Below are 144,179 nucleotides of genomic sequence, written 5' to 3'. Positions count from 1 at the left end.
AACTAAAGGGGGAAATAGACTGCAATGCATTCATTTTAGGAGACTTCAACACACCACTCACCCCAAAGGATAGATCCACTGGGCAGAAAATAAGTAAGGATACACAGGCACTGAACAACACACTAGAACAGATGGACCTAATAGACATCTATAGAACTCTACATCCAAAAGCAACAGGATATACATTCTTCTCAAGTGCACATGGAACATTCTCCAGAATAGACCACATACTAGCCCACAAGAAGAGCCTCAGTAAATTCCAAAATATTGAAATTCTACCAACCAATTTTTCAGACCACAAAGGTATAAAACTAGAAATAATTCTAGGAAGAAAACAAAAAGGCTCACAAACACATGGAGGCTTAACAACATGCTTCTAAATAATCAATGGATCAACTAACAAATCAAAATAGAGATCAAGGAATATATAGAAACAAATGACAACAACAACACAAAGCCCCAACTTCTGTGGGACTCAGCAAAAGCAGTCTTAAGAGGAAAGTATATAGCAATCCAGGCACACTTGAAGAAGGAAGAACAATCCCAAATGAATAGTCTAACATCACAATTACCGAAATTGGAAGAAGAACAAATGAGGCCTAAAGTCAGCAGAAGGAGGGACATAATAAAGATCAGAGAAGAAATAAACAAAATTGAGAAGAATAAAACAATAGCAAAAGTCAACGAAACAAAGAGCTGGTTCTTTGAGAAAATAAACAAAATAGATAAGCCTCTAGCCAAACTTATTAAGAGAAAAAGAGAATCAACACAAATCAACAGAATCAGAAATGAGAACGGAAAAATCACAACAGACTCCACAGAAATACAAAGAATTATTAAAGACTACTATGAAAATCTATATGCCAACAAGCTGAAAAACCTAGAAGAAATAAAACCATCCAAGACTGACCAAGGAAGAAACACAAAAGTTAAACAAACCAATTACAAGCAAAGAAATTGAAATGGTAATCAAAAAACTACCCAAGAACAAAACCCCTGGGCTGGACGGATTTACCTCAGAATTTTATCAGACACACAGAGAAGACATAATACCCATTCTCCTTAAAGTGTTCCAAAAAATAGAAGAGGAGGGAATACTCCCAAACTCATTCTATGAAGCCAACATCAGCCTAATACCAAAACCAGGCAAAGACCCCACCAAAAAAGAAAATTACAGACCAATATCCCTGATGAATGTAGATGAAAAATACTCAATAAAATATTAGCAAACAGAATTCCACAGTATATCAAAAGGATCGTACACCATGACCAAGTGGGATTCATCCCAGGGATGCAAGGATGGTACAACATTCAAAAATCCATCAACATCATCTATCACATCAACAAAAAGAAAGACAAAAACCACATGATCATCTCCATAGATGCTGAAAAAGCATTTGACAAAATTCAACATCCATTCATGATAAAAACTCTCAGCAAAATGGGAATAGAGGGCAAGTACCTCAACATAATAATGGCCATATATGATAAACCCACAGCCAAAATTATACTGAACAGCGAGAAGCTGAAAGCTTTTCCTCTGAGATCGGGAACTAGACAGGGATGCCCACTCTCCCCACTGCTATTTAACATAGTACTGGATGTCCTAGCCACGGCAATCAGACAAAACAAAGAAATACAAGGAATCCAGATTGGTAAAGAAGAAGTTACTGTCACTATTTGCAGATGATATGATATTGTACATAAAAAACCCTAAAGACTCCACTCCAAAACTACTAGAACTGAAATTGGAATACAGCAAAGTTGCAGGATACAAAATTAACACACAGAAATCTGTAGCTTTCCTATACACTAACAATGAACCAATAGAAAGAGAAATCAGGAAAACAATTCCATTCACAATTGCATCAAAAAGAATAAAATACCTAGGAATAAACCTAACCAAAGAAGTGAAAGACCTATACTCTGAAAACTACAAGTCACTCTTAAGAGAAATTAAAGGGGACACTAAAAAATGGAAACTCATCCCATGCTCATGGCTAGGAAGAATTAATATTGTCAAAATGGCCATCCTGCCCAAAGTAATATACAGATTTGATGCAATCCCTCTCAAATTACCAGCAACATTCTTCAATGAACTGGAACAAATAATTCAAAAATTCATATGGAAACACCAAAGACCCCAAATAGGCAAAGCAATCCTGAAAAAGAAGAATAAAGTAGGGGGGATCTCACTCCCCAACTTCAAGCTACCACAAAGCCATAGTAATCAAGACAATTTAGTACTGGCACAAGAACAGAGCCACAGACCAGTGGAACAGATTAGAGACTCCAGACATTAACCCAAACATATATGGTCAATTAATATTTGATAAAGGAGTCATGGACATACAATGGCAAAATGACAGTCTTTTCAACAGATGGTGCTGGCAAAACTGGACAGCTACATGTAGGAGAATGAAACTGGACCATTGTCTAACCCCATACACAAAAGTAAATTCAAAATGGATCAAAGACATGAATGTAAGTCATGAAATCATTAAACTCTTAGAAAAAAACATAGGCAAAAACTTTTTAGACATAAACATGAGTGACCTCTTCTTGAACATATCTCCCCGGGCAAGGAAAACAACAGCAAAAATGAACAAGTGGGACTATATTAAGCTGAAAAGCTTCTGTACAGCAAAAGACACCATCAATAGAACAAAAAGGAACCCTACAGTATGGGAGAATATATTTGTAAATGACAGATCCAATAAAGGCTTGATGTCCAAAATATATTAAGAGCTCACATGCCTCAAGAAACAAAAATCAAATAATCCAATTAAAAAATGGGCAGAGGAACTGAACAGACAGTTCTCCAAAATAGAAATACAGATGGCCAACAGACACATGAAAAGATGCTCCACATTGCTAATTATCAGAGAAATGCAAATTAAAACTACAATGAGGTATCACCTCACACCAGTAAGGATGGCTGCCATCCAAAAGACAAACAACAACAAATGTTGGCGAGGCTGTGGAGAAAGGGGAACCCTCCTACACTGCAGGTAGGAATGTAAATTAGTTCAACCATTGTGGAAAGCAGTATGGAGGTTCATCAAAATGCTCAAAACAGACTTACCATTTGACCCAGTAATTCCACTCCTATGAATTACCCTAAGAACACAGCAATCAAGTTTGAGAAAGACCCCAATGTTTATCGCAGCACTATTTACCATAGCCAAGAATTGGAAGCAACCTAAATATCCATCAATAGATGAATGGATATAGAAGATGTGGTACATATACACAATGGAATACTACTCAGCCATAAGAAGAGGGCAAATTCTACCATTTGCAGCAACATGGATGGAGCTGGACGGTATTATGCTCAGTGAAATAAGCCAAGCAGAGAAAGAGACATACCAAATAATTTCACTCATCTGTGGAGTATAAGAACAAAAGAAAAACTGAAGAAACAAAACAGCAGCAGAATCACAGAACCCAAGAATGGACTAACAGTTACCAAAGGGAAAGGGACTGGGGAGGATGGGTGGGTAGGGAGGGATAAGTGGGGGGAAGAAGAAGGGAGGTATTAAGATTAGCATGCATGGGGGGGAGGGAGAAAGGGGAGGGCTGTACAACACAGAGAAGACAAGTAGTGATTCTACAACATTTTGCTATACTGATGGACAGTGACTGTAAAGTGGTTTATAGGAGGGACCTGGTATAGGGGAGAGCCTAGTAAACATAATATTCTTCATGTAAGTGTGGATTAATGATAAAAAAAAAAAGAAAGAAAGAAAAGGGGGATTACTCCCTGATAGGATAAAACTAACTGTAAATCAATGATTAATGCATGCTTTAAATATCCTTAATTTTGATCACTTAAAGAGTGTCAGATGATCAGCTATGGAGGTACATTTTTCTGATAATATTCCTTTCTCTTAAAAAAAAAAAAAGAAGCAGTTCTTGTGTGGTGACCTCCAATGAGTTCTACACAATGGTATAAAGGGCATGTCAAAGTGTGGGCAAAGGGTCTGTTTGTGTTTATACAGAGGATCAACGCCTAATTTGGCTACCCAGAAAATGAACTAAGATATGATATGAAGAAGAACTTCCAACATCAGCACTCTCTGGAAGAGTCATACCAGAAGATGATCATCAAAAAAAACCTCAAAGATCCAGGCAATGCTGCAGTTGTAGCTGCATTCATCCCACTGGTTCCTGGACTTGCCATTGGAATGAAGAAGGAGATAGCTAAGCCGGCCTGTGCATACAGTAAAACAGCAAATTTGACTGGATCTATACTGTTGGAACTCAACCAAGAATTAGGAGAAGTGCAAGTAGTAGCACTCCAAAATCTTATGACTACAGACTATCTAATGTTAAAAGAACATATGGGATGCGAACAGTCCCCAGGAATGGGTTGTTTTAATTTGTCTGATTTCTCTCAGACTGTTCAAGTTCAGTTGGACAATAACCACCATATCATAGATAACTTTTCACAAATGCCTAGGGTGCCTAACTGGTTTTCTTGGTTTCACTGGAGATGGCTGGTAATTATAGGTCTGCTTTGGTTATGTAACTGTATTTCTATTATGTTAATGTGTGTACACAATTTAATTAGTAGTTTAAAACCTATACATGCTTAAATTACTCTACAAGAAGATATGTCAAAGAAATAATCAATCTTCCCATGTTATCTTCCGTCTGCTACTCCTATAGCTTTTCTTCTTCCTTCCTAATTACAACCCTCAAATAGAATTCATGCCTCATATAGAATTTACCGAGTATCATAATTCTTCCAAGTGGTAAAGATACCTCAAGATAAATACTGGGCATAAAAGCCACAGGGCATAAATCTGCAAAGAAGTAAAAAGCTAACCTTTTCAAACAATATTGCCTCTCTCTCACTTACCAACTTCACATTTCCCTGTATGGCCCCGGAAGATGACTGGTTAACCAGAGACAGGTAAGATTCCTCAAGGGAGGAACAACCTAAGACAGGCACAGTCGCAGGGGGGCCATCAGGTGAGAAATTGGGGATCAACAGAGGTGAGGCTCAGAACCTCAACCCCCCTGTTTTGAGAGAAATCTTCTGCATCCGTGGATGTTTTGCTGCCCTTGTCTAGCTTGGATTAATACTTAGTCCACAGGCACACACCTGATCATCTACATTTGCCCTCTTACAACACTAAACTATGTTTTCTACCTTTATCTTGCATCTACCTACCACTCAGCATTTTATTAAAAATAAAAATAATAATAATAAAGGGAGAAATGTGGGATCCACATATAAATCAAGTATAAAAATCAAACGAATATTCATATTTGACCTGAAAGTTTATAGTTCATAATGCGTGATCAAAACCGAAAGTTTCTGTGATGACTGCCCTTGTACTGTTCACCATGTAAGAACTTGTTCGTTATGCTTCAGAAGACTGGAGACTGACGAGTATTAGGCTTGGGGTGGATTAATGATTGTGCATTGAGCATTGAGTCCCCTATACAGAATTTAATTGTTGTTAACAACCATTTGATCAATAAACATGAGAGATGCCCTCTCAAAAAATAAATAAATAAATAAAAATAAAGATTTTCTCAGACAAACAAAAATTGGGAGAATCCTTTGTCAGGAAATCAGCCCTGCAAGAAATGTTAAAAGAAGTTCTCTCCCTAGGAGAAAGGAAAAATATCTCTCTAGAAGAAAGAAAAGCATCTAACATATAGATCAGAAACCTAGGTCTACATTTTTTAAAAAAGAAGAACATCAAAGAAGTAATAAATTAAAATATTTTATTATTCTGATTTTTAATTGATCTAGAAGATTTTAAGGAATAATAGTAACAAGGTATTGTGTGATTATCGTACATAAATGATAGCACTGTAGCAAGGGATAGGAAAAAGGATTGGGAATGCTTTCTTATAAAGTACTCGCACCACACATGATAGGATACAGTGGTATTGGAAGGCTGACTTACATTACTTAAAAAATGTATATTTTAAGTGCTGAGGCAGCCACTAAAAATTATTAAAAGTAAAGTTGACATATTCAAGGAAAGATTAAAATGCAATTACATAAAATACTCAATTATAACCAGAGAGCAGAAAAAGAGGGAAGTAAAAGAAATTAGAACAAATGGGATGAATAAAAAATGTTTAAAATGGTAGACATTAATCCAACTGTATCCATAATAATCAATAATGGCCTCAGAAACTCCTTGAAAGACAGAGATTCTCATAGGGGATAAAAAAAAATACCCAACTCTATGTTGTCTACAAAATTAAAAACCTGTATTAAATATAGAAACTCAGACATGTTAAAATTGAAGAGATGGAGAAAGTTATGACATGTTCACAGAAGGGAAAAAACATCCTGGAGGAGCTATAACAATTGTGGACAAAGTAGATTTCAGAACAAAGATTAACAGTGATAAAGAAGGACATAAGTTATGATAAACGAGTCAGTTCTTCAGGAAGACATAATGAAAAGCATGAACATGCCACATGACAGAGCATCAAAATACATGAGGGATAAAACTGACAGAAATGAAAGAAGTAATGGACAGCTCCACTATTATAGTTGGAGACTTCAACACCTCCTGCAAGTAATTGATACATCAAATGAACAGAAAATCATTTAACCTGTAGATGACCTGAACAACATCATCAATCAACTTGATCTAATTGATATTTATTAGATTACTTTATTCAGTAATAATAGAATACACACTCTTCTCAAGCTCACAAGGAATATTTACCAAGATAAGACATGTTCTAGGCCATTAAAAATTCCTTTACAAATTTAAAAGAATAGAAATCATACAAAGCATATTCTCATACTACAATGGAATTAAGCTAGAAATCAATTACAGAAAGATAGCTGAAAAATATCCAAGTATTTAGAAATTAAACAAAACATTTCTAAAGAGCCCATAGGTTAAAAGAAGTATCAGAGAAATTCTAAAATATTTTGAACTATATAAAAATAAAAATACAATTTAGAAAAATCTGTGAGATTCAGCAAAAGCATCAAAGTCAAAATCAAAACTAGTTCTTTGAAAAGGCCAATAAAACTGATAAATCTCTAGCCAGGAGAACAGAGAGAAAGAGAATACAAACTGCCAATATAAAAAAATGAAAGAGAGGTAATCACCTCTTTTAATTCCCTTGGGTATTAAAAAGATAATAATAAAGAAACATGATGAATAACTCTTTGCTCAAAAATTTGATAACTTAGTTGAAATGAATGAATTTCTTAAGAGGCACAAACTAACAAAACTCACACAAAGGGGAAAAAGGCAACCTGAATGTCCCTGTATCTATGAAACAAATTGAATCAATAATTAATAACCTTCCAAAAAAGAAAGCACTGGGTCTAGATGGTTTCACTGGTTAATTCTACCAAATATTTAAAGAAGAAGTAATATTAATTCTCCATAATGTCTTCAAGAAAATAAGAGCAGAAGGAACATTTCCTAACTGGTCAGTGAGGTCAGCATTCCCTTAATACCCAAACCAGATAAAGACATTTAAAAAAGGAAAACTACAGACCAGTATCTCTTAAGAATATAGATGCAACAATCCTTGACAAAATATTAGCAAGTAAAATTCACCAATGTATAAAAAGAACTATATACCACAACCAAGTGAGATTCATTCCAGGCATGCAGGACTGGTTAAACATTCAAAATTCAATCAATGAACCAATAATTCTCCATATCAACAAGCTCAAGAATAAAAATCATTTGATCATATCAATTAACAGAAAAGGCACTTGACAAAATCCAATTCTTACATATGATAAAACACTTAGCAAAGTAGGAACAGGGAGAAACATCCTCAACTTGCAAAAGAACATCTATCAAAAGTCTAAAGCTGCTTTAATTTGTCTGATGGTTCAAGTACAGTTGGACAATATCCATCATAACATAGATAAATTTTCACAAATGCCTAGGGTGCCTAAATGGTTTTCTTGGCTTCACTGGAGATGGATGGTAATTATAGATTTGCTTTGTTTATGTCACCGTATTCCTATTATGTTAATATATGTGTGCAAATTAGTTAGTAGTTTAAAACCTATACATACTTAAGGTACTATACAAGAAGATATGTCAAAGAAATAATCAATCCTCCCAAGTTTCCTTCATATGCTACATCTATAGCTTTTCTTCTTCCTTCCTAATTACATCCCTTAAATAGAATTCGTGCCTCATATCGAATTTACCGAGTATCATAATTCCTCCAGGTGGTAAAGATACCTCGAGACAAGTGCTGGGCATAGAAGCCACAGGGCATAAATCTGCAAAGAAGTAAAAAGCTAACCTTTGCAAACAATATGGCTTCTCTCTCACTTACCAACTTTACATTTCCCTGTATGGCCCCGGAAGATGACTGGTTAGCCAGAGACGGGTAAGATTCCTCAAGGGAGGAACAACCTAAGACAGGCACAGTCGCAGGGGGGCCATCAGGTGAGAATTTGGGGATCAACAGAGGTGAGGCTCAGAACCTCACCCCCCCTGCTTTGAGAGAAATCTTCTGCATCCGTGGATGTCTTGATGCCCTTGTCTAGCCTGGATTAATACTTAGTCCATAGGCACACACCTGATCATCTGATCATCTACATTTGCCTTCTTACAGCACTAAACTATGTTTTCTACCTTTATCTTGCATCTACCTACCACTTCAGCATTTTATTAAAAATAAAAATAATAATAATAATAGGAGAAATGTGGGATCAACATATAAATCAAGTACAAAAATCAAACGAATATTCATATTTGACCTGATTGTTTATAGGTCATATTGCATGATCAAAACCGAAAGTTTCTGTGATGACTGCCCTTGTACTGTTCACCATGTAAGAATTTATTCACTATGTAAGAATTTGTTCACCATGTAAGAACTTGTTCGTTATGCTTCAGAAGATTGGAGACTGACGAGAATTAGGCTTGAGATGGATTAATGATTGTACATTGAGCGTTGACCCCCCTATACTGAATTTTATTGTTGTTAACAACCATTTGATCAATAAATATGAGAGATGCCCTCTCAAAAAAAAAAAATATGTAAATACAATGATTTTTAAAAATTGAAAAAAAAAAAAAAGTCTAAAGCTGATATCATGCTTGAGAAGGAGAAACTGGACGCTCTCCCTCTAAGATCAGGAACAAGGCAATGATGTCTTCTGTCCCTGCCCCTATTCGATGTGGTACTGGAAGGTTCAGCTACTGCAATTAAGAAAGAAAAAGAAATAAATATATACAGGCCAGAAAGAAGTAAGTAAAACTCTTTATTCATGAATATAATTGTCTATGTAGAAAAAAAAAACAGCAAAAGCAGTCCTAGAACTAATAAGCAAGTAGAACAAGATCTCAGAATACATTTTTAAAATACAAAATCAATTGTTGTCCTATAAACCAGCAGGAAATAATTGGAATTTGACATTTAAAAATGTAATACTATGATGGTTAATTATGGATGTCCACCTGACTGGCCACAGCATCCAGATATTTGGTCAAACATTATTTTGGATGTTTCTGTCTGTTTTTTCTGGATGAGATTAACATTTAAATGAGTGCATTTTAAGTAAAGCAGATTACTTTCCATAATATGGGTGGGCCTGATCCAATCAGTTCAAGGTTTTAATAGAACAAAAATCTCAGCTTTTCTAAGCAAGAAGGAATCCAGCAGCAGATTGCCTTTGGACCCAAACTTCAGCTCTTCTCTGGGCCTCCAGCCTGCCAGCCTGCCCTGCAGATTATGGATTTGCCAAACCTCCACAGTCATGTTGCCAATTCCTTAAAATAAGCCTCTCTCAATAGATGATAGATGATAGATAGATAAAAACAGATACGGAGAGATGATAGATGATACATAGGCACACACACATCATGTTGGTTCTGTTCTCTCTAGAGAACCCTCACTAATAAAAATGCCACATGCAATAGCACCAAAATATGAAATGATTATGTATGAATCTAGTAGAAATACATACAGGGTCTGCATGCAAAAGAGCTATAAAAAACTAATGAAAGAAACTGAAGAAGATTGAAATAAATGGAGAGATATTCTATGCTCATGGATAGGAGGACTCAATATTGTTGATGTCAGTTCTTCCCAATTTGATCCACAGATTCAAGACAATTTCAATCAAAATATCTCTAAGCTACTTTGTTGGTATCAACGAACTAATTATAAAGTATATATCAAAAGGCAAAAAAAACTGGATAGACAATACAATACTGAAGAAGAACTGAAGAATACTGAAGGAAGTTGGAGAACTCACACTATTCAACTACAAGATTTACTATAAAACTTCAGTAATCCAGATAGCATAGTATTGGCCAAAAAAAAATAGACAAATGTGTCAATGGGACAAAATAGACAGACTATAAATAGAGGCACACAAATACAGCCACCTGAGTTTTGACAAAAGAGCAAAAGAAATTCATCATAAAAAAGATAGCTTTTTCAACAAATCATGCTAGAAAAATTAGATGCTAACATGAAAGAAAATCTAGACACAGATTTACATCTTTCACGAAATTTAGCTCAAACTAGTTCTAAATGTAAAATGTAAACCATAAAGCTTCTAGAAAAAAATTATAGGAGGAAAAACATGAGAACTTAGGTTTGGTGTTGAGGTTTTAGATGCAACAGGAAAAGAGTGATCGATGAAAAAAATTGAATTACTATTTTAGGCTGTATTAAAATTAAGAACTTCAGTTGTGTAAAAGGCACTGTTAAGAAAACAGAAATACAACCCACAGAGTAGGAGGAAATATTTTCAAAATACCTGTCTGATAAAGGACTTATATTCAAAATCTACAAAGAAACTTAAAAATTAAAAATAAGAAAACCAATTTTTTAAATGGGCAAAAAATGCAGACACTTCACAGAAGATTTATGGATGGCAAATAACCACATGATAAATGTTCAACATCATTTTTCATGATGAAAATAAAAACTAAAACTAATGAGATATCACTGTGGATTGTTTTTAATAAATATTGTACTAGTGGCATCATATGCACACACACCCACGCACAAATCATCATACCAGGTAAATACTGGATATATACTATTACTCTTTAAGAATATTACAGCAATTTATTTCAATGTCCATGTGTCTTTCTTGAATCCTATTGATTATTTGCTGTTTATTCAGAGTTTTGTCCATGGTAATAATTATACATGTGTGATTTTTATGTGCAAGGGATTTTTTATGTTTTATAATTAAGAACTTGGACGTTTCCAGCCACAGACAGCATTTAGCCAAAGCTGAGTTATATGAAAAAATATATGATGAATAATATGAAAAAATACCTTGCCTTTAAAATTAAAATATAGAAGTTGGCTTTCTGTGCTATTCTTTCCACTTAAAATAATTTTAATGTAAAATACTAAAATTTTCTGTCAAGCTTACCAAAGGAAAATCAGAATCATCCATTTGAATCAGATCATGTTTGCTAAAAACATTCACACACTATCAAAGCACTGTGATGAGGCTTCATCTTTCTTGCCCAATTTACCAATTTCATGAATATCATTTCCTTCATCTTCTAAATGCAGGCAGGAGCTATGTCTGTGGCTTCAACTTTTGATTTGATAAGAAATAGTCTTTTCCATTCTCATTGCTTGATGAAAAATTCAATCTTCCTTTTATAAGGAATATAAAGAGATTTTATCTAAGTTTTATATTTGGTGAGAATAATTTTCTTGCTCATTTTCATTATTTCTTAAGTAATTAAATCTAATTATAAAATTTATAATATCCTGTTTGCAAATTTCATGTGTCACACTTGACAGAAGTCTACTTAATTTCATTGTTTCCAGATTATATTTTAATTTTAGCAGAGCTCCCTCTTTGAAGGTTTTCCTATTTCCTTTCCAGCTTTTCATTTCTGAGATCCACTTCCATATTTTCTATTTCCACACCAAGAAAAATTGACTTATATTTATTCTCTATGATAAGAGTAATCCTTTAGCTTATAATGAACATTTTCAGATTAAAATATGCAATGAAACATTGTTTGAAATGTGTAAATTTGAATATATTTCCATCAAAAATATAAATTAAGTAGTGTAATAGAGAAGTCTGTCAATGTATAAACTAAAATAATCTTAAAACTTGACAATTTGAAAACACTTTTCATGTATTTTTCAAAGAAGTTATTTTTCTTCTAAAATACTTTCAAACTAGTTTTTTTAATTAAAGGTCAAATTATAATGAATCGAGTCAAGCATTTTAAATCACAGTTATATTAAAAAGCTATAATTATGTACATTTTTAAAACTACATTTCAATCTTATTGAATATTTTTTATAGAAATCAAACTATTCTCATGTGGAAATACTTCTAGCTGCCAATGACGAGCTGCACCACCATATTTCACATGATGTGTGAAGACCTAGTGTGTCTAGACCTCCCCAGGCACCCCTGACCCATCTTAGCTCCTACTCTGCAAAGTCTGGGGAGGCTCACGACCCACATTCAGAGCTTTCTTCTTTGCTTTGAGGACAGGGCACAAATGTGGAATTTACCTTGGGCCCTGAACGGGGTCAGCCATGAGATAAGAGGCCATGCTGTGTGAGCCAAGGGGCAGGTGCTGAGTGAGAGAAGTTCCATGTGTCCCTAAACAAGTGTGTTTGTCTGTGTTTGTTCTATGCACAGCCCAGCTCAGACCCCTCCTGCCCAGGTCCACAGAAAGCACTGCCCAGGTGCACCCTCTCCAGAACCACATGCCCAGGTGATGAGGGCCATGCACAAGGATGCTCAGGAAGGGATCTTCATAACAGCCAGACCCCAGGTGTCACTAACAGTAGAATAATCAAATAATTTGTTGTGCATTCATATAACAGAATATCAAGCCACAGAAATTAAAGAACTGGATAGTGTGCAACAACGTGTGTGAACATTATACACATATAGTGACAAAAGAAGTCACACATCAAAGGAAACATACTGATTGATCCCATTTACAATAACTCTCAGGTTTAACAATGGTTTCTACCAAGTATAACTGAAAAAGAAGCCAGGAAGGTGGTCTTGAAGGGAAGAGGGTCAGTGACTGGGAGTGGGCTCAGGGGGCTTTGGGAGTGCTGGAAACGATCTTGCTGTGGTCTGCAGGTTTGTGTCCCCAGAAAAGTCCTGTGTTGAAAACCTAATGACCGAGGTGATACTACTAGGAGGTGGGACTTTGGGAAGGTGATTAGATCCTGAAGGTGGAGCCTCATGAATGAGATTGGTGTCCTCATAAAAGAGGCTCCAGAGAACTCCACCAGCCCTTCCACGAGTAAAGACACAGTGAGAAATGTGTGACTCAGAAGAGGGCACTCATCCACCATGCTAGTACCATGATCTTGGACCACCACCCTGCAGAACAGGGAGGAATACATTTATGTTGCTTATAAGCCACCCAGTCATGGCACTTCATTACAGGAGCCTGAGCAGACTAAGACAGTTTTCCTTCTGAGTGTGCTGGGCAGTCACATAAGATGACAACAGCATGTTTCACAGTATAATTTATTAAACACTACACTTATGCTTGTATGCTTTTCTGTATGTGTATTATATTTTAAGATAAAGTATTTTTTAAGTGAATGGAGGGTAAAAAAGAGAGAGAGAGAGAGAGCAACTGTAGGCAACTTATTTAATCATGCATTCAGCAAATATTTATCGACACAGTGCCAGGCTCCTCACAAAATGTTCAGAAGCAAATTCAATATCTGAGGCTCCACTCTTTCCTCCAAGCAGAATATCTGTAAACAGTGCCCTCACTTCCTTTCAGCTAGTGTCCAGAAATACTGCCAAGAATATAACATGAGTCCAGTCTTTGAAACCCAAACCCGACCCTCCCTGACAGCAAATCAGAATCAGTGTTCTTTCCTAATGATATCCTGAAAAGATGATGCAGGCATGTGTCAAAGTCATCCATCAGCATCCTTTACCAAATAACCTGCAAACTTCTCTTCCCTCTAATTTCTTTTGGGGCAGAGGACCTAGGGATTTACTGTATGTTAGAACACCAGAACTGGCCTTGGTGCTGAACTTCCAGAAGCAAGACCACTGATCTTTCAAATTTCCCTTGTTCTTAAAAATCCATCAGCTTTTGGTGGGTTTTCTACCATCTTAATTTTGAATTTATTATTTCAGCAGGTTATCACAATGAAGAAACTTAAAACACAAATATAAGAAATTTTTTCTCATGTTTCCTAGTGGGAGAAAACGCCACACAACAATTATTCTTTTAAAATCAATATGGTGAACAGTTTATTTTCTAATGGGCCAAGTTTCTTGAAAATCCCAAATAGACAACAGTAACCAGGCTCAAATGAATACTTAATTCCTAATCCCCACAATCCTATTACATTAGAGAAACATAGACTGCAGACTGTGTATAGCTGACATTCCCCGACCAGCATTCTGGGTCAGTCTGGCCTCTGCCAGTGAAGCAGATGAGATGATTTCAAATCCTCTAAAATGCCACACAGGCTGGGACATTCTATGTGCAACTGATAGATGTGATCTTAGGCATGACCAGCTGCTTTTTGATTCTAGCAGCGAAACATCATGTAATGTGCTATACTTCCATTCAGGAAATCCCAAATAAGTATAAAACTTAGTATAAAGAAACCACTCTTGAATCTTAGTAGACCATCTGGCATTATTAATTTTTTATTGTAATTCTCAATTTCTTTCTTGATTTCTCAATATCATTTTACAGCCTCTGGAGAACATTTTTAAAGCCCCCTTGTATCTAATTTAATATCTATGCATTCCCCATGGATATTATAGAAAGATCGTAGAGTTTAGGGGATTAAGTGCTTTACATTTTATTACAAAGGTACAGGCTCAAAATATATAAAAGCTTAATATCTGAAGAACACTTTACCTGTTTAAAATTCTGTACATAGAATGGGTTATTCTAGAAGAGAAAATTATTACAAGAAAGCATGTCACCATGAATAAAATACTGTGTTTAAATACAATTCAAAGATTTTGAAGTCAAGAAAATAAAGAAGAAAGTTCTCATTTCAGTACACTACCCTATACTTACAGACAACCCCTTCTATTGGAATTATTATTCACAAAATTCTGGATTTCTTTCATTGCTGTTCAATAACATTATCCCAATTAAAAGTACTGTTCTTGCTCTTTTGTATTAGTTAAAGCCACTCCTCAGAGGAACTCAAAGTAAGTAAGTTTAATTAAAACTAATCTTTGCAGTCCCACTGAGGTAAAGCTGAAGTGGGCACCTTGCTGCTTTGCACACAGAAATGTGAACCAAGAGGCACCCCAGGTGAAGACTGTGACTTTGGCAAGGTGAACGTGTTGTATTTGTGTTCCTGGGCGGTTACCAGTTGCTGTATTCATGCTCTTCAGCTACACGTTTGCAGCTCATTGGCAAGCACGTTGCCACCCTGGGGTGACATTTGGGTCAGAAGGCAGTGAGACGCCACCCTTGGGAGGGGTGTCTCAGAAGCTTGCACATCACCTCCCAGAGCTGTGCTCCTCACCAGCCCTGCTCACTGGCATCAGAGATAGGTTGGGAGTTGGGGAGGGAGGAGAAAGAAGGGGAAGGAGAGAGGAGGGGAAGGGTGGAGAGGAGGAGTCAGGGAGAAGCTCCCATCCTGGCCCATTCCCACCACAGTTCCTCATCTCAGTGGAAATGGAGAAATTTTCCATATTAGTGTTTTTTTCTCTTCATCAAGTCATCATTGACTTAAATGACAAAAAAAAAGTATCAGCTTAAAAGAGCCAGGAACATGTAGGACTTTCAGAGGAAAATGTGGCCACTTTTGCTATCTTGTATCATCTCTCTTAAAGATCTTTCTTCTGGTATACCGTGCCCAAAGAGAGTGCACAAATCAGAAGGAAGCCCTGGTAAAATATCACAAAGTAACACCACTGTAACCACCACCAGGGTCAGGACCCCGTCATCACTTATGTAAAGTTGAATATTTAAAAGAAAAAATCTTCACACCTTTTTTTCCAGAGTGTCCCTACTTAGCATTCCATATAAATTATTGTATCAGATTTTCAAGTTAAACACATACATGCCCTACTGGCATTTTTACTGGAATTTCATCAAATACATAGATCAGTTTGGAAGCGTTGACAGCTATGAACATGGCATAGCCTTCTATTTATTGTTTGAAGTTTCTCTTCTTAATAATGTTCTGCATGAAGCCTTATATATATTTTCTCATTTATTCTTAGATACTTGATGTTTTAATGCTATTTAAATATCTATTTGAAATTAATTTTCTAACTGCATATTGCTTAATATAGCAATGATTTTTAATTTTTATACATTATTTATCAACCTAACTATCCTTATTATAAATTCCTACCATCTATTTATGTACATAATCACCTTATATGTGAGGAAGACTTTGTCCACCTACTTTCCAGTTTTATCCTTTTGAAGTTCTCATCATTACTACTTCTAATACCATTGTTACTAAAATTCAATGTAGTAACATATATAAAATCCCTAACTCTATGCCTTGGGTAAGAAGGCACCCAATAATGTTAACTGACTGTCAGTGGGCAGAGGCTAATTTGGACAGTCCTCTTCTCACCATCCCCATGAAACCCCGTGAGATTCAGGGTGTCCATAGCCACTGGCTATTCTACCAACCCCAGAAAAGTGGGAGCGTTCGCCATTGTCATGTGGTTACCTTGTACTTTATCATTTGAGAAAGCTCCACAAAGTTATCACTGCTGTCACTCAGAGGAGGTTCAATCTCATACCACAACTTGGCACCATAACAAATAGGGTTTATTGGGGAAACCTACAAGCAAAGTAATGGTGGAGTGCAGGTGCTCCTCTGAGCCCATTACCTGCAGAAAGGTGTGAGCTGACCATGAAGGAGGCAGGGACTTTGCCTCTAGAATGCTCCATGACTAGGGGACCTCTAGGCCTCCAACACTGGAAACAACCTGGTCAGGGAAAGGGGGCCCTCTGGGGCTCCCAGACATGACAGTTTCTTCATCCACTGAGATGACACACATACTAGAGCAGCTCTCCAGAAGCTTCCAAAAGCATGAGGGAATAAGGTTCCAGGCCACCCGGGCTTGATAGAGGGGAAAGGGAGGATGGTCAAGAGAGACAAATGCCCATGAACCAAGCCTTCCAACTAGTTTCTCTCTGCAACTTAAGGCAAAATATCTGCTGATGTCTGGTTTTGAAAAATAAATGCCTCCTAGGAGACCTGCTGTGGTGGCCGGGAATCAGAGCTACCCTGGAAGCACATTGAAAAGACCCTTTCTAGGACCCTGTTCCAAGAAAATCGTTAAAAACACACACAGTTTTGCCACTTACCCTCAAGATGTGTGCCGTGCTGCATGTTATCTTCAAACACTTCCAAAGGACGTGACAGTGCTAGGGTGAATTGGCAAGTGGGGAAATGCATGAAAAACAAATGTATATGGAATGATCTGGATCCTTTGGAAAGGTGTAATAAAAAGCTTAAAAGGAAATAAAGTACATCAAGATGTAATATTTTGTGGTGGGAAAGCAGTTGTTTCCTTGCACATCTTCCAAGTTTTCAATAATGAACATTGATAATTTTATCACCAAGGCAATGCTACTTCTACAAGTCTCTCTGGATTAACCAAACCCTCCATATGAAGGAAGAAAACAACCGTCCTGGTTCCAGTCTCTCTGGACCTGGGTTCAAATCCCGTCTCAAGACCTCTCCAGGAGCATCTTGGCCACATGATGACCCACTGTGCTATCATTCTGTCCCTAGAATGCAGGGGCAAAATGCATTCCACCTCATGGGGTGCTGATAAAGGCACAAATCCAAGTCCATGACCCTACTGGGAAATAGGGGCAGGTGTCTGCTCCCTCAATGTCATTTTTACAGAGATGCACCCATCATGTTCTGAGCAAGACCTTGACAATGGAACCGAATCAGTAATTCTAAATACAGAATGTTTTACTGAATGTGTATAGGACCCTTGCGGTTTCCTGAAGCTGTGGAGATGAGCCGAGGTGAGCAGAGCTCTGGGAGGAGAAAGGACATTCTACGGAGAGAGGGCAGAGGGAAAAGCCCAGCTCCATGGGCCTGAGCCAGACCCAGTCAGGGGCATGCAGGTGTCATGTGGATGATGAGTGGTTAGCTCCTGCCCCAACTGCCCACGGGTCCTCGGAGGGGAACGCCCATCCACGGGGTAGGGGCCTGAGGGAGAAGCTTCAGGAAGGAACAGCTCTGCAAATCAACAGCCATCTCACGGAGCTGCTGGTGGCCTTGGCTTCAGGGAGCCCCGCCCCCTCTGTGCATATTATCTCAAGAAACTCTCATTTCCTGCAGGTCTTCCGACTCCTGTGTGTAGATGTGCCCCTGGTGTGGCCGGGTATGACTTTGCTTCTAAGATGCCAGGGGTCTGGGTTTAATTAGTAGGTGTCCCTGGGTGTTCCAGGATTCAGTCACCCCTAGATATCTTGCCTACTCTCAGGGTGCACGAAGAAGCAGTTCTACTCATTGCTCTCCACAGAGGCTCAGGGGAGAGGTGGGTGTATTCTCCACTCAGTGCTGGCCACTGGTAGCCATACTCAAGGGGTACAAAGCCTGGGGAGAGAGGACTGGGCAGTGGGTTGGTGAGGAGGAGCCAGGAGCCCGTGAGGCTTGGGCACCACCCCCTGGCACCTCTTCCCCCGGATCCATCCAGCAGGGGCTAAGAGAATCTTCTCTGTGAACATATACCCACTCAGGCTGCCAGCCTAGCAAAAACCCTCAATGTCTCCCACAGAGGGATTCCTCATCCTCAAGGATCTAAAGTGGGGGGACACACCCCTCCTCTCCCCACTGCCATGTCAGGGCTACAGAGTAGGGCTGGCACCTTCTCAAGCATCTGAAATCTGGGTGCCCCCATCAAGCCCTCCCACAGTAATCGTGGCTGCCAGCAGTGGGAGATGTTGCTGACACAAAGCTGCCTTCTATGGAGACTGTGTGGAGGCCAGAGAGACAGCTTAGGGGGTGACACAGATCCTCGTATGGGTGGGGTAGGCTTGGCCCCAGTTCCTGGCTCCCAAGTACAAATGTCTGTGGAGGGAGGCAGTGGGGAGATGCAGGCTGAAGAGGGGGCCAGGCCAGGCCCTCCCAGGTGCTCGTTCCTGCTTATTCACACAGGGATTGCCTCACTCCGCCCCCACAGCTCCGGGGCTGACCACTCCCTGTGCCTCAGTTTCCTCACTCAGCAATCAGCAAGAAGCACGCCCAGCTCTGATGTCAGCACCAGCACAAGGCTGGGACCAAGACAGGTACCCCACCAAGCAGATGTGCTGTGTGGGTGGGGGCAGGGTGGGGTCAGCAGGCAGTAAACAGACAGACATGAGGACGGGCCAACGGCACCAGCCACTGCCACCACCGCCATCCATGGGGCAATGGGACAGGGTCAGGGTGGGGGTGGACAGGGACGTGGTGTGAGGACAGGGGTGCTGCTCAGAAACCTGATGGTGCCATGACAGGGAAGGCAGAGAACATTCCAGAAAGGAAGGCTTGTTCCAGGAGTTAGAACAAGGTCAGCATGGCCTGAAATGGAAGGGCTGTGGGATCAGGCTTAACTCAGGGATGGGAGGCACCATCCCACCGTCCAGGGAAGAAGGACCCAGACCCCATGAGGTCCTGAAGGCCATGGGGGCACTGACCTGACCTACCCTAAAACGCCCTCTTGAGCCCAGTGGGGTGACCGGCCCACGGACGGGAGGGCGCAGGAGACCACGGTCAGGTCACTGCATGCCAGGCACGAGAGGCCAGCAGATAGACAAAGCCCTGAGAAGATCTGAGGCACGACAGAGCTGTGCACACTAAACGTGCCACCACCCAGTACAGAGGGGGCGCCAGGAGCCCACACTCCAACTCACCCACCCTTGACACCCTCCAAACGTGCTGGCACATTTCCCTGGTGTGTGTGTGTGTGTGTGTGTGTGTGTGTGTGTGTGTGTGTGTGTGTGTGTGTGTGTGTGTCAGGCCCATACCTCTTCTTCACCAAGAGATCTACTTTCCCTCACTGGGACACCAGACCGAGTCCTCTGGCTCCCAGATAGGCCGCATGTCTCTGCCTGCCCCTAACACACTGGGCAGACCCACACCTGTGCATTCCAGACTGGACCGTAGATTCTCCAAGCAGGAGTCACGCCTGGCACCTTGTGTTCTCAGATGGCACAGAGGAGGTGCTTGGGAAAATGACCTTCCCTTCTCATCTTTCTAAGTCATCCACAAGGGCTGGTACCTGAGGACGTGTCTTGAGCTGTGTCATAAAGTGCCACAGATTGGGTGCCTTAATCAACAGAAATCCATTTCCTTGCAGTCTGCAGACCCGTCGCCCACGACTGAGCTGTCAAGGTGAGCTCCTTCTGGAGGCTGAGGGGGAGTCTGGTCCACACGCCTCCATACTCCCAGCATCACCACACTCCTTGGCACTCCGAGGCCCATCGCTCCACGGCTCCGCTGTCTGCCCCCATCTCCACATGGCAGAAGGACATGTATCTCTTGCTCTTCTGTCTCTTACAAGAAACTGCCACTGGATTTAGGGTCCACTCTAATCCAGGATGATCTCATCATGAGGTCTTATTCCATCTTCAAAGACCTTTATTCCAAATAAGGTCACACTCTGAGGTTCTAGTTGGCCAGGAGTCTGGGGCTGGAGGACACGATTCAACCTGCTGCACCTGAGAAGCATCCATGTTTGAGGGCAGGCGGAGAAAAGCCTGTCACAACCACCCTCAGAAGTGGGAACAAGGACACCCCACTGCCTGCTCAGCATGTCTGCAGGGACCTGTGTCACCTCCTGACCCGCCCTTGGCCAGCTGCAGCTTTGCCAGGCTCACTCCTGCACTCACGTCCTTCCTCCAAGACAGCACGCCCGCCAGTTCCCAGCGCCGGCCTTGGCCCCAGCCCAGCCCCCTTGTCAGTAGTTTACACGTGGTCACCTAGCTGTGTCCTCACAGCTGCACGGCTCTACAAAAACACCCCAGCTGTCCCTTCCGTTTTCAATCCAGTCTTCCAGAACCCCCCTTGCATATCATTCTCCCAAGGCAGCTTCCAGGCCCTAAATCTGGCCCCCTCTGCAACCTAGGCAAAGAGGAGAGCTGGAGCTGACCAGTTCTGGGGGGCAAGGGCGGAGACAGGGAACATCCTGTTTCCTGTGCTGTCCACCTGCCCTTCCTTGTTCCCCTTCTTTTTGGTCACACAGCCCTAAAAACATTTGCCTTGAGCTTATGTTGACTGGAATCTTCCAACTGCATTTACTGAAAGTACAATGCCACGGTTGGCTTCATACTAAACAAAATTTCACTACGTCCACTCTGCTGCCGAACCAGGAATTATACCACTTCCCTAATTAAAGAAATTTACCCCAGAAAGGCCTTATTTATAACTTCTCTAGAGCCCTTTGGCATTAACCCCAAGCACAATGTTAAAATCCAATTTTTCAATGTCAAAATATTTGAGTAATAATGAAGTTTGAAAACCTCTGTTGACCCAAAAGTGTATTCCCTTATTATCCTAAGTATAATTATTCTTCATGAAAACACTTTCTGCAAGGTGGTGGATGGTTCCAAGGTGTTAAAATGAATGATTTTAATGCCAGATCCTTGAGAACATCCCTTGACTCAGGGAGCTTGTGCTTCAGGAACTGAAATCATCCAAACGGATCGATGGGGCTCAGTGCCGGCATCCTGAATCCTCACGGGTCCTGGAGAAGCAAACCCATAGGTCAGCATGCTGACAAGTGTGCCTCAGGCCTGAATCACAGGAAAGCTTTCTGGCAACCTTTCCGGCTGCAGCTTCCAAGCGGGGAGTTCACGCTTGGAGGCTGGGTTCAGTCTGGCTTCTCAGCCAGCACACATTAAAATCTTTCGATTTTCCCAGCTGTATCTTGAGAAGGAGTTTTTAGATGGGCTTCTTTTCTACCATTGCTCTTCGTTCACTAAGTACAAATACAAATGCATGATGATTAGAAATTAGCAGTGAGGCAATGTTGATAATTAAGCATGTAAGATTTAAGGAAAAGAGGCTTCTGGAATCTTCTCCTCAGAGCCCACTGCCCTTCTGAGATGAAAGCAACTCTCTGCCACATGTTGAAAGCAGCATTTGAATAGAATTGTTATTTCAGGTAAAACAGGGAGCACGTGCTTTAAAAGAAAGCATCTCAGGCTTCCCCCTACACCTTTCAAACTAATAGAGTCAAGTAAAAATTTTTCCATTTATATTGCTTGCATGAGACTGTTTTAAAAAGGGAAGTATGTTCAGGAAAACATTTTGGTAAGTTTCTTGGGAAAAGTGTTAAGACTTTGGGGGACAGAAGTCACTAGAAAATGCAGAAATGAGCAGGAATTTGGGGCCTGGGGAGGGAAAGGAGGAAAAGGGAGGGCACAGATGAGTGGCAGAATGGTGGAGAAGGAGCTGAAGAAGTCTGCGAGGTTCTGTGAGAACGAACTAAAATTAGGTTTGCATTGATACAGTATTAAATCTGCTCTATTCCCAAAAGCTTCCATAAAGTCTTCTACATATTAAAATGTTTGGGTGGGTGATGAGTTCCATGTCCTACACATATTGAGGGTCACGCATGCTAACTGGTAAGGTAATTGCTACACTCGTCTAAGCCAGGAAACAGGTTCTCCTGGCCCACAGGCACCCCTTGAGCATGTGTGCCTGTGGAGAACATAGCAGATTTTGGTGAAAGCCTTGTACTCCCACATGGCGAAATAAGGATTTAAACAACTTGATCCAGGTTTGAAAAAAGCAAAGGCATCCTGGTAGATATGTGAGTGAAATGAGGATGGTGGTGCTGCTGGTGAGCGTGGTTTTGCAATGAGGGCATTAATGATAGAGACGGTGGTGATGATGAAGTGAGGATAGGGTGGAGGTGGAGGTGGAGGTGGTGGTGGTGACGAGGATGAGGATGATTACAGCCAAGATCTGTGAATGCTTCTTATGTGCTTGATCCATGGCACCTTAATTATTATGGAATTTAACCCTCACAACGTGTGAGTTTGGTATATTGATATTGCCGTTGTGTAGATAAGAGTTACAGTAGCCCTAATCATCTAGCTAGAAAGAGACAGGGAGGCTGTTCGAACCCAGCTTGGTCTCAAGTCCGGAGGCTTTGCAGTCACCCACGAACCATGAGAGGTCAGCTCACAGTGAGAACATGACTTGAAATCACAGGTGTGTACTGGGTTTCTGATGTGAAGCCAGTTACTTTTAGGAAGAGACTGAAGCAGAAAACACTACACTGTTAGGACCGTGCATAGTGTAAGCACCGTGTGAGTGGACATCGCTTGTCGTCTAAGGAAGACTGCTGCCTTAGAGGAAGCAGGAAGAGGCAGAGAGAGGAAATGGGGCCACAGGAGGAGAGGCAGGTGGCAAGTGGACAGGGGCTCTGAAGCTGTGTGACCAAACAGGAGGAACTGAATAAAGGCAAAACAGCCCAGCACATTGGCCCAAAGCTCCGCCCTCCTCACCGCGAGCCCCACCCTGCCTCCTACTCCATCTCCAGAGGCATCTGCCTGCAACGTCCGTTACCTAGTACGCCAACCCAGTGCCAACCGCAGCAGCATGCCAACAGCAAGGGGTGCCCAGTTAAGTCTGAATTTCAGATAAAAGGTGAGTATTTTTAATGTCAGTAGGTCCCATGCAATATTTGGGAAAATCAGTCTTAACTGGGCATCCTACATTTTTATTTGCTAAATCTAGCAAACCTACCGTTTTCCAAGACCAAACTCATCCCATTGCTCGGCCTTTCTGTAATGTTCATGAATCCCAGGGGAGGGAAGAGAAGAGCAAATTCACTGTGTTTTCCCACGCTCAGATTCCCAAACATTGGGCCAAAACAGAAAGGCAGGACAGATGGATGATCTGCCTGGTCCTCGGGTGGCTAAGGTCATCTCCGGATGCCAGTGAGCAGTTGTTATTTTCAATTTTGGCGCACGTGCATGGGGGCAGAGGGGGAGGTGGGCTGACCTTAGATAAGCAGCTTTCACCCACGTACTCATTCACGCATTCAGTAATAGCTGTCAGCCACTCCCTCTGTGCCAGACAGGTAGGCTCAGTGGCTGCCCTAAAATTTTTCTGCCTCTATGGAGATGACACACTTGTGTCCCCTAAAAATTCATATGTTAACATTTTAACTCCAGTGCCTCAGATGTGAACTTATTTGGAAATAGGGTGTTTACAGTGTAATGAAGCTAAAATGAAACCATTAGATTTGGTCCCTAATTCAATATAACTGTTGTCCTTATAGATAGGGGGAATTTGGACACCAAGACAGACGTGCACACAGAGAACACATGGGGAAAAGCTGTCTGAGGGGGTAGGTGGGGTGGGGTGTCTGAAAGCCAAAAAGCTCTGAGGCTGCTGGAAGCAGGAGAGGGGTGGGGGTCAGGTCCTTCCCCAGGGACATCAGAGGGAGCACGGCCCTATGGATCCCTTCATCTCAGACTTGTGGCCTCCACAACTCTGAGAGGACACATTTCTGTTGTTCTAAGCCTTCCAGTTCGTACTTTGTTACGACAGCCCTAGGTTAATCAAACAAAACCCCAAAGGTGGGTGAAATGATCACAGCTGAGCACTATGGATGAGGGGGTGCTGGGAGGGTCAGTGTCAGAGGGTTTTCCAGGTCAGAAGACAGAGACCACATCCCTGGTGAAGCCAAGCTCACCTGGGAGCTGACAGCAGGGGGTCAGGCTGGGCAGGAGGGGTTGTGGGGCGACTGCAGTCCTGAAAGGAGATGACCAGTCCCCATCAGGCTGTGAATGTGGGTCAGCTGGTGTCACCCTCCATAGGGACACCCAGGACCTGGCACTGGAGGTCAGATTCACTCATCAGCAAAGGGCTTCTCAGAAGCAATCCACTGGTGGTAAGGTCTGTAAGAACATGCCTGGTGAGGTGGGGGTCTCGTCAGGAAGCTAGGGATGCAGCGGAAACTAATGAAAGGTGAGGTGTGGCCTCCAGCCCGCAGGGCACTGGGTGCCCTCCACCAGCGACAGGGAAGCTTTAACCGAAGGCAGGGGGAGGGCCGTGCCCACTCCTGCTCCGCCAGCCCTGTCACAGGGATGGATGTCCCCATTTTAGGCATCCCCTTCAGGTCTCTTTCTGGAAATAGCCTGGCATGGAAAAGGCTGCTGTGTCTTGCCTCCTCAGCACAGCGGGCATATTCCTTCAGAACAGCCGCCTCTCTGCTCCGATTTTATGCTCACTAAGCAACCTTCTGAGCTGTAATTTGGTGTTCGGACGAGGTGATTTGTTTCCAAGCCCTGAGCCAGTGCTGTTCTCAGAACCAGCATTCAGCCTGCTAAGGAAGAGTGTAGACGGTGCCAGTGCTCTGACACCAGACGGCGCCGTGCCAGCCGGAGGAGGCGGGACGGGAGGATTGAGTCAGTTATGAAGATCAAGGGAGCCCAGAGGGAACCTCAGGACTCAGCCGGCTCAGCCAGCAGCTGTGGGGAGCGTTCAACAGCTATCTCCAGCATGTGGACAGCTCCCCGGGGCCCAGGGAGGCGGGACAGGCGTGCAGGGGGTTGCAGAGGACAGGGCCTGTGGTCCCTGGGGCCCTGAGGCAGCAAGGGCGCCTTCCAGCCCTGCAGGGGTGCTTCCCTGGGGACTCACGGGCATCCCCACTCCTCTCTGCCCAAACCATCCTCCCTTGGTACTAGACATGTGGCTACCGCCTTGTGTAGTATGATCCTTAGAGTTCAGTTAGTGTTTTACAAATACTGAGAACTGGATGCAACTAAAACTGGTTTCTGATAACTTTCCTCTGCACATGTTTTCTTTTCCAGGCCCCAATGATGTTCACATTAAGTGCACTTTGTGCAAAACATATCATAAATCAAAACAAATTGTGAATTACCTGCCACACCCAGCTGGAGGGTCCTCTTGTTCATTGGAAATCTTGTCCAATGGCATATAAGGTAGTTGTGGCAATTAGTGACATGCTAGGTTTAAAATCTGTGGCCATGAACTTGGAAGCTGGAGAAGAGACATGTCTAGCTCCGTCATGTGCTCCCTTTACACTTACACTGTGTTCAGAGCCCACGCACACCCCATTGCACCCACATCACCCTCCTTCCTGTGTGAGGTACACCGGGGCACAGGGGAACTTCTGAGAGAGCCGGACGGTGCCCAGGAGGAGGAACAGGGGCTGTATTGTGTCCCAGCTGGTCCATAGAAGGTGCCTGCTCCCACGTGTGCCTTCTGCATGGAGGGCGGGAGCACCCACCATGCTCCTTCGGCCTCCGCTGCCCCCATCCTCAGGTGCTCCCTTATGGGGCACCCATCGCCTCCGGCTGTGAGGCCCCCATTCCCAATATGCCATTCTCCTCAGCACCTGTGCCTCTCCGTGGGTGGAAGATGTCATTGGTGAGCCTTCAGATGCTCCTTTGTGCCAGCGTAAGGTCTCTAGAAGGACTAGGGGTGATGTCACCCATCTCTGCTTAGACATAAGTGAGGGTCCCCTTCCACTCCCTGCAGGGTTTTTGGTGCCTCTCCAGCCCAGGCCCAGCTCCCTCGTGCTGCCCCCTCAGATCCTTGCCCTGGGGGCCCCTGCCATCCCCCTGTGAGGGGGAGCCATTAGTGGGTGCCTCCCTGCCCACCACCCTTAACAGTGCAGCCTTTATGCTCTGAGTCTCCTGGACTTGGAACCTAATACTGAAGGCCAAGATCCTGTACTCAAACACCAAAATACAACGAAGGAATAAACACATGAAGCGTTTTCCTTTCCTCAGCACGTCTTGCCTAAAGCTGGAGCTCTGGAGGCTGCTTCAGAGCCCAAGGCAACGGGCCTGACTGTCCTCTGCTCCTGCAGCAGTGAGACTTGGCCACGGCATCCAGGCTAATGGTAGAGAAATTACAGCTGAAAGGGAATTAGGAGGACAAAGTGGATCAGGTGAACCTTCCAGGTAGTATCCTGCTCCTGGGGTTAGATACCTACTCACCCGCTGGGTCTGCAGGTGAATGTCTGCATTTAACCAGTGAGAAGTGGCTTTTCTTCTACTGAGAGATGGTACATTACCAGTCTCTCCCTCCCCCTGCCGCTTCCCTTGCCTGCTATTTCCAAAGAACTGACCTACTGTGCAGTTAAAAATAACAAGGAAATCTCATAAAGAAACAGAGAGGTGAGTGGACAGCTCAGTCTGAAATAATGAAACCACCCAGAGCACTTTGGCTGATTGAACCCTCGGGAAAGGATTATGCTTGATAAAATGGCATGAAAAGTGGCTTAGCACCATCTGAGTGATGGAGACGGCAGCAAAAGGCATTACAGGTTCGCCCAGACCTCGGCGACCCAGGCAGCCACTTCCTTAAATTAAAGGGCGACTGCTGCGTGGGACTCACTTGGCAGGTCTGCAGAGCTCAAGCCAGGCTCACGAGTTCCCTTTGCATTCAACTGTGACCCACACGGAGGAACTTGGTGGAGCCTGGGGAAAGGTGAAGCTAGCACTTCTGCATTGATACTCAACCTGAGCAGGGAGCCCTGCCACCCTGCCGGTGGTCCACTGCCCTCAGGCAGACGCTCTCTGAGACCAGTGCATGGCAGATTCTGTGGCAGTGAAGTCACACCTGAGGTGCCACTCTTCTAAATTTACACTCTAGTGATTTATTCCTCCCCTATTCACAAAATGAATAAAGCAGTTGCATTATTGCTATAAATTCTCTTGTTTGTACAGAGTGGCTTTCATCTAGCCACTTCTTCTTCCTCCCAAGATGCTAACAAAATAATTTTCTGCCTTAAAGAAGTAACTTTGGAGGAAAGGAAAGCCCTGCCTGCATTCAAAAGCTATTTTGATTTTCTGTTTTACCAGAAAGGTCTCAAAGTTGTCTGTAGTTAGTTGTGGGGTGGTGGACACCCCTCACTCCTCAGCAAGGGGGCAAATGCTTGCTGTGGCCATGTCTGTCTCCGTCCTCACCACGCTCAGGATTCTATGCCACACTCCACAATACCTCCTGACAGGGGGGCAGCAACCCTCCAGGCTCTCTAGGGGCAGGAGGAGAGTGGATCCATGAGACAGAGGCTATGCCCACACGGAAAAATGAGCCTCTTGCGCCTGTAGCTCTCTGCCCACCGACCGACAAGACGTCCGAGCAAGTGTTCTCTGCAGAGCACCTCACGCAGCTCCTGCGCACCTCACACTTGGTGCCTCGGCACCGTCCACAGCACGCGGCCACCAAGACAAAGGTGTAGAGGGCCAGGCTGGGTGACTGCACCTCAGCTGAAATTCCATGATCTTTCCAGACTCCGGTAAGGCCATGTGAGTGTGTCTGGTTAAAGCTGTTCCCATGCCTGTTTTCCTCCAAGACTCCTCTGTTTCATTTTCTATTTAATGGATAACCTGCATTTTTTTTCCCAAAAATATCTTAGCTTCAGTTTACCCCTAAATGTAATTTATCCAAGCAAGGACTTTTTCTGGCCAGTTGATGCTGGACATGAGATGGACACCAAGTCCACCTATGCTGAAATGCCTGGTGACCTGGGGAAGCTCTGTGCATGTGAGCCGAGGATGGCAAGTGCCCAGACACACCAGAGCGAGCACCTCATGGTCCAGAGAGGGGATCCAAGGAGCAAGCTGGTCCTCACCATCTCTCCTCGTGTTTCCGGGACCCAGGGTCACCCCATGTGAGTCATTATGGCACTGGGAGGGAATGGAAGCAAGGTGGGAACTGCGGCTTGTGGCAGCAGTGGAAAGTGTTTTCTTTATTTAGAATGCTCTTTTTTGAGCCAAATCAGAGATGACAACTCTCTCAGCAACTATGGAGTCCCAGTAGACAAAAATAAAACATTCTAAAGATAGCTTATGTCTTCCTTTAGTTACTTGGAGCCCACAGGGCCACCTATGACAGGTGGTGGCTCTGATCTGGAGTGAGATTTACCAGGACAGCAGAGAGCAGGACGGGTGTGCAAGGAGTCAGGAGCACAGACAGGAGACACGTTTGGGAGGCAATGTGCTGGTGCCACCTGTTCATCCAGACACAGAAGTGCACTCCAGGCAATGGGGGCATTTCGTGGTCACCTGCACACTGCTGCCAAGTGCCCCAGGGGTGGCCACTTTGCCAGATGATTACAGTCGCACAGCAAATCAATTGCTTCTAAAAACTTCCAGAGTAATTCATATTTCCCTTTTACTTCATCCCACAGAAAGACAACCCACATGAGCACACACATCTGTCTGTTCCACGTAGAGAGGTGGCCCACACCCAAGGTGAGCAGCCCACCCGGAGAGTGACCCTCACCCAGATCATTGCTATCTGGTGATTGCCAAGTTTTCTGCCTTCAGAAGGGATCGATTTGAGTTGATTCATGTCCATGCCTTTGCTGATGCAGTTGATTTTATTCATAGATACGTCCTTGAAAAGTGTCCCAAGTGAGGGAAATGTCATTACACCCTCATGCCCCAGTTAGAATAAGCCCTCTACAAGGGAGGCTGCCACACTAACTGTCTGAAAGCTCACAGTCTCCAGTATTTCCTCAGTGCCAGGAAGAAACTGCCTCCCTTTCTTTTCTTTGTTTTTCTTGGTGTTGTTTTTAGCATAACAGAGTGTTTTACGGGTTTTTTGTTATGCAAGGGAGAAAACATGGTCCATTTGACAAGCGTATTTCTTCCATGGCTGTGCAATTTCTTTGTAGTTTATAAAACAGTTTTTGTCCCCAGGGACAGAAGCAAATATTGGTTACAATGTAATCAGATGGATAGAGCCAGGGTAAGAAAACAAATCTTTTGAATTATTGTCACAGCTTCGTTGCAGACCTTGTGATTTTGAGCAATTTGTGAGCCTGAGATAGCAAAAGGTCAAACTAATCTGTACTAAAGAAAAGAAAATAGAAAGTTCAGTAACTGTATTTCAGTATTATCGTTGCCTCCAGCATCTAATTGTGGAAATAAATGACTTCCCCCCAAGTGTATAGAGTCCTTATTTGTTGAAAGAATGTTGAATAATTTCACCATGAATGGTGTATTAGTCAGCCCAGGTAGCCACAGCAAATACCACAGGCTTGATGGCTGAAACAATAGAAAATTATTTCTTACAGATCTGGAGGCTCTAAGTCTGAGACTAGGGTGCCAGCATGGTGGGGTGTGGTGAGGGCTCTGTACTGGGCTTAAAGACAGCCACCTCTTTGCTGTGTCCTCAAGTGGCCTTCCCTAGTGTATGCACATGGAGAGACAGACAGAGAGAGAGAGCTCTTTCTACTCCTCTCTTTATAAGACCACCAATCCTACCAGTTAGAAAGCCACCTATTTAAACTTAATTACCTCCCAAGATCTCTATGTCCAAACACAGTGACATGGGGCAGTAGGGCTTTGACAAATGAAATAAATGGTGGGGCACACAGTTCAGCCCACTGCATGTAGACACTGTATAATCTTAGGTCGGCAGCTTGGAGTTCAGTGATGTAAAGAAGTAACTTTATATATGTAATATATACAGATAGAAATAGAGCTAGATATCTGGTGAGACAGAAATAGAGATGAAAATACATAGCAAAACACATTAGCAAAAAAACGAAACAAAACCAAATGTTTCATAAGTTGGGGGAGGAGGGGTTGGGAATGGTGGCTGAAGGGGAAAATAATTCTTTGCTAAGTTGAAAAGAATTTCATAAGAAAAGGTATGTGCTCATTAAATTGTTTACAGAGCTGGTGCAAATGATTTAAAGACAAACACACAAACACTAAAATAAATCAAACAACAAAAGCAGAGTGGTGCCTGGCCCTGTTAACACATCCCTGAGAAAGCGGAGCACCGTTTCCTTTCTGGTACGGATGGCAGGTGCTACAGTTGTGAAATAACCTAGCAGATACTTGTAATTCACATAAGGAGGCCCGTGAAGGCAGCTGAGGTCGCCGTCCAGAGCTGTTCCAGGTGATGGTGAAGAGCGGTCCGTCCCGTAGAGCACGGCAAGCAAACCTGCTTTGCACAGTAGATGATACAGAAGGAGGAAAATTAAAACAAGGAGTGAACCACTTCTTGTTTTAATTGAAAATGAAACTAGCTTTATGGAAGCATCCAGTGAGGGTAGAAATGTCTCCCCTTAAAGTCACATCACTTTACTGAATGGCAGAATATCAAAGAAGAAATTAATATGGGTTTTTACACACGGAAAGTAAACCTTCAAGAATGTTTGAGAAGCCCCAACACACACTCGGCTTTCTCCAGGCTAGTCCCTGCCACACGGCTCCCCCTAACCGCCACTCTGCATGCCCTCCCTGACCCCTCACCCAGCCTCAGCCAGGACTGGGCAGAAGGCCCTGCTGCCTCCCACGAGGCCTTCGCCTCGTCCATTAAACCACCTGGTCCTCCTCCGAACGCGTCGTGCCTGTCAGCTCGCTGATACCTGAGGGCATCCGGGATGTGCTACCAGCACTCAGCTGTTTCCACATGGTGCTGCAAGGTGTTATTTGAGTCGTTACGATGTCATCCTAAGAAAGGAATCTGTCGGTGAGTGACCAACATGCTCCCAAACAGCACATCAGCGGTGCATCTCATCATACATACCTACGTACTTCCTCTGTGACCCCCGCCCCCCAGGGCCGCTTCGCACTCACCAGGAGATCTTCATCTGAACTTGGGGAATCCCTGGTAACTAGGAACTGGAAAGGCCCATGAAGGCCCCCCTTGAGGGCTGCAGGGTCTGTAAGGAGCAGAGAAGAGAGCTGGCCCACCTTGAAGAGCAGCCGCACCTGGGCCGGGGCCTGCTGCAGCCCAGTGTACAGGTCAGGAGGCAGGTGGCAAAGAGGCCTGGAGAGAGGCTGGCCATGCCCATGAAAGCCTTCCTCCCAGGGGTGAGAACTGTAAAAGGATGCCAGGCCTGGCCCAGTTAAGCCACTTGGTTCCATCAGCTCTGGATGTCACCGTCTGCGGATGTATGTGTGCTGACCTCCACTTCAAACCACCCGCACTCAGGGCCTTCTGTGCCAGTTTCCACTGTAACTTAAACAAACCCACTCACTAGCTGGCCGGCTCTGCCAGTATGAGCCTACTTCTACATATAATGCCACTCTCAGCACAGCGGACCCTCGCAGCTGTGTGATCCTAGGAGGTTTCCTGGGGGCTGAATACCAGGAGAAACCAAGAGAAAGACAGGCCAACTGTATGCCCACGGGGCTGCGTGGGCCAGGGCAGGGCGATTCCTCTTGAAGCAGCTGCTGCAGTTCTGCCCTCAGGCTTCAGAGAAGGAATCTGGGCTTCCTGGTGCAATTACGGCTGGGGGATGTTTCTGGGGGCAGGAAAGGCCTCAGGAGAGGAAAGTGCTCACGGCCCACTTACCACCAGGAGGATGAAGGCTCCTCGCTGCGTGTCTTCCTTCAGGAAGCCCACCATTCTGGAGACGCTATTGTGGAAGAGTGTTCAAGACACAGGAGGGCTCCCAAAGGTCGAGCAAAACTCCTCAACTTCACCCTTCAGGAAAGGGTTTCTAGCAAATCACTGAATTCACAGCCTTTCAGTGTCCCAATAAAAAACAGATCTGGAGAGATCACATGCACAGATCACTGCATTCTTCAGAAGCTACAAACCCAGGAGTTTTCTTCATCTGAGATTGGTGTAAAAGCCTGAAATTATGAAAAAAAAATGGAGAAAAATAACTCCATGATATTTTCATTTAATAAAACACACCTTGTCATCCAGATAATGGAGAAACAAGAAAACAAGGAGCAGTATAAATTCTTGAAAGTTGTGTAAGGGATGACTTGGCCATATCTATTAAGCTATTAAGACCATATGCCTTTTGACCTAGTCATTCTACCTCCAGGATGTTTTGGAAACATTTTCAAGGTTCACAAAGAAATAGATAATTAGTATTGTTTAGAAAAGGAAAAACACCAACTGGAAAAAACCCAAATGCACAATAATTCTATAAGTTTGGTACATCCATACAATGGACAATTATATGGCTTTTGAAAAGGGTGCAAGTGCCCTTTGTCCTGGCATGACCAAGTATCCCAGGGATATTGTTAAGTGTGTAAGTACAGGTTGCACAAACTCTGTGTATGGTGCATAAACACTTGTACAAACACACAATAATCTTGTTTGAGTCACTATTTAAACAGGTTGTTGCTGAGGAAACTGGGGCTCCAATAGGAAAGCCCCTCTACCTGCTGTGTGGCTGTCTTAGTGCACCTGGTACTGGAAGGCACTGTGTGGCCTTGGGCATGTCAGGGTCCTCTGGCCCCATAGACATGAGCACGAGCCCTGTTTACTGGGACACCGTGAAGATCCCATGAGGTAATATACATGAAGCATGTAAAACAATGCCTGGCACACAGTAGGCACAATATGAGGGCTTGCCATTTTCAATTATTACTGTTAGAAAGTTTTACCATGACTTTGAACTATCTGTATAAGAAACATTACTTAAGAAGAACCACATTTTAGCAATTCCACAGGTCCTCAGCACGTTATGGTCACGGGCCTGCATGTCTGCCCTCCTTGCATAGTGGGCATCTGCCAAGAGACGAACTGGTGTTCCCCAGCGCAAGCCTTGTTCAACCTGGAGGGCACAGATACCCTGTGGCTGGTCCGAGACTATGATAGAATTCTCCTTCTGGCTGAACGGCTTTCCCTTTCCACGTGCTTGTCCTCTCAGCAACCCTTAACTTGGGCTTAAGCTGAAGACTCCAAGCTAAGAAGGATGGATGGCAGATTCCAGGACAATAGGGAAGGTTTTGGGAGAGATTCACAAACTTCCAAGATGGTATCTGTCTTGCCTGATGGTTTCAGCCTGGGGCAAGTTCACTATGGATTGGGTGAGACTGAGAAATGATAACAGAACATTCTTGGGGTAAAAGGGTTTATACCCAGCTTTATTCTCCCAGCAATAGGCTGAGCACTAGAATCACATCTGCATCCACCAGCCTGCAGGTGTGTAATCCACCTCCATCTCTGCCTCCGCCCAGAGCACCGGGTAGAGCTCTTTATATAGTGACTCAGTCAGTAATAGCTTATTGCCTACAGGCAGTAGCCTAGCAGTAGGTCAATTACATCATCAAGCAGTTTAGGGTCAGGTGAGGATCCTGGCCATAGGAGCTTCCGTTTTCCCCACACTCCACCCCTCCAGGATTCTTGCCCCACAATCTATACACCCTCAAACTTCTGCGATGATCCCTGTGTGAGAAAGCTGGAGCACTATAACCAGATTCCACAACAGCAACAGAGGATTACAACAGCATACAGATAAAAATTATAATACAGGTAAAAATATTACAATAATCCTCAGGCCTGAGATTAATTGCTGCTAAGTGGTCGTTTCAGCTGTATTCAAACCAGTTCTACTCAGATGAGTTCATAGCTCACACTTTCTACAGGAGAAATCAATCTTCTGCAGTGGTCCCTGGGTGAGAAAGCTGGAACCTTGTAAGAACAAAAATTATGATAATAATAGTCATCCTCAAGCCCAAGGAGATCAACTGCTACCAAGCAGGCATTCCAGCTGTATTCAAACCAGTCCCAGTTCATGATTCACGCTTTCTATGGAAAGCCAGTAGTAGTACCAATAGGGAGCTCCATGCACCCCAGCAAGTAGCAGTTTCTGCTGGGGTGTGTGCCCAATCCACAAAGATATTAGAGGAGATTAACCTTAAGGACCATGGCAGGACAGTGGTCCCACCCAGGCCTAGTATACCATACCTTTACCCCTCTCCCTGTGGAGGTTACTGAGGGGTCTATGTATAGTGCTACTGGAGGTGCATGCAGTGGCCATAATGATAAAACAAAACTCCCCAGTATGATGCTCCTGCCTTCCAGCTGTTTAGGATACACTACCATGATTTTCGGAGACCACTCTGCTGTTACTCCAGGAATACACAGGAGGTCAGCTTCCAGGCCTTGTCTGCAAGGTGCCAGGAGAGCCAGCCATCACTGGTCCATGTGTTGAAATGTCCAAGGCCACATCCACTGAACAGCATCTCTAGGGTTTAGTGCAGTTGATGCTGGCAGCAAGATATTATTCTGGTGGCCAAACCTTGGGTCAACGATTCCTCCTTGGTTTGCAGTTCCACATGTAAAAAAGATCATACAGTATTTGTCTTTCTCTGTCTGTCTTGTCTTACCCAGCATAATGCCCTCAAGGTCCATCTGCACTGCAAGTGACAGTATTTCCTTCTTTAAGGCTGAATAGTATCCATTGTGATTCTCTATACCCTTTCTCTGTGTCCATCCATCCAACAGTGGACATTTAGGATGTTCCTGTCTTGGCTATAGTGAATCATGCTACTATGACAATGGAGGCACAGGTATCTTCTCAGGATAATTGTTTCATTTCCTTTAGATATGTTCCCAGAAGTAGAATAGCTGGATCATGTGGTAATTCTATTTTTAATTTTTTGAGGGACCTCCATGCTTTCTTCCAAGCCCAACCCTTTACTCAGCTGCAGGGAGTCTGTGGGACACTACCACCTGTATGTCTCTTTTTTTATTTCCCCACTGATTTTGACATCTGGGTCTATGTGCATTTTGCCTGGCCATTGTATATCCTTTGTTTCTATTTTACTTTTTAAAAATTGTCCATGTTCTCTGCAAACAGCACCAAATCTTTATTGTAGTCCTGTACTTCCAGCTTACTCCCTAAAGACTGTCTCCTAAGTCTTCATGGGTCTGTCCCACTTCCCTACCTGCATAGGTCCCCCAGTGTACCACCCTCTGGGTACCACCATTGGGAGTTCTTATATACTAAGGAGTAGGTGCTCCTCTTTGTGCCCTCTTGTCAGATGTGAAATGTGAGAATCAGGAAGACCAGTGTCTGACACATGGTAGTCACTCACTACCAAAGGGCTGAGGAGGGAAGGCGTCAGTGAATGACACAGGGCTACCAGCTTGCTCTAGGGCATAAGGTCTGCCTCACCTCTGCATGGATGTGTCCGTGCAATTGCTCAGAATTTCATCTCCTGTGAATGAATTCTCCTGCGTCCCTGGGCTGCACCCAGAGAGAGCTGCACATAAATCAGGAAGAGAAATTCTGCCACAGGAAAGGTTCCCTTTCACCAACTGCCCCTCTGATTTCTGCCTTTCAAGAAGACAAGCCAGATAGAAAAGTTTGTGCCATCTTAAACTTTATGGTAGCAGTGGAAGTAATCAAAGTAATGATAGACATGAAAATAATAATAATAACAAAAAAGGCACTCTAAATTTGAGGAGCACTTCATTGCTTTCAAATTTGCAGCTTCCTTCCATGCCTCCAATGACCCTGTAATACATTGGTAATCACTACGGTGGCCACATCTTCAAAAGTTCTCATGATTTTAAATCAAGATTCCAGGGAGCAGGGAAAAGGAAATTATTTTATCAGTGCATGAAGGAGATCTATATAATTTGCTCACCAGATCATTCCAAGAAGGGGCAGCACCTTCCTCTATGGTCAGGGCCCCTGAGTGCAGGGGTGGTGACCAGCCCTCCCACCCCAGTTGTCCACAACTGCCATGGGTGTCCAGTAAGCCACTTGGTAATGATCAACAGTGTGGAACTTTGTAGGCTCAGGACTTCCCAGGAGTGGTGGCCTCCCCAGGCTGTGCCACAATCTCATTTCCTTTCCTTCTCACTGGAATTGTAATCAGTCTAAGCATCAGTTAATGATTCTTTCTTATCCATTTGATTAAAACACAAAGTCACTGAGGCAGTAGCAAATTGGATTTTTTTCCCCTTGGCCCTTAATGCACTGCAGTAATGAAATCCATGACTTCCAACCTCTGCTAGTGAAGAGCCAACATGTACAGTATGAAAGCCAGGAAGGCTCATTTGTCTCCTTGCTGATTTCCCTTCCTGAGGAAGGCAGTCCAGGAACTGGGCTTCTCTGAAACAGAGCACCTGCCCTGGTAGGGATGAAGAGTGAATATCATGTGTAATACAACTTCATTTCTTTAAAAGCAGCTTTTTTATTACTTGGATGAAATTATATCCCACACACTAATTTAATAAACCCTTGAAGCTTACACAGAGTCCTTTCCTGGAAAAGGATGCGTTTATATTCCACTGGCCAGTAAACTGAAACGTCTCTATCCACAACTCAGAGGAGAAAGAGTAGTGGAGATTAAAAGGCAATGCACCCCAGTTCATATTCTGATTAAACTTTACAGATGCTGATTATCACAAAGGCATGTGGTAAATATTAAATAGCAAGGTGAGCAGCCAAACCCTTCTTGCTCAAATACATAAAGATAAGTAGGCTCCCCACTGCCCTTCATTAAGCTTTTCCAGTGATACCCTCTTGTCCTGTATCTCATTGGCCCAGGTCCCAAGATCACCAACCCTGAGCAAAGGCTGTCTTGTCAGATCTCAGCACTATTCCCACTGCTAGGGGTATGTGGTTGCTTCTAGGTGGGCAGAAGAGGCTGTGGTCCACCCTCTCAATTCTTTCTCTTTTTCAAGGAAAAAAAGGAATCAGGTGAGAAAGAATTGAAGAGGAGCAAATTTTTTCATTAGACATCTAAGCAACAAATATAAAAAACTTATTATTTGTTTTAAAAGAGGATAATGTGAGCTCAGACACCTGATTTTATATTTATTCATTCAAAAAAAAAGTTTTCTTTGTGTACCACATATTGGAGATCAATACATAAATAAAATAGAGAAAAAACCTTTGTTCTCACTTTCCACTGTATTCCAAAATTATGCCCTGTAATCTTAAAAATAACCCAGTAGTTTTATTACACTTGTGTAGTAGTAGGTCCTTGAGACAGTTGAGTGACCACATCCTCCGGCCCCATGAAACTTCAGCACCACCGTGGCGGACAGCTCTGCTCCCCAGTACAGGACCTCTGAGCACTAAGTGCCCTCAGTATCTGGCATCTGGGCATCTCAAAGCCTCAGGAGAAGCTGACTACAAGCAGCCCTAACTTGGAAGTGGGGGAAACCAGTGTCTCAGAGCAACCCTTGAGAGATGGTTACCCATGGTTAAATGTCCTCCGGTAAAACTACTCTGAAACATGGTTCCACAGATCTCCAGTGGGTTGACATCCCACCTTTCTCAGCATCAACCAGCATAGTAAGGAAACTCTTACTGATGTTTCTCCCTTCCCTGAACATAGTCCCACTCCCTCACTTCTGTTTCCCTAAAATGGTCCCCCTTATTAGTCAGGGTTCTCCAGAGAAACTGAACCAATAGGCTATGTAGAAAGATATAAATACAGATGTAGATGTAGGTATGTGGAGAGAGAGATTGATTGATTGATTATAAGGAATTGGTTCCTGTGACTGTGGAGGCTGAGAAGTCTCATGATCTATACTCAAAAAGCTGGATATCCAAGAAAGCCAGTGGTTGTGGTTCCAGTCTGAGTCTGAAGGCCTGAGAACAAGGAGAGCCGGTGGTGTGAATTCCAGTTCCAGGGCAGGAGAAGATCAACGTCCAGCTCAAATAGTCAGGCAGGTAAAGTTCCCTTTTACTCAACCATTTTGTGCCCTTCAGGCCTTCAGTGGATTGGATGAGGGCCGCCCAGATTAGGGAGAGCAATCGGCTTTACTCAGTCCACCTACTCAAATTCTAATCTCATCGAAAAACACCCTCACAGGCACATTCAGAGTAGTGTGTGGCCAAATGTCCTGGCACCCCATGGTCAAGGGAACAGTAGGGAATGATACTTAAACCTTAGTGCATGAGTCCTTCAGTCTCCATGTTGGATTTTAAGAAAAAAATATACAGTTGACCCTTGAACAACATGGGTTTAAACTGTACAGGTCCATTTATACATGGATTTTCTTCAATAAATAAATACATTGGAAATTTTTCTGGAGATAGTGAGAATTTGAAAAATATTTTCTTTTCTCTAACTTCATTGTAAGAATACAGTACATAATACATGTATATAATATGTTGTAAACATATGTTTATGTTATTGGCAAGGCTTACAGTCAACAGTAGTCTATTAGTAGTTGTTTTTGGGTAGTCAAAAATTACACAAGAATTTTTTACTGTGCAGGTGATTGGTATCCTTAACTCCTGAATTATACATTATTCAGGAGTCAACTACAATTAATTCAAATAGCAACAGTACATACTGAAGGTTTAGCAAAAGCAATAATGGGGGAAAATCTATATCAGTAAGGAGGAAGCTGAATTAATGGTATTTTATCATTAATGTCAAAAGTGGCCAGTGAAAATGCTGAGCAACTCAAGAGGCAGGAAAGAATACAGCATCCATCTTGAACAAAGCACCTGCAGAGGGAGCGTGGCCATGGGGCCCAGTTTTGTGGAGCAGTCAGACTTCTCATGAGAACCTGAATTAGTCCTCACTAAGCTAGATAGAAAACTCCATGTTTGCCAAAATCTACCATTTTACTCATGCTTGGTCTTAAGAAAGAAATTAACCAAATGTCTGTGTCACTGTCACTGCTGGATCCCTAAACCTGTAAATGCTCAGCAGTCACCTGATTCATGGGCTACCATCATACCCAGCCAGCATGAAAATACCATCATATGGACAAACCATGTCACTTGGATTATTGTCAATATCTGAATATTAACTTCCAAAATCATTTATGATAGATATAGCTTAGTATGAAAATCCCCTGCTGTTTTTCGTATGTCAACATTCTGTCAATCTGTTGAAGTGTAAATTTACATTTATTATCATAAAACATAATGCTGGCAACATCATCTTCAGTAGCAGGGCCAGGAATCACCTTCACCCCAGCGGCTGTGGTCAGCAGCGCCTCACGCTGGTCACACGGGGTTCTGGCGTCCTCAGTGGAGAGCAAGCAAGCTTCTGCATCAGAGACGTATGTACATGGTAGGATGATCACAAAAGCATCTTTCAGACTTAAAATCTGAGTACCAAAAAATAATAATGATCTCATTTTTAACAAAATTCAGATTTATGCTTATTTCCTAGAAAATGTTTCTGTGATAGTTGAATTTCAACATTTGGCAAAGTGCTACTCAATGCATCTCTTATTTAAACACCAGATTTTACTGGCCCTTAATTGCTAAGTAAGGTACTAGCAATTAGGCCTTATTCACATGTAAAAATAAAACTTGCCAAATTACTCTCTCTTCATCCATAACAGCAAAGAACTTTCGTGCTTGGGGGGATGAGTATACAGCTTATGAGGCTGTCTTCAGTCCACTTCTGGGCTGTGGACCAGATACTAAGCATCACTGCCATCCAGTCCCGCACAAGAAGCATGGCACTCACCCACTCTTTGCTGTTGACAGTTCTCCACAAGCCTATCATGTTTCTACCTGCCTACTGATCAGAACCACAGACTGTCTTTGTTCTAAGAGTGCCCTTTTTTCTCAAGGATGTTTAAATAGTGAGTACATCTTTGTACACACTATAGAGCAGTGGTTCTCAGTCAGGGGTGATTTTGTCCCCGGAGGACATTAGGCCATGTCTGCAGACATTTTTGCCTGTCATAATTGGAGTGAGGACGCCAACAATATCTGGTGTGGAGGCCAGAGATGTCACCAAACATTGTACAATGTACAGGAAAGTCTCCCTGACAACGAATTTTCTGGCCCAAAATATTCATGGTGCCCAGGTTGAGAAACCCTCTGTACAAATAGTCTCTCCCTCTGGAGAAAGGGCAGACATGCCCACTGCCCATTACTAGAAGGTTCCGGTCCTCTAAATTCAAGTTTCCTTAGCTACAGCACACTTACTGTGTGAGCAGACATCCATCCAGGCCTACCTGTCTCATGCCAGTGGGACTCTGGGGCAAGAATCACTCTGCTGTGTTTAAGGAACCCCACTGTCTCTAAACCAAGAGTGTTGTGTCTTCTATCAGCCACGAGGAAACTGACAGGCTAACCTGTGAGCTTGCCAGTAGGCCAGAAACTCAGACCCTTCATAGTCTTGACACCTTCTAGGGACAACTGTTGCCTTTTGGATACAATCTGTTGATGTCCACCAGCTGGGATGCTTGGATGTGCTTGAAGTGCAATTTCAGAACAAACAAGCTATGTGCAGGGTCAACAGGAACAAGAGAAGAGCTTTGCACCTAGCTTGCCTCTTCCCTGCCTCGCATATGACATTCACTAGGGACGCAGAGGGCAGCAGGCTCCCCAGGCCGAGGAGCAGTCCCTGGAGCAGGAAAGGATTCTGTTACAGCTCACTCCAAATCCAATCAGCAGCCAGACAAAGCTGAGGCTGTGCCTGCCAGCTGTGACTGTACGTGTCTCTGGAGACCATCAGAACAATTCAATGACTCATGTCATACTCCCAATTTCAATTCACTTTCCAGCAGGCATCTGTTCCTATTTGATCAGGGCAGAGGGAATTGGGTAAGGCGAGCTGGCACTGGGCACGGTGAGCAACAGCATGCATATGCCCAGCAGCAGTCTTGGGATAGATTCACACAGAAATATGGGTGGGAGTTAGGAGGACATAAATGAATCCATGTCAGAAGGTCAGGCACTGGAATCATCTTCAGATCCCATCAAAGTCCATCTGTGATTTCAGAGCAAAGTAACCTGAATCCATGCTTGGTGACCCCCAATGTCAGGGTTTGCACCCCTCACTCACCTACTCCCCAGATGGGCCACCACTGACAGTTTAAGTGTTAGTCAGAGCACTGTGTCCAAACTCACTGGCCCTGACCAGCCAGCCAGGAGCCAACGCCTTATGCTGTGGGGTTCAGGTTCAGGTGAATAAAATGTAAATTAAGTTCTATAGCTTAGTATCCAGCCTGAGGCTGGGAAGAAAGATACTAATTATTTGGTGAGTGCTTGAGTGGTCCAAGGGGGCCCATGGTACATTCTAGACCAAGTGTTGGCAAACTCCAGCATGCAGGCCGAGTGTGGCCACACCCACTCATTTACTTGCTATCCACAGTTGCTTTTGACTTGCAATAACAGAGCTGAGTAGTTGCAACAGAGACCACATGGCTGGAAAAGCTGAAAATATTTACTATCTCACCCTTTACAGAAAAGGACAAAAATTCCTGAACCCTTGGGGCTCACAGAGAAGAAAAGGTGAGCTTGCAGGCTACAGATCTTTGAAGAAAGCATGAGCAGATGCAGAGATACCAAAGCCCCCAGTCACAATGGTGATGGACACCCTCAAAGTCTTTGGGAGCAATTGGTGGGCAGAACCAGGCTCTGAGGCAGTGAATCACAAGGAAAAAAATATTTGATGAAGGGGCTACTGGAGGGACTTGTCAGTGGGGGCAGGGTCCTCCCAGTAGAGAAGAAGCCTTGAGCCGAGGGGAAGCAGCACCCCTGCTTGGGAGACAGGAAAGGAGAGAGCAGGAGGCCCTGAGACCGTCTAGAGGAGCCACAAATAAGGGCAGAAGGAATATGAAAATAAACCTGACTTTCTCTATAATAGTTTAGGTGTCATAACATCTCAGACCCTAGAGATCAGGGCCTCCCAACTGATACCCACAAGGTCCCATTCTTCCAAGTTACACCCAGAAATTGACCATGGAAGTTTGAAACAATTAAATATGATTTGCCTCCTGGCAAGTCCCACTGGGTTTTAAAAACTCTGAGAAGCACTGTAGGAAAGAAACCTGTTGAGTTTGGGGTTTTCCAAACAAATTTGTTCACAGGACCCATCCCCCTGGTAAGTACTGTCTGTGTCCCCATACTGGTGTTCTGAGATCCTCCTTTGGGGATGTTGCCTTCCAGCCGAAACCCAACCTTTACAGGTCAGACAAGACCCCCACACCTGGCACACACCGCAGGGTTCAAATCACACCACCATTCACAGGAGAGCAGGCACATGTTGGTGGATTGGGGGTGTTAAAAGCCAACACTCACGAGTCTCCCCCAGAGACAGGGTTGCAATGGTGCTTGTGCTTAAATCCCCTCTCTTTGGGGAGGGGTGAACCAGAATGTTTAGGAATTGTTTAAGCACCCAAATCATGACAGGGGCAGGAAGGCAGTCCTGCCTCCAGGACCCGGACCTAAGTCTCTGACCCAGTGACCATTGGTCACCTTGCCCCTGGTGGAGGAAGAAGAGAGGGACCCGAGGGTGGGGATACTAGGGCTGCTTTACCCCCGTTCCACCGGAGGATAAGCAAGCCACTCTCCCAGCTCAGAAGGAGGCTGGCTCCCAGATTTCTCCTTATCGGGTGTCTGCTTCCTGATGTGTCTGCTCCACCCTCTGCAGCTGACGTTTGTGACACAGCCTGATAGGGACAAGCAGCTTACAGCTCAGACCATTCAAGGCCACATGGAAGGAGCCTTCCAGCAGTGTGGGAAAGCGGAGGCAGGGGACTGTCTCCCAGCCAGTGTTCCCTCTTATAAGGCCCTTTGGAAAGCAAGTGTGGGAAAACAAGCAACTTGAAACCTGTGCCTTGTCATAGGACCTGCTCTTCTTGGAAACTCACTAGCTTTGGAAAGTGAATATTTTATTTCTCCTCTAGGCCACTTTTGTAAAAAATATATTTATTCCTGTTTCCTTCTGTTAAAAGGAGGTCCATGCAAATTGTTTTTTGAGAAAAGTCCAAACTGTATGAAAGACTGTTTCTCCTGCATCCTTGACCCCTAGGTCTCCCTGTCCTCTTATCTGAGATGATGATTCTCACCAAGTAATAGGATGAGGAAGAGGAAAAGGAGCCCACCCTTGCTGAAGAGTCCCCAGTACCAAGGGAACAGCTACCCACATTGCATAGCTGACTTCACCCTCACAGCATAGGGAGGGGGTGGGCACCTTTCTGTTTGCAGATAAGGAAACAGCTTCTCGCTTTTGACTGTGTCAGGTTACCAAAGCCATGTAGCTTTACTCTGGTAGCAAACGTGCTGTGGTAAGCCCCAGTTCCACATCAAGGCACTGGAATTAGACAGTTGTGAGAAGATGAGGACCTCTACCACCCAAAGCCAGGGGGCTGCAAAGTTCCAGATCACCCACTCAGGTTTAGTTATACATTGCGGCAGAACAAACTCCCCCCAAAAGTGGCTTCAAACAACACATTTATTCACTCTTTTGCTGAGCAGGACTCAGCAGGGAAGCCCGGCTCTGCTCCACATGGTGGTAGCCGGGTCTGCTTCCTAGATAGGACATCACGGAGCTGACAAGTGTCCTCTCCATGTGGGCGTCTCCCCCAGGTGGCTTGAGCTTCCTCACAAAAGGGTAACTGGGGTCCTTGTCTAAATATCCCAAGAGCAAGGGGTAGAAGTTTTCAGTTTCCTGAAGCCTGGGCTGGGAAGCTGGATGGTCATCACTTGCACCCTGTTGTCCACGCTGTGCAGAGTGAGACTCAAGCAGCTGGGACAGTGACTGCATCTCTCTGTGGAGGGTGCGCCAAGGAATTTCAGAAACATGCCTCCAAGCTGCCACTTAGTCAATTATTATATGGGTTACCTCTTCACTTATTTATTCTTTGAAAGCCAATTTGACCATCACTAAAACTGTCATGCATTGCAGGTACCATCCTTAATTAGACCTGGCTCAGACCTCAGCGAGAGCAGCGCCACAGTTTGTATCGGAAGCCAGACACTCACTCTCCCAAAAGCCTGTTCCCATGGCTTGCTGGGGGTGATAGAGAAGAACCCAGACCTATGAAAAATAGTTTCTTCTTCTTAAAAATGAGAAAAAATTCTTTGTGGTGTCAGTTGTGGCCAGGCTCACAGCTGAGATACATTTCCTATGATGCCCCCACCCCGCTTTCCTGTGCATGATTGATCTCCTGCAGCCTATATCTCCACTTGATCAGCCCCTAGGCCTTTGCTGTGACGCGCGGCTCTCTGCTCTTTTCTCCACTGTCTCTGTCCTTCTCCAGCACAGAGGGGTTTCTTTGTAGCCTTCTGTCCTATTTGATCTCCCCTCTGATTTTTATTAACAGTTCTTCTGTTTTCTCAGCACTCTTACAAGCTCAGCCTCTTTACCACTGCTTTTTTTGTTTGTTTGTTTTATTTTGGTATCATTAATCTACAATTACATGAGGAACATTGTGTTTACTAGATGCCCCCCATCAACAAGTCCCTCCCACATACCCCATGACAGTCACTGTCCATCAGTGTAGTAAGATGCTATGGGATCACTACTTGTCTTCTCTGGGTTGAACAGCCCTACCCATGCCCCACATTATGTATGCTAATCGTAATGCCCCTTTTTCCCCTTATCCCTCCCACCACTGCTTTTTTAAAGAAGTGTTTTAACACAAATTAAGTGCCCTGGAATTAGACAGTTATGAGAAGATGAGGGCCTCTACCATCCAAAGACGGGGCTGCAAAGTTCCAGACTACCCACTCAGATTCAGTGACTGTTTTTAGAATTATAGGCATTTTCACCTAGCTGTCACCTTGCAACAGTCACACTGACTGTGATTATCACAGGATTATGGAATAATTATGCACCTGTTGGCTGGAGGGGGCCCAGGGAAACTTCCCCCAGCTAGACCTCCAAGTTGACACAGGCATTTTCTAGAGACCCCCAAGGAAGGGAGGTGTTCACCTTCTCCTGGTCAGATCCTCCTTGATCTGAACATGGATATTTTATTCTTCACCTATTCGTTCATTCAAAAACATGCAAGTGGATCAGAAGCATAGACACAGGTGAGCTCATGCATGTGTGTGCATGTGTGCACAAGGATTTTGACACCTTTGGACAGAACAACTCTAGGCCATGGGGAGCTGTGACTGCTCTTCCCTAGGTCAGGTGGGGACTCTGCAAATGCACGGAGGGAGGCGCTGCAGGATCCAACAGGAAGAAGGCACGACCACAGAACAGAGCTGGGAGAATAAGTGAGTACCTGGAAACTCACTACCAGGCTTGTGGATCCCCGGCCTTTCTCTCCAGCACATGCCTGGCACAGCCCGTGTGTGCAGTGGAACAGCACATGCATGTGCATGTGTTCCCACATGCCTCTGGAAGGACTGTTCCTAAAGATTTTGAACTTGTGCTGTGATGGAGTCTGAGCACCTAGAATGGGACAGGCACGCTGTGGGAAGTGTGCAGGTGTTCAGGGGGATAAACGGGCAGCCATGATGCAGTTTTCATGAGCAGACCTTCCCCCACCAGCCCTCATCCCAGGCGGCACAGCTCCCATCTGCAGCGTGAGCTCAGTCCTCGGCTCACTCTCCCTCCTTCATTCCCATAAAGCTCTCTCCAGCCGCCTGGTGGAGCTATTAACCCTTGTGCAGGATGTTCAAAACGCATAAAATATCATGAAGATCACAAAAGGCCCCATAATGCTGAAACCAGGTCTCTGGACTTGAGCAGGGGACGCGCTGTCCCACACTGTGTGTGCACAGATCCACCGTGCGTGGCCCATCCCCCATCCCTCATCAGGACCCTGTTTCAAGGAGATCCTCCTTCTGGTGGGAAGTACCCCGAGGTGGTGGGGAGCAGAGGAGATGCAGGAAGGAGAGTGTGTGCAGGAGAAGGGAATCTAAGGCGAAAGGCACGCTCGCAGGGGACTGCTGTGAGGCTGCGGCTCTGCTGCTTGCAGAAAGATAGGAATCCTGGTTTATGGTTTGCAGAGCTTGGGTAACATGGAGAGAGAGAGGGACAGAGAACTGTTTCTCACTGACAGAGCACAACAAATACTTGCCCTGCATTAAAGCTGGTAGGTAATCGTTCCCACTGCAGTGATGTTTTTCACCTGACATCTATGGACTTTGGATGTATTTTCTTTGCCTTTATTGTTGACTCTATTAGGTACTGTGCATATTAAGCATTGAGACCAGGAGGGACATAAGTAATATAAATTCAAGGACCACACTCAGTCAAAGTAGAAAAAGAGCTTGTTTTAAACCAGTGGCAAAGCAGAGGAAATGAAGTGATTTTTATGTTATGAGATTTCAAGTTTTTTCATACTGTGTCTATTTCCCTTTAATGACAGTTATCAGAAGTCACTTCTAAGAAAGCACTTTGAAATTGAATATAAAATGTCTCACACATTTAGTCTTCCTGTTTTTGTGAAACTCAAACAAGATGTGAGCGACAGGCACTGAATTCCTTGTCCCCACAATGCCAACCCTCTTCATACCCCCTCTTTGCCCTTGGAAGTGGGAGGGGAGGGACCAGGGGTCTGTCGGGAGGACCCCTGCCTGGGATCCAGCCCAGGAAGACAAGGAGGAAATATACCAGGTGAGTGTCTGTTTGGGGGGCCCCAACCACTCTGAGCACCATCACTTTTCAAGGAAGCCCCACTCCAGGAGTAAGGCCAACCCCGTGATGGGAAGCCAGATCCCAGATTTTGGGCCTGGACGGAGGGTGGAGTTGCTCCAGGTCTGCATGAAACCTGGCATTTGTCACAGAGAAGCAGGCTTGGCAGGGGTGGTGCCTCCAAGCCCAGTTCCCAGAGACCCAGAAGCAGGTCAGCAGGACCTGGGACCTGGCTTTAGCTGGTCACTAGGGCCCATTCTGCAGAGTAAGGGCACAGTGCTCCTGCTTGGGGGCTGCAAGCCTGCTTCTGACATTGTGTTGAGGACCTCATACCTACTCTTGCTAAAATTAGTCAGAGAAATGTTCTGTTTATACCAAGATCCTGGTAAATGCACATATATTCAGTATGGAGGCAAAATCCCTGAGTCTCATCATGCCTGGGCCAGCTATTAGCTCTACAACACTGGATAAACAGTGTACGCCTGTGGATCTCCACTTCTCCACAGTGATGGGAGAAGACTGAGACCCGCATGGCAAGTCACTGAATTGTTGAAGGACCCCAGGTTTGCAAAAACATCACCAACTAAGTGAACCAGTTCCAGGTTCAGTTCCGTCACCTGTCCTCTGAGCCTAGCAGGGCTGGCAGAAGCCGGCTTGAGGATTTACCTTGGCATGATGGCCAAAGAGAGGACTCCACCCTTCCTCCCTGACTCTTGGGGCCTGAGCGTCCATCAGTCCTGGGGAGAAGACTGCAGCACCTGGCAGCCCCCTGTGTGGACGGAGACCTCAGCTCCCCCTCCAATGCACTCCAAGTGTGACTGAGGGAACTGGGGTCTCCCTATTGCATGGGGTTCAAACACAGAGCAAAGGGCCCAGAATGCACTCTGTGTGAAGCCCTTTTCAGTAGAGAGCCTGCTGAAAGTCCCTAGTGAAGCAGGTCCAGAAGCCAGCCCAGAAAAGGGGACTAGGAGTGTGGACCGAAGAGGTGAGAAAGCATACGTTCCTGTCCCCAGTGGGGAGGTGTGCCCCTATCAAGCCCCCTTTATCACCTTCCCAGCCCCCTCCCCAGCACGCCCCCACCCCTGCCAGCCAAGCTTTCCCCTTCCTCAGTATTAGCTCCGGCCCCATGCCTTCATCTGAACAACTGTCCTTGGGGTCGGGATTCTAGCGCGGATAAGTACCCCCTGTAGAATGGGACTCGGGGAGCTGTTGTTCAGCTTTCAAATCAGTCAGTGCTCTGGCGGTGAGGAGGCCACTGTCACCTGTACTTTCAGCTCACATTCCAGAATGAATCCTATGACCCCAGCAAAGGCCAAGGGTCCAGGACACTGGGAACAGAAGGAAGAGACAGCGGGCTGATGTGACTTCCATACTGACCCTGCCTGGCCCTTGGGAGGCTGGGAAGCCTCAATGGGCAGCTGCCCATGTGTATTTCGGCAGCAAACACACACACATTGGCCACCTGCACTGGGGCTTTACAGAATGACCTGGAAGCCCCACTCCTGGCCATGAGGAGGTGTGACTGCTGTGCCCATTTCTCAGCAGAGAAGGGGGAGGCCCAGCGAGGTCACATCACTTGCACACAGACCTAGGGCACATGAGAGATGGAGCCGAGATCAGAGTGTTGCCGTCAGGCAATGTCAGCTCCAGGACCTGTGCCTGGGAGATGGGGGGGGCAGGGGGGGTGACAGGGGCACGTCTGCTCCTTCCTATAGTGCAGGACTCTCAGCCCACCCTCAGGAGGTGCATGTCCTTCCAGGTGGGCAGTGGGGAGTGGGGGTGGCGGGGGTGGCCTCATCCTGTCTGACTCAGCTCCCACCAGAAAAGCCATGGATGGATGCAGCAGGCAGAACATGTCCTCAAATGTTCACATCCTTATCTCTGTGAACAGGGTGGGCTATGCAGCAAAGGGGACCAGAGGTCCCGCATGGCATCAGGGCTGTAACCCACTGGCCTTAACCAGGGAGGGCATCCTGGACCGTCCAAGTGGCCAGTGTGACCTCAGGGTCTTAGAAGTGCAAGAGGGTAAGAAAGCAGAGTCAGAAGATGTGACATTGGAAAAAGGCACAAGGGGCAGTGTAGGGACTGGGGAGATGGAGGAAGGAACACGAGACAAGCAAGGGAACCTGGAGAAGGCAGGATCATTCTCCCCAGGCACCTCTGGGACAGCCCCACCCACATAGCACCTGGGCTTCAACCTCGGAGACCCACGTTGCACATCTGACCTCCAGAACTTCAGGGCATCATTAAGCTGCTAAGCTTGTGGCGATGTGCTGCAGCAGCCACCGGAACCAAGTACAGAGCTGGCGTCTGAGTGTCACCGGGGGAGAGAGACACTGAGGTTTCAGGTCTGAGCCCTGAGCTACGTCCGCTTAAAAGCAGCATGCTCTGGGCAGCTTTCTCAACCTCTCTGAGTCTCTCTTTTCCGATTTCTAAAATGTGTGCAGTCATGCCTCCGGGATAATTGTTAGTGTGGCAGGATGCGAGGCTGATTAACAGTAAATAACAAGAAAAGTGGGGCTGTTGTATTGATTGGCAGGGGACCTTGGGGAGAAATGAAGATTTTTTTTTGAACCTGACACAGAAATTGCTAATTGTTACCAACTAGTCTCTCCCATTCTTAGCAAAAAAGAAATTGCTTTACTACCATAAACATTTACTTTTCTTTTCAATAAGGGCATTATGGCTTTAAGTCCATATAATGAGCCCCCATGGGAAGGTTCCGGGAAGCCGGGAAGCACTCCAGTGTGGGATAAGGGATCAGGGCTTTACAGGTCTCCCCAAGTCTGGCAACGATTCATCAGGTCATCAGGACTGGAGGACAGGTGACAGGGCGGGGACTGCCCCGCTGGTCTTCCTCACACGGAGCCCGGGGCCCCTGGAAACAGCCTTCTCTCCACTCTCAGCCACGGAGCCGACTGCAAGCCGCGTTCACAGGCCTTGTGCCATCGGGACCGCATTAACGTGAGTAGATAGTGTTGTGATTACAGATTCCCCGGGATGAATTCTTCTACAGAGAAGGGTATTTATAATTTCAGAAATTACCTTGTTTATATTTCTGGTTGTAGAGTTTTAGAATTGTAATGCATCACATTTTTATAAAGGCATAGAATAGCAGAGCTGAGAATTATTTTTGTGGGGGGCCAACGTATACTCAATCTATGTCAGGTCAGAATACCAATTATATATAACCTCTCATGTTCAGCTCCTTCCTTCATCAGACCATAATACCCACTTCTGACGACTGTCAGAGATCAGGTTAAATGGAAGAAACTAACAGAGCCAGGCACTCAGGGCTGGGGGTGTGCAGACTTGGAATCACCCCACGCCACACTGTCTCCCTGGCCTCATCCCTTGTGCTTCATTGATGGCCCCATACGATGCAGCCTCTCCTTGAGGGAGGTCCTAAGTCTTTCCTCCCGGGGATTTTATTTCCTATCCTAACACTTGAACCGGCCTTTAATTCCATAGTGTGTCAGCTACTGAACAGATACTCCACTCCACACTGACACAGTCACACAGCAGCTTTTTTAAGTGCATTAATAATAATAGAAGACAAAATTGTGCCATGAACTCCATTAGGGAGCTTTAAAGTCATTCAGCAGCGTTCACCAAGTCCTGGGGCTTTGCAGGAATGCTTCTAGGAAGTGGGGACCGAGGGCCCCACACTCCTGAGCTGACATCTTGAGGAAAGGAATAGACAATGAACAGCCTGCCAGTGACAAAGAGGAGCTCACGGCTGTTCCAAGAGCCACCCAGAGAATGCTCTAGACTGATGTCCCACAGAAGCTTCTCCATGAAGATGAGTTGTATTAAAAGAGACAGAGGCGTGTGCTCCTGGCAGAGGGAGCAGCTGGTGGGAAGGCAAGGATGAGGGTGCGCACTGGAGGGGTGAAGGGGACAGCTTGGCTGGTGAGTGCAGGAGAGAGGGGTGCTCCAGGTGACGTCAGGAGACAGGCAGAACCCAGGTACCATAAGGCTTTACAGCCAAGAGCAGGAGAATGGGTTTTAGGGAAAGGTGGGGGAAGCCAAAGGACGGCATTAAACAGTGGCCTGCTTTGTGGTTTGGGGGCTGCTTTAGTTCACTCCAGGGGCTGGACGCAGAGGGATGTGGGAGGTCAAGTGGATTGGAGCAGAGAGGGTTTCTCCCAGGGAGAGGAGACAATGGTGGCTTGCTCTGGAGGGCAGCGGTGGGGGTGGAGAGAAGAGGGCTGAGGTGGGGCATGTTCTAGAGAGATGGCAAGAGCACTGGAAGCAGATGAGGGCAGTGGTCCCCCCAACCCCTCAGCTCCAGCTGATTCCCCCACCCTGAGCACGGCTGCCCCAAGGGGAGAGTGTACATGCCTTCCATTCACTTTAGACCTGGCTACATGGACAGGATATACATGGACCTTACTGTGTGCCAGATACACACAGAGGGCTTGGAAGGTGCCGCTCATTTCTGCTGTCCTTCTGAGCCACTCGGCGCTGTGAGTATGGCACACCCCAGGGAGTGACAGCTCTGCCAGCCTGGGTCCTGGATGAGAAGACATGGAGACCCAGCTGGGCCCAAACGAGTCCATCCAAGACCAGCAGAGCCCTGAGAGAGAAGTAAACGTTCCTAACCCTAAACTGCCAAGATTCCAGATTATATGTTATATGTGCAGCCATCTGCAAGAATGACTTCTACATTTACGGTTTTCACAACTGAGTAGAAAGTGGCTCCATTTACCGACTTGGGGGTTGCTAGAGGGGTGGTGAGGTGGGAATGGGGACTTGATTATAGAGTACATTTAACAAAGAATAATACTAGCTATTTTATGGAGGATAAGATATCACTTTTATACTGCTTGCATTAGTAGGAGAACCAAATTATTTCCATTTGAAATTTAACATCCCCAATAAAACTTTAAATTCCTGATACTCAATCTGTTCATTGTCAAACATTGTATTCCCTAAAATTGTCTAGTTCATCTTATTCCAAAAGAAAGTACACTTGGAGTTAAAACTAGTTTCCTCCAAGAGGTTCTGGAGAACTAAAAAATAAAATCGGCATTACAAAAGGGAGAAACCCACTAGCAGTGTCACTGTCATCCTTCAGCTGGATGGTCCGGGCGGGGAGCAAGCCCATGTAGACCAAGGCGGGGAAGTGAGCCCCCTAAAATCACGCCTGAGCCTTGGTAAGAAATGGAATCCATGTGGATGGCCTGCGGTGAAGGCTCTGGCCCAAGGAATCGTCCTCACCAAAGCAGTTATTTTTTTTTTACATACATACCAGTGCCAAGTACATCTTAAATAAGGCAAAGAACAGGCTTGACTGGAAACTCCAGCAGGATATTTGGTTTATGAATAATCATATATCACATTTCATTCATTGAATATAATATTTCCATGTAAGGATATAAAATTGGTAATTCATTTTTTAGTGGCTGCCCAATGAGTACATATGCCATAATGTATTTTTACATTTTTCTGCAAAAAATTAATATACATCCATAGTAAGTTTATTAGAGAAAAAAATCCAGAGATATAAAATAATACCCTTTGTATTATATAATTAAAAGTAACTATAATAATAAATATTGTATACATATATTTGAGGTGTATGTACACATAGATCATCTATAATATATAACAGATATACCATATATATGTAAAGATACCTGAACAGATTAATTTTAAATTATAAACAAGGGTAAACTTACGGAAAATTCTGTTTTTCATTACTCGTTTCTACATCACTTAAATTCTCTATTATGAACACAGATTTTTTGTAATTAAAAAAAAGCAAAGACATTTATCAAGAAGTAGAAAAAGAAATCATTTGTACCAGAAAAGCCTGAGGGACAGCATCTTGTCACAAAATCATGGCAACTAAACATTTTGAAAGAGGCCTCGAAGAGAACAACATCACAAGCAAGGCCTTGGTCCACGGGGGAGTGAAGAATCAGTCCCAATGTACCGTGTGCGACCCAGCATGCCTCCTGACAGCTTAACACATGCTGGCTGCTGCCTCACTACACTTTAATGTGGATACAGTATTAATGTTTTATGTTCTTCCATTGTTTTTCTGCTTATAAGTATCTACAGCCTGAATAAGCAAGTCGTAGGCTACAGACTTATGAAAGCACTCAGCTAAATTCACATTTCTCCTTAATGTCAGGAACCACAGAGACGTTAAAAAGCACCACCGGAGATGCAGGTACACTTTGACGTTTTGATCTAACCCATTTTCACAATCAAAGAGTGCTTTGAGTGTTATTCAGAAATACATAATTGTGCTGAGAGCAGAAGGCACTTAGCATAAGCTGAACACCAGCTCAGAGTGGAGAGTGGAGATTTACAAGGCATGTGTCAGTAGACACCATGCCTGGGCTGCTCTGAGCTCTGTGGAGGGCTGGTGTGGAGCTGGCTGCTGGAGTGAGCTCTGATGGAGTCTGTTTATGCCTCCTACGTGACCCTTGACCCTGGCCTCCACCTCCGGCCTCCACCCCAGGACAGGAGATTCGTTACTATCTTCACTCAAGACTTCACAAATCCATCCATTCTCCGCTTGCTTCTGGTGTTTGAACTAATGGCTAAGTCCAAATCTCCAAAGCGAACCCAGATCCATCTTCAGATGCTGATTCAAACCAGGCTCTGATGCTTGATGCTCCCAAGGCTGGCTGGCTGTGAGAAGTGTGAAAAGCATCTCAAACTGTGAACAGCATCTCAAACCATGCACATTTTTTCCCTATTTTAAGCCCTGTCCCTCCTGGGGCTTCCACTTAATAAGCAAATGGAATAGCTAGTGCTGGACGAGGTCATCTCCAAGACCAGTGTCACTCTCAAAATAGCCTGTGTGGGAGCGTGCCAGCACATCAACCTGGAATTGATGCCCTGCAGTTTTATTTCAACTTCCTGGCCCCTCACAAGACTGGGTCAGCTCATGAATTGCTGCTTTAAGTAGGAATCTCTTTTAAGGTTGATTAAAAAAAAACTGACCTGCCGATTTTGGCCCTAACATTTAAAGCCAACATTCACTGGAGCTTTGCTCTAGAATATGGGCCAACCCAAAGTAAGCATCAGTAAGAGCAGATCGCTGTTCCGCTTCCTGTGTGGTATGGCCAAGCCCCTGGGCCTCGAGGAGGAGGTCATAATCAGACTCTGTCGGCAATGTCATCATGGAGGCTGAACTGACATTATCTCGGTGATGGAGCAGCCAGGTGTCCATACCGCCCAAGGCAGAAGTATATTTGTAGCTACCACAGAAGCTCATGGCCCCCAATGGAATCATCTAAGGGTTTTAATGATATAAGATCCCAGCCAAACCAAGACCCACTTCATCAGAGGCTCTGCAGGTGCCATTACCAGCAGCCAGATGAGGCCCACTGCCTTAGGACCCTGGGCCTGGGGCGACTCCATCATCCCCATCTGTTAATCCCATGCCTGGCAGGTTGAGGAGGTGGGCAGCTGAGCCCTGAATGGAGGGAATGGTTCTTAGCTTCAGAGACTTTGCAACCTCATCAAAAACACGAAACACTAAGGACCAGTGAGAGAAAACACAGCATGAAATTGACGCCCAAGTGTTGAGTTCAGAGGAACAGGTTAGGACAAGACGTGTGATGGGAGGGTGATCATCAGTCTGCACCAGCTCTGTTTGCCACTGGGCCAGCTCAGACCGACAACAGCTGGAGCAGGGAGAAGCCACTTGGGTTCCAGAACCTGACAATGAGCCGGCCTCCCAGTCGAGCCTGGCGCACAGGCTCCCTGTGACCCACTCAAAAGGAAATGGAGCACTCAGGCCATTGTTTGGATAATGATGCTTTTTCAGAAAAACTCTCATCTGGTAAATCCACATACTTGAACCCCCAAAAGAGTGCTTTTTCTTTTTGAATTAGCCACATAATTGCTTCATTTTCCACTTCAGTTTGCATATGGAACTCTGACCTCAGTCGTCCTTTTGCAGAATCAACGTGATGCGAACTTTTTCCCAGATCATCCACATTTAGTGAACTTGTTCCATAGAGCAGTGAGGCTGGAGTGGAGAGGAACTGTGACACAAATCACAAATGCACATATGCAAGTGCCAGCCTTCGTGAGCTCACAGCCTCTCCCATACACAGTCCGGAGAAGGTAGCTCACAAGATAAGGTGTGCTGCCCAGCAAGGGGTTCCCGGAGGGTGCTGGCTGAAGTAGAAGGGGAGAGAGGCCAGAGCGTGCCAATGGTACCTGCAGAGATGCAGGCACAGCAAGTGCCTGCAGTGTGGGCAGGCTCGTGGGTGCCCAGCTGAAATGACAGAGAACCAAAGGGCATTGATGCCTGGTTTTTGAAACCAGGTTTGATTGAGCTCTACCACTTAGCTGGATGATTTGAGCAAGTCACTTAACCTCTCTGGACCTCAGCTTCCCATTTGCAAAATGAGTATGACAATAATTTTCCTCGTTAGGCTCCCATCTAAGTCAGTGTGGTTGGTATATCAAAAGCACCATAGGCAGGGTGGCTTTAACAACATTTAGTCCTCACAGTGTGAAAGGCCGGGAAGCCCAGCTCGTGGCCTAAAACCAGCAGATCTGGCGGCTCAGTTGAAGGCCCACTTCCTGACTTGTGGATGGTTGTCTCCTGCTTTTGTCCTCACGTGGCAGAGTGAGAAAGCATCCGTGTCACCAGCTCCTTCTAAGGGCACTGACCCCACCATGGGGGCCCCACCCTCACAAGTGCCTCTATCTCTGACTACTTCCCAAGTCCTCAATTCCAAACACCAGCACATGGGGAATTTGAGTTTCAACATTTGAATTTGGGAGAACACAAACATTCAGTCCATAGCAGTCATTTTGAAGATTAAATGCACTGATATTTGCAAATCACTTCAAAAGTGCCAGGAAGGTCCCGAGTACCACGTGACTGTTGGTATCCTGCTCAGATCCCAGAGGCTGAAAGATGACTGTTGTTCTGGGCTTGGAGCAGCAGCTTGCTGTGATGATTCGCCATCTACTGAATCACTCATTTGCAGAACTGACAGGCGGCAGGAGGAACACCGTGCCAGGGGAAGAATCAGGGAGCTGTGACCTGGCACTGGTGTCTGGGAACATTGTCAAGTCACAAAAAAGAAAGATCTGGCAAGAACGCAGGAACAGGGCGCCCTGACTGGCATGCTACCAGACAGAGGGACAGGCACACCGGTGGCCTGACAGTCCTTTGCAGCAGGTCCCAGCAGATGAGGAGAAGTGCCTGTCCACTGAGCTGAGCTGATGTCCCCCATGGTCCTCCAGCAGGAAGTCCAGTGGCCTGTGAGGAGAGGCCAGATGTTTGGGAAGTTGGGAAGTTAATGCTTTTCGGGAGATGTACCCTACAGGAACAGAAGCCAGAAAGGGGAGACTGGTCTGGGAAGGCCCAGACAGCCAGGAAAAGGCTTTGTCGCATTGCAGAGGAGACTGGTCCTGGGGTGGCAGATGTGGCCACCAAAAGGAACTGGGGTTCTACATGGAGCCTGCTTGTCTGCCAGCATCTGTCCCCCATGTGATCCTGAGACCAGGTCAGAGTTTAAGATGGCCTTGAAATCATAAAACTTCTGGAAGAAAGCATAAGCATTAAAATCTTGAACATCAGCATTAGTAATTTTTTTCTGGATATGTCTTTCCAGGCAAGGGAAATAAAAGCAAAAATAAATAAGTGGGACCATCAAACTAAAAAGCTTCTGTACAGCAAAGGAAACCAGCAACACATTGAAAAGGCAACCTATGGTATGAGAGAATATCTTCACAAATGATATATCTGATAAGGGCATAATATCCAAAATATATAAAGAACTCATAGGGTTCAACAGCAGAAAACAATAATCCAATAAAGACTGGGTAGAGGACCTGAAAAGACATTTTTGAAAGAAGATACAAGATGGCCAACTGGCATATGGAAAGATGCCCAATATCACCAATCCTCAGAGAAATGCAAGTCAGCATCACAGTGAGATCACCTTGCACCTGTCAGAATGGCTGCTATCCAAAAGATAAGAAATAACAAGTGTTGGCAAGGATGTAGAGAAGAGAAAATCCTTATATGCTGCTGATGGGATTGCAGATTGGTGTAGCCACTATGGAAAGCAGTATGAAACTTTCTCAAAAAATTAAAAATAAAAATACCTTATGACCCAGCAATTCCACCTCTGGGAGTTTACCCAAAGTCAACAGAATCCAAAAAGATACATGCACTCCTATGTTTATTGCATCATTATTTACAATAGCCAAGATATGGAAACAACCAAAATGTCCTTCAATAAATGAATGGATTTTAAAAATGTGGCACATCCGGGCCCCCGTTGCTGGGGAGGCAGGGTGGCGGGACCGGTGAGGAGGTGCCTGGGAACAGCGCCGGAGGACAAAGAATATCCCGCGTTTCTCCCTGCGAGACCTGGGGGCGGGTGCCTGAGACCGGTGCCTGAGGACGGAGGAGGTCGCGCGTTTTTCCCCTTTTTTTTTTTCTCTTTATGGCAAGCGCTTTTTGGAAGCCTTGAAGGGACGGGGACCCCAGTGCTAGGGAGGCACGGTGGCGGGACTGGTGAGCGGGTGGCTGGGACCGGCGCCTGAGGGCAAAGAATATCCCCCGTTTTTCCCTGCGGGACCGGTGGGCGGGTGCCTGAGACCGGCACTTGAGGACAGAGGAAATCGCGCGTTTTTCCCCTTTTTTTTTTCTCTTTTCTGCGAGTGCTTTTTGGAAGCCTAAAAGGGACAGGGACCCCGGTGCTAGGGAGGCAGGGCGGCGGGACTGGTGAGCGGGTGCCTGGGACCGGCACCTGAGGACAAAGAATATCCCGCATTTTTCCCTGTGGGACCGGTGGGTGGGTGCCTGAGACCAGCACCTGAGGACGGAAGAAATCGCGCGTTTTTCCCCTTTTTTTTCTCTCTTTTTGCCAAGTGCTTTTTGGAAGCCTTGAAGGGACAGGGACCCCGGTGCTAGGGAGGCAGGGCGGCAGGACTGGTGAGCGGGTGCGTGGGACCAGTGCCTGAGGACAAAGAATATTGAGCGTTCCTTCCCTGCGGGACCGGTGGGTGGGTGCTTTTTGGAAGCCTTGAAAGGACAGGGACCCTGGTGCTAGGGAGACAGGGCAGCAGGACCAGTGCGCGGGTGCCTGGGACCGGCACCTGAGGAAAAAAAAAAAAAAATCGCGTGTTTTTTCTTTTTTTTTTCCTTTCTGTTCCCTCTCTCATTGTTGCTGTTGTTGTTTTGGTTTGGAGAGTGCTTTTTGGAAATCTTAAAGGGGCAGGACAGGTCACTTAGACCAGAAGCAGGGAATCTGGGGATCTCTGGGCACTCTAACCCCCTGGGCAGCAGGGAGCACAGAGGCCCCTTACGGAGATAAATAGTCTCCTGGCTGCTCCCCCTCTAACGGGGCTCCACCATTTTGGAGGAACAGCCCCAGCCAGGCCAAGCCCACAGCAACAGTGGAGATAAACCCCAAAGCAACTGGGCAGGAAGCAGAAGCCCTGTCTGCGCACAGCTGCCCAGCACAAGCCACTAGAGGTCGCTATTCTCCCAGGAAAAGGCTACAAACCAACAAGAAGGGAAGCTCTTCCAGCGGTCACTTGTACCAGCTCTGCAGACTATCTCTATCACCATGAAAAGGCAAAACTACAGGCAGACAAAGATCACAGAGACAACACCTGAGAAGGAGACAGACCTAACTAGTCCTCCTGAAAAAGAATTCAAAATAAAAATCATGAACATGCTGACAGAGATGCAGAAAAAAATGCAAGAGCAATGGGATGAGATGCAGAGAAAAATGCAAGAGCAGTGGGATGAGATGCAGAGAAAAATGCAAGAGCAGTGGGATGAAGTCCGGAAGGAGATCACAGATGTCAGGAAAGAGATCACAGAAGTGAAACAATCCCTGGAAGGATTTATAAGCAGAATGGATAAGATGCAAGAGGCCATTGAAGGAATAGAAGCCAGAGAACAGGAACGTATAGAAGCTGACATAGAGAGAGATAAAAGGATCTCCAGGAATGAAACAACACTAAGAGAAATATGTGACCAATACAAAAGGAAAAACATTCGTATTATAGGGATACCAGAAGAGGAAGAAAGAGGAAAAGGGATAGAAAGGGTCTTTGAAGAAATAATTGCTGAAAACTTCCCCAAACTGGGGGAGGAAATAATCGAACAGACCATGGAATTATACAGAACCCCCAACAGAAAGGATCCAAGGAGGACAACACCAAGACACATAATAATTAAAATGGCAAGGATCAAGGACAAGGAAAGAGTTTTAAAGGCAGCTAGAGAGAAAAAGGTCACCTATAAAGGAAAACCAATCAGGCTAACATCAGACTTCTCAACAGAAACCCTACAGGCCAGAAGAGAATGGCATGATATACTTAATGCAATGAAACAGAAGGGCCTTGAACCAAGGATACTGTATCCAGCACGACTATCATTTAAATATGATGGTGGGATCAAACAATTCCCAGACAAGCAAAAGCTGAGGGAATTTGCTTCCCACAAACCACCTCTACAGGGCATCCTACAGGGACTGCTCTAGATGGGAGCACCCCTAAAAAGAGCACAGAACAAAACACACAACATATGAAGAAGGGAGGAGGAGGAATAAGAAGGGAGAGAAGAAAAGACTCTCCAGACAGTGTATATAACAGCTCAATAAGCGAGCTAAGTTAGGCAGTAAGATACTAAAGAAGCTAACCTTGAACCTTTGGTAACCACGAATCTAAAGCCTGCAATGGCAATAAGTACATATCTTTCAATAGTCACCCTAAATGTAAATGGACTTAATGCACCAATCAAAAGACATAGAGTAATAGAATGGATAAAAAAGCAAGACCCATCTATATGCTGCTTACAAGAAACTCACCTTAAACCCAAAGATAAGCATAGACTAAAAGTCAAGGGATGGAAAAACATATTTCAGGCAAACAACAGTGAGAAGAAAGCAGGGGTTGCAGTACTAATATCAGACAAAATAGACTTCAAAACAAAGAAAGTAACAAGAGATAAAGAAGGCCACTACATAATGATAAAGGGCTTAGTCCAACAAGAGGATATAACCATTCTAAATATATATGCACCCAATACAGGAGCACCAGCATATGTGAAGCAAATACTAACAGAACTAAAGAGGGAAATAGACTGCAATGCATTCATTGTAGGAGACTTCAACACACCACTCACCCCAAAGGATAGATCCACCGGGCAGAAAATAAGTAAAGACACACAGGCACTGAACAACACACTAGAACAGATGGACCTAATAGACATCTATAGAACTTTACATCCAAAAGCAACAGGATATACATTCTTCTCAAGTGCACATGGAACATTCTCTAGAATAGACCACATACTAGCTCACAAAAAGAGCCTCAGTAAATTCCACAATATTGAAATTCTACCAACCAATTTTTCAGACCACAAAGGTATGAAAGTAGAAATAAATTCTACAAAGAAAACAAAAAGGCTCACAAACACATGGAGGCTTAACAACATGCTACTAAATAATCAATGGATCAATGAACAAATCAAAATAGAGATCAAGGAATATATAGAAACAAATGACAACAACAACACTAAGCCCCAACTTCTGTGGGATGCAGCGAAAGCAGTCTTAAGAGGAAAGTATATAGCAATCCAGGCACACTTGAAGAAGGAAGAACAATCCCAAATGAATAGTCTAACATCACAATTATTAAAACTGGAAAAAGAAGAACAAATGAGGCCTAAAGTCAGCAGAAGGAGGGACATAATAAAGATCAGAGAAGAAATAAACAAAATTGAGAAGAATAAAACAATAGCAAAAATCAACGAAACCAAGAGCTGGTTCTTTGAGAAAATAAACAAAATAGATAAGCCTCTAGCCCAACTTATTAAGAGAAAAAGAGAGTCAACACAAATCAACATAATCAGAAATGAGAATGGAAAAATCACGACAGACTCCACAGAAATACAAAGAATTATTAAAGACTACTATGAAAACCTATATGCCAACAAGCTGGAAAACCTAGAAGAAATGGACAACTTCCTAGAAAAATACAACCTCCCAAGACTGACCAAGGAAGAAACACAAAAGTTAAACAAACCAATTACAAGCAAAGAAATTGAAACAGTAATCAAAAAACTACCCAAGAACAAAACCCCGGGGCCGGACGGATTTACCTCGGAATTTTATCAGACACACAGAGAAGACATAATACCCATTCTCCTTAAAGTGTTCCACAAAATAGAAGAAGAGGGAATACTCCCAAACTCATTCTATGAAGCCAACATCACCCTAATACCAAAACCAGGCAAAGACCCCACCAAAAAAGAAAATTACAGACCAATATCCCTGATGAACGTAGATGCAAAAATACTCAATAAAATATTAGCAAACAGAATTCAACAGTATATCAAAAGGATCATACACCATGACCAAGTGGGGTTCATCCCAGGGATGCAAGGATGGTACAACATTCGAAAATCCATCAACATCATCCACCACATCAACAAAAAGAAAGACAAAAACCACATGATCATCTCCATAGATGCTGAAAAAGCATTTGACAAAATTCAACATCCATTCATGATAAAAACTCTCAGCAAAATGGGAATAGAGGGCAAGTACCTCAACATAATAAAGGCCATATATGATAAACCCACAGCCAGCATTATACTGAACAGCGAGAAGCTGAAAGCATTTCCACTGAGATCGGGAACCAGACAGGGATGCCCACTCTCCCCACTGTTATTTAACATAGTACTGGAGGTCCTAGCCACGGCAATCAGACAAAACAAAGAAATACAAGGAATCCAGATTGGTAAAGAAGAAGTTAAACTGTCACTATTTGCAGATGATATGATACTGTACATAAAAAACCCTAAAGACTCCACTCCAAAACTACTAGAACTGATATCGGAATACAGCAAAGTTGCAGGATACAAAATCAACACACAGAAATCTGTAGCTTTCCTATACACTAACAACGAATCAATAGAAAGAGAAATCAGGAAAACAATTCCATTCACCATTGCATCAAAAAGAATAAAATACCTAGGAATAAACCTAACCAAGGAAGTGAAAGACTTATACTCTGAAAACTACAAGTCACTCTTAAGAGAAATTAAAGGGGACACTAATAAATGGAAACTCATCCCATGCTCATGGCTAGGAAGAATTAATATCGTCAAAATGGCCATCCTGCCAAAAGCAATATACAAATTTGATGCAATCCCTCTCAAATTACCAGCAACATTCTTCAATGAATTGGAACAAATAATTCAAAAATTCATATGGAAACACCAAAGACCCCGAATAGCCAAAGCAATCCTGAAAAAGAAGAATAAAGTAGGGGGGATCTCACTCCCCAACTTCAAGCTCTACTACAAAGCCATAGTAATCAAGACAATTTGGTACTGGCACAAGAACAGAGCCACAGACCAGTGGAACAGATTAGAGACCCCAGAAATTAACCCAAACATATATGGTCAATTAATATTTGATAAAGGAGCCATGGACATACAATGGCAAAATGACAGTCTCTTCAACAGATGGTGCTGGCAAAACTGGACAGCTACATGTAGGAGAATGAAACTGGACCATTGTCTAACCCCATATACAAAGGTAAACTCAAAATGGATCAAAGACCTGAATGTAAGTCACGAAACCATTAAACTCTTGGAAAAAAACATAGGCAAAAACCTCTTAGACATAAACATGAGTGATCTCTTCTTGAACATATCTCCCCGGGCAAGGAAAACAACAGCAAAAATGAGCAAGTGGGACTACATTAAGCTGAAAAGCTTCTGTACAGCGAAAGACACCATCAATAGAACAAAAAGGAACCCTACAGTATGGGAGAATATATTTGAAAATGACAGATCTGATAAAGGCTTGACGTCCAGAATATATAAAGAGCTCACACGCCTCAACAAACAAAAAACAAATAACCCAATTAAAAAATGGGCAGAGGAACTGAACAGACAGTTCTCCAAAAAAGAAATACAGATGGCCAAGAGACACATGAAAAGATGCTCCACATCGCTAATTATCAGAGAAATGCAAATTAAAACTACAATGAGGTATCACCTCACACCAGTAAGGATAGCTGCCATCCAAAAGACAAACAACAACAAATGTTGGCGAGGCTGTGGAGAAAGGGGAACCCTCCTACACTGCTGGTGGGAATGTAAATTAGTTCAACCATTGTGGAAAGCAGTATGGAGGTGCATCAAAATGCTCAAAACAGACCTACCATTTGACCCAGGAATTCCACTCCTAGGAATTTACCCTAAGAACGCAGCAATCAAGTTTGAGAAAGACAGATGCACTCCTATGTTTATCGCAGCACTATTTACAATAGCCAAGAATTGGAAGCAACCTAAATGTCCATCTGTAGATGAATGGATAAAGAAGATGTGGTACATATACACAATGGAATACTACTCAGCCATAAGAAGTGGAAAAATCCAACCATTTGCAGCAACATGGATGGAGCTGGAGAGTATTATGCTCAGTGAAATAAGCCAAGCGGAGAAAGAGAAATACCAAATGATTTCACTCATCTGAGGAGTATAGGAACAAAGGAAAAACTGAAGGAACAAAACAGCAGCAGAATTACAGAACCCAAAAATGGACTAACAGGTACCAAAGGGAAAGGAACTGGGGAGGATGGGTGGGCAGGGAGGGATAAGGGGGGGGAAGAAGAAGGGGGGTATTAAGATTAGCATGCATGGGGGGGAGGGAGAAAGGGGAGGGTGGGCTGCACAACACAGAGAGGACAAGTAGTGACTCTACAACATTTTGCTAAGCTGACGGACAGTAACCGTAATGTGGTTGTTAGGGGGGACCTGATATAGGGGAGAGCATAGTAAACATAGTATTCTTCAGGTAAGTGTAGATTAAAAATTAAAAAAAAAAAAAAAAAAGAAAGAAAGAAAGAAAAGGGGGATTACTCCTTAACAGGATAAAACCATTGGTAAATCAAAGATCAACGCATGCTTTAAATATCCTTAATGTTGATCACTTAAAGGGTGTCAGATGATCAGCTATGGAGGTACTCTTTTCTGATAATATTCCTTTCTCTTAATTAAAAAAAAAAAAAAAAAAGCAGTTACTGTGTGCTGACCTCCAATGAGTTCTGCACAGTGGTATAGAGGGCATGTCAAAGTGTGGGCAAAGGGTCTGTTTGTTTCTACGCAGAAGATCAAGGCCTAGCTTGGATACCCAGAAAATGAACTAAGATACGATATGAGGAGGAGCTTCCGGCATCAGCACTCTCTGGAGGACTCGTGCCGGGGGATGATCATCAAAAAGCCTCCACAGGGATCCGGACGATGCTGCGGTTGTGGCTGCATCCAGCCCACCATCTCCTGGACTTGCCATGAGAAGGAGGAGGGAGATGTCTAGGCTGGCATGTGCATACACTGAGACAACGAATTTGACTGGATCTGTACTGTTGGAACTCAACCAGGAGTTGGGAGGGGTGCAAGTTGTAGCACCCCAAAATCTCATGACTATAGACTATCTATGGTTAAAAGAACATATGGGATGTGAACAGATCCCAGAAATGGGCTGCTTTAATTTGTCTGATGGTTCAAGTACAGTTGGAAAATATCCATCATATCATAGATAAATTTTCACAAATGCCTAGGGTGCCTAAATGGTTTTCTTGGCTTCACTGGAGATGGTTGGTAATTATAGATTTGCTTTGTTTATGTCACCATATTCCTATTATGTCAATATGTGTGTGCAAATTAGTTAGTAGTTTAAAACCTATACATACTTAAGGTACTATACAAGAAGATATGTCAAAGAAATAATCAATCCTCCCAAGTTTCCTTCATATGCTACATCTATAGCTTTTCTTCTTCCTTCCTAATTACAAACTTTAAATAGAATTCGTGCCTCATATCGAATTTACCGAGTATCATAATTCCTCCAGGTGGTAAAGATACCTCGAGACAAGTGCTGGGCATAGAAGCCACAGGGCATAAATCTGCAAAGAAGTAAAAAGCTAACCTTTGCAAACAATATGGCTTCTCTCTCACTTACCAACTTTACATTTCCCTGTATGGCCCCGGAAGATGACTGGTTAGCCAGAGACGGGTAAGATTCCTCAAGGGAGGAACAACCTAAGACAGGCACAGTCGCAGGGGGGCCATCAGGTGAGAATTTGGGGATCAACAGAGGTGAGGCTCAGAACCTCACCCCCCCTGCTTTGAGAGAAATCTTCTGCATCCGTGGATGTTTTGCTGCCCTTGTCTAGCCTGGATTAATACTTAGTCCATAGGCACACACCTGATCATCTGATCATCTACATTTGCCTTCTTACAGCACTAAACTATGTTTTCTACCTTTATCTTGCATCTACCTACCACTTCAGCATTTTATTAAAAATAAAAATAATAATAATAATAGGAGAAATGTGGGATCAACATATAAATCAAGTACAAAAATCAAATGAATATTCATATTTGACCTGATGGTTTATAGGTCATATTGCATGATCAAAACCGAAAGTTTCTGTGATGACTGCCCTTGTACTGTTCACCATGTAAGAATTTATTCACTCTGTAAGAATTCGTTCACCATGTAAGAACTTGTTCGTTATGCTTCAGAAGATTGGAGACTGACGAGAATTAGGCTTGAGATGGATTAATGATTGTACATTGAGCATTGACCCCCCTATACTGAATTTTATTGTTGTTAACAACCATTTGATCAATAAATATGAGAGATGCCCTCTCAAAAAAAAAAAAAAAAAAAAAAAAAAAAAAAAAATGTGGCACATATACACAATGGAATATTTCTCAGCCATAAAAATGAATGAAATCTTGCCATTTTACAAAAACAAATGGACTTAGAGGATATTATGTTAAGTGAAATAAGTCAGATGGAGAAAGAAATATTGTATGATTTCACTTATATGTGGAATCTAAAAAACAAAACAAATAAACAAAGCTGAAATAAACTCATAAACATAGAGACATACAGGCTAGTGGTTGCCACAGGGATGGGGTAAGGGGGCTAATGAAACAGATGAAGAGAGAAAAGACAAACTAGTGAGAATGCTTGAGTTCTTGATCTGGGCGATGGTCACAAGAGACTACACACACATCAAAATTCACCAATCTGTACACTAAGATTTGTGCGTTTTATTGTATGTATCTCAACATAAAAAAAATTAATATATAAGTGAATCAATAATGACCCGTTACCTGGAAAGATTCCAAAATCCCATTCTCTGAAAGTGACCCAAGGCAGAGGACTAAGACAATAAATCACTGAGGATGCCACAGGGGCAATCATGCGATGCTGGCTAGTCTGTAGGCATCTTTGAATATTTTTAGTGCCTTTGGTTTTGACCATTTAGTCAATTTGTAAACCCACATGAAGGACCATGACTTTGTAGATCTGTTAGCAACTCTGAACTTCATACGTTAAAATTGATCAATTGATCAATTGATAGGTGGGTAAATGAGTGGATGGATAGAAGGAAGGATGGATGGTGGATAGTGGATGAATATATGGATGGGTAGACGAATGGACAGCTCGAGGATTGATGGATGGATATGTGGGTAGGTGAGTGGATGTATGTATGGATGATGGTGAATGGATAGACGGACGGAGGATGCAAGATAGATGGCGGATGGAGGGGCAGAGAGATTCTCTACAAAATAAACCTTTCAACTAAACTGAACCTAAAACTTACAATAACTTCAGTTGCCCCTCTATGAAATGGAACTGTTTCTCTCTATAGCCTTTATCTTTGCCTTACAGAATTTGGTTTCCATAAATTAGATGAACTTCTAATGAACCACAAAATGCCTGCACAAAACTCTTACAAACTTCTTTGTCCCCTGCCTTTCTTTGTCCAATTGAACTCTTGGAGAGCAGGGCTTGTGTATGGTCAGCGTACCTGTGTTTGGTTTTCCCATCCCATCTCAGTGTTATCAGGAACCACACACAGTGGCTAAAGAGCAGTTACATGGTTGTTTCTGAATGTGTCTCTTACCCCATGAAAATGCTAAGTAATTCCGTAGGGGCGGGACTGGTCATTGCTGGAATCTGGTTGCACACTGACACTTGTGTTTATTATAATTACTTGTCAAGTGAATGAATAAATGAACAAAAGAACCAATCCCTGGCCTTCTCCTACACCATTAGAAGATATGTCCCCAGCTTTCAAGGGTAACTCAGAAAAAATAAGCACCAGGAAACATGGAAATGAGACTGAAAACAACACCCCCTGGTGTCTGGGAAAATATAATCTGTTCACATTCTTAAATCTAGCATATGACCCCTCATGAACTAGAGAAATCATCTCAAAATATATGCTGATTGTTTATTTCACCCAGAACATGAATTGCTTCACTATAAACAAAATAATGTAGAATATATTAATGCTAAGGTTTATTTTAGGTAATAGTTATCATAACTGAACTGATTGTAATGAAATGGTGACCAAAACTAGGTTTATTTCTTTTCATTCCTAAGCTTCTCAACATTTAGTTTTAATACCATAACAATGGGCTTTCTAGCTAGTGGACAGGACAATTCTGTGGATTTTGCCTTTACATTTTTTTGTAAAACTTCTCACATAAGCACAAGTATGTAACACCAGTTTATTTCTCCCTTGAGTTATAACCAACAGCAGTCCAAAAAAGAGGATCAAACATTCAATGCCACTGATTTATTTTTATGAAACTATTAATATGCATCCAAGATGGCCAGTGCTCACATGGATGAGCATGGCATTCCCCAGTATGGCTAAGGGGACATCCTACACAAACACTTGCAGAGAGCCCAGGGGCTGGGGACGCCCTATGCCGAGAGCAGGTGGCCATGCTCAGCCACACATGCCGGGCCGCAGTGCTAGGCACCTGAGGATTGCTGAGCAGAGGGAGAAGGATCTGAGGTGTGCTCCGGGAAGACCACTCTGGCAGGGGTGAGGGGGATAGGTTTGGGTGAGGGTGGGGAGTGGGTGGGGGAGCATGGGGACCAGTTGGCAGGCTAGTCAGGGAGCAGAGATGGAGAGAGTCAGAGACCTGGAAGCCAACTCCAAAAGGGATGCATTAGCTCCTGGGGGCTGCTGTGACTGGCAGCCACAGAAAGCTACCCTCTCACAGTCCGGAGGTCGTGCTCTCTCTGAAGGCCCCCAGGGAGGATCTGTTCCAGGCCTCCTCTGAGCTCCTGGTGTTATGATGTTCCCCGGAGTTCCTGGGCTTGTGGTCACATCCCCCATGGTCAGGTGGCGGTCTCCCTGGGTGGCTTCTGTGCTGCGTCTCCTCTTCTTACAAGGATGCCAGGGCTGGGTGAGCTCCCCTCCTATGCAGTATCACCTCCTCTTAACCTGAGGACATCTGCAGAGACTCTATTTCCAAATAAAGTCAGAGGCACCAGGGATTAGGACTTCAGCATATCTTTGCAGGAGACACAATTCAGCTCATGACAGACTCGGTGTTTGGCCAACGGCTGGAGGCCACCGCAGCACAGAGTTCTAGCTGATGGCCAGGCTGACAGGTGGAAAACTGAGCTTCTTGTTCCTGAGAGGGGCCCAAAGCAGGAGCCTCAGCCTTGTGTAGCTCCTGGGCCTCCAGCTGTGAGGGACCCAGGCCCCATCTGGCCTATGAAGGCAGAGAAGGTCAGCTGCCCGCCGCTGTCTAGTGTTGTTCTTGGACACCCCATGTCCATCGGAAGTCCCCACTCCCCGAACCTGAGCAGCAAGAGCCTGGGGGTGGTGGTGCATGCCTGGGCCTTGCAGATCCTGGTGAAGGAACCAGGCTTCCAGAAAAAAGCTGCCCACTGGTGTCGTGGGAAGCCCTAGGCTGGGACAGGAGCCTTGAACTAGGGCCCAGCTCTCTGCCTTCAGAGTCCATTTAATCTCACCGGGATCCAGTCTCCTTATCTCTAAAAGGAGGGCTTGGGTGATTTCAGCTTCACACCACTCTGCACCCCACTTTCCTGCCGACTGATACCACAGTCACAGAGGCCGCCCCTCACTCCGGGGATCTTCAGCACTGGCAGCGTCTTCCATCCTAGCTGGAGTCACCCTGACCTTTCCATCAAGTAGTTAATAAACACCTCACACTGAAGGAGCCGTGCTGGCTTTGCGGGTTAGGGGTGGTCAGAGGGCTCCCCCAAGGCGTGGGAAAGCTGCTTCCCAGAACACCGAAGTCTCTTTGGTTTCTGACGGGGTTGGGGTTTACCCACGGCCGAGCTCCAGAGGAGGTGGGCCGGCCGGCGGGCAGCAGAGGGGCCAGAAAAGGGCCTGACTCAGGAACACATGCTGCCGGCCTCCTTTGATCTTCAGAAGTGCTTGACCCCATGGAAACCACACAGTGAGTCTGTCACCACAGGAAACACAGTTGTAGATGTGAGCGAAAGAGCCCCACATGGGTCAGTCTGGACTTGATGCCACTCCAGACTGCCACGCTGGACACCACACCTTCTCACACCACAGTGCAGGTGTGACTGACCCTGCAGAGCGGGAGCCGTGCACACGAGTTCCAAGATGTAACGGGGATGCTGTTGAAAATGTGCAGCAGTGCTGAGTCAGATTTCCTAAAACAGAGGCACACAAGTGGAGAGACAGTTGTCTGGAGAATTCCTAGATCTCCATTTGCCAAGCATTCATATTTTGGGCTATCATATTATCAGTTGGCCACTAATGCATAAAAGGTTATGAGAGAGGAGAAGTACTAAAAATATATATTACAATATTAGGAGAAAAGTGTTCCATAGAACTAACCAGTCTGGCGTCACTTGCCTGTGATCCACACGTACCTGTCTGGTCAGTCACAGGTGCTCGGAAGATGACCGATTTTTTTTTTCACATATTATGCAATTATACATGGGATAGTGACACTCTATGTAGCTTCAAAATCATTATACTTGTTAAACTGGGCAGCTAATAAACTGGAATGCTATTTAATTAGTTAATAAGATGTTTGTGAACTATTTACTCATAAGCTTCATTTAATTGACCTTCATTTTGGGTCTCAAGATAATTCTGACCATATTACCTGCTATCCCAAAAGCCCATAATTATACAGTGAGAGCAATAATCCTTGGGCTTGAGATTTAGTTGTCTCTAAATTAAAGTACTTTCCTTTTGTGGCTACAACCAAAATATCAGCAACTGGTGGGGGGAAGGGCCTGAGAAGTGGAGACGTAGGACTTCAAAGGGTCTGGTGAAGAGGCAGGGGGTTTGCTGTGGTTGCCACAGTTCTGTCTGAGCTTCATTTGATAAGATGCCTGTAAGCACACTGCTGGGTTCCTACCGGGGAACTCTCAGCAGGGACTCTCAGGCCTGCAAACGCCTTCAGGCACAAATGCTCATAAACAGCCAGTCAATCATGCTGAGAAGACATTCCAGCCTGTGCCTTCAGGTCCCAGGGTGTCTTTGGCCACACAGGGTGTTGTGGTGTGTCTCCAGGCAGCCCAGTCTCTACCTCCTCTCTCCAGAACCTAACCTACAGCCCTTGGAGCAGGGACAGGCCACTAGCAGTGACTTGTCATTTGGGACAAGCCAGCACAGTGCTAAGTGAAGTCAGGAGCCCACCTTGCCCTAAACCAGGGGGTCAGGAGGAGCTCACCACTGCTCAGTACTTCCTCACCCCTGGCTGTAGTACCACACTTTCCTCCAAAACCATGGGGATGGTGTTGTGGGTGGCCAGTGGTCCTTAGCCAGCCCCACACACCTGTAACCCCCCCATCTAGAAGTGCAGTATTTTCCTGGGGGTGGGTCAGTCCCGTCACTCACCAGAGGAGTAATGCCTCCAGGGTGACCAGGGTAGGGGTGCTCAGAGCTTCACTCATGGTACAAAGGGGCTGTGGCCAGTGGCAGCGATGACACAGTAGCTGGCAATCATGCTTCCAAAGGGTTTCACTGGCACTCAAGAATCTAATTTGAACTTCACATCTGAATTCAAAACCTGCTATATTTCACTAAAAACTCCAATTGGGCTGTTCTGAAGAATAATCGCCTTTCATATATCAGCAGATGTAGTGATGCTGAAGGGACCAGCCCTCGGCCTGAAAAGGCTTGCAGAGCTTTGTGCAGGGAAAGTGCTGTGCATCCTGGTAGAGGAGCGTGGAGTGGGGCAGCTATCCACCAGGACCAGCAGGCATGTCAGCCAGCATCTGAGGTGGGCCTGGGAGGATGCGTTAACCTGGGGAGGATGGGAGACAGAAGCACGGTGTATTCATCAGCCATGAGGTACACCCTGGGAAGACTGACAGGGCGGTGGGCAGAGGGGAGGATGACAGGTGAGTGTAGCTAGAATTGAGCTGGGAAGAGGCTCAGGGAGATAAAGATCAGGTGGGGCACCAGGGGGAGAAGAGAGGGGCAGGTAGGAGTCAGGTGCACTGCCCCCCAGAACAGAGCTCAGCTGGCTGGAGGGGACAGGGGCAGGGGCAGGGAGAGTTGATGGGGTGAAGCCCCTGGAGCTTGTCTCCTCCCCTCTCTCTCCTCTCTCACAACCACATACACAAGGCCACCCTCAGGAGCCCAGGGAAGGGGGGTCCCCAAACTTTGAAGATGAGAGGACAGCAAAAGGGGTAAACCCTGATGGTGTATTCAAACCTCAAGGGGAAATCCACACATACACGATCCCTACCTCACACTATTCACAAATTTAATTCCAGATAGCTTATAAATATAAATGAGAAAAGCAAAATAATAAAGATTGAAGAAGAAAATGGGAGAGAAGGGAAGAAAAAGCACTAATCATAAAAGGAAAAAAACTGATAAGTTGAGCAACATTAAAACTAAGAGCTTTTGTTCAGCAAAAGACATCACTGAGAGAGGGCAAAAATGACTCACAGAAGGAAAAGATATTCATAAGACATATACCCAATAAAGGTCTCGCATCTAGAGTGAAAAAAATAACTTCTACAAGTCAATAAGAAAAATCCAATAAATCCAGACACTCCAAAGAAATGGGTAGAAGACTTGACAAGCACTTCACAGAGGAAGAGCACCCCATGGCCAAAAAACAGAAGAGAAAATGGTCAATGTCACTCACATCAACAGGACACGCTCCCCACAGGCCGGAGCTGCTGAATGACAGAGGCAAAGCCAACTGTGGGCAGGGCAGACAGTGGAGCTTGGGTCCTCTCCAGGGGACAGTGCACTCGCCACCTGGAAGCAGCACCTACTGACGCCGAACACAGGCCCCCCTCTGGCCCACTGCAGGCAGTCACGTGTACACGTGTGCACCCAGAGACAGGAGCCCAGCAGTGGTCACAGAGCACATTCACAGAGGCCGAGCTTAGAGAGGCTCAGTGCCCACCCAGGACAGAATGGATCAGTTGTGGTGGTGTGGCTACACAGCATGAAGTTACACAACAGTAAGGCAGAGCCAGCATGCGCACAGCACAGGGGCTAATCTCACACACATGGCTGCAGAAGAGAAGCAGTCACAGAAGGGCACAGCCTGGGCACCATGGATAAATGGCTCAAAACAAGGCTGTTCAGAGGGGAAAGTGGGTGCCTTGGAGTGGGAAAGTGACTGACCGGAGGCACGGGGATTCTGGGATGTCTGTGAAGTTGTTTCGTCTCGGTCTCCTATTCCCCTGGTGTGTTTGGCTTGAGACAATTCATTGAACCACGCACTTAGGATTTCTCCACTTCCTGTGGATCTGTTTGCAGTGGACTGAATGGTGGGGCCAGAGATATGTCCCTGTCCTGGTTCCCAGAATCTTGTATGACAAGAGTGAATATCGCCTTATATGGCAGAAGATGTGACTAAGTTAAGGCTCTTGAGAAGAAGAGCTTATCCTGGATTACTCACATGGATGCTCCATATAAAAGAAGGTGTCTTTACCAGAGACACACAGAGACACAGGGAAAGGCAGGTGAGGATGAGGCAGGGACTGGAGGGAGGCTGCCAGAGGCCCAGGGGTGCTGGGCCCTCCGGGAGCTGGCCGAGGCAGGAAGGGTCCTCCTCTAGAGCCATGGGAGGGAGCCCGGCCCTGGCACGTCTTGATCTCAGACTTCTGGCCTCCAGAACTTAAGAAGTTTTAAGCCACTGCATGTGGGGTAATTTGTCGCAGCAGTCACAGGAAAGTCACAACACTCTTACACCTCAGTGCAATGGGAGAAGAAATGGAGCTAGTGACGCCTGAGCCCACTCCGGACCAAGTGCCGCAGAAGAGCTGGGAGGTGGAGCCTGAGCACAGTACAGTGGCCATGCTCTGGGGATGCCAACACCTCCCTGCCTGACATTCCATGGGAAGGCCGTCAGAAGGGGGAGCAGCAAACTCGCCAGGACAGTGCAGCCAACCTGGGGCTGCATGAGGACCTTGCGAGGTCGGTGGTCATGAATCTAAAGTGAGAGCACCAGCCAGGCTGTGCGATTTGCTTCTGCGATGTGTAGGGATGCATGGGGCAGAAGATGGGCTTAATCAGAGCTGGGCTGTTTCCAAGAGAGTTATAAACTGGAAGGAAGACGGCAAGGGGATTGAGAGTGCTTAAAGGAGTGATCACAGGAAGAGCCACAGATCCTCGCTGGGTGAGAACGGAGTGTGGGGCAGTGCTGCTCAGGGGCCTGTGGGAGACAAGCGCATGAGATGATGGGGGATGCACCACAGTGGGGCCCCCAGGAGGCTGGGGAAGATCTCTGGCACTTTGAGCAGGTCACAGAACGGAGAGTCCGTATTCCATGGATTACCCCCAGGGGGGCCTGTGGCATAACAGTGGCCACCCAAGAGGGCTGGAGGGGACACTGAGATTTGGGAGCTGTGATTCAGGGAACAAGGGAGAGGCCCTCAGGTCAGGCACAACAGCAGCAGCACACATTTCAAGAGCCAGCTGGTAACTGGGTTTCCAATTCTCTCCCACTTCTACTCCCCCCGACTCGGGGCTTCTCAACCAGGGGCCACAAACATGCCCAGCAGTGAAAAAGCAGGATGAACAGGGAAATTTCCATGCCAACAGTTTTTCTGGGTGCAAATAATTTTTAATGTCTTTTACTTAAAACAAATGCACGCCTATTAAGCTATAGGGTATTCACAAGCCTTAAAAGTAAGACAAAAAATATATTTTTTAATCTTCTGGTGCAGGTCTTTTATTCCCTCCTGCAGACGGTATGCATCCTGGCAGGAGTCCTCGTGCTCTGACACACAGAGAGGCTTTCGTGGAAAGGGCTGAAGGTCCTCCCTGGACAGCTGCTCCCACCCAGCTCCCGTCCAGCCACAAGGCCTCTGCCTGTAGAAACCCTGGCAGGTGTCAGCCCTGTTGTGCCTCGCAGAGTCTCACACCAATGGAATTGGAAACGTCCACTTGGTTGCCATGCTGGCTGGGGGCTGGCTGATCCGGGATGGCCTCAGCTGGATATCTCACTCTACCCCACGTGGTCTCTCATCCTGGGCATGCCAGCCCTGCCTCATTCACATGGTGCCTGGGCAGGGTTCTCAGAGAGGGAGCGGAAGCATGTGTGGCCCCTTGAAGCCTACACATGGGGCAGACACAGCATCACCTACCACATTCTGTTGGTCAAAGCAAGTCACAAGGTCAGCCCAAATTCAAGGAGCCCAGAGGCTTAGAGCCAGGGAGTAGTGTCATTGCAAACATCTTTACAAAAGCAGTTTTTTCTCTTCTTCCATGCTTCAATCCAGAATCTCTAAGTTAAAGCACCTCACAACCGTTCCCAAGGAAGCACAGCTGAAGGCTCCCTGTACATGTCCATGTGGGTGCACTCGTGTTTGTGGAAGGAAGAGAGTAGAGATTTTAGCAACCATTTGTGAGGATGAAGCATTCATGAATCACATTGCATTAGTCAGAGTCCACACATTTCTTATATTCCCCTCCAACCACCAAAACCCATCCACATGCTGTGCTGTTTCCTTTGCTAATAGGTGCCAGCCTTTCTCCTTTCTTTGTACTTCATTGACCTGCTACTGCTACTGTGTCCAGCCAGGGAAGCAGGGGTCACAGAGGCAGTTCAACAGACACTTCCTATGGGAAACTGTTTACGAAGATGTTAGAAGAGATGTAAAACCAGACCACGAGGCAACCCACAGATTAGCTAGAGCAGGAGGCACCCCCGAGGGCTACCCCAGGGAGAGGTGGGTGCCAGTGGAGCCCAGAGGCCAGCCCTTTTGGTGGGAGCTAGGTCCTCAGGCCTAGATGGCAGGAGCTGGAACCACAGCTAACCAGCAGCACACCGAGACACGCCTGGAGCAGACGAGCAGGAGAGAGGGACCCAGGCTGCCCCAGCCCGTGGGCCAGCCCAGGCCAGGAGCCCAGCAGCCCGTAGGACTAACCATTCGATTGCTAACAAAGGACTGTTTCTGACTCGTGCAGGTAGCCGGGTGCCAGCAGAGCTCTGCTCCACCTCCTCACTACATCTGGATGGAGGAACAGATCCATTATTACCATGGCAGAAAGGGGAGCGAGAGGTAGCCGGTGATGACCGGGGGAGGCTGTGCTGGGCAGGGAAGGACCCTCATCCCCTAAGCTCACACGGCATTGGCCAGAGAAAGTCACGTGGCCAAGCCCAGGGTCACTGAGAGAGCCCCTCCCAGCAGACAGGCACAGGGCCATAGGTGGAAGAGGTAATCCTCCTGCAGAAAGGCGGCTGTGTTGTGTCCAGTGGCTGCAGTAACAAATCGCCACACACTTAAACCACTCGGGTGTGTTCTCTTACATTGCCGGAGGACAGCACTCCGGACTCAGTCTCACGGGGCTAAAGTCACGGTGGCACAGGCTGGTTTCTGCGGGAGGTGCCAGGGAGAGTCCCTTCCTCACCTTTCCTGCCTTGGGGGCCACCTGTGTCCCCTCGCTCATGGCCCCCTCACATCACTCCAATGTCTGACTTCCACAGTCACATGTCCAGTTCTCCCTCTGATCTCCTGCCTCTGCCCTGCGCCTGTAAGGACGCTATTACACTGGGTCCATCCAGATCAACCAGGGCCGCCTCTCCATCCTAATACCATCCGCAGTCCCTTTGCCATGTTCTATCCCAAGACTGGGATGTGGATGTCTTGGGGGCCATAACCCAGCCCACCTCCTCAGCAACAGCGAGGTTGGTGGAACGATGCAGTGTGCAGGGGCCAGGCTCCTGCACCAGCGAGCAGGGCCAAGGAAGGGCAGGGAGGCCTGCTAGAGTCCCCTCCAGTCCTGTTCTTTATGAAGACCACAGTTATGGTGACTTAGAAACAGTCCTTGCACCCAAAGGGGCCCCACTCCCACCCCAAAGGGAAGAAATTCGCAGCTCCTTGCCTGCTGAATCAGCTAGAGAAGGGTCTGTTGCTAATTTTACAGCCCAGTGTCTGACACTCTGATCAGTGAAGTAAACAATAATCATAATCAGGTCTCTTACCCCTTAACAAATTGTGTTTATAGCATTCTGGCTGAGAGCTCCAACTCGGGAATTCATCTCTTGAGCAGATGATTGAGGTCCTGGCTTCCTACAGGCCTGGAGGTCACCTCAAGTCCAAGTCAGGTCAAAACATGGCTTTCTACATCTTCAAGGGAAGTGGAAGGGAGACTGTCTCTTCCTCTAGCCCACTAAAGCGGAGTCTTATATAATGCAATGTGGTCACAGAAGGGACATGCCTTCTCCCTTGTCATTTTATGGGTTCCAGCTGTACTCAAGGGACAGGAGATAATACAAGAATGCGACTCACTGAGGTACATCTTAGGGCATGTCTGCCAGACACAGGTAGGTAAATAGATAGGTAGCTAGATAGACAGACAGACAGACAGTGGGGTTGATGGCTGGATAAAGAGAAAGAGGATAGATAGGTGCTTGTCTGAAAAAAAGTTACTGAGGGGACTCAAAACTATGTGATGTTGAAACTATTGATAGACATGTAGATATCTGCTCCCCACACAGCAAAAATAAAAGAAAGCTGTAGGCAAACACACCTTGTTCAGTCTATGAGAGAAGTTTCTAGCAATTTAATGCCCAGAGGCTGGAATGAAGGGTAGCCTGAGGAAGGACCAAGTTCTGTTTCCCGTGGATGTTCACGGAGAGGCCGTGCGGACACCAGCGCTGCTCTGCAGAAGGACCTCAGCAAGCAGGAGGGCTGGGACCTGAGGGCCTCGGTCCCTTCCAGCTCTCTGTACCGACAGCTCTTGGACTTCATAACTCCAAGGCTTTGAAAATGGATTCCGTCAAAAATAAAGGGGCCCTGGCCCACTAGAGATACGAAGTTTAGGGAGAATCGTGGCTTTTCAGGATCCAGGAGATTATGACTATTTCTACTGTAACTAAGCCTAAAAAAATGAATCTGTGCTTGGGAGGAAGAAAACAGTGGACGAGTGACCCACACCCAGGCCACTGACACCCTAAACCAAGGAAGAACAAAAAACCTACCAACACTTGCTCACAATCAAAGCCAAACAAACATCTTAGACATGGATTGGAGCTTTTGGATAAGACAAGAGTTAAAGCTGAAGTGGCTGGGAGGGAAATCTCAAGTATCTCAGATTTGGTCATTAGTAGGGTGAATGAGAAAGAGAAAGGGAGCTAAGAAGCTGATTCATGACCCATATTGCAGCTGGTGGATTTGGGCCCTGACAAGCCTCAGGAGGGCAAGGGAAGGACCTTGTCTCTGGCGAGGCCCTACCAAATGCCCAGCCTGGGACGGGAAGCAGCCTCCATCCCGCCCTCCCTCTCCCCACTCCAGTCCCCTTGCCTTATTTTTTTGCTGCTAGAATTGCTCACCTCTGCATGAATTTTGTAAATATCTCTTTGTGGCAATCTTGACAGACAGCATTTCTGCATCAGGGCCCCAAGTTCTTCTTGCTAAATTTGACTGACTCTCAGCCCCATCATTTCAGTGAGCAGCTCCTGTGTGCTCCATGTGCCATGGCCTCCATGGCCAACCAGGAGCAGGTGCCACATGCAGCGGGTGTGGAAAGGACAGGGGCCTGACGAGGCTGTGGGCAAGCTGACCTCAGGGAGCATCTTCAGAAGCGGGCAGCCAGTTGGCTGGACAAGGTATTATAATACAGCTTGCCCTTTCCAAATTATGGTTATGACTTTGTTTTGTTTTCCCACTAAAAGAAACACAGGCTCCCCTGTTCCTTGGTCCCACTGGGCTGCTCAGGTGCTGGCAAGGTGAGGTTCTGTGCTACGCCACAGCCATATGCCCAGCACACGCTAGATGGCAAAAGCCACTCCAGCTTCTATGGAGGACAGCCCTGGCCTCTGAGCTGCCACGGCCTCTTGTCTGCTTCAAAACAGCTTTCAGCAGGGAGGACAGTGGCAGTCAAGGTCCCCAGACTGGAGCAAGACCTCTGGGCTCAAAGCCAGTTTTGCTCCCCCAAGGATTGTGGGCGGAGTTCAGTCTCCAGGACAGAGCACCAAAGGGGTAGGTGGGGACGGCCAAGCTCCTCTGCAGGGCTGCTGTGACGAGTGGTGAACCCACAGGGCGAGGCCCAACAAGAGCCCTCACTCTTAGTTTCCTTCTTCCCGTCTCCTCGCCTTTCTAAGAAAGCTCCTAAATGGACTGAAATCTCCTCTGCGTGGGCCTTTCTCTGATCAACAGCCCCTTGCCGACACTCCACAGGCAGGCAAGGAGCACAAGTCCAGGAACATCACCTTGAGCCCCCCAGGGTCTCCCTCCCCTCAAACCCTGGCAGACCCCGCACAGGAGTCGGGGAGCTGCCAACTGAGGCCAGCTGGCTGGGGGAGGTCAAAGGGCAGCTCCAAATCGAAGGGTGGGTGGACAGGGGTGCAGACAGAGAAATAATAACCGAGAGGTATTGCTGGGCCATTCTTTAAACTTTGGGCGCTGGAATCTACACTGCCCCTTAGATATCTGGAGCTCCTACCGCTGGAGCAGAGGCCCCAAGAGCAGGCAGCCACCCCATGGAGGCTGTGAAACCAGTTTGGCCAGTCACCTGGGGAGAGAAGGGGAGGAAGTCGGGGGTCGGGGGAGGAAATGGGTAGGGCAGGTCACAGTCCACATACATGGGAAGGTAGGTATGATTTTGTGAAACTGTGGGTATGTGGTTCTGGATAGAGAAATAAACTTTATTTCTCAGCATGAGAACAGTGAAACAATTTGAAAGCACAGAAGGGAGGTACTGACACTTATCTTTGTCTGACCTTGACGCCAGCCAGCCAAGCAGATACCTGGAGGCCAGAGGAACAAAGAACAGTCCTTCACCTTGTTTCAACCTCTCCTCCAGGCCACACAGGGTCCAGGGCCCGCAGGCCTCTGCAGCCCTCTGCTGAGCAGGCCTCTTGCGCTTGCATCTTGGCTCCTGTGTGAGAGGGCATGCAGGCGCCTTCCTTGGCTTACCATGCCCCTCGCCTGAGGTCTGGACCCTCCCAAGCATTTCCATTGTTCTCGCGACCCACAGACCTCGTCCCAAGTTGGGGAAATTTTCATGACTTTTCAAAATTAAGAGAGAAAGGAGACATGCATACGAGCTCTGTCTGCATACACAATTCCTGGAAGGACACTGAGGAAACTCTTAGCTTTCGTGGCTCACGTCTGCAGTGGGGCTGGAGGGCCAGTGCTCATCAGCACGGAGGAGGTAAGTCCAGTGCAGGGCGTCCGTGCACGATTCCAGGAGGCAGTGGGGAGCCCCTCTTTGGACAGCAATTTGGCAGTAATTATCACAATTTAAATGCATGCAATCCCATTTCAAGAAATTAATCTCAAGGGACACTCTCAGATATTGTTGATGATAGTGAATGACAGTTGATCCTGGGACATTGTTTGCAAGAGCAAAGCGGGAAGGACACAAAGGCCACCAGAGGCAGTGGGGGAGAACACCCCACGTCCTTGCAGTAGGGCCACCAACCAGCCTGAGTGGACCCTGCACATGCTGGCAAGGGAGGCTCTCCAGAGGAAGTTTAAGTAAAAAAAAAGCAAAATGCTGAACAGTGTGTATAATATAATCCTATTTGTATTTTCATAAACAAGGAAGCTGAATATATGCTTAGAGAATCTCCAGTTTGCCTGCAAGGATGTATGTAGCTAATGAAGATGGCGTGGGGGCCTGGAACATGCTGTCCACACTATCTCCATGGCAAACGAGCATATGAAATAACAGAATTAAGTGTACTGTCTACTGTCTGCTGTTGCTTGCTGTGTTAAGATAACATTTGTAGCAACAAAAAACGATTGAAGCTTAACAAGAGGTCCAATAAAAAACAAGTCCAGATCGATACTGCTTAAGCCCTGCTATTTATATATGGGAAGGCTGCTGCACTCTGTGCTGATTTCTGGTCACACAGTGCAGACAGTGAATAGACATTATTAATAATAGTAATGATAAGGGCCTCCATTTGCACCTGCAAGGCAATTAGTTTCACAGCGGGGCATGAATGCATCTCAGCACTAGCATCCCATGCTCCAAAAGGAAAGGGGTCAGACAGCAGTTTACACAGAAGACCCACTCTGTGTTTTGCTTTGTGCCTTAATTTCATAATTCAGCCTTGCCCCAGGCCCCAGCTGCTTCTTTTGATTAAATCAGTGGACAACTGTGTCAGCATGCCTCTGGGACACCTATGCTCCAGTCTGTGCACACTTGTGAGTTAATAAACACCACAGCACAGATGGGCTGCCCAGAGGGTGCCTTAATGCATGTGCATTGTTCCCTGATGTAATGCCATGGGAGAGGGAGGGCCTTTCAGAGTGGGTGCAGGGGTATGTGGGAAGTACATGAAAGAGGACCAATCTCTTCTTCAACCTGAGAGTACCTGAACTCAGTCTCTTTGTGGGAAGGTGACAGAAAGATACAGGACAGAGCTCAGGGCATTTTCATAAGGAAGGTGAGGAGAAAGAGGGAGAGAGAGAGACAGAAAGAGGAAGCAGGGGGCCTGCAGACACCAGCACTGTGCGGGCATCAATCACTCCTCCCAGTGTGGAGAAAAAGGCAGTGGGAATAGGAGGGAGGAAGGATAATGCAGAGGAAGAGGAAGCGAAGTTGAGAATAAACCTGGTGTGGGGCTCTCAAGAGGCTTCTGTGCTACTGCGGCCAGTGCAGATGACAGGACCGCTGTCCCTGGCTCTCCAGACCCTGGTTCCCCCTCATCCATCCAACCCCTTCTGCAGAAAGCCATTTCTGAGCTACTGTACCTCCCAGGTTCCTGCAACCCTGACTCAGGAGCCAAGGCAGAACCACCCCTCCCGTTCCTGGCCTGCTGGAGCATCTCGACTACAGCAGCACCTGGACCCCCTGACATGGGACCAAACAGGCGGGGGCAAAGGCAAAAGCCACATGGGGAGACACCCTGTGGATGTGCAGCAGGGCACAGATGATACCACATGCCTCAGCTCCAGGACACAAGGAGAAACAGGCCACAGATCCACCTCCGCTCTCGAATCTTCATCACTAACATTATCCCCAGTGTTCTCAGAGTGAGCCTGGGGAAGGCCCTGCTTCCTGATGTTTTCTGTTCCAAACTGTCTAAATGATGGGATGTAACATATCCTGGTGCCCTGTACCTTTGGCAGTTAATATTAAAAAAAACCATATTTGCCAAGTAAACTTGAAAAACTCACAATGCTTCATCTGGGATCTAAATTTACTTACATGAAATTTACAGTTCAGCTTTAAGATTCCCCTACAAATAAGTTTCTGCAGAAAACGACCAACAGGAGTGCCCAGGATATGGAAATTCAGGTCTTTCTTTGCTCTGAATGTGCCAGAGCAAACCCTACAGGTTGCCTGACAACTCCCACTTTCAGTCCCCTCCCCTCTTCCCATCTCTGCTCTAAAGGCTGCAAAGCTAAGAAGGAGATCATCTCACCAACTGTGCAATTAGGGGCGATATGGGACACTGTTCTAGCCAATGAGATGCGAACACAAGTCCTGAGGGAGACGATCTTCTAGATAAAATGGCAAAGCCTCCACAGGAGAAAGCTTCCTGCCCATCACCCTTTGCCCTTCTTCTGTCTGGAAGCACTGCAGCCATCTTGTGATGTGAAGACAAAGCCACTTATGATGTGAAGACAATGGCAGAGATGAAAGGCAAACCAGCCAGTGAGGTGCTCCAGCTTATCTGGGCAAACAACTTTTTATTGCTTGTCACCAGAAAAAAACTAACCCCTATCTTTTGAAACTCGCTGTTAGTTAAAATATCCCTAATTTGTTGCCATCATATATTGCAAGAGTAGATAAAGACTAATGATGAGTATAATAAAATAAAATTATAATAAAGTGAATGTACTAAAATTATATACATACGCATGTAAATATATACTTAAATTATGAAATGAGATGTTATATACAATTGTTTTTAAATTTTAAAGTGCTGACGCTATTTCCTGTATAAGATTTCTCACCCATTAAGAACCTTCAAAACTTCCAATATAGTGGGAAAAAATGTTTGTGAAAATACTAGCCCTTATTGGGACTACATTCCCCAACAAAAATGGAAGGGTGAAAGGCCCTCCTGAGAGCCCCCAGTGGTCCTGTCTCTCCCACACAAGACCCTTAACTAAGTGGGCAGTAAAAGGCTTTGCAGAATGTGACTCGGTCACAGAAGCCCGAAGAGCTGATCGCAGGAGCGAACGGCAAACCAACACAGTCCTGCGGAACACCAGGCGGGGACGTGACAGAGCCCGAGGGGCCGGGAGCTGCAAGCCTGCACCCATCCGGCAGCAAAGGGACACAGGAGGAGGGGTGGTCCCACCCATCAGCCACTTAGCTGATCCCCACTCTGCTCCAGACGATGCTGGAAGAAGGGCAAGACTACACACTCCATCAGTGCATCTCTCGTTTCCTCAGCCTGGGCACCTCCAGTTGCAGCCGAGGCTGGCCCCCTTCCTGCTTTCATTCTCCTAACGGCTCTGCTGTCAAAGCGGCTAAGAAGGCTGCTCTTGGGTCTCAACTGGTCTGTGCCCACCCCGAAGTAATGCCTCCCTTCTGTCTTGGATGTCCTATCTCAGCAGGAAACATTTTAAAGACAGTAACAAGGGCCTTGAGCACCGGCTTCTCTCAGCGGCTGGTGGCACACTGTGAAGATGTCGCCCGCCACCCCCTCCTCCTACCCCCACTCCAACAACCAGCTCTGCGCACCCTCCAGGGTGGGCCAGCATGTGAGGTGTGATGGGCAAAAGAATCAGCTGTTCTGGGAATCAAGGCTGGCAATCAGACTCAGCAAAAATTAGGAGAGAAATAATAAAAGTATGAGACTTTATTGACTGATTGGTCCCTACCATGTCCCAGCACCAGAGGGAGCATATACCTTTGTCAGTCTGCACGGGCCACCGTGACTAGCGCCACAGACCAGGCAGCTCAAACAACAGACATTCATTTCTCATGGCTTCAGGGGCTGAAAGTGGGCGCTCGGGGAGCCGGCGTGGTCAGATCCTGGTGAGAGCCCTCCTCCTGGTTGCAGACGGCCACCTTCTCCGTGTCCTCCTGTGGCCTGTCCTTAGTGTGTGTGGACCAAGAGGCATCAAGCCCTCCAGCGTCTCTTCCTCTTCTTCCTCTGGTACCAGCCACCCTATTTGGTTAGGATCCCACTCTGAGACCTCATTCACCCTAAATTACGTCTTCACAGGCCCCATCTCACATACAGTCACACTGGGCATCAGGGCTTCAGCACAGGACTTTGGAGGGGACACAATCCCATCCTCATTGTATATTCAGCATATATGTCTGCACCTGTGTATGTTCACACAGGGAGCTCACGATGCAGGTATGCAGTGTATAAATACACACACAGAGACCCACGTACCCATATGCATGCATTATCACTATATTGAAATGATCATTTAGTATGACTTTGACTACCTCTGTCACGTAGGGACAACCAGCTAAACAGAACAAAAGATCTGAGAACTAGAACAACACGAAATGAGGGTCCCTGAGGTCCCCACTACCTGTGTGGCTACATGGGTAGCCTGTGTGTTGCCACCTTCCAGACAGGTGTTACTGACCACTTTTGGCACCTGAATTCCTGCTAATGCCCCTGAGCAACTGTCCTTTATGCTCTGCACCCCCAGGTCTCCCCCAAAGCAGCAGTGAGAGCAACCCCTGCCTACCCGGGAGGTTTCTATGTGTGCGAGGCCACCAGATTTCTGCAAGTAGCAGGCATTATCCTCTCGCACAGGCCAGCACACACCTGCCCACTTGTAATCCCTCCACATGAGGTGTGGGGGTATTTCCAAGCCTCGCCATGACTTGGTCCGGCCCTCTCCATCCCCTACCATCCCCACCCCATGCACTGGTCCTCTCAGCTGAGGCCCCTGACCACAGGCCACCTGGGCCAAATCCAGCCCACAACTTCCGGGGGGCAGGAAGCCCTCACAGTGGCCTTCCATTCTGGGTTCATAGCCTGCTGTGAGTGGGGACAGGGAAAGCTCGGGAAGCTGGTGTGAGAGTGAAATGAGGTCACACTCAGTGATGGAGGCTATTAGCTGTCATTGCCACCACCAGATGTCAGGGAAACACATCAAGTCCTCTCCAGAAAATCACTTTCAGCTTGCCCTGGACTCCCAAGGTCAGTGGCAGTCAGAGCACCCCCTTCATTGGCATTTGGAGGCCAACTCTGCCTCAAAAGCCACATAAAGCGGGTAGGATCACTACGGCTACCACAAACCTGGGCCTCCAGGCAGACCCGAGAACGTCCCAAACGGCTCGGCTCAGGGATCCCAAAGCAGACCTCAGCAGGCTGGCCCCAACTCACCAGCCACACATCTACAGGCCATCAGCCAACACGTCACAGGCTCAGTTTTTGCCCCATTGAGAGTGAAGGTTGCTATTATGTTGGTTCAGTAATGCAGCACTGTCCACTATGGGGAGCCAGGTAGGAAACCGGCTTTGTACAACGTTGCTACACTGTGTAGTCAGCTTGTGACCAGGATGGTTCCCAATGCAGAGGGCTCACCCCTCCATTGCCCTTGGAAGAGTAGTTGGCATGTGTGCAAATACACAAGCACAGGACCTGGGGAAGATAGGGAACCACAGCAAAGACAGCCCTTGGCTCCGTGTATAGCTATGTTTTAAAATTAAATGGACATGTGTGCCTGTGGATAAAGTGAAGGTTCCTATAGCCAGGATTCTCACCTGGCCCTGGCACTACACGTGTGGGGAATATGTTGCTATTGACTCTATATAAAGAGCTCCGCCCAGTGCTCTGGGCGACATGGTGGCACAGCTGCACTGCTGCCTAAGAGCAGAGACTGGAGTGGCAGCAGCACCAACGACAGAGACTGAGACGGCTGCGGGGACAGAGAGGCCCAGAGGCAGAGACCGGCTTGCTGCATGCAGACTCGCTCTGAGTACACAGAATTCTAGTGATTGACCTGCCACCATGGGGAAAGAGTTGGTTATAAACCCTTTCACCCCAAGAATGTTCCATTGTCACTCTCTGGTCTCACTGAATCCGTAATGAACTTGCCCAGACTGTAACCCACTGGCAAGACATCATATTTTTGTTCACAGTGCATTTACCAAAAAATAAAAATAAAAATTTACGTTTTCTTCTGGCAATGGTATTCATATAGATGACTAGTCAGGGCTCATGTGTTATGTGCCACCAGAACCTGCATTCACCAGCTCAAAAGGCCAGAAGGCCCAGCATCAAACGAGGTGCAATCAGGCCCCTCTCCTCTGCTGGGCACCAACCCAAGCCTCTCCCAGCACCGCCACAGAGACCTGGTTGGTCTGTCTTTTTTTCTTTTGTGTTCAATAATTTAATTTTTTCCTTTCAAAAAGCAGAAAATAATCTTATGGGACAAGGAAGGAGACAAGTATCACTTCTGCCTCTACCTGGATACCGATTATTTTGGTTTTCATCAGCCCTTGCCCTCAGACTTGGTCTGAAACACATTGGCATGTGACTTTGGGCATAGTTAGACTCCTTGAGCCTGTTTCAGGCCCTGTAACATAGACAACAGCTCCCACAGCTCATGCACCTTTGATAAGGATCTGCAGGGACTCACGGGGATGGTGCCAGGGAGGGGCCCGGGGAGCCGCGCCACAGGCCTCATGCAGCAGCTACAGCAGGGCAGTTACATGCTGGAAAACCAGCAGGGGAGGGGCGCTGGCTCCAGGACCTAGGGGACCAGGGCATCCCATCAAATGGAAGCCATGTGCCCAAGATGGGGCTCCTTTTCTGACAGTTTTGGAGAGAATGTAACTGCTAATGCCCAGGCAGCAACTCCCTAGGAGGCCTGGTCCTACACATCAAGTAAGACTCCCCTGGGAAGCAATGGCACACTCTAGTCCCCCATCCCAGAGGGGCTCAGCGGGGACGCCGAAGCCTGGGCTCAGGCCCTCACTTCACTACCACACTCACCGTTACACGCTGATGGGATGAAGTCCTTAGAGAATGGCTGTCAGATCCAAGCAGGCGCATAGTCACCAGGGACAGTCGCTGGAGGAAATCCGACAGCACAGGCTCCCCGGGCCCCAGCATAGAGTCTCTGACTACCAGGTCTAAATGAAGCCCACATTTCTAATGAAAGAGTCCAGGCCATTCTGACGCAGGCGGCCTCAAAATCTTTCTCAAGAGAGACTGCACTGGGGCCTGTGACTCAAAGCGCAGCCTGCAAAGGGAGGGTATCACCACCACGAGAAACACAGGCTCCCAAGGCCTGCCGGGACGTGCTGAGTCCAGATGCACACCTGACCAGAGCCCCCAAGCCATCCATCAGCACACTGTGGGGGCCAGACACAGCCCTGGGGGCCGTTTCCGAGTGTCAGTAAATCTGCCTTCTTTACTATTTGCTATGCCCTCTATGAAACCTATTGTGAAGAAATCAGAATTCTGCACTTTGCTTTAGCTTTTCCTTCCTCAGGGTCTGGAAAACAAATATTAATCACACTTTGGGGAAATAATTGACTGTTTGCAAGATCCATGGTAGTAATGCTACAAAAGAGTTATAAAAATGATTACATGGACTACGTCATTAAATACTTGAAAGGTTTATTATATGCTCATGCCTAATTGAAATCTATGTAAACAGAGTTAACACTGAACATTGTTTACACTTGAAAATATAAAATATAAAACCAACAAAGTACTTCTCATAGTAAACTTTCTAAACTTTATTTTTTTTTAGCTTTCTCTGACACCATCATAAAATGGAACAGAAGTAGATAAAAAGAAAACTATTAGGTTAAATTTTTTAAAGTTTTTAATTCACCTATTGTATGTTAGTATTTCCAAGACCATTCTGCCACGGAGAATGAACCGCATCACACTCAAACCACGCGATCGCCAGCCATCTGAAAGCTTGAGGACCAGGCAGATGCACGTCAGGGGAGGGGACAGCTGGAGGCACAGGCCTGCAAGCCCTCCAGGCCCCACTATCCCCGATGACAAGGCCAAGGACAGGATGGCTGGAGAACAGGCCCAGGCCAGCGTGTTGGAGCAGCTCACGGGTCTAGCCTGCCTGAAAGTCACAGCAATTCACACAGGGCGAGGAAGATCTTCAGATAGAGGGAGGACGATTAGGAAGCGGGGTGGTCCTCCCCTCGGATGCTTCGATACTTTGCCATGTCTTCTGGAAATACTTTAGAAAGTTCTTGAATCAACAGGTTTTTAAATTTCTAAGAAAAATATACTTTGTTTACTTTGTGACCCATCACCCAAGTTAAAGAATACCCCGTGCATCCCGAGCCCCAAACTCAAAGAGCAACAACTGCGCTCTCCCCTCCCCCAGGCAGGCTTCCCTCTGCAGCCTGCTCACCTCCCAATGGCCCGCAGGTAGCGCCTGCAGCTTCATTACAGGTAAATAATAGTAACACATGTTCAAATACTTCCTCCCTCCTGCTTCACATGTTTAAAAAGCTCCTGTTGTAAGGAGCCAGCTACACAGGTGGAAATGATTTTTGCAGACAGCACATGTAACAGGAACCTTCAAATAATATTTAAGCAAGCAATTATTAACTCAAACCACATCAAAATCACTGTGTGCAAACAGCTCAATCAAAGTTTTTGGAGCACCTGGCTACTCCATATGCCACAGCTTCTTGAGCTTACTTTTTTGTTTTCATCCGACCTTAAAAGTAGCTATCTGCCAGCATCTCAAAACCTTTTCTTATAAGCTACACTACAAAAAGCACTCTGAGCATAAACAGAGATACAAGGCTTATGTAAGTTAAGAAAACATTCCCAAAGGAGACTGCACTTCAACACTACATAACATAACCTTCAGCAGTGTAAATACACAGCCCGCTGGACAAGTGAAGGCCATGGAACTGGGCCTGGAGATGTACCGACCTCAGGTAAGAGACAATGACAAAGGCAGCAACAGATGCGACCTGGAGGCAGATGGCATGGTCCCCAGGCATCCCTGCACCCAGAGGCACTGGGGCTGGCCACCTCAGGAGCACATTACACATGACTACAGCTTGTTCACATGGAGGGGGTTTCTGCAAACAAGCACAGCTTGCTCCTGATCAAAGCTGTGCTACGTCCCAAGGATGATGTGAGTTCAACAGCAACTCAATTCCAAGCTGACAAAGCAGAAATGAAGCTGTGCATGATTACGACAAACCCCACCTCCAGAGCAGGACACCTGTTGGCAGTACAGTCACCTGGGGGAAGAGGGAGGATGCTGGGAAGCCCTGCAACACCAGGGCAGCATGTCACAGGTATGTCACTGTCATCCTGACAGAGCCTCCCCATTCCTCCTCACACTTGGCCAGAGTGAGAGAGACTGCTGAGCCCCAAAAGGTCCCTGTGTGGCAGATCAGACACCAGCTAGGCACACCTGCAGGCTGGGCCCCAAGGTACAGAACATGTGTGCCCCCAGATCCTAGAGCTGAAGCTGTGGTAGCGTCAACAGGACAGAGGGAGAGAGAGAAAGGGTGACAACACTCACAAAGAAAGCAGCTACCGCAGAGGCCGGTCCTCCAGGCCTCTCTGGGAGGTGAGATTCCAGACCCCAAATGGCAGTCAGGGAGCAAAGTGATACACAGTGTTCTAGACAGGGGCGGCAGCATGAGGACAAACAGGAAGGAGAGGGGTTGCTGAATTCCAGCAACAGGAAAAAGGCCAGAGTGGCCAGGCCAGAAGGGACTGGGGGGTGGAGAAGTAGGAAGGGACATTGCATGAGGCCACCAGGAATGGGGGCCATTAACAGGATGGCACCATCCAGCTACAGAGAAAACCACACACAATCCAGTCTGAATATTTCAGCCCATTTAACTAAGAAAAATGCTACAGATGTCAAGTTCAAGATGCAGAGAGTTTTCTAGATCTCATCAAAAGGAACACAAAAGGTAAGTTCTTGGTGGAGAACTATGTGATGAAGGGCACGGTACAATGGGGCCTGGAGCCCACACTAGAGGCAACCCTGAGAAAGAGAAGGTTCAGGGATCCTCTATCCCAAAGAACCACAGGCTAAAGAAGGAACCAGAAAGCATCAAAGTGGGAGCTTAAGATATTAAAGCCTTAAAAATGAAAACAGTCAGTTGGTCAATGACAACTAACAATCCCAAACATTAGCCTGGACTTGCCTAAAAGTAAGGCTGCCACTTCGGCACATGTCATGCTGCCACACAGTCAGCTGATACCCAGCTTTATGTACGACGTGGCAATTCAGAAATCCCAACCCAATGCCGTGACACAGAGACGTTCTACCAAGTACGGAGAAGAATGACATCAGCCCAAAGCTCCCTACACTGGCCCCTGGGTGCAGCATCACTTCCTGCTCCACGGGACAGCCTTACCTTCATTGTGTCAATCTTGCCTTTAACTTGCTCATTTTTGGCGAGGGCCCTCTCCAGGCACTCCTTGGTGTACAGCTGGGGGTTTCGGCCTTGATCTATATACCTACAAACATGAAATATCTCAGTTAACTTTCTCATGGCCGATACCTATTCTCAGTTTTCTTATGGGAAAAAAGTCTGGCTACATACATGGAATTTCAAATGCCCTGTTTAGAAAAACTATGTCCCAGAACCAGGTGACTTAGGATTCCTTCATTTACACAAGTATGGATAACCTGATCTCATATTACTTCTAATAATGATTAGCTCATGAAATCAAGAAGCGATCATTTATACAACAAGCAAGCCTCACAGCCATGCCACTTCAGTTTCAGCATTTGTGCTTTCCAAAAGGCTTCAGGGCCATTACCTTTTGTCCCTCACAACAGGTCCACCTGTGGGGAGCCCCTTTGTAGAGACTGGACCTGGACCCTTAGGGGGTGAGGAGCACAGCAGTTGAGTCCCGCCTCCCCCAGGATTATTTACAAACTGTTTCACCACTTTGCGGGGTGGGGCTGATACTACTTTCCTAGGTACACTTAAGAAACGTAAATTTAACAGAGAGATTCACTCCAATTACTTCTAAACCATAAAACTGATTTCTTGAAATAGTTAATACTCATCCCCGATATATCTTCATAGTCCCACAGATACCACTTAGCACACTGCCTAGATGGAGAGCCCCAGAGGGAGGCTATCTGCCTACTTCTGTACCCTGGAGACCTTCATACCACTCAGCTAAATTACACTATTCATTTCAAGGAAACAAAAACACCACCACGACACTGAGTCCAACGTATGCTTTTTATGCTTCAGTACCAAAAAAAAAAAAAAAATCACTTCAGATTAAATTACTGTTAATGGCATAAAAATTGGCCTTTAATTATGACAGCAAAAAATAAATCACAAGTTGTAGAAATTCCATTTTATTGCAACGTTTTTGAAATGATGGAATTAATGAAAAAAAATTGTGGTTAGTTCTACATAAAATCAGTCCACTAGTGGGAGAAAAAAACCATGACAAGCTCAAGTGTCCTAAATAAACAATGGTTTCAACAGCAGTATCATTCCGGTCAGGCCCTTCCAGACCCAAGGTCTGAATTCCACTTCTGCCAAAACACCACCAACCCCCAGTACTGGACAGAAGGGCTGAGGTTTACATTTTTATCTTTGCTACAGACACACTCTATCTGAAAGATTGGGAGACTACAGCCTGCGTGTCCCATCTCTGCAGACTGCTGTAAAGCTGTGTTGTAAGAAGGGCTTGTATCTCTGACCTTTTGGGATGAAAAACCAAGATAACTTGTCTCTTTACCATTAAAGGCAGAGAGTACTTAGAATACTCTTGCTGTTGGGAGCCAGCTCTGGGAGAGAGAGGCTGCTTGGCAGAAAAACTGGTCCTAGTCAAGGAAGAGCAAGCTCAGGATTTTGGTCTTAACTCTGATACTAACGAGCTGAACAGCCCATTACAGCTACTTACTAGTTCTCTCACCTATGAAATCAGTGTGATAAAATCTGAACTGAAATAAACTAAGTTTATTTCGTGGCTATGTCCTCTGGGCCGTGATGCGGACAGATGCAGACAACTGTCCCACAGAAAACAGTGAGCAGCCCTCCTACTTTACTTATCCTAAGAACCATTTCCTTTTCCAACAGAGCAGACACTGCCATCGCCCAGAACCAGCACTCCAGGGAAGATCGGGAGACATAAAACCAAATTACTTCTCAGGCTGTTTCTGGCTATAATTTTTAAAAATATAGCCCACATAAGACTTTACCACAGGAAAAAAGGAAGTTCCGTAGTTGTCCTTTTGTCTAAGCAAGAATCTGAGAGCCTGTTTTGCTTTTCACATATTTAATAAGCCCATATTCACACAGACCTCTTTCCCAACAATACAACATTAATATTTTTAGTTGCTTAATCTTATTAGAAGATCAGTTCCAAGAAGGCAGGTATTTTTGTCCATTTAATGACTGACATACCCAGCACCTAGGCTGTGCCTGCCACACAGCAGGCACTAAAATACAACAGCACAACATGAGAATTGTGCTTGAACACCACCGAGGATGGTACTTACTCAAAAACTTCTAAAGGCACAGTGATATCATGAAGTTGCTGTCTGCACTTATCAATATCCTGTAAACCTGTAACAATAAAATTCCTGGAGGACAAAGAAAATATGGGGCATCTGGTTAATTCACATGATGATAGCATGTTAATTCAGATGACAGCATGTACACCACCCACCTGGCCAACTAGGACCCACACACAGGCATTCCCGACACAAGCATAGGTTATCTGTGGCTCACAGCTCTTTGGTTAGCTACAGAATTCCTAGCAAAGTTTTGGAGTTATAGAATACTCTCGGATATTTGTTGGTTCTCTTTATAAACTAGAAATTGCCAATATTGGGGGTCAGGAACCAACACCTTGGAGAATCTGATGAAAACTGTCAACATCCTCTAAAAAAAAAAATATCCTGACCTGTACATAATTTTATGTATTTTCAGAGAACCTGTGGGGCAGTGAACTCCACTTTAAGAACCTATTCTCACAAGTCTGGTAGTTCAGAAAGCCACTGCTGCCTGGTTTAATTTTAGCTCCCCTCTGGAGCCTCCTGAACCACTGGGCTAGTCCCCAGCACTGCGTACGGAACTGCGGAAGCAATCACGTTCATGTGCCTGTAGCCCCTATAAAGCTGTAAGCCCTTCCCCAGGGCGATCTATTTGTGTCAGCCTGTTGGACATTCCAGGCGCTAGCACCACGACCAGCAAGCTCAAGGCTGCTGACCAGAAAAAAATAGTGAACGTCCTGGGGCCATTCCCACAGCCCCCCAAATTCCTCCACATTCAGGCCTCCGCAGCGGGTGGTCTCGGAGCCCGCCCCTTCCCGGATCCCCGTGAGTGCATCTCCGTTAAGCCCTCCGCCCCGCTGGGGACAGGGATCGAACTCCCCAGAAGGGCTCGGCAGGGAACCGCTGGGAGGAAGTCACACGAATGCGGGTTCAGGCTTGGGTCAGGAAGCATTATTTCCTCCGAACCGCACTGTCTGGCCGTGACAAAGTCTCCGAATGGGCCCTCAAGGAAAAGTCCCCGCGAAGCAGGGCGGGCAGGGGCCTGGCCTCTGCGCACAGCCTGGGGAGCGAGGGCCCCGGAGGAGCTAGGCGCCGGGGCGGACGGCTGCGGCTAGTTCCCTCCGCGGACCCTTCCTCCCGGCTTCAATCCCAGCCCTGCCCCGCACCGGCGCCCCGGGAGACACAGCCCGATGGGACGCCACTCACAGCTTCTGGTTGAGCCCGGCCTGGCTGCTGGGCTGGAAGTCGCTGACGATGATGCCGAGCTGCCGGATGTTTTCCACGAACTTCTCCAGGTGCTCCTCCAGGTGGTCGAACTTCTCCGCCATGGCCGCGCAACCCTCACGGCGCCAGGCGTCGTCCGGCACCGCCGCTGCCTGCTTCCGCCGCGGCTCCCGGCTACTTCCGCTTCCTCTGGCGGCGGGGCGGGGGGGACAGGGGCGGGGCATGGGCGGGGCCTGCGCGGGGTATGCGCGGGGCGGGACCGGGGGCCGGGCCGCCGGGTGTCGGACCTAGAGACTCCCCTGTGTGTCCTGAGGGCGGCGGGAGCCGGCGGCGGGCGTCTGCGAGACCCGTTCTTCCTCTGCTGACCCTGGGCATGGTCCCCAGCCTCTGAGCCTCTGTTTTCCTCCAAAAAATGGGGTGAGTCCCAACAGCCGATTAGAAGGTGTGCTCCTGGTTAAGGTAGAACAGACTGTCTAACTTCTCCCCAGGATGAAAATGACTGTTTTTTTTTCTGAATATACAAATTACAGGTACTCACTGCAAATAAAACAATACGGAATAACAATGAAGAAAGGGGAAAAACACCCCTGAAATCGCAGCCCGATCTTTAAGCTCTTGGAGACTGTCCGCTCCTGCACTATTTTACCCCAGGGTTCCGCAGGCCACCACCTGCCCCTCCAGCAAGGGGCCGCTCCCTCAGCCAGGTCCTCCTGGAGCCGCCCAGCCTTGACCCTGACCCTGAAAGGCATCTCATGGGCTTCACACCCGTGACTTTCCCCGCAGGGATTTGCCATCCCCAAATAAGTTAGCAGCCAGGACAACTCAGTGGGACTTGAAGCCTAGTGTCACAACTGAGTCCATCTAGTACTAACTATGCCAGTCCCGCCAGAGGTCTCGGTCACCTCCGTGCTCCCTATGACGCAGCATCTTCACAAGCATCCACCTAGATGAAATTCCTGAAGTCTGCATGAAGAACCCCACCACAGCAGTCCCCCAGCCCCTCAACTGGAGTCCTTGAGGTCAGCACTGGCCTCCCTCTTCCCTCTGGCGTGCCATTAGCACCGTCTCCTCCAACTCTTCCTTCTAATCATCTCCCACTCAGCTCTTCCTTCCCTAACTCCTGCCACCTACCTAAGTCGGGCCTTTTCCCCTTCATGCCAATGCTAATAAAACAGCACCCTAAAGGGTATTGCTATCTACAAAGAATAACCTCTTACTTCAAAGAGTTTTTAGTAAACTACTGCTCATTGATCTTGTTAAAATTCCCTTTGATCACATCACTCTGGTGTTTAGAAAACTTTTCTGCCCATTCTTCTAGGCTTAGCCAATATATATGCCTACAGTAGCGTCTCTGGAGTCCTCAAGCCACAGTGATTTCTTCCTTTACTGAATATCATTAATTTTCACTGCCTATGCTTTTCAGTTCCTAGAGTCTTAGGCAAAATAGGGGAGCTCCTTTTCTAGAGGATCTCCAGATCTTCTCCCAGCTGTGACCAGAAATGGGAACCCAGAGAAGGTAATACATTTGTCTGATTCAAGGACTCCACTTGGTGTGCTGGACAGCACTCACATGGGAAGCCTCTGTTCTGCTCTGAATACACAGAAATGTTAGGTGAATACCTTCCTACCAATTTAATGACAGTTAATGTGGGGAGATTTGAAAGCAAGGTAGAAATAAAATGCTTGACAAAAGGAAACAAAAATATAATTGGGGAGAGATCAGAATAGGAAGTTAACAGTTCTCAATTTCAAAAGAAAGAAAGTGATATTGGTGGACCTTAAGCTTTGTCCAGTATTTTCTTTTTAATTTCGGGTTATCTCTTTACTGGAATATATCATTTCCAAACTAGTAGAGGGGATAGAAAATAAGAAAAACACAATCAGTGCAATAGAAGCCAAGAAAAAATAAAACAATAAGTGAAGCAAAGAACAGGTGTGGAAAATAAAAAGCCCCAAAAAAGGATGAAAAAGTAAAGGCAAATATGTTGGCGAACACAATAAATGTAAACAAATTTAACTACTTGCTTAAAAGAAAGACCCTCTCGGATTAAAAGTATTTTCTTCTGTTGTTGTTTTAATGTAACTTGTTTTTCAAAGGCACACCAAAATGACATACAGAAAGATGGAAATAAAGGGAAAGGAAACAATAAGGTATGCCCAGTAACCAAAAGAAAGTCATTAAAACATATAAAATTAAAATTAATAGAAATATAGAAATATTTTTTAAAGATAAAGGGAAGACTCCACCAAGATGATATATTAATATTAATTTACAAATAACTACATAGTCTTATATCTAGTACAAAGCTGACAAACTGTGAGGGAACATTCAAAATCCACAATCATAACAGGAAATTTGGGATCTATTCTGATTTCCTATTACTTCTTAAGTGAATTTTTGGTAGTTTCTTTTGAAAACTGTCCACATCATCGAAGCTTTCAAAACATGGACATACAAGTCTCACTGTAACTGAACTATGCTCCCTCACTCATTTATAATATTATTTATTTTCTATCTCTCTCTCTCTCTCTCTCTCCCCCCTTCTCTCTCTCTCTCCCTCCCTGATGGGATCTGCCAGAAGTATGTCTGTTTTATTCATCTTTTCAACAATCAGCTTTTCTTTACCGTTCATCTTTCTAGCTTCCAATGAAAGTAGAAGACGAATGAAATTGTTTTCATTTTCATCAGTACCTGTCTTTAACTTTATCACTCCTTTCTGTAGAATTGTTGGGCTTGTGATTTCTCGCTTGCTCTTTTCTCTTTCTTTCTTTTTTTTACTTTTTGAGTAGAAATCATTAGTTCCAGAATATTTTTCCTCAAAAAATATCACTACAGAAGCAAAGCAGAAGTTTGATAAGAAGTGCCTGTCATTCAGTTCCTAATATTTTACAATTTCTTCATCAACTAGCACTACCATATAATGTATTGACCAAACGGAAACATTTTTCACACTGAGTGACAGGAGTGCTAGTCATACTTACAGGGGGATGACAGACATCAGCTGGGGCTTGTCCATACACATTCAGATATATGTATACCCACAAATTATTTCAAAGAATGTTTTCCTGTGTGTGTGTGTGTGTGTGTGTGTGTGTGTGTGTGTGTGTGTGTGTGTGTGTGTGTGTGTGTGTGTGTGAAATGTTAATAGCTTCATTGATTTCTATTGTAATTACATTCAGAAAATCTGGTCTATATGATAGAACTTGGAATTTGCTGAAACGTCCTTTGTGGTCTAATGAATGGTCAAATTTTTATAAATATTCCATTCATGCTTGGAAACAATTTGTTTTCAGGGTTCTCTGTTTCACACAGATCACTTTAATTAATCATATCCTTCAGATCTTCTGTAACTTCACATATCTTTTGCTCCACTTGATTTATCACTTTCAAACCAAGTGGACTTCCTTGCTTCCCTGCAGCAGGGTTCCACAAGCACATAGAAGCAGGCAGAAGCTGGATTACCTTTAATGACCAAACCTCAAATGTCCCACCATGTCACTTCTCCCTCAGTCATGGCACATCTCGATTCTCAGAGAGGGAACATGAACTCCACCTGTCAGTGGAAGAAGTAAGAAGTCACATTTTTGGAAGAGCAGTTGAGATGAGAGATCTTACAGAGCCATTTTTGGAAAATACAACTGTCACACACACCTTGAAAAACATAATGATCTATTGGGCTTTTCCTGAGACCACACCTATGGTTATATACCATAAAACCCATTACATCCCTATATCTGTTAAAGATTAAAGGAGAAAAGCATCTCAGGTAGATTTAAAAATATGCGTTTGATGAAATCCGACCAGATTCATGATTTAAAAAACAAACAAAAAACTCAGAGAAAATTGAGAATAGAAACTTCCTAAATCTAAAAAAGGATAGCTACCAAAAACTTACAGAAGGCATCTGACCTAAGGTGAAACTTTAGACGCATTTTCAGCCAAGTCATGAACACAGCTAGAATCTCCAGTGTCACTGCAGCCATTCAGTTTTGCACATGGACATCAGCCAATGCACAGAAGACCGTGGAAGTAACACTTAGCTGCTCTTCACGTCCTGCCTATTGTCTGCCTTTTGCCATTAAACCTCTATGGGCCCCAAGACTTATTATTAAAATTCCTAGATGTTTTACGACTTTGATTCCCAGCTGTATTTTAGGCATTTTGAAGACAGGAATCTAAACTCACACATCCCCAGAATCCCAAACATATGCCAACTAGCTCAGAAATGGTTATGATTATTTGAAGGGAAAAGGAGACAAACGAAGCAGCAGAAATAAATCAAATGCAAATTTGTCCACTATGGATGTAACTCCCCAGGAAGTCATCCTTTCTGCTGCATGAACCCTGGCAGCAACATGCTTTCCAAGTAAGAGCGGTGGGTGTTTCTGCAGTTTTGATTCATGGCCTCAAGCAGCCATGTCCCCTCCTGTTTTTTCAGGCTTAGTGAGTTGTTCCTTACATACAAAGCCTGGGTAAGGGGCCATTTCTAAGAGCAACTTTGACCACATTAAAGCTCTTCTGAAGGCAGCCTTTGCCCTGCCTAATAATAGCCCGCCTGGGTCTGTTACCATGTTCCCCTTGCTGTCAGTTCCCTAGGCTGCTCTAACAAACTAGCACAGTCTCAGGGCGCTAAACAATAAGAGCTTGTTCTCTCACAGTTCTGGAGGCCAGCAGTCCCAGATTCAGGTGTGGGCAGGGTTGGGTCCTTTGAGGCTGTGGGGAGAATCTGCCGCATGCCTCTCTCCCAGCTCCATGGTTTGCTGTCAATCTGTGGCATTCTTCAACTTGTAGAATATCGTCCTGATCTCTGCTTTCGTGTTCACATGGCGTTTTCCCTTTGTGTGCTTCTGAGTCCAAATTTCTCCCTCCTATTAAGACATCAGTCATACTGGATTAGGGCCATGCTAACAACCATTTTTATCTTGATTACATCTGCAAGGACCCTATTTCCGAATAAACTCACATTCTGAGGTACTGGGAGTTAGGAGTTCCAACATACCTTTTTAGGGGGAGCAATTTGACACCTAACACTTTCCTCTTCTGTTCAAGAACACTAGTCCTGCTTTCTGTAGTGTGGCCACAGAACCATAATTCAGGGCCAAGCTGTAATGAGCACAGTTATGGCATCAGTCCCTACATTTTTGTGATTTGTGATCAGTCTCAGCTTCAATTTTCATTTTCATAAACTCTTTCCTTCCCCTCACTTCCTGCTTGCATTGGCTAGAGTAAGAGCAGAAATGCAAGGTTTTAAAGGCTGATTTTTGAAACCATCCCAAATGGAGCCATTGAGGTCCACTGAGTACAAAGGAAATGAAAAAGCATTTCTAAATCACTTATCTCCCAGGCGTCCAAAATTATTGCTCCACGGACTACTGCTCTGTACTAAAAAAAAGCATTTCAAACCTACTGAAACCTACACTGCATTCTCTCTTTTCCTCCCTAAACAGCTCAGCAATGGTTGCCTTCTATTTACTTAGCATCCTAAATACTGTTGATGTGTTTGTGAGAACTGTTTTAAAATCTAAACACCCAAGGCTCCAAATATCAATGGAATCAGGCTGGAAAAAATCCCACCAAGACAGAAGGTGTACCTGTTGGGACACTGTGTGCAGAAAACCAGCAGAGCTCAGCTGATGGCAGATTCTGTTTCCTGTTTCCCTCTAATGTCGACAGGACCTGCCACTGGGAGATTTCCTAACTTCTAATACTTTGTGACCTTGGAGCCTGGAGACTCCATTTTTTTTTCTTTTTTCACTCACATTATTGTTGCTCCATCAGCTCTTATGGTCATTAGTGATGCCATTTGGAACATTTTTTTGCCATTCATTCTAAGTTATTCTGAGAACCATATTCATCTTAAGTTTTAAAAAAATGCAGCTATCCTACCAACAGGGCAAAACAGCTGGTTTCTGCTTTCTTATTTGTGGATTTTCAGCCCATTAGCAGTTCTAGCAGAAGGGAAGCTTTACAACTCTATTGCTTTGGTGGTGGTTACCATCCTCATCACCACGGTCATGGTCACACTGATGACAGCACCTAGCATCCTACTGAGCATTTAATATAGAAAGTTCACTGAACTTTCAGGATTTATTCCTCATAATCCTGGAAGGAAGCTACTATAATGTGTACCATACACGGTCAACTGTAAGCCAAAAAAGTTACCCTAGATACAGGATTGGGAGGCAGAATAATGGCAGCTGATAAAAGATGCTGATATTTGTTTTTTCCCTAAATACCACATTAACACATGAATGTTCAAATAAATTAATGTCCCATTCATTCTATGTAGTTTGACATATCGATGATAGTGTGTGACTTGTACAATAAAAATAGAAATTTTATCATGTTTTTAAACCAGTAAGTATTGAGAAATTGTGAGGTTTCTCTTCTCTTCTGTTTTCTGTTATATTGTAAACACAAACAAGGAAATACAAACTTTTTAGACCTCATACTAAGCTTTGCCCTACTAGCTCTATGTTTTCTTCCAGTTGTGGCTCAGCCTGGAACTCTATGACGAACCTGTCACCAAGATTTAAAAAGTAGCAAGACGAGATTATTCTCTTATAGCCTAGAGATTAGCATGTGAACCAATCAGAAAACGGACGTGTGCAGTTAACTTCCACTATCAAGTTTTTATGAAAAACTTGTCTCAAAATCAAGAGAGGACAGGGTAGCATTATAAAAGTAGGTGTGGATAAAATGTGGCATCTAACGCTAGGAAATTATACATGTGTCCACACAAACACAGAAATATAAACTTTTTAGACTTCATACCAACCTTCACTCTACTAGTTCTTTCAGCACACTGCTTATGTCCTGATAGCTCATAGCCCTGTGTACAAATTAATGACATTCAAATGAAGTCTGAATTTGTCTTACTCCAAAGAGAAATGAGTTATGCTAAAGTATGTTCTTGTAATTGTGATGATTCAGAAAACTAAGTCTTAGCTTGTAGAAAATTATGGTGTACCTGGAACACCTGTTTCTGGTTCTGTTGGAGAAAGACAGATGACTGGGATGCTGTCCAGCAAAGAACATCTGAAATAAGCAAATATAAAGCAGTTTTTATCAGAAAAACTGGGTAAAAAATATATTGAAACTCTTTGGTATGGAAGATGGAAGCTAAGAGGCGAATGTCAAGGGGACATGATCTATACAACTTTGAACAGATATGGTTCTTAATGCCCAGGATATCAGAACTAGTGTTAACCTCCTTAACCTTCGTGGCTTTAGCTGTACTAGTCCAGTCCTCTGAGAAGCAGATCTTGAGAGGGGAGTAAACATACAAGAAAAATTTTAAGGGAAATACCCATGAGAGAAGATGGGGAAGGAATCCAGACCAAGATGTAAGTCTGACCCCAAGGGAGGGGAGGAAAGAAGCAAAGAAGGAAGGAACGAACCAATGAACAAACAAAGGAATGAAGGAACAAAAGAAGGAGGGGAGGAAGGAAGGAAGGTTGGAAGCATCTCAGACTGCAGTTTAGTTCTAAGGAGAGTTGGGTGAGACCTCTGAGTCCTCAAGCCAAAATCCCTCATCAGTGGAGCCCCAGGTCTATCTGGAATGGGCATGCCTTAGGATTCCTGCCTCACTCAGTCATTAAGGGAGTGGTCCATGGGAGCAAAATCTGCAACAGATGTCCGAGTAGAGCATTAAGGCCCTTGATCAGTTCCAGCCCCTGCAGTCAGAGATCCGAGAGGTGCATTCTCATGGGTCCCACAAGGAAAAATCATAATCAGTCATGATCATAGTGGCTATTTATTGACAGACCACTCAGAGCTGAGCATTGCACTAGACATCCTACACATATTAAATATGATTGTCAAACAAGCAGGTAAGGTATGATTACTACCCAATTTCAGTGAGGAACTTGAAGCTTAGAAGGGCAAGTGCCTTGCCAAGACCACACAACTGGTTGGTTCAGAAGAGACCCTGGATCCATAAGGCTTCATATTCTTTCCAGAGCAAACAAATGAGAGAACATTTGCTTCTGCAATAAAAAGTATTGAATTCACTGAACTGAAACCGAAAGGTTGAGTGTTTTAAAGTATAAACAAATGCTGCATGTGTTCTGCATAATTCATAAGTGACAGGCTTTGAGACTGACACCATCTTGCTTCCCCACCAAAGGTTCCTAATCACACTAGGCCCTCAGTGGTCCCAAACAGTATTCCTCATGTCCTCTTGACTGTTTGAACATGGAGCTCAAGTATGGCTGATGAGGGACAAAGTCCAAGACCCAAGACTTCGTTGCTGTATGACTTCAGACCATTTTTAGAGCTGCCTCAGTCATCAGTCTTCTCCTCCTGGCAATAAAGGTGATGTCTGTGAATACGTAAAACATCCAGGACAGCACTGGAGTATGGACGGCAGTCAACAAATGTGGCTCCCTTCCATGGCTTACCCTCAACCACGCAGAGCCAAGCTTTCCTCTTTCTTCCAAAAATGCATTGATGAGGTCATTCCTCAACCTAAAATCCTCTGACATCTTCCAGTTGTCTCTAGCAGGGATTTCAGAGTCTTACTCTGCATAACCCCACTTGCATGCCCCATGTACTTGCTCTGTGACTAGACCCCAATTCCCCAGGTGGGGCAGGAGAAAGGGAGCAGGTACTTACGCCCTGGATAATGGTGTGAGACCCTCAGAGGCATGGACTGTGTGGTGAGAAAACACTCATCTTCCAGGGAATGAGGCTACAGTCCTCATGTCTCCTTTGAGAATTTCCAATCCTAAGAATGAACTCCAAGTCCTTAGCAATGGCCTAAAACTGCATTCCCATTGACCAGCACCATAGAGCCTGGCTGGACCATTGCAATCCTTGCCCCCTGGCCTGTGCTGATTTCTTCCTTCTGCTTGGCAGCCTCTTTCACACTTTCCTCCTGTACTTGGGACAAAAATGGTTCACCCATTTCAGTGACACTTTCACTCACAGCCTCGGGCAGAACTCTAACTCCCTCTGCGGGGCCATCGCACTTCAGAGACCTGTTCCCTCATGCAGAGGTCATGGGTCAGCTGGAGGCTAAAAGGGCAGGCTCCCCTCTAGGCAGATGCATGTGGTAAAGGCTCAAATTCCAATGAACCCACTATTCTCTCTTCCACAGAATAGAAGTGAAGCCAGGCCGTGGCTGCCATGCCCATCCACATTGCCCAGGCTCACTTGAAGTTACCTGTGGCCCTGACACTAAGAAAGGTGAGCCAAGATCTGGGGTTGGAAATGAACTCACTTGGTGGGACCCCCATGCAGTGGGTCTTCTGCATGCTCCCTTCCCTCGCCTCTCTGGCTGGACCTGGACTTGGCAATGATTATCCAGTAGAACTTTCTGTGATGATGGTAATGTCCTAGATCTGTGCCACCCAATATGGTAGCCACTGGACACTTGAAATGTGGCTAGTATGATTGACAATGGCTTGTATTGTATTTTAATCCATTTAAATGAATTAAACTTAAAATACCCTCATGCTGATAGCTGATGTTGCCAGTGGCTACAGTATCAGACATGGGAGCCCTTGGGGATGGAGGAGCAATGACATAGAAGGAACATGGGTCTTGGAATGCCCAGTGGGGCAGAGCTGTCCCCAGAAAAATGGACTACTTACCCTAGAACTGTGGTGTAAGAGAGGAAAAAGCCGATATTTTTGGGCAGGGACAGTATGGCACAATAATAGTCAGAGCAGGGATCTGGGCTCACATTCCGAGTTCAAATTCCAGCTCTGCCACAAAACAGCTGAGCAACTTGGGGCAGGTCCCTCAACCACTCTGTGCCTCTGTTCTCTCATCTGTATAATAAGGGAAATAACGGGCTCTTTCTCGCAGGGTTCTTGGGAGGAGTGAATGAGGTGATGGGGGACATTGCTCACCACAGTGTCTGGCCCGTGTTAAGGCTCAGGACGTGTAAGTGCCTCTAGAGAACACCCCACCTTGTGGTGTAGAGAGCTGCGTAGGGCTCTTTCCTGCGGGGGTCTCCAGAATAGAGGCTCATTTATCATTTTGCCCCTCAGTAACTAACACAGTGAAGATGCCAAACGAATGTTTATTGGGTGAATGAATGAATGGATAGCTCCTCTAGTATTAGTTTACCTGAAAACTCAGTGCTTTGTGTTGCCTCTGAGACTCCCCTGGACGTCAAATCCCAGTGGCACTCTAATAGCACTTCCTAGCAGGGGCACTCTGTCCCTTCCACCCAGATCATCCCCAGGGACAACAGCCTTTGGAAACTAGTAAAAGTTTCTTTGTACCCTCAGCCCAGCACAAAGCTGGCCAGGATGACGCATTCGAGCAGGCCGTTGGCAGGGGACCCCTCAGGGTCACTCTCATCAATTCCTGGTTATTATATGCATGTTCCTGAGAGATGCTGGAAAGACATGGTAACGTGTGGCTGGAAACTAAGGGCACTGGCAGACCCGGCAGTGTGCCCTGACTCCCACAAGTACCTTCCCCTAAGCAGAAGCATGGCAGGAAAGCTTTGTTCAAGTGCTTGCTGGAAAGGAGGAGGGCCTCCAATTGTACCTGTGGTCAGGGCTGGAGGAGGGGAGAGCTGGGCAGTCATGATCACCAGAGACCCCACCTGCACACCCATCAAGAGGGGACCTGAGGTGAGGGGGTGTATTAGCTGGGCAATCCAGAGAAACAGAACTAGTAGGACATGTGAATATACATAGAAAGAGACTCATTATAAGGAATCGGTCTGTGCGATTATGGAGGCTGGCCAGTCCCCTGCTCTGGCACCTGCAAGCTGGTGGCCCACCGGTGGTGTAATTCAGCCCCATCCCCAAGGCCTGAGAACCAGAGGAGCCAGAGGTGCAAGTCCTGCCCGAGTCCAAAGGCCTGGGAGCCAGATCCTGATGTCTGAGGGTGGATGATGGATGTCCCAGCTCAGCCAGAGAGCAAACACCCTTCCTGCACCTTTCTGTCCTGTCCAGGTCCTCGGACTGCACAGGGCCCACAGGTGTTAGTGGGGCTGACCCTCTTTGCTCAGGCTACAACTCAAATGCTAGTGTGTGCTGGAGACACCTGCACAGCCACACCCCGAAATAGTGTTTCACCAGCCATCTGGGCATCCCTCAGCTGAGTCCCATAAATTTGACACGTAAAATTAACCATAATGAGTGGGGAGGCACAGATGTGGAACCCTATATTTGTTTTTACCATATTCTCCTTTTTCACCCTAGGGCAAGGGGGGAAATTTTACAGGGGTTGTGGGGGAGAAATGTCTAGAAAAGTTCGTGTGCCCTGGTAACTTACATTCCAGTGGGGAAGATGCACAGCTGCCATCATCCACACACAGAGCAGGTGATGGCTTGCCTTGTCAGTGCACGTGCAGTGCTCCCTGGGAGCTCCAGAAACATGCCAGGGCTGGTGCAGCATGGAGAAGGGAGCCTGAGGTCCCCCCTCAGTGCAGCTGGGCCAGCCAGCGGTGGAAAGGCTATGGACGTGAACCCCACCCCACCTGCCTTCTCCAGGGCAGGCCCAGAGACAGGTGCGGACCCAGGCTGGCATTCACAGGCCTAGCAAATAGATGGTACACTAGAATTATCTGTTGCTTGAGTTTATGCTGCTAGTGTTCTCTCTTAAGTCTTGGAATCCAGTGTCTAGAGAGTCAAAACGAGCAGTTAAAACTAAAATGGATGTGAGCTTTCAAAGTTATTAAGTTCATCCTTTGTACCTCTCTCTCGCCAGAAAAGTCTCTAAAGAAAAAGGAGACTTGTCTTCTGTGCTAGTGGGGAAAAGATGCTCAGACATGCACACAGGCTACTTACCCCTGGCCTTGGGGGAAAACCTCCCTGTGGAGGGAGAGGTGCTGTGTGGCAGGAAGAGACAAGCAGGCTGGAATGGGGAGAAGGAGCTGCTTTCCAGGCAATTTTAACTTCAGAAGAGGAAGAGCTGAATGAAAGGCAGCAGGAGGGGCTGGAATGCACCTCCCCTGCTTCTGTACCTTATCAGCCCGAGTAAAATGATTCTTTACAAGGGTTGCTGCTCTGCCAGGTACTGTTTGGACATGTGACGCGCTGTCTGTGGTGCTCCCCACATCTGAGAACCACTGTCGTTTCCTGTGGCTGCCAACGCGGTGCTTCTAAGACCATAGACTCACTCTTTTGGATCCTGGAGGCCAGACTGTGAAATGAACCTGACGGGCGAAGATCAGGGTGTCCGTGGGGCCGCCTTCCTTCCGGAGCTCCAGAGGAGGATCTGATTCCCCGGCTCCTCCAGGCCCTAGAGGCTGCCCATGTCCTTAGCTCGCAGCCAGCTCCTCATCTCCACGCCCGCAGCTTCATTATCCTGACCTCTGCTTCTGTCTTCACACCTGCTTCCCTGCCTCCATGCCTCCTGCCTCTCCCTTCCAGTTCTGGAACCCTATGATTGCACTGGGCCCACCTGGTTAACCTGAGATGGCCCCCCTACTGTGAGGTGCAGTGATCACCAAGCTGACCCCACCTGCTACCTTAATCCTCCCTAAAAGTCTCCCATGTAACCTAACATACAAATTCCAGGGATTAAGGCATCTTTATGGGCCACCATTCTGCCACCATGGGAGCATTATGAGCCCATAGTAGGTGTGGGACATCTCTAGTTCCAGGCTGGCTAACAACTCAGCCCCATTTCCCCTGGCTGCGGCTGAGTCTCATTTGGCTGAGAACCTGTTCCAAGCTGGATAATGCATAATCACCATGAGACTGTCCCACATAAGAGTTTTCCCCCAAAATGCCAGTAGCACCCTCTTGAGAAACACAGCGAAAGCCTTGCTTTATGTGTGGCCACTTAGTAGAGATGGTAGCTTAGCTTTGCATCTCAGGGTGCCTCTGAATTTATAAATACAGCAACAAGAAAGTTAAAGAGGAAGAGACACAGAAAGAAAAGGGAGGCAGACCTCTGTGCCACCCTTCAGTGACCACTGCAGCCCCTCTCATGAAGAAGCTGGAAAGCCAGGGTTACCATCCCAGACATCCCACATAAGACAATGTCCCCCGTGAGACATGGGCACACAAGACCTCCATCTAAACTGAGTCCAGTGGGGAGGAAGGTGGTGTGAGTGAGGCTTCCACACTGCTGAGCCTTGAAGGAAAAGCCTTAGAGTTCCTGGTGGCTTCCTGGGTCATCCTAGTCTGCCATAGTGGCTTAGCCTTCCCTACCAAGACAAAGTAGGGCTTCTGGGAGTTGGGGTGCTGGTTCTGAGACGTCAAGCCTACTGCAGCCCTTCTATAGGTTGCTATGCACTGCATTCAGTCACTTTCTGCATATGCCACCTGGAGGACATTTACAGCTGAGCCCTGACAGGGACGAGGTCCCCACCACAGGACATCATGCAGATAATAGCTACTTCCAACCTTGTATGTATCCACTGACATCTGTAAGATACACAGAACAGGAGAGCCCCATTTACCCTGGCTGCGTCTGAGTCTCATTCGGCTGAGAACCTGTCCCAGGCTGGATAACACATAAAACAGTCTCCCCACCATAAACTCGTGGCGATAGGACACAAGAAACTCGGGTCACAGGGTCTGCTGGCACACCCCCTACCTCTCAGCTAATAGACTTTTCTCATCAGCAGAGCAGGGGGGCAGTCTTTGGGTGAGATAACACCCCGTGTGGGAGGACATCCATACTGCAGCACTGAGACAGCAGAGGGCAAGGCAGGCCACCACCCCAGGCACCTCCCTCTGTCACCTGCTAAGTGGGGCCCAAGGCACAGAACCAAGCCTCTTTGACCTTGATATCTCCTCTGAAAACTGGCATAAGGCCACATGGCAAAGATGTTCTGAGGCCCACCTGTGAAATTGGACTGTGGCTCCACATTCCTTATGCTCAATTCCATGTCCCAACGTGTCCAAAACCCTATGGGTGTGGCCATATCATTCAGCAGCATAATCTAAGCTGACCGAGGACCAGTTACAATTTTTCTGTATATGATAGGGTTTGTGTATTTACACATTTCTCTTCAGATAATAGAAATGAATTTGGTTCCCAGGTGCCGCCCCAGACCTACGTATAACATCCTCCTGCACCATTTTACAATACACTGGCTTGCACCATTTAACCAATTGTTTTGGGGGTTCTCCAGAGAAATGGAACCAACAGGATGGATGGATATAGAGATGATAGATAGACAGATGTAGATAATTCTAAGGAATTGGCTCACATGATTGTAGGAGTTAACAAGTCCCAAATCGGCAGTAGGACCGTAGGCCTCAGACCCAGGGAAAAGTTGGTGCTTCAAGTCTAAAGGCAGATTCCCTCATTTTCTGAAAGACCTCAGTCTTAGTCTCTTAAGACCTTCAACAGATTGGACCAGGCCCACCCACATCATGGACTTCAACTGCTGTACCCAAACTCTAATGATTTAAATGTTAATGTCATCAAAAAATACTTTCACAGAAATATTTAGAGTAATTTTTGACCAAATAACTGGGTGTTGCAGTGCAGCAGAGGTAACACGTAAAATTAACCATCACAACCATATTATTTACACAACTCAGAAAAATTGAATGCTGACAGTTTGGGGACACCTTGGGGTTTTGGACATGGTCAGCTGGTTCTGTGAAGCAAGAGCACAGTGTCTCAGGTCAGTGCTGTGAGGGCAAAGGACCTTTGTCCACATCCAGCATGGAGCCTCCAAGGGGCCTCTGAGGGTCTGACCTGGGTGACGGGAGCTCAGCCCTGTAATAGTGGCCCTGCTGCAGCTCAGTGCATGGGAGAGATGCGCAGGAGGGCAGCTGGAGACGGGAGGGAATGCCAGGGGCTGAATCAGAGGCCAGGGAGGGGTTGCTTGTGACTCGGGGGTTCCAGCTAGAATGCTCTGCAGAGAGCGGAACGATGGACACGGCAGAAATCCCGGAGGAAGCCATTAGGGGAGCACATTTCTAGCCCTGTTGGGATGCGTGGGAACGCCCAGCAGGCGGTGGGCGGAGGGAGGGGCGCTGAGCGTCAAGGTCGTGGCGGAGCCTTGGGGAGAGGGGTTTAGGAGACACAAGGATTACAGGCCATAAATGCCATATCCGGTGTAGTCGTCAGGGGAGGACGTGGGCTGAGCCCCGGGGCTCAGGGCTAGGTCTGCAGCAGACCCAGAACAGCAGAGGGTCTGGAGAAAAGGCAGCTGAGAGGTTTCAAGTGACCAGGAGAGGCAGGAGCTGGAGGGGTGGGAGAGGGCAGTGTCTCCCGCTGGGGAGCCGGGCTAGGGACAGGCCTCCCCTGGAGAGCAAGGTTGGGGCGCTCAGTTTGAGGGGGCTGCCCTGGCCCTTCTCCAGCAGCACAGGGCGCGGGAGCAGCACGGCAGGAGGGTCTGGAAAGGTCTAGCGTGGTGTTGGGCTGTGCACAACACGGGCAGCCTACCCGCAGCTGGGTGGTGAGGACTGACGCCAGCCTCTGTGGAGCCACCTGCCCGCCAGCCTGGGGCCCCCTCACTCACTAGCTCCTTCACTCCCCACTGCGGCCTCCTACCCATCCTCTGCCCTGGTCAGATGAAGGACACCGGCTCTCCGTAGTCTGACTGGGTGCTGCCCAGGGAGCTGGGCAGGGATGCAGTGCCACAGTGCAGGACCTGCCAGGCCACCGGCGTGGATGGAGCAGCCGGTGCCGAGTCAACTTCACAGGGCGTCCTGTTTCACGTAGATGATCTTCCCAGTGGGGTCCATGTGGCTCCCAAGAGACATGCCATAGTCTAGCCTGAAGCCTGTGAAAGTGACCTAATGTGGAGGAAAAAAAACAGCCTTTGCAGATAGAATTAAATTAAGGATTTGGACATGAGGCGTTCATCCTGGGTGGACCCTAGACCCAGTGACAAGTGTTGTTACATAAGACAGAAGTAGGAGGAGACCATGAGAAGAGAGGGGCAGAGGTGGGGGCGCGGCTGCCAGCTAGGAACGTGGATCCTCCGGAAGCAGGAAGAGAGAGGCAAGAAAGGGGCTTCCTGGAGGCTGCCCACCTTGACTCCGGACTGGAAGCTTCCAGAACTGAGAAAACTAACATTTTGTTGTATTGGGCCAGCCAGTTAGTGGTAATTTGTTATGGGGGTAATAGGAAACGAACACATTCACATCAAAGCCATGTAGAGTGTCCCAGAGCCCTTGCTGAGCTCATTCCCAGACCTGAACATCACTCCCTGCTACCACCCTGAGGCTTCCAGGAGGCCAGGCCTCCAGAAAGGATTCCAATTTCCACAAGCAACAGGGATGCCAAACAGAAGCACTCAACTTGGAATGTCCCTCTAGGAGGTCTGAGTGTCAGGGCATCTGCTGTTGTGCCAGCAATCAGATTGGCGGGGTCTTCCCCAGGGTTGGCCACTCAGCAAGAACAGCAGGGCTGGGACTGAGGGGGGGATTTGCTCTGCCGCGAGCATTTGCTACATTTTTTGTAATGTGCAACTTTTACTAGTGTTATTTAAACCCATTCTAATCACCTGAAATAAGTTTTTGCCTTCAAGGAGATGAATGTCCAAGCCCTTCTGCTTCCTGCCACCCACAAGTGGGACACAAAACCTGCCCAAGACACCGAAGCTGGAGCACAACACCCCCTCCCCACACAGGATGTCATGGCCCCCTAGCCCCTTGTAAGCATGTGCCAGTAGCTACCCCAGTAAAGACTTACCCCAGTTAGAAGAGTCGGCTCTTGGCTCATTCCAATGCCAAACCTTTTCCAAATCTTAGATGGAAATCTAATAACTTGTTAGCTGTGCAGCATTGCTAAAAAGCTATCATAAAAATAGTGTTACAGGTCTATTCATGCAGTCTGCTGTCTGAATTATGTATATACATATTCACAGCAAGAACATGGTCGCCCCAAGAGCTGTGGTTTCTTAGCCTGTATTCTTTACATGATAATCTCTAGGCTGTTGATCTGAGTGTAATATTATCTCACAAGCATAGTCATCCCAGAAATTATCCAGCTTTGGTTCTGATTAAAAGTATAAGTAACATTTTTTTTTTGCATAATCATGACAGTAAGTTGAACTGAGAAATGCCAGACCACTAAATTCTCAAAGGACTTTTGTACTTAACACATAAAATAAACCACTCTGATCAATAATCTCTTCTAAGGTATGTATTTCATCATGGCTCCTGTAATCATGGCAGGCTTTTACCATTTCATATTTTCCAAGTAGCATACAAATTCTCATTCCTTGAGAGGATGAATTAACACTTCTCAAAGCTTAGCATTGTTAATAGATCCCAGATGGGAGCAGAGCCTTCCTTTGTTTAAGCTACCAAGTATTAAGGAACCACTACATGGAGGCATTTTTACATGCGTTACTGTAATTAATTTTAGAAATCCGTTTCTCCTTTTATTACCTGGTGCAGCTCCTTGGCCTCATTTTATATTCTCTTTTCTCTGTAATGTGTTCTTTCTTTACAGGGTCCCTCTGGGTGGAAACAGTGGTTCTCCACACACAGGTATGACAAAACCTCTCCTAAGTGCTGAGCTTGCCAGACTCCCAGCTGATTAATTGCTGTGAGCTGGTTCCCAGTGAGCCATGGTCAGTTCACTCATGCGTAACTCAGACACAGCCCAAAACGTCCTCTCAGGCTGTGTCCTGGAGTGGGGCGTCACAGGATGCCCAGGCATGTGTATATGTGTAAGTGTGTGAGAGTGTGGTATGTAGATTTGGTGTGTGTGTGAACGTGTATACATGAGTCTACCAGTGTGGGGGGGGGGGGGGAGGATGGGAGTGTATGCATGTGTGTGTAGATTAGAGTGTGTGTGCACAAATGTGTGTAGATATGAAGGTGTGTACATATTGATGAGGATATTCAGAGAGACACAAAACACTTGCATGGAGAAGAACCTTTAACCTTAAAGTTTTTTCTTTACTCAACAGCAAGGTGGTAAACCCACCTTGTTGACGAACACCTTGGACATCTAGAAATCAAAGCAGACAAGAAGTCTACATCCCAGGAGAGACTGTGATGGGGTGTGAGCTCAGAGTCCTGAGGATCTCTTGCAACACTGAAGGCAGCCCACATCCTCAGGGTGTGAGCAGGAACAACAGGGAATTTCTCCGGATTGGGGTGGGGGCGGGAGGCAGGAGAGACATCAAGAACTTGGAATTAGGAACCCAAAACTCTAGTCTGGATCCCAGAAGCCCACATCTGCTAGACCAGGGCAATCTGACAAAGAACCCTTTGTTGTTTATTGTGTACATTTTGACAATTTTTGTCCAATAATATACTGCACAAATGGAAACTCAAATAGCACAGAAGGACTTACAAAGAGCAACCACTCCCTGTCCCACCCCCGTTTCTTCTCTTCTGGCGGTTACCACCAAGGTTTTCCAGGATGTGCTCACATTGGCATTAATTCATTGCCAATTTAGGTATTATACATTGACTTCACGTTTGAGATCTGAGGGTTCAGCTGGATGGTACTTAACCACTGCTCCCCACCAGGAACCTCACTACCTTTGGTTTTCCTGTGGTTCCCTTGCAGTTTTGCGTCATGCATTCTCACTCCTATTCCATCCGGCATAAGCCATATACACCCTGACTCTCAAATGCATAAGCTCCTAGGCCCTTTCCCAGAGGGCCTTTCAGTGCCTCACCTGTAGGCTTAGCTCTAAATGTTATAAAGCAACCAACAATGTTTATCTTCCTAAGATTATGAAAATATCTTTATGCACAGCCAGATAGCATGCTTTGGTTTCATTTATGCTATTGTACTGTCATTGCTTTTCCTGGAGTTTCTAATGTATTTTAAGGATTTGCCTTCTTCACATCATTTCTTCTTCTTTTTTCCCAAAACTCTGCCATATTTGTTCTATCAGTCCAGTCCTCCTTTCCCCCAGAAACATCCCCTAGGAGCTCCCCATGCCCCACTCCCAGCTGCTTCCCAGGCCACACCTCTGTTCTTGAAGGTACCCTGCTACAGGCAGGACCCACTGCCTCTGCTGTCTTCTTTTTTCTTGCTTTGCTTAAGTAAAAACTAAGTAACATTTAATGAAAGAATACTGGCACATGGGATTTTTGAATCTGTACACATCTGAAATGTTTTTCATCTTGCCTTTATACTTTATGCTTTGATAGTTTGTCTGGGTAGAGAATTCTTGGTTCAAAGTCATTTTCTTTCAGCATTTGGAAGACACCACTCCATCACTTTTTAGCACCCACAGTTAGTACCAAGAGATCTTACTTCAAACTGATTCTTATTTCCAGAAAGATCTTTTCTACATCATTGATTCTCTGAAATGTTAGGAATGTTCAACATGGGCAGAAAAAGCAGGGAATTTCCCAGTGGGGAATTTCCCAGAGTCCTCAGGTGTCTAAGCCTAGGTCTTCTCATTCATGACCCTTACAACTCTGGATTTTTTCAGTCTGAACAGCTTGTTCTTTAATTCTGGAAAACTCCCAAACTCTCTTTTTTATATAATACCTTCCTTTTATAGACTCCTATTAGTCACATAGCAGGCCTCATACATTGTTCCTCCAGGTCTTTTGTTTTTCCTCTTAGACATCCTATCTGTTTATTGTCATTCTCTTATCTGGGAAGTTGTTTCAATTTTATCTGCCAATCTTGCACTGATTTGTTTTTTAAATCTGCAATTATCTTCTATTTCAACAGCTTTGTCTTATCCTCTGATTGCTCCCCCACCCTTTTTAAAAAAAATCCTTTTCTTGCTTAACAGAAGCAATATGGCTTGAATCTCTGAGAATACAAAATAGTGGGGGCTTTTTCATTTCACACACACACACACACACACACACACACACAAGTTGCTCTTTTGTCTTCTGGATAAGCTCCATTTGCTTTGGTGTATTTCTTTCCTTTTGTGTCCTTTCTTTGTTCCTGTTCACACAGCTTGGGCTTTCCAGTCACTGACAGGGCCCACCTCATCAACTGGTCTCCATTTACCCATTCTCCGTTAAGCACAAAGCTGTCTGTAAACTCAGAACATGTACACGGAGCTTGTTCACTTTGCCAGGCTGGGGATGGTGGGAGGCAACCATTATGTTTTAGGGCCCCTGAATGCAAGAAGACAGAGCGTGTTGCTTGGGAAACCAGTTCCCACAACTGGCTGAGTTCTTTCCAGACATTTCACTGAATGTCTTCAGAAAGCAATGATACTTGAGGGAAGGGAAGTGGATGAGGTTTGGGGGTTTTTTGTGTTTTCTGTTGTTATTATTGCTGTTTCTGCTGGGAAATAAATTCCCGGGGACAGGATAGTTTTCCTGGGAGAGAGAAGAGTGACCCTTCGAAAAATACAGCATGTCCTGCAATCATTTCAAAATCCCTTACAATAAGGAGCAGGGAATTGAGTCAGATATTCCTGAGAGGTCAACAAAACCAGTGGAATTCAAACCCAGGCAGAAAGCCATTCTGGCCTTCCTAGGTCATGATGATGCTAGTTCCATAGATATTTTTGATGAGCACAAAACCACAGTGCTTTCCAATATACAAATATTTTGCATTCAAACGAAGCAGAACTCTTCAATCACATCAAAATGGGAATGTCATTTGTCTTCAGATGCATGTTTCTGCCACTCCTGGTTTTCCCTTGCTTCTTGACCACTTCTCAAATTACATCTGAAACCAGATAGTGTGCAATCTTAAAGGGGGAAATGCTTTAGTAGTCACCCAGTTTAAGTTTTAATTTTAGAGATGAAGAAACTGAAGCCCAAGGAATGTTTTAAAGTGCATTATCAAAGGTCACATGACCAGCTGGTGGGAGGAATGCAAAAGGATAGACAAGTCACAGAGTTGGGACGAGAAGACCTGCGTTTGGATGGGCCAACCCAGTATTGGCTGGGATGTGTTTCTGGTAGATTAATTAATATATGAACATTCCTGATGGCAGAAATTTTGGATGTTCTAAATCCCAACAGATTCTGCAGCATGTCAAAATTATCGGAGCAATACAAGCTTAATATTCCAGTTGTCAGGGAAAATACCCCTGGGCACATTTGCATAAATCCATTCCAACCTTCAGTGTCTGAATGTTTAGGTTTAACTTCCACCACCGGTTCACCAACACTCTTCATGGAGCTCCCAGACCCGGTTGAGAAGTATCTGGAAAGGGGTCATAGATTTGAGGAATCATTATGTTTTAAGATTCTTAAGAAGCCATAGAGATTATCCATCCTGATATCTTCATTTTACAAAGGACAAAACATATAAATAGCTTCACCGAATTCACACAGTGAGCTAAATGACAGAGGCCAGAGATACCGTGGATGGGGCCTTCCCAGGCTGATACTTTTCCACCCACTCTGCCAGGTCACCAGCAGGATGCCGTCCACAAGCCAGTCTTGTGGGTTTCAAACCATAAGAATCCAGAATAAATACTCGCTGATGCATTCCCCAGGACTGTTTATTCCAGATGCATGTGGACCACTAAAAAAAAAAAATGGAACCACAAACATCTCTGCATGTTAACATGCTTCTAAAGGAGACATGTGGCTGTATGTTAATTAATGATTTTTAATATCATTCTGGTAGTGATTAGCTCCTTTGAGTGCTTCTTAAGATATTAAAGATGGAAATTTCCTCAGACCAGCTGCTTTCAGAAATTATTTTCATACCCTTTTCTCAGAAATCTACTTCAGATTCCAAAGCTTTTTGTACACATAAAAATTTACTTCTATTCTATTACTAACTTCTCTCTCCTTAGCTTGGAGTGAAATATAGTAGGAAATAAGCTGATGCTTGCAGGTATTAATTTAATTTGGGGAGATCATCTTATCTTTGGAGTGTTTTAATGAAGCCATATATTTAGTACACATTTATATGAGGCATTTATTCCACAAATAATTTTTAAATTTTGTTAAGTTTAAAATAAGTGTTCATCAGGATACATATTTTCAGTGAGAAATATCTATCTCCCAGACCAACTGGTACACACAAGGTACCACTTCCATCCATCTGGCACCTCCCACAGTTCCATTTTGACACAAGTGGTTATAGAGCAGGACTGCATTAGCGACTGGGAGGGTGAAAGCTGCCCGTGATAACAGATCTCTGCATTGTCCTGTCTATTTATTTCCACTCAGTATTCTTTGGAAGCAATTGGATATTGACAAACTGTGAGCGGGAAATTTCTAGATATAAGAATAACAGGGCAGGGGGGTGGAGATGGGGATCCACACCTTCCAGATGTTATTTCAGAGGCCAGCAGAGGCTGGCATCTCCCTGCACACACAGTGGACATGTCACTGCCCCCAACCCCCCTGTAATGCTCATCTTCACCCTCATGGGTGGTGGCCTTAGGAGTCACTTGTCCCCCTCTGAGCTTTTGTGAAAGGAGACACTTGGGCAAAATCCCCCAGGATGATCTCAGCCCCAGCTTTCCATGTCTTTATGTCAAAATAAACACTTTTTATTTTCCTGTGGAGTGTAGTTCAAGAACAAACTACTTACAATGTCCTCTCTGGCGCTAGCAGCAGTTTTTAACTGAAGCCTGCAGAGTTCTTTACCAATGTGCCGAAGGCATTTCACGTGGCACAAAAGTTGGAAATTCAATATGTCTTCGTGAGAAGTGCATTAAAAATCTCTTAAAAACACTCACACCAGCTTCAGTCCTTGTATAACCCAGTCATATTTTATCTTGACTCGTGATGTTGACAGTGAATTATAAATACTAGGAGAGTGAATATGCATGTCCAGTTATATAATGGAGGTGGATAACATTGTTTAAATAAATAAGTGCATTAGAAACCTCATGCACAACCCATGCACATATAGCAGCACTTGGAAGCTGATATGGTGACCCTTTCTTTGTGGCAAAGGCACTGTGAGCAGGGAAGCCCTGTAATAAACACAGTTTCGCCTTGTCTGAGTCCCAGTCCATAGACGACCCGTCTCAGCCATCCTCATAGTTGACAATGTAATAGCTGACTGCAGAAATACCAGAATATGACTTGTAGACCATGCCCTGCTGGCTGGGGCCTGGGTACCCTCCCCTCAAGGTCACAGAGCTGTGGTTACCTCTGCTTCTCAGCAAGGACACGCCCAAAGAGTCATTCTGGTCCTGGCCTCCAGCCACTCCACAATTCCAGTGGCTCCCGGAATGCCCGTTCTGAGCCAAAAGCTTTCCTGGAAAAATACAGGTCAAACCTATGGCGACTGCTGCATGGGCAGTGACCTGGTTCAGCAGGACGGCAAATGGCAACGTCAGGCAGGGGCCATGGAGGGCAAAGAGCAATGGCATCCATTCTTCCTCTGCATCTTATAACTCTCCCTGGCCTCGATTTTGTTCTGTGTTCACAGAATTCTGTTTTAAAGAAGGATGTAGGATCTAAAAAGAAAAGAGTATTTATTTTAACATCGATCTGGAAAACTCTTGGGAATGAGTGCAAGGTCACATGGAAGAAGGCTGGGTGTTTTCAGATGAAGAAGCAAACAAAATTCTGAGCACAGATACCCAAGCCCTCAGGCATGCCTGCCAGGCACAGCCCTGCACCCTCTCACCCCACAGCACCCACCCAGCCGTGGCCACTCTGCTTAACCATCTGGCAGAACAAAGCACCAGCCATGGTGGGGAAGGACGCAGAGGAACATGTCAGCTCCCCGATAAAACAGGAGAGGGTATAATGAGATCCCGGAGATGCAATCAGTCAACCCCTCAGCCTCTGTGACTTCAGATGCTCACAGGTCTCACCAGAAAGTTCATTACTTCTGCCCATCGGGGTGGCCCCTCTGAAGACTGCACATGGCCATATATAAAACGGATTCCATTCAATATTCCAAATCCAGAGCAAGCTGATTTAAGAAAAGCAACCAGCCCAGACTAGCAGCATTGACCAAGGAGTGAGCAGAGCTGCCACACTGGACCTTGGTGACAGTGACGCAGCAGGGCAAAGCCCGCAACATCATCGGTCCTGAGCAGCACCAGGGCACACATCCTGCCCCCTGTCCTCAGAATGTCCCCATCTTGCCACAATGAGGAACAAAAAAAAGGACATGGCAGTGTGGTCCTGGGCTGAGCCTCCCAGAGAAGTCCTGGCTTACTTGCCTTTTCTCCATCAAGGTAGCACTGGGTAAGAAGTGCGATCCCCCCGAGGCTAAGAAGCACCTCCAGTCCAATGGAGAGAGTCGACAGGAGATGACTATCAGAAGCAAAAGAGATTTTAAGTCAGAGGAACAAAACCCTAGACTCCCCAGGCAGAGCTCGGAGAATGACCTCCAGCCCCCAGCGCTGTTTTGAGAATGCTGCTGCTCTTCTCACACGAATCCCAGCAGGAAACAATGTACCTGAGAAGGCTGGGCTTCCAGTGATATGGCTCCCAGCACCTGTAACTGAAATAACTGATCAAGACCTAAAGGGGATTTGAACTATGACTCCACCCCACCTCCCTGGCCATGGCCCTTGAAAGACAGAAAGCTCTGTTAGTCGAAGCACTCAGGAGTGAAGACATAATAAATGATCCACGCAAGCAGGCATTTGAAAGTGACAGCAGAGACCTAAGAGGGAGTTTAACAATGTGTTTATGACAGGCAAGTTTGAACATGCAGGGTTGGAAAGATAACATTTCTCAACTGCTTCTTTAATTATAGCTTTGAAAGGGGAGGCTGTCATTCCCATCTTCATTCAGGAAACTGCCTGGTGATGTCTCTGTTAATTATGACTGGTTATGTTTCGTCAAGGAGGGTCCCGAGAGCCCGGCCTTCTGGTAGGGCTGGGGCCAGGGCAGAGCTGGTCCATGGAGCGGACAGCGCAGCTCCACAGAGGAGGGCACCCTGCTCAGACCACCAGCCCCCTCTTGCCTTTGATGAGGATCACTGCACCAGGCCATTCTCACAGCACCAGCTCCCTGGGCACCACCACCAACAGTCATCATGGTCTTTAATATGACTGCTGGGGAGCTGTCTGAGCCGCTGACGCTCTTGCCATCTCTCATTTGCAGAGGTGTATGTTCAGGGAAAAGCCCTGCTCAGGAGAATTCCAAACACTCCCCCTCCAGTGGGTGGGACTTTGTGCCACCCCTGTCCCACCTGAATGTGGCTTGACTTCATGACTTGCTTCCACAGCACAGAGTATGGAAAGGGGAGAGAGTCACGTCACAGGGGCAGGAGAAACCTGGCAGACCCCACCTGAGCCCAACAGTCAGAGCTGCTGTGCCCCGTGATGCCACGTCCACGTTAGGTGCCCTGATATGACACATCACAAAGGGACCATCACCTTTCTGGTTTCTTCTCAGAAATCCCACCAAGCCCCAGTGTGAACATCAGAAGGATCTCGGAGCAGCCACAGGAGTCCAGCCAATGGCAGAAATACAAGAAACAGCTAGTAGACAGGGACCCGCTCACCAGGGGCCAAGAGCCTCCCGTGTGCCTCAAACCCGTCAAGGTCATTAAAACAATGGAAATCTGAGAAACCATCATGAAACAGAGGAATCCAAGAAGATGCACAGCTAACATGCAGCATGCTGCCCCGGGCAGGATTCTGGACCCAAACAGGCCTGAGCGGGGAAACAGCACAGAGCCAAGCGAAATCTGATGGCTGGTCAGCAGTAATGTCTGAGCTGTGGTCTCGTCGGACTTTAACATCAGGGGAACCTGGGTGAAGAGCAAATGGGATGGAGCCAGAAGCAGGCATGGGCAGGTGAGGCTTCTCATGCAGATTTAGGGAGGCACCGACTCTTAGGGTCCTGTTCATGCCAGTCCTGCATGCTCTGTGTGGGAACTCTGCGTTCTGTCTTTGCAACTCCGCTGTAAATCTAAAATTATTCCAAAATAAAACGTTTATGAAAGAAAAACTCTCTGGTTGGAAGCATGCAATATCCTCAGGAGAGTATGCAACAGTAGTATTCCTGGCAAAGGAAAGGGAGAATCTGGCACAATGACCAGGCAGGTCCTGTGTGTGTAAGGGTCGGCCTGTTAATACCTGCCTTCTGGGGGTAGGTGGACCTGCAGTGCAGTATGGAGCATGGAGAGACACTGATGTGAGGCAGTCCCAGCAAAGTAACTGAGGCCTAATAGCCACAGAGGAGCTCCCCAGGTCAGGTATCCACGATTAACAGTCCCCAAAGGGACTCCTCACTTGGTGCTTTATAAACTCAGTCAGGGTATTTGCTGAGGATGCTGGCCCACAGGCCATTGGAAGCACATTCACGGACTCTACTTACTGCTCACAGTCAAAGTGGGATGATGGAGTATGGATTCTGGGAAGAATCTCTACTCTAAAGAGCCAACTACCACAGCCCCAAACTAGACGGACAGCAACCCACTGGGCCCTGACCTCAGAGACCTGTGTTATTCTGGCCACACACAGTCTGGACTGGTTGGCATGGCGTCACTGCCCAGTGAATCCGTGCCTGTTGGCCATGAGGGTTCTCGGCCTTCGCTTCTGAGCCATGGTAAGGAACCACCCGGTGTTACCAGTCTCTCCCGCTGGGGAACTCCGTTCCGTGTCTGCAGGCCCTGTGAAGGATGGACGTGTTCACTGGCTGTGTCCTTAATAGATTACAGCCGGGCAGGAGGCAGGACGGATGGAGGGAGGAGAGTTAGGTTCTTTCAGGGAGAAAAGTCACCTCCTAATTGAATTGAAAGCTAAAAAAATGTCCTCCCAGTTCTGCAGTGCCACGTAACTTCCAGTGCGATACCACAAACGCCCACGTGTGGCACACTCAGACCCCAGTTCTCCCTGCTCCACGGCCCAGGGCCAGGAGACAGGGGAGGGGAGCCGACTGCCCCTGGAAGCAGCCTCTGCTGCTGTGTGTGTGGACATCACAATAAACAAATAAGCATTTTTGTTTAACTGACAAGGTGAAAGAGAGTTTTAGAACTGGGGGATTTTGCCTAAGGAATAGCTGAATATTGGTGAGGTGAAAGAATACTGAATAAACCCAAAATATGTTTTAAGGAAACCCCAAATGCCTTCTGCATAATATTATCTCCCTCTGCTGGAACTGCCAATTTTGAGTTTCTCACTATTTTTATTTTCTTGAGAAATGATCATTTTTATAAATAGCTTTGTAAATGTCAAACTAACTGGCTGAATAATTTATCTCTGTTTCTTATCCTGAGTAACTTAACCCTTGCTTCATTTTCCCTGGCTTGTCTAAAGGGCTGGAGTTGTCAGCCCCAAACACCCAGAGTAGCAAAGTCTGGGTGCTGAGGGTCTGGCCTTCTCCCGCTGGTGGTCAGCAGGGATCGTCCCTTTGACGTCCTTCTGGCTGTGGCCCCTTGTCCGTCACAGCCCACAGCCAAGGTCAGGAGAGGCAGATGGAAGCCAGGGGCCACGGGGCTGCTTGCCCACAGCCACAGCAAGAGCCTGGCTCTCACTCTCCAAACACCAAAGCACTTCTGCCCAGTCTGACGCACCAGGACCTCGGGACACGAGGGGGCAGTGACCTGCAGGTAACATGTCCTCCAGGTCACCTGGATCCGTGATCAAGTGTGAAAACCACGGTTCTCAAACTCAGCTGTACATTTTCTAAAAAGACATCTTGGTCACCAGAGCCTAAGATTCCACTGATGGATGGAGGGCCTGGCGGGGGTATGGTGTGGACACTGGAATTTTCAAAACCCCTTGGGTGATTCTGATGGGCAGTAACAATGGGGACCTGCTAGTCAGGAACATCCCTGAAGCTCAGAGCTTAGGTCCTTCCTGACTCAGTGCACAGAGGGAGTGCTGCTCTGTCTTCCAGGTCCAAAACACTCACACTTCTCCAAAAGTCAGTGTACAGTAGGGCTTGCTGCTCTGGCTGCATATTAGAATCACTAGGGAGGCCTTAGAGTCTCATTTATTTATTTATTTTTATTTTGGTATTATTAATCTACAATTACATCAGGAACATTATGTTTACTAAACCCCATTACAGTCACTGTCCATCAGCTTAGTAAGATGCTGTAGAATCACTACTTGTCTTCTCTGTGTTGCACAGCCCTCCCCATGCCCCCCACACACATTATACATGCTAATCATAATGCCCCCTTTCTTTTTTCCCTGCCCTTATCCCTCCCTTCTCACCATCCTCCCCAGTCCCTTTCCCTTTGGTAACTGTTAGTCTATTCTTGGATTCTGTGATTCTACTGCTGTTTTGTTCCTTCAGTTTTTTCTTTGTTCTTATACTCCACATCTGAGGGAAATCATTTGGTACTTGTCTTTCTCCACCTGGCTTATTTCACTGAGCATAACACCCTCTAGCTCCATCCATGTTGTTGCAAATGGTAGGATTTGTTTTCTTCTTATGGCTGAGTAATATTCCATTGTGTATATGTACCACATCTTCTTTATCCATCCATCTACTGATGGACACTTAGGTTGCTTCCATTTCTTGGCTATTGTAAATAGTGCTGCAATAAACATAGGGGTGCATCTGTCTTTTTCAAACTGGGCTGCTGCACTCTTAGGGTAAATTCCTAGAAGTGGAATTCCTGGGTCAAATGGTATTTCTATTTTGAACTTTTTGAGGAAGCTCCATACTGCTTTCCACAATGGTTGAACTAGTTTACATTCCCACCAGCAGTGTAGGAGGGTTCCCCTTTCTCCACAACCTTGCCAACATTTGTTGTTTGTCTTTTGGATGGTGGTGATCCTTACTGGTGTGAGGTGATATATCATTGTGGTTTTAATTTGCATTTCTCTGATGACTAGCGATGTGGAGCATCCTTTCATGTGTCTTTTGGCACATGAATTTCTTCTTTGGAGAACTGTCTGTTTAGCTCCTCTGTCCATTTTTTAATTGGATTATTTGCTTTTTGTTTGGTGAGGTGCATGAACTCTTCATATTATTTTGGATGTCAACCCTTTATCAGATCTGTTATTTATGAATATATTCTCCCATACTGTAGGATGCCTTTTTGTTCTATTGGTGGTATCCTTTGTTGTACAGAAGCTTTTCAGCTTGATATAGTCCCACTTGTTCATTTTTGCTTTTGTTTCCCTTGCCTGGGGAGATATGTTCATGAAGAAGTCGCTCATGTTTATGTCCAAGAGATTTTTGCCTATGTTTTTTTCCAAGAGTTTTATGGTTTCATGACTTACATTCAGGTCTTTGATCCATTTCAAATTTACTTTTGTGTATGGGGTTAGACAGTGATCCAGTTTCATTCTCTTACATGTAGCTGTCCAGTTTTGCCAACACCAGCTGTCGAAGAGGCTGTCATTTCCCCATTGTATGTCCGTGGCTCCTTTATAGTATATTAATTGGCCATATATGTTTGAGTTAATGTCTGGAGTCTTTATTCTGTTCCACTGGTCTGTGGCTCTGTTCTTGTGCCAGTACCAAATTGTCTTGATTACTGTGGCTTTGTAGTAGATCTTGAAGTTGGGAAGCAAGATCTCCTCCGCTTTATTCTTCCTTCTCAGGATTGCTTTGGCTATTTGGGGTCTTTTGTGGTTCCATATGAATTTTAGAACTATTTGTTCCAGTTCATTGAAGAACGCTGTTGGTATTTTGATAGGCATTGCGTTGAATCTGTAGATTGCTTTAGGCAGGATGGCCATTTTGACAATATTAATTCTTCCTAGCCAAGAGCATGGGATGAGTTTCCATTTGTTAGTGTCCTCTTCAATTTCTCTTAAGAGTGTCTTCTAGTTTTCAGGGTATAGGTCTTTCACTTCCTTGGTTAGGTTTATTCCTAGGTATTTTATTCTTTTTGATGCAGTTGTGAATGGAATTGTTTTCCTGATTTCTCTTTCTGCTGGTTCATCATTAGTGTATAGGAAAGCAACAGATTTCTGTGTATTAATTTTATATCCTGCAACTTTGCTGAATTCAGATATTAGTTCTAGTCATTTATTTGTTTTTTAATTTCTCTTCATCATTATTTCTCAGGTAATTCTAGTGTGCAACTAGGTTGAAAAATGAAGGAATAAGAACCCTCCCATTCTCATCTGGGTAGAACTTCTCCTCTCCCAACAAGACCTGGAATGACCTTAGGGATGGGATTAAGGGATGGGATAAAGGCTGTGCTTTATAAGAAGAAATGCACCTTTGCTCTTCCTCCTATTCCTGGCACAGAGCTCCTGAAATCTTTTAAATTTCCAGTGAGGAGAGTAGTAAATGTGTCTTCTGTTATTTAAACAGACTCCACCTACAGATGGGGGCTGGCTGCTGAAAGAATCAACCCAGTGATTAGAAACCTAGAACTTTCAGTACCAACCCTGACCTCTGAGGAGGGGAGAGTGGCTAGAGATTGAGACCAATCACAGTGGCCATTGATTTTATAAATCCTGCCTATGTGATGAAGCTTCCACAAAACCCCAAAAGGACAGGGTTTGAAGAGCCTACTACTGGAGAACATGTGAAGGTCTGGGGACAGTGGTTTGCTCAGAGAGCATGGAAGCTCTGGCCCTTTACTCATGCATTGCTCTATTCATCTTCCCATCTGGCATTTCCTGAGTTATATCCTTTTACGCTAAACTGTTTATTTAGTAAGCAACATGTTTCTCTGAGTTCTGTGAGCTACTCTAAAAAATTAATCCAACCCAAAGAGAGGGTTGGAAGGACCTCTCATCCATCTAGCTGGTAGATCAGAAGCCTGGGTGACAACATGGACTTGGGATTGGCATCTAAAGTTGGGGCAGTCTTGTAGGACTGAGCTCATAACCTGTAGGATCTGACACCATCTCCAGGCAGGTAGTGTCAGATCTAGTACACCCAGCTGATATTCAAGAATTCTTGGTGTGGAAAACCTCCCCACGCATTTAAGAATTGGTCACCAGAATTGTTGCCAGGCAGCTAGAGGTCCTGGGCAGCCCCAGAGGTCTCTCCTAATAGTTAGGTGAAACCTCAACTCCAATGGGGGAGGGAGAGCTCTTGATCCTGTTCTCTAAAGAATTAATGAACAGGTTGAAGGAGTACAGGTAAGAAGGGAATTCATTAAGCAGGGATAGCAGCAAATGCCAAATAGCATAGTGCCAGGAAAAGTGACCTTTATTTGTGCAGCCATGCAGGCTGCAGAGAGCAAAGAAGGATGGAGAGAGAGAGAGAAGGAAAGTGCATTGAATTCCTGCTCAGCATAGGGCAGATCCCATGCCAACTCCTAAAGCCAGGGTCATCTGGCAACCAGTGTCTGCTTAATCTGCATGGCACCGGAATTAAACCCCTAATATCCCAAATTTTGGGGGGAGTAGTGCAGCACTGGATGGAATGAGATTGTGTTCTGAGAACTTTCCAAAGCACAGACTTTTTCAGGCAGGCTGCTAAAGAACGTGATCAATTGGCTATACTCCTGACTGGATCACCCAGGAGCTGGGAGAGTGCAAGCCCCTTCCTGCTCAGAGGTTCCTGCTACCGCTTCCCTACTTACTGGAAATAGAACTGAGAGAGAGAGATAAAGGTTGTGTTTAAGACTAGAAAGCTGCATGAAAGATTTGATTCCTCTCTGTCCAGTGAGGGCACAGCCAGTTAGGTGGCTGCCTCTTATTTCCCCTGGGCTTGACCCCATCGCTGACAGATTGTGGAGTAAACAGAGGGCTGCTCTTCCTACTCCAAACACACTTACCTCCAGAGGTGGAGGTCAGCGAGTTCCTGTCTTTGCCATAGAAAAGAGTTCAGCGACAAGGCGCAATAGGCTTATGCAGCAAGAGAGTACACACTCAGATGGGACCGGCGGAACCTCAGAGAGGAGGTGTGCTTCAAGGTTTTAGGTTTGGGTTTCACGGGGTCTTTTAGATAGGGGTTGCTATAAGGTATGATCTGTAAAGGTGCTTAATAATCCTTTGAAGTTTTGTCCTAAGAATAGGGTTATTTAGGTGACTGTGTTGGTCCAGATCTCAGCATTCTTTACCCATTTAGGTTCATTTACATTCCGGACATCTGTCTCTCATCCTGATTACAAAGTTACTTAATTTATTAAAGGGCAAGATAAAGAGGAAGAACATCACATAAATTAAGATAAGAATAAGCTGGGCCCTTTTCACAGGCTATGTAGGTTTTACAATGGCATGACCCTTGTCCCATCTCCCTACTCTACCTCAGAATCATCAGGTGGGAACCTCCAGAAGACAGTCCAGGATGAAAGGTGCCATTTACTGTTCGTAGTAGTTTGAGATGGTTTGGGTCCTTGATGGTCACAGACCACCCCTCCTGAGGGACACTTCAGAGAAGCTTGGGTTCCTGCCCCTATTCTGGGATCTCAGGTCACAACAAACCAAAAACCCCTGGAGAAACACCTCCCCCAACATTGACCTCCTGGTGTGACATCCTCCCTTCTCTAAAGGAGAAGAGAAAGAGTCATCTCTTCCCTTTTCATTTGACCTGTTTGTATTCAGAGGCATCTATAATTGGGCCAATTTCATTAAAATCCTTAAAATAAATAATCCCAAATTGCTTTTTAACCTGTTTCACTGTAATTAAAGTGCCCTTGAAGATGTGAATGACCTGAAGGAAATCAAGCCCTCTGTTTGTATTTCTAATTGAAATCAAGCATGGAAATTCTTACATAAAAGCATCTTAGCTCAACTGTCACCTCTTCCAGGAAGCCCTCTGAGATCTCCCCCAAAGTAAATGAACCTTCTGCTCAAGGGCCCCCTGGCTCTGTAGACCTTTTCTTCCTGTCACTCCAGAGCCTGCATCCACTGATTCCTGGGTGATTTGATTCCTCTCTGTCCAGTGAGGGCACAGCCAGTTAGGTGGCTGCCTCTTATTTCCCCTGGGCTTGACCCCATCGCTGACAGATTGTGGAGTAAACAGAGGGCTGCTCTTCCTACTCCAAAAAGCACAGCATATGCCCTTCTCCCATCTTAGTGACCTTCTCCAAAAAGGTGAGCTATGTTTCGCATGAAACTAAGAGGGTGTAGGCAGTTCAGCCTGCTGGGGAAGCTTGACCTGGAGCAGGAGACACTCTCCAGGTCCAGGGCTGCCGAACCGCATCACGGGCTGTAGGGCTCTGGCCCCCTGCAGCTTGGGTTGCTTTTGCTCAAGATGGTCAAACACAAAGCAGGGAACATGCCACAGCTGTGGGGGTCAGAGCACCCCCAACAAGATACTGACAAATGCTACCATGGTGAGGAAGGGTGCATCAGAAAGAGCAGACCTTTCTAAAGAGGATCGGGGCTCTTTCTCCTGATTCCTTGCGGTTGAGTGTATCTTGGATATTTCTGCACATAATTACAATCTTACCGTTTAGTATGGACTGAGTCATGCCCCCAAAATTGTTATGCTGATGCTCTAACCCCCAATGGGACTGTATTTGGAGACAGGGCAAGGAGGTCATCAAGGCTAAGTGAGCTCAGAGGGTGGGACTCTGATGCAGTAGGAGAGGCATCCTGATAAGAGAGACACCAGGAACCTCTCTCTATACAGAGAAAAGGAAACGGTAAGCTGAGGGAAGGGGTCTCACCGGAAACCAACTTTGGCCTCAGACTTCCAGCCTCCAGAACAGCAAGGAAATTAATTTCTGTTGCAGCTGCCCTGTCCATGGAATTGTTTTATGGCAGTCCAAGCTGACTGATGCAGTGTTCATTTCTGCTTTATCAGCAACTATGTGTTTGATTTCTTCAAGTAAACCCCAAAGAAAAACCGAGATGACTGACTTGGGGAAGTAGAGCTGTTCAGAGATAAAATGTGTGCGGATCTCCTCCATACCCCAGGGTTGGGCACTGAGTGTTAGCAGCTAAAACTTCACTCATATTTGACCTTCACTTTGTTGTCCCTAGCTAATCCTTTCCCTGCTTCCTCTGACCCAGGGTTTCTCAAGTGGGGACAATGTTGCCCCCACCAGGGTCCTCGGCAAAGACTGGAGACACTTTGGTTGTCACAGCTGAACAGGGTTGCTGGTGGCACCTGGTAGCAGCCAGGGTCACTGCCAAATATCTTATGATACACAAGACCCACCCACCCTCACCCGCACAGGAAGACTGAGCCTACCCCCCTGCCCACAGGGCCCAGGCTGGGAAACCTGCTTTCAGCCCACAGGCATGTTCTAAGCTGTCACAATGCTTTCAAATCCCGGATTCATTCACCTAAACCAATAAAAGCAGCTGAATTAGGTAAATAATTGTATTACAGAGACCAAAAGAAGTCATGGAGGAAAACAGAAAGGAAGGAAATAAGTAATGATTAACTTTCCAGGCAGTGTTCATTAAAACTGACCAATCAAACTTAGCACATCGTAGTGCAAATAAAACATTAGGTACCAAATAAGATTACTGTTCTTTCTGACACCGGCAGTGTCACCTTGGCATGTTTTCTGATTAACAATGATCGCAAGAGCCTCTATGACATTCGCCCTGTATATACAATGTCATCTGGTGGAGAGGCTTGTAATTATACTGCAGGAGACTGAGCTTACCCAAGTACATGTTTTTCCAGCTTCACATTTTACAGTTTAATAATATCTCAAATAATTATACATTGTTACAGCATGTGATATCACAGGCGCATTCAAAACTCTCCTTTTGGGGGGATTTTTCACTGGCTATGCTATACCCGAATGCTTTCCCAATCTTCAAGATGTTCCAGTCTTTTTATAGCTCTAACTAATAAAAATAGAGAAAGAAATAGCAAGGCAGCAGCTGAGAAGGGCATCTTTACGACTACACCCTCGGGGTGCTTGAGCGCCTTGGTGTTCACAGTGGCAACGCTTATCATGTGCTGGGCACCACCTGGACCATACAGGAAACCACCCCCAGCTTGTGTAACATGCACCAGATCTGTGCACAGATACCTGCTACCTGCTTTTGTGTTACCTCCACCCCCGTATGTGTTTCCTGGGGCTGCCTAGCAAAGTATAAAAGACTGGGAAGCTGAAATGGCAGAAATATATTGCTCTCAGGTCTGAAGGCCAGAAGTCTGAGATCAAGGTGTGGGCAGGGCCATGCCCCCTCTGAAGGTGCCAGGGAAGAATCTGTCCCAGGCCCTTCCCCTAGGCTTGTGGACGGTCATCCTCTCTCTATGTATGCCTGGCTCAGTACCCAAACTTCCCCTTTTCCTGAGGACATAGTCATGCTAGATTAGAGTCCCCTCGACCTCAGGCTGTGGACTGAATGTTTGTGCCCCCCCCAATCCATATGTTGAATCCTAACCCCCAGTGTGATGGTATTAGGAGGTGGGGCCTTTGGGAGGTGCTTAGATCTTGAGGGCAGAGCCCCCATGAACAGGATTACTGCCCCTGTAAGAAGAGATGAGAGAGCTTGCTTCCTCTCTGCTCTCTGCCACGTGAGACTGCAACAAGAAGCCACCCATCTGCCAGCAGGCCCTGGCCAGACATCAAATCTTCTGGCACCCTGATCTGAACTCCCCAGCCTCCAGAATTCTGAGAAATAAATGCTTGTAATCTAAGCCGCCCAGTCTACAGTAATTTGCTATAGCAACCTGAGTAGGACACCTCCCTTTAACTCCATCACCTCTATTTTGCCCCTATCTCCAAATAAGGTCACCTTCTGAGGTAAAGGAGGTAGCCTTCAATTCACTTTTTTGGGGGGACACAATGAATTCATGGCACGTTGAGTGTATTCACAGCACATGGCTCTCACTGGTTAGTTCCTCAGTAACCACATACTGGGGGACACATTTGCTGAGAACCTACTGACCGCCAGGCATCATACAAAATTCTTTGTACAAATTCTTAGATTTAATCCCAAGGCATAGGTTGAATTTGCCCATCCTGTAGGAAGTAACTGCAAGGACGTGTGAACAATCTGACCTGCTCACACAGCCAGGTGGTGTACCAATGACAGATTCTGAGGGCCGGTCCCTTTCCCAGCCCAACCCGCCGTTTTGATTGCCTCTCTTCATCCTTGTAATTAAAGTAAATTAGCTTTAATTTAGCTCTCATGAGTATCTAAGAGCCATGCAGCTACCCTAGAGAAAACTAGAAACCCCTCGCTTGTCACAAATGTGCCATCAGAAGACTCACTCCCACGATTTTATATGTTCAACACGGGGGACAAGGACTGCCTGTCAGCTTTGCAGTGACTTTTCTAAGTTTTGCTTCTACGGTATTGGAGATCCCATACCTGATGATTTGTCTTCTATTTTCTTTCAATACAGAATTTCTTGCCTTTGAAGCTAGCGGTAAGGCTGCATACCCCGGGCTAAGTTCTCTCTGCAGTTTTGGCGAGGACCAGCCCGGAGCCCTGGGCACTCTCACAGGGGCCTCAGGACCGGGGCTCACAGGGCCTGTGCCGTGTGCCCAAGTCTAAATCCCAGAGGGAGTCGCCACTGTCTCTCCTCATTGGTCCGGGCACTCACGTGACCCAACTGCACCTCTCGGTTGGCCCAGACTTGACTTGGAAGACAGACTGTGTGTACTTTGCCCCACAAATCGAGACATTCAAATTATGCCGATTTAAATTACGTCCATGCCGTAATACCACATTGCCAAATGGAAAACCCCTCTCATGGGACCTGAAATGCATGTCATGGGACAGCAGGAGCAGGCAGAGGGCTTGTGAGGGTCAGCATGAAGACCTGCACGCCGTCCCCCAAGATCACGGGCACCGCCATCACAGCCTCTCTGCCGTTTCCTTGTTTGCCGCCTGCCATGCAAGCATGCTATTTCCTCCCACCTTCTGTGATGGGTTGAATTGTGTCCCTAAAGGTATGTGCCCAAAAGGTGCATTGAAGTCCTCATCCCTGGTACCTGTGAATGTGACCTCAGCAGTGAGAAGCCTTTTCTATGGATGGAATCAAGTTAAGAGGAAACCCCTGTGGTGGGTCCTAATCCAGAATGTCCTTTTAAGGAGAGGAAAGGCCCTGTGAAGGCAGAGACACAGGGAGGCCCCATGTGATGATAACCGGGGCAGATGGGCTGCTGGGAGGCACCAGAGCCCAGAAGGCAGGAAGGACTGGCCTGCGCAGGGGAACACAGCCCTTCTGACACCTCGATTGCATACATTCCCCCTCCAGAACTGTGGGAGAATAAATTCTGTTGTCTCAAGCCTCCCAGTCAGCCACCTTCCAGGCTATGATCCAGTGAGAGGCACAGACCAGTTAAGTAAAATTCATACCCCAGAAATTTTGCTAACTTCCTTTTAGACAAAACAAAACAAAACAAATCCCCTTGAAAGTGGACAATTTCCTCAGTTTTATGCACAGGACCCATGTCATTCCCACCACTCCCTTGCGGCCAGGGTGGAGTTGCCACAGGAACTGGGGTTACTATGGGGCAGACAGCGCAGGGCAGGGCACCGCTGGCAGCTCAGAGAAGTGGGCTGCGGTCAGTAGACACACTGAGTCACTGCCAACAGGCCTGACTCAGGCACCTCCCCTAGAAGAAAGGAAAGCACTCGTCAGGGAGAGGCTGTGTGCACGTGAAAATGAAAAGGGGTCCCACTTGGAGGGCCAAGGCGGGCCTAAGATGGGCCACATGGAAAACAGGACCCCGGACTCCAGATAGACAGGTGTGCAACCCACCAGGAACCCTTGGGGATGCTGTGGCCCCTCAGGTGTGCTGGACAGGGCCAGTTCAAAGGAGACTGCTGTGTATCTATCAATCTTCTTTAATAATGGCCATTAATTGCCCACATGTTTCAATCTAGAGAAGAAAACAGAGGAAGGAGGGAGCTCTGATTCACTTTGTTTCTAACCAGACCTCTAGAAGGTGGCCAGGGGCTTCTCTGTGGAATTCCTATCTCCAGTCCGTGGCCACGGGGGCAGCAGTGGTCAGCTCACTGCCCTGTCCTAGTGGGCCTGGAGGACCTGGAGGAGACCCTCCTACACCTTTCAGATGACTGTGTCCAACTTAGCACTGAGGCCCAGAGAAAATACATGGAGTCACACTCCATTGACCCACACCCACATTTCCCAGCATTGTTGTGCCAAGTGGCACAGGTTGGCCCTCTGGGGCCTGCTGTTGCCAAGCCAGTGCCACCAGGTGCCAGAGCCAGAGCACCCTGGGGAGAAGCACTGCTCACACGGACGCACTATGCCACAGCCACTCGGGCGGCCGCACTGCCCACTGCAGGCACTGGCCTCAGTGCCCCGGGGGCAGGTCCCCTGGTGTGAAGACATTTAGGGTTGGCATTTGGCAGGGCTACTGCTCACAAGTACATGGGTCTCCAGGCGGGCGGGTGAGGGGCATGCCCTCTAGGCTCACCAGGCAGAACAGGGCTTCCTCCTGCAGGCCAAGGTGCTTGCCTCTGTTAGCATCCTCAGCACAGCGAGCCTGTATCACCAAGCCAGCAGCCCAGCCTGGCTCACATCCCTGGGGAGTTTCTCAAATTGCCCATGTCTGAACCTTACTCAAAGGTTCTATTTAACTGGGCCTTGGGGAGCGAGCATCAGTTTTTCTCAAGACAGTCCCATACCCCGCCCAGGTGAACCTGTGTGTAGCCAGGATGAGAACAGATGAACAAGAATACAAGCCCCAGAATCACAGTGTGTGTGTTCTATTCTTTTATTTCTGTCTTTGAATTATTAAAGCCTAGCATAGTCCATCTGTTTAACAATGTTCTTTGAATGAATGAATGGGTAGACGAATGGATGAATGGATGAAACTTTTCATGACTTCTCAGGTAAAGAGGAGTTTTAACTATGATCTGCTGATTCTAAGTATGTAAAGATGAAGGTTGCCTTCTTATTTAACTTTGATCAGCTAGAATTTGTCACTTGGTAGGAAAGGGGAAATGCTGCATGAAATGTGAACAATATATTTTTCACACCTGCAAAATTGACTAACAGCAGACCTCATTTGACTCAAATAAACCAAGAAAACTTGACTTTGGAATTAGATTTAATATGAAGAGTTGCAGACAGAAGCCACAACTTGTATAAATGGGAAACAAATGGAAACTGGCAAGTGAAAGGGAGTTTCTAATGAAACCATTCGGAAGGGTAGCTGTGACATGGAGTGTGCTGGAGCTTATTAAACTTTCTCATCTGTTGTCAGTAAAATCCCTGCTTGAATGACATTTTATTTATCGAGCTTCAAACAAACAACATCTCATCAAACTCCATCCACTGGACTCAAACATTAATACAATTGGGAAAAAAATCCTTCAGACAAGCAAGAGATAAGCGATAATTTTGAAACTGTATAAGTAATGAAGGAAAGTAGGGATAAGTTAGGTGATATCTACCAATGTAGGAGTCCCAAATTCTTCATTGAATGAGATCTAGCAAAAACTTGTAATAATAGAAATGAAAGCATTTATCACTGGGTAAACAGAGGCTCAGCTCCATGACACCATTGACTAGAAGAACATAGGGAAATAAGTTTTCATAAGAAGAAGAACAACCCCTTATTACTAATCATCTATTTAATTCACAAGAAAATAGTATTTTATAATATTCTTATATTAAGCTTCTTGTTTTGTTAAACAATATGCTGGGTTAATTCATATGCAGACAGGATTAAAATGTCCTTGATAACAGGAATTATGTCTTCCTTCTTCCTAACAAGTACAAGTTCTATGCCTAATCCCATTTTACCAGGGAATATACATCTGGAATATGTTACTCTAGTTATATCTTTTCTAATAACATATGCATGTATGTATATGATATATAAGTAATATCATATGATATATAGTATATATATTACATATTATAACTTTATACTTAAACATAATGATATATATTATATTTAATTATTATACAGTAATAATTTATAATTTTATATTTATATAATTATACTATTACATAATCATATATATATATATATCAATACATAAAAGCTTACAGTGACATCCTATTAGAGACCTAAAGTCTCTCTGAATTTAACTAAGACACATTTAGCCTTTTGCATTTTTAGACCCTAATGTTCTTTGACAGAAAGATGGGTGGATGTATGGATGGATGAATGGATGGATGGAAGATAAGAAGAATAGATGGATGGTGGGTGAATGGATGGATGGAAGGATCTATTGATACATATAGACATATACCTTTAATAATCAAATAACATTTGTAATATTGAAGCATTATAAATCATGCTTGGTACAAGTACAGTTTATCAAACTATTTCAACATTTCTCTGGAAGCAGAGTATGAATGAATGGTCAGAGGAATTAAGGATACAGTTAATTTTCAGTACCAATTATCTTCTTCAGGAGTAGCCATGGCCTTAAAACCACATGCTTTTAGCCAAATGTTTAATTATACCATTCAATTGAAAGGTAGTTCTGGTGGGGTCTCTTCTGTGCTAAGAACCCATGCTTTCTTGGCAAAACAGAGACAAGGTAGGGAGTTGCAGGTGTGGCATCTGGAAGAACCCCTAGTCTTACTTTGTGCCTGAAGTTCCTTACCTGGAAACCCAGTCCTTTCAGGTTAAAGCAGGGGTTTCACCAGAGCTGATTTTGCCCCCAGGGGACATTTGGCAATGTCTGGAGACATGTTTAGTTGTCACAACCAAGGTGGGATGCTGCTGGCATCTCATGGGTAGAGATGAACATCCTATCCACTGCTGCTGAACATCTGAGAATTCACAGGATGGCCCCGCAACCCAAAATGATTTGGCCCCATTGTTAATAATATCAAAGCTGAAAAACCCTGGGTTGAATCAATCAAGCTGTAGACATCTGAAATGAAAATAAAGCTAAAGAGGTGCAGATTGATGTCTTAGATCACTAGGGGAGGGCTCACATATATTTACTGAATGGCTACCATGTGCTGGGGATTTGGGGAAATGTATTATATCTAATACTCATCACAATCAGTAGGAGGTATATATTATCCTTATCTTATTGATGTGGAAACTTAAGTTTCACAGAAGTTGAGTAACTTTCCCCAAATTAAAATTCTTAAGATAGTACCCACAAAAACCAACCCAACAGAGCATTTACTATAATGCCTCTACTTTTCAAATGAAAAATCTTCACCAAAGCACAAAAAATGCAAATTTAAGACTAAAAAGACAGAATTGCATGGTGGAAAATTTATGGAATTCAATAGTTACAAAAATTTGTACAAGCTAAGAATAAATATAACTTCACAAATACTATATAAATTTGTTAAGAACATTATTCATGGCATTTTTATGGGACAGTAGGCTGTTTGGGGGCACATTTCTGAAACTGACATCAGAAAGGACAATCATATCTTTCCAGAAATTACCTTGAGACTAGGCATAATCCTACATCTCTTTCTCAATAGTCAATCAACAATTGCCTGTTGGATTGGTCTGAGATTCTTGGTGCTTTGCTTAAAAATACAATTTAACTAAGTGTATCGTAGATTTTTCCAGGCTTGACAATTTCTACATTTAGATGTTCTTAGCTGAAAGAAAGAGAGAGAAAGAAAATCTAAACTGGTAGCAGATGAAACCAGTTTAGGAAGTGACAGGACGTTGCGTAGGTGTGTTTAGGAACACATAAACACATCTCAGTCACCATGTCAGGGAACTCTCTTCGAAGACAGGGTAATATTTTTGGACATGGTTTCAAGAATTTCTCCATGTGCATATTTCTAGTTTGACACTATATTTGAATCTGGATATTTTAATACTAGTCCAAAATCTGAATATTTAAAAATATATTCTATTTTATAAAATTCAGTGAGTCCTAGCCCTTTAGAAAGGAGTTTTCCCATGTCTTCATGACCTCAGACTGGGTGACATCTGCAAATCGTCACAAGAAGGATCACATTTCTTGCTCTGCACACAGACCAGCTCTATGTAACTGGCACCACATCTACATATCACTTTTAAAAATAGCCGGCTTTGATTCCACGCCATAGATGGCACCTCGTTCGCTTCCGCATGTGCTTGGAGAGGGGCCCAGGCTGGAGGGCCCGCGGAGGTGTGTGGGTGACTGTGGATCCTGCCAACCTGATGCCACACAAAGCTCTTTGAGGCCACAGCTCACCAGGGGCCCACAGCCACCCTTCGTGTCCCCCACTGAAGCCTTCCCATGAGGTACTGCCTCTTAGGAGCAGGTATCCGAAAACACAGTAGGACTAGATGTTTCAGGGCCTCGTCCAGCTGGGACATGGGGACAAAGCAGCCCCAGGCACAGAATGACTCCACCCCTGCAGGTGCCAGGCTTCCCACACCCACAAGTGCCAGCATCCCCAACAGGTGCCAGCCTCAGCACAGCCATTCCTTTCCCTGTGCTTGCCCTCCCCCTTTCTTTCCCTTAGAGAGTTTATGGGGCCTTCAATAACAGTACTGGGACCAGGGGAGAAAGATCTTTTTGTCTCACTGGCTGTGGTTGCCACCTCAGGAAAGGGAAGGGGAGGGAAGGGAGAAAAGGGGAGGTCCCTGAACCTTTCCCCTAGGAAATAGCCCCCATGCGCTCAGTTCAGGTGCCCTGGGGGGCACTGGCAGCTGCCGAGGAGGAGGTGAGGGCCCCTTTCCCAGGCAGCTCATGACCGACCTGGAGAAAAGCAAAAAGCACAACCATCTACTGAAATGATGCGCTTTCAGGCAGAGGCATGGAGGCAGTCCTCCAGGGCCCTCCCCTCCCCTCCTCCCCTACCTTCTCCCAACCAGGTTTCGCCTAGAGGCTCCCACTGAGCCCCACACCACAGACTGGATGAGCCTAGGGAAGCCACCAGTGGTACCAGGAACACAGAAAGCCAGTGAGCCCTTGGGGGTGGGCGGGTGGTGCTTACGTGTGTGTATGAGTGAGAGAGAGTGTGTGTGTGTCAGAGGGGTTGTGAAACAAAGTGCAGTGTGTGTGGGCAGGAAATCATGCCATTTATTGAGATTTCAAAGGTCACCGCATATAATAGTGTTTTAAGGAGAAATATAATTGTGCTCTAGCAAACTTAAAAGTAGTGACACAGTGCTTCCCAAACTAGCTGGAGAAGAAGGCTAAAAACAGCAGCCACAGCATCCAGAGTCAGCAAGGAATCTGTGCTCAAAGATACCTCCCCTAGTACTGCAGTAATATAGGCTCTTTTGGGTCGATGGACTTCTTTTGGGTGCATCAGCAGGGCCCCCAGGACAAGGTCCTCACAGTTCCGGAGGCTAGAAATCTAAGGTGCAGGTGCCAGCAGGGCTGGGGTCTCCTGAACCTCGCTCCGCCCTGGGCACGCAGTTGGTCCTCACCTGGTGTCCCCTCTGGGTGTGTATCCTAACTTCCTCTTCTTAAGAGGACATCAGCCCCATTGGATTAGGGCCCACATAATGACCTCATTGTACCTTAATTACCTCTATAAAAACCCCATCTCCAAATACTTTCACATTCTGAGGTCCTGGGTCAAGACATCAACGTGTGAAATTGGGTGGAGCCACAATCCAGCCCAGGGAAGGGGGAGGTTGAGTACCTGTGTCCTGGGGCAAGGGAGGGATACAACATTCCCCTAACTCCCAATCCAAATAAATGGCACCCCCAGGGCCACGGCCAATTGAGGAAGGCAACCCGAGGGTGGCCGTGGAGGAGCGAGCCTCTAGGGGCAGGGAAACCATTTTCAAACACAGAGAACGCAGGCTGGGCGTGGGCTGGGGGCAGGGAGGATCTGACAACCATCAGGAAGGATCCATACCTCGACTTAAGTGGTTCTTCCTCTCACTAAAATATAAATATACTTGCGAAAATGCTTAGCCCTGCACAACGTTCTACATTCTAAATTCCTCTATATATGAACACCATAGTGTTGTTTATATGAGTTTGAAAACAAAAGGAAAATATTAGAATATGTTCTTCATGAATTCTGATAAGGATATTATTCTGTTCAAAGGCATCCTAATTATAAAACTACATGATAAACCTCAATTTCCAACAGAGTTATTCTTCTCTATCAGGCAGATGATAATTGCTTTAAAAAATATTGTACAACTCATGGCTTATCTGTTTTAGTTATCTGTTTTGAGGAGGTAATATCTATCTTTTTAAATTGCCTAATTTTTTATTCTGCAGGGGCTAACTCTGAATAAAATCTCTTTTCCAGAAATATATTGCTGCCTAGATAAAAAAGCTTCACTGAAAATACAGAATATATTCTCAGAAAAGACGAGACTGCAAAGTGATAGATTTGGAGGGAGGTAGTAGTAGCTTCTGCTCCCCAGCTACTCGGGAATACAAATAGCCTGAGAAGATGTTCGCAGATGCCTGGGGCAGGTTGGGATGGGGGCGGCCTCCATGCCACACCCCACAAGGGCGGGGAGGGCAGTTTCAGCCATTCTAGGAATAACCTAGTGTGGATTACTCCCAAAATATTAGAAGCCATTTCCTTCTTTTAAAAGATGGCTTCATATCAAGGGTTCCAGCCATAGCCCAGAATAATGCCTTTCTATCTAGAAAATGTAGAGACAAAAATTTTATAGGAGTGGGGAAAGAAGGGGTTGCATTTTATTAGTGGAAAATGATACAGGGCAGAGCTTTAATGCTGCAGGTCAGAGCTTATTAGAGAGAAGTAAAGTCACTTTAGCATTTCCTAAAAAAATGTCATAATAGATTAGAATAGACTGGATTAGGATAGGACAAATAAGAAAACACAATGCCTCACCCACAGGGATGGTAAGCATTGCTTTCTAAACCTTGAACCATTTCAGGGTTAAACAGCCCTCACTGTGGGTGGGTGTTCACCCACCAGTCACCCATCCTCTGGGAGGAAGGCATTAATGCTGCCCTTGAGCCATTTATACAAAGACAAAAGGTGCTGGAGAGTTAGAAGGTGAAACCTCACAGGCAAGAATTTTTATGCCATGACCTTGACTCCAAGGGAAAGCTGCACATCTCCCGCATAGGGTGCCCTGGAGCAGCAGGTGAATGGAGTTTATTGACTCAAGGGTGGGTCTCAATAGAGAGACACAAGCCTGAGGCAAAGAGAAAAGACTGTCACCAGAACATGCATTTAGATAGACCACCTTGGCACACATGAAAAGGGGACATTTAAGACATTTTCCAAAAGGCTTCATTTCCTTGTAATGAATCACTATAGATTTTTCTTGTGCACGTGATATGACAGCCCACCCACATAGTCCATGTGTCCAAATGCATACATTTATTGCAGAAATATTTGTAATTAAAATGTACATGTTTCCAAAGACAAAGGACAAAATGAAGGCCAAACATAGGTTTAGAAGAATTGAGGCAACTCAGAGTTAGCAGCCGCAATCCAAAAATATCATTTGCTCCTGAAATAAATATTTGATGTCTCAGACCATCAGTATTGAAGGGTCCCCACCAGTAAGATGGCAAACTTCCGGCTTCTCTTCGGGGGGGGGGGGGTCCTCAGTTCCCGCCGGCACCACCTGAAGCCCAATCACCTCTCGCCCCCCTCCCAATCCCAGCACCTAGCCAACAGCCACCAGCCCCGTAGAAGTGACACCTCAATCAATTCATGCCCCCTCCTATATAACCCAGCACCTTTCCCTAATAAAGCGGAACTCTCCGGTGAATTGCTGCTATGTGTCGCTCCTTTCCTTTCAAGTATCATCCCCCAAATATCTTGCTTCCATCCAGTTAAACCCTCTTGCACTTAGGGAGGCCATGGGACTCTTAACATCACTGGGGAATAGGAGTGGACGTACACCTTCATCACGACCGCTGCATCTCATCAAAATTGCTGTCATGTTTGACACTTTCCATATTTTCCATCTTCTTTTCCCTAATCAACACTAACTCTAAATTAAGCTAGAATTTAGCATATTGCTGTCCAGCCCCAGCCCTTCCTTCATATTTGAAAGAATTCTGGGCCAGGGCTCTCCTGTATGTCAATAGAAGGTTGATTTGTATGTCTAAGGGTCTCTGGTCACATACTAAGGACACAGCCTTTCCCTAAACCCTGTGTCAGGGATCCCAGGAAAACATCTGATCTCAGGGACCCTGTGGCATTTTGTGGTCTATTGCCAAACAGCAGGAATGGCTGGCTCCAGCATGGAGCAGTCAGTGGTGGCTCTTCTACATGTTGACTACTATTTGGGGAGTTACATGTCTCCAAGTGATGTGGGGTCTCTCAGAAACAGGCTGCCAGAGCTCAGATATGTGGAGAATCAATCTCCTGCTTTAAAAGCACATATGGAGGTAACAGTGGGGGCCATATATCACTACTACCATATGACGAAATGATGACTCAGGGAGATTGCTGCCCCTCCCTGCCTGCAGAGCCTGGATTCCTATATAAGGAAAGCTGCACAAATACATCTGGAGTCACCTGTAGGAACTGCTTTGATCAGAACACAAATACTCATTCTGGATTAATTCATTTTTGCATGTATTCAGTCTTTCAGTACGAGTGCATTCAGAAATGCTATCCACTGAAAGAGCAGACTAAATTTTATTTCACACTGCTCTTGAAGATATTTGTTATATTTATTAAAATCTTCTTGTTCTCTTAGCTTTGTTTCCTCAGATGTTACTTCTTTGGTTAATGTTGCTTTTTCACAAGCATTTGGTGGAGATTTCTTCTCTGTGAATATGTGACCCCTCGGAATGCCCGTTCGTCCCCTGGGGAAGCCTGAGTCTGAGTTCTTGTTTCCCATGATTGAGGGTGAGGGGCATGCTTCCAGAAGGTGTGACCTAGGACTGGCCGCCCAGGTGAGCAGGTCAGGGTTCCTGCCGAGTCCCTGGATGCACCCTGTTTTCTCCCAAGTGTGGGTGCCTCCTTCCGTGCTGCCTGTTGCTGGTACAGCCAGGGTCACCTTGGAGGCCACTCAGAGTCCCGGTCCTGTTCTTTGTCCCCACTCACTCTGAAATAGCCCCAGCCTCTGTGGCAAGGCTTTCGGGCTAAGGGTTCCTGGCTAGTTTCTCTGACAATCTGCTCCAGTGTGCTCCTGTCTTCCAGGGATTCATCCCATCTCATGTCCATTGATGATCCTGTGCTGGCAGGAGTGTAAAATGGTGCAATCAGCTCAGAGAAAAGTTCGGAAGTTTCTGGTAAAGTTAAACATATGCCTATGTTTGATGCAGACACTCCACTCTTCATCATATACCTGAGAGAAGTGAAAACATGTCCAAAAAGACTCATACAAGAGCATGCATAGAAGCTGCATGCACAACATTAAAAACTGGAAGCAGCCCAAGTGTCCTTCAGTAGGAAGCTGGAGAAACAGACTGGTACATCCATGCAGTGGGTACTACCGATAGATAAAAGCAAACAACGGACACACACACCATGGGGGTAAACCTCACCATGAGATCATATACTGGTTGTATTGACTGACAAAAGCCAGATAGACAAAAGTACATACTGTATAATTCCATTTATGTGAAGTGCAGAAGCAAGCAAAAATACTTCATGGTAACAGAAATCAGAACTGAGGGTGCCTCTGGTGGAGGGTAGGGAAGGCTTGACCAGAAAGGAACATGGGGCAACTTTCTGGAGGGATGGAAATACTCCACATCTTGATTGGGATATAAGTTACACACATGCGTAGATTTTTCAGAATTCACTGAGTTGTGCAGTTAAGATCTGTGCACTGTACATACAGTCACATGGTACATACACTGTATGTAAATTAATCCTCTATTTAAAAATAATTTTGAAAGTAAGATACTACTTTTGAGGGCCCAATCTGCAGAGTTTACTTTTAATTATATTTTTCAAAGCTGACATGAAAGCCATAAGACATTTACTGTCTTGCACTGCTGGTAAGACAAATAGCAAAAAGGTTCAAAAGATTCCATTATATTCTAATGCCTTGAAAATGCATTAGATAAATATAATACATGTTCTCAGTTTCAACTAATTATAATATTTCACTCACCACCCCTCAGCTGTGCCAGGAAGCAGAACTGACTTCCCTTTCTCAGAATACTGTATTTGGACCTATATTTAGACCTCATATTTAAGGTAGCAGTGAATAGAGATGCCACCTTGACACGCAATATCAGCTGTCATTTCACACTTCCACACAGCCAGAAAGTAACTGTCTTTGCCTCAAGCAAAGATGAAAAGGACAGGAAAAATGAGATTATTGTCTCTGGAAATCTCTTTAGGACCAAGTCGTTTCTTCTTCTGAAAAGAATGCATGACTCATTTCATCGCTCAAGCACCCCTTCACCTGCCAGAGAAAATCTATATTCCATGATTGTAAAAGCCAGCTCAAGTCCTGTCCCCTCTGCTCACAGAGCTAAGGGCAGCCCAAAAGGAACCCTTCAGAGACTGCCGCGGTGACAGTTTGCATGGGTGCCCCCACCATTCCCATGCCGGCCTGCCACTGGGCTGAACCAGAGGTCTTTGGTGTGTCATAAGTGAACAAAGGAGCTGTGCATCATGCTAGCCCCTGACAGCCACTCTGGTGCCAGCAGAGGTGGAGCAGCTGAGGCCTACGGCCACCCACAGGGACAGCCCCTGTGCCACCGTGGAGCCCTGACAGCAGTGGCAAGTGTGGCCCTGAGCTCCAACCCTGGGAGCTCAGCAGCCAAAACCTTAGGGTCATACCCCTTCTTCTTCTAGCTTCTCCAACAAAGCCATATCTTTTGTTTCTCAAACACTTCAGCACCTTTGTAACCAATTACCTGGATTCAATCACTCCTGTTGAAACCCTTAGCATATCTCTGTGTTCCTGACTGGACACTAACTAATCCAGGACTCAGGTCCAGGAATGGGCTCGAAGATTGGGCTGACAGTCCAACGGCTCTGAGTTGGAGCACCGTGATGGCCCCCATGCCAGAAGAAAATGGAAAACTGGCAGTTGGTGCAAAGCAGCAGCATCCCCCGGGCAGTTAAACCACGTGTTAACTACCCTGTCTCATTACAAGCACCATGGTTGCTGAGATGAAGGAGCTACAGAAAGGAAGGCTTTGGGGGTGCAGGTAGCCGCTGCACATGGCCATTGCCATAGGAATGAAGGCAGAGGGAAGGGAAGAACACTGCTCTGACAGCTCAGAGAGCCTGCCTGCAAGAGGGAGATGACAGGCTCCGAGATAAGAACTCACAGCTCAAAGGGAGCAGGCAGAACACTCCGTGGTCATCCTAAGGGCTGTCATAACGCTTACAGCCACAGGGCTGGTACAGCAGAAGATCAGTTCCAAAATTTGATTCCTGAGGTTGGGGAATTATTAAGTACTTTGAATTCACAGCCTTGCCAACCCTCTGATGTGAGAGTTAGAACATCAGTTGGGAAGACAATTGAAATGAATCTATTTGGGTTAACTCAGAAAGGACTGAAAAGCTATATCCAAAAACACCCTCGAGAGGCCCTTGCAAGCAGAAGTAGTTTCTCCTCACCTTAAGGGTGGACTAGCCTTCCTGTGCCTGTGCCCCCTACTAATCTTGCCCAAGGAAGCTGCCTTGTGAGGGAAGGCCTGTGCTCAACACTCACTCTCCATTCCTCATTGCCACGAAAGCAGAGCCCCGCCCAACCCAAACCATGTCTGACAGAGGAGGAAAGAGTCTATACTCAAAGGAATTGCAAGATGATGTTAATTTATACTGGCAGAAACCTGTGTCCAGTCTGACGAGAAGAGTGGAGAATTGGTCAGGGGCAGGTCAGAGGAAAAACCTAGTAAAGATCGCATGCATACCTGATCTGAAATCCTCCATTTTAGTTTCACTCTCCAAAATTAAGGTAGTAAAATTCCACTAGAAACGCATCTATGGTAAAGACTTCTAACTGACCCCCAGAGTCCAAAACTCTTTGTTTCTTTCTGGTGAGTTTAATCTGGCACCTTCTATTCAGTGCAACACTAAATTTCCCAGGCTCCTTTGGAGCCAGGTGTGGATTGGGATATGAGTAAAGGTGTGTGTGTAAACATCTTCCAGGGCATTTCATCACAGTCATTTCCAGAACCAGGGAAGACAGTTGCTGAAGCCGCCATGGAAACCATGTGTTAACTACCTTGGCTCATTACATGTAGGAGAAACTTACCTAACCCTTGATTATTTTTTGTCCAAGCAAACAACTTAACCAGTTCTCTAATTAATACAAGATACATTATTTAAAAATATAAATACTCCTAGGAAATTATGCTTGAAATTTCATATAAGCTCATTTAACTAAGGTGTTTTCTTCTGGAATCCTTCAGGTTAAGCCAAAGACAGCCACTCCCCTAGCCCTTACAGTGACATCTTTAAATGATGGCTCTGTTTTCCTCTAAGCCCAGCGTCAATCCTTCTCCATACAGCACCACTGTGTTGCGTCTACCAGCTGATCCAAGCTGGTGAGGAGATGAAACTCACTTTCCATCCTGAGTTAGTTTGGCTGGAAAACAGCACATAGGAGTGATCAATGAAGTGAAGGTTTTGAGAACAAAGGGCAGCATGAGGGCCCCAGGAATTTTGGAGTGAGGGATAGCAAATAATGAAGAATGCTCTCAGAGCATGTGCTCTCTGCAGGCACCATTCCAAGCTGGGATGTCTAAGGTGCAAAAAAGTTGTAGTGTTCTTCCTTACAAATAGGAGTTCTCAACCAAAAAGAAATGTATAAATGTCACTTGAAGATGTTCAGTAATTTGATTTGGAAGCCACACAGCCTGAATGGTACCCAGATACCTTCGATGCATGATCCCAGAGGAGACCCCCACTGCTCTGCTGGGGTACAAGCATGTAGATGGAACCACCAGCCCATCTCCAAAGCCCCCACAAGGAGCTACTACCTTTGGGAACTGAACGGATCCCCAGCCCTCACCAGGATAAACCCTCACTGGAGCTCCATCTTCCAACCTAACGTTCTGCCCTGGTGCATCACATTGGCTGAAACCAGGCCACATGCCTGTGCTTGGCTGCAAAGGAGTCTGGGAAGTGAGTTTCTGGCTTCAAGGAGGGGAGATTCATAAGGTCAACTCTTACTGCATAACAAATTGCCCTAAAATGTGATAGCCACCATCAACAATGTTCCTTCTTATCTCTCAGTTTCTCTGGTTGGGGAATTCAGTCAGGCACAGAGGGAATGAACAGCTTTTGCTCCCCAATGTCTGAGGCTTCAGCTGGAAGCCTCAAAGGCTAGGAGCCAGATTCACCTGAAGACACTTTCACTCACACATTCCCATGTCTGGAGGTGCTGCTGGCCATCGGCAAAGACCTTAGCTGAGCTGATGGCTGGACACCCACACAGGTGGACTCTCCATGCAGCCTGGGCTTCCTCCCAACATGGTGGCGAGATTCCCCAGGCAAACATCTTGCAAGAAAGCAGTCAGAGCTGGGACCTTTTATGAGCCAGCCGCAGGAGACACATGACTTCAGTGGATATTCCTACTCCATTCATCAGAGGACTCACAGTCCCCACTCACCCAGACTCAACAGGAAGGAACACAGAGCCCACTTCTCCGAGAGAGGAGTGACAATCAAGTAGTAAGAATAATATGTGGGCTGGGATCAATATATTACCCTGGCTTGCTTTGAGAAACCCAGTGGGCCACAGGAGAGAAATTCTCCAGACTGAATGGAGATGGAGCTAGACACTCACCGTTGTTCTTAGAGATTATTTTATCAGACTAAATGTTCTCATTCCAACTGTCCCAATGTAAACTTCATCTTCAATAAGCTAATTTTTTTATTTTGTTTTCTTCACTATAACTACAATACATTCCTTTTCAGAATACTCAAAAATCAAACAGAGTAATTGCATCAACAAAATGTAACCTGTATACATTGTTGGGCTGGGTAGGTATCCATTCAGACCTCTGGTGAAGTGGAATTTTCTAGAATTTTCTGGAATAGGAGAAGAAGAGGGGTTTACAAACCATACAGGCCCTTCTCTCCACACCGCCTCTAC

At 45.9% G+C, this 144,179-nt stretch overlaps 1 protein-coding gene and 2 long non-coding RNA genes across 6 annotated transcripts; 1 reads left to right on the top strand and 2 right to left on the bottom strand.

Annotated features, from left to right (window-relative positions):
• Positions 1-67,556: 67,556 nt before the first annotated feature.
• MED10 (mediator complex subunit 10) lies at positions 67,557-93,018 on the bottom strand. 3 transcript variants are annotated; one of them, XM_037024755.2, is made up of 4 exons: positions 92,807-93,018; positions 91,604-91,687; positions 89,487-89,589; positions 67,557-69,442 (listed from the first exon to the last, which is right to left on the bottom strand). In XM_037024755.2, the coding sequence occupies exons 1-4, from the start codon at positions 92,926-92,928 to the stop codon at positions 69,434-69,436; spliced, it is 318 nt and encodes a 105-aa protein (XP_036880650.1). In that variant the 5' UTR covers positions 92,929-93,018; the 3' UTR covers positions 67,557-69,433. The 3 variants fall into 3 exon arrangements, with proteins under 3 accessions (XP_036880650.1, XP_017505165.1, XP_017505174.2); XM_017649676.3 differs by lacking the exon at positions 67,557-69,442 and adding an exon at positions 86,717-87,359; XM_017649685.3 differs by lacking the exon at positions 67,557-69,442 and adding an exon at positions 86,717-87,322.
• Positions 93,019-93,084: 66 nt separating this feature from the next.
• On the top strand, positions 93,085-118,456 carry LOC108390556 (uncharacterized). 2 transcript variants are annotated; one of them, XR_012131908.1, is made up of 5 exons: positions 93,085-93,241; positions 101,926-102,014; positions 109,240-109,365; positions 110,169-110,206; positions 110,632-118,456. It is a non-coding gene; the product is annotated as an uncharacterized lncRNA (long non-coding RNA). The 2 variants fall into 2 exon arrangements; XR_001851540.3 differs by lacking the exon at positions 109,240-109,365.
• LOC118973598 (uncharacterized) lies at positions 104,506-110,218 on the bottom strand. Its single transcript, XR_005063042.2, has 3 exons — positions 110,105-110,218; positions 109,404-109,506; positions 104,506-108,502 (listed from the first exon to the last, which is right to left on the bottom strand). It is a non-coding gene; the product is annotated as an uncharacterized lncRNA (long non-coding RNA).
• Positions 118,457-144,179: the final 25,723 nt, after the last annotated feature.

This window comes from Manis javanica, chromosome 1 (genome assembly GCF_040802235.1).
Source record: "Manis javanica isolate MJ-LG chromosome 1, MJ_LKY, whole genome shotgun sequence".
Taxonomy (NCBI): Eukaryota; Metazoa; Chordata; class Mammalia; order Pholidota; family Manidae; genus Manis; species Manis javanica.
The sequence above is the reverse complement of the archived record's forward strand: the minus strand, read 5'-3'. Positions and strand labels throughout refer to the sequence as shown.

Bases quoted from the DNA above. Each gene is read 5' to 3' on its own strand.
- MED10 (XM_017649676.3), bottom strand. From the start codon at position 92,928: ATGGCGGAGAAGTTCGACCACCTGGAGGAGCACCTGGAGAAGTTCGTG. The intron at 91,688-92,806 runs GTGAGTGGCGTC...TTTGTCCTCCAG, and splicing joins GCCGGGCTCAACCAGAAGCT to GAATTTTATTGTTACAGGTT. The intron at 87,360-89,486 runs GTAAGGCTGTCC...TATTTTTCTTAG, and splicing joins GCAAGATTGACACAATGAAG to AAATTTAAAAACCTGTTGAT.